This window comes from Cervus elaphus, chromosome 23, assembly GCF_910594005.1.
Source record: "Cervus elaphus chromosome 23, mCerEla1.1, whole genome shotgun sequence".
NCBI lineage: Eukaryota > Metazoa > Chordata > Mammalia > Artiodactyla > Cervidae > Cervus > Cervus elaphus.
Genome location: NC_057837.1, coordinates 72,572,627 through 72,716,805, shown reverse-complemented (window position 1 = coordinate 72,716,805; position 144,179 = coordinate 72,572,627). Strand labels below are relative to the sequence as shown.

The 144,179-nt window shown below is 43.4% G+C and overlaps 4 protein-coding genes and 1 long non-coding RNA gene across 7 annotated transcripts; 3 read left to right on the top strand and 2 right to left on the bottom strand.

Annotated features, from left to right (window-relative positions):
* Positions 1-4,217: 4,217 nt before the first annotated feature.
* LOC122681880 lies at positions 4,218-18,506 on the top strand. Its single transcript, XR_006337129.1, has 4 exons — positions 4,218-4,356; positions 5,195-5,315; positions 11,512-11,615; positions 18,230-18,506. It is a non-coding gene; the product is annotated as an uncharacterized LOC122681880 (long non-coding RNA).
* Positions 15,576-17,737, bottom strand: LOC122681877 (elafin-like). Its single transcript, XM_043884432.1, has 3 exons — positions 17,573-17,737; positions 15,980-16,723; positions 15,576-15,743 (listed from the first exon to the last, which is right to left on the bottom strand). Exons 1-2 carry the CDS (start codon positions 17,652-17,654, stop codon positions 15,981-15,983), a joined length of 825 nt encoding a protein of 274 aa, XP_043740367.1. The 5' UTR covers positions 17,655-17,737; the 3' UTR covers positions 15,576-15,743; position 15,980.
* A 10,006-nt stretch (positions 18,507-28,512) lies between the features above and the next one.
* WFDC5 (WAP four-disulfide core domain 5) lies at positions 28,513-31,888 on the top strand. Its single transcript, XM_043884430.1, has 4 exons — positions 28,513-28,693; positions 30,548-30,688; positions 30,781-30,921; positions 31,293-31,888. The coding sequence occupies exons 1-3, from the start codon at positions 28,609-28,611 to the stop codon at positions 30,918-30,920; spliced, it is 366 nt and encodes a 121-aa protein (XP_043740365.1). The 5' UTR covers positions 28,513-28,608; the 3' UTR covers position 30,921; positions 31,293-31,888.
* A 2,251-nt stretch (positions 31,889-34,139) lies between these two features.
* KCNS1 (potassium voltage-gated channel modifier subfamily S member 1) lies at positions 34,140-43,830 on the top strand. 2 transcript variants are annotated; one of them, XM_043884428.1, is made up of 4 exons: positions 34,140-34,277; positions 35,116-35,236; positions 37,004-38,046; positions 40,868-43,830. In XM_043884428.1, exons 2-4 carry the CDS (start codon positions 35,155-35,157, stop codon positions 41,336-41,338), a joined length of 1,596 nt encoding a protein of 531 aa, XP_043740363.1. In that variant the 5' UTR covers positions 34,140-34,277; positions 35,116-35,154; the 3' UTR covers positions 41,339-43,830. The 2 variants fall into 2 exon arrangements, with proteins under 2 accessions (XP_043740363.1, XP_043740364.1); XM_043884429.1 differs by having other exon boundaries at positions 34,189-34,277; positions 35,177-35,236.
* A 5,918-nt stretch (positions 43,831-49,748) lies between these two features.
* On the bottom strand, positions 49,749-139,832 carry STK4 (serine/threonine kinase 4). 2 transcript variants are annotated; one of them, XM_043883555.1, is made up of 11 exons: positions 139,720-139,832; positions 134,150-134,230; positions 127,132-127,260; positions 124,208-124,322; positions 121,554-121,718; positions 119,198-119,365; positions 116,312-116,449; positions 112,720-112,848; positions 111,650-111,836; positions 91,952-92,109; positions 49,749-54,001 (listed from the first exon to the last, which is right to left on the bottom strand). In XM_043883555.1, exons 1-11 carry the CDS (start codon positions 139,752-139,754, stop codon positions 53,843-53,845), a joined length of 1,464 nt encoding a protein of 487 aa, XP_043739490.1. In that variant the 5' UTR covers positions 139,755-139,832; the 3' UTR covers positions 49,749-53,842. The 2 variants fall into 2 exon arrangements, with proteins under 2 accessions (XP_043739490.1, XP_043739491.1); XM_043883556.1 differs by lacking the exon at positions 49,749-54,001 and adding an exon at positions 69,576-69,837.
* Between the last annotated feature and the right edge of the window lie 4,347 nt (positions 139,833-144,179).

Below are 144,179 nucleotides of genomic sequence, written 5' to 3'. Positions count from 1 at the left end.
ACAACAACAACAAAAAAAGACTTGCGGGCCATTTACAACAGCATGGATGGACCTTGAGGGCATTATGCTAAATGAAATAAATCAGACAGAGAAAGATAAATACTGTATGGTATCATCTAAAAAAATCAAGCTCATAGATACAGAAAACAGTTGCTGGTTGTTGCCAAAAGTAGGGTGTAGGGGTGGGAGTGAAATGGGTGAAGGGGGTCAAAATGTACACACTTCCAGATATAAAATAAGTCACGAAGATATAAGGTACAGCCTGGTGACTGCAGTTAATAATGCTACAATTCACATTTGGATGTAGCTGAAAGAATTGATCTTAAAAGTTCTCATCACAAGAAAAAAAATTATAACTATGTATGGTGACCGACGTTAACAAGACACTGTGGTGATCATTCTGCAGGACATACGAAAATAAATCATCACGTTGCACACCTGAAACTGATATATTACATTTCACTTTAGATGTCAGTAAAAAAATAAATAAAAAACAAGCAAGCCCATTCCAAAATTTAAAAAAAATATTGCAAACGATGGGCAAAGAAGTATGGAGTGGAGAATTTAGATGGCGCAATCCCCAGGACAGCGCTTATACTGAATTCTGAACTGCCTCCAGTGGCAAAATCTGGGGAGTTCTCTTACAGAGAAGTCTGGGGGCTGCCCACCGGATGACGGGCCCTGCCCCCTCTCGGTGCCTGACCAGTGTCTGCACGACAGCCAGTGTCCCTCAGGGATGAAGTGCTGTCGCCAAGCGTGCTTCCTCCAGTGCGTGCGGAAGGTCTCAGATAAGGGTCCCTCTCCACTGTGCTGACCGCCAGCCAGACCCCAAGCCCCAGGGCCGGGGCACCGGCAGGACTCCCCCGGTCCCTGTGTTGCAGTTAAGATGGGCAGATGCCCCGAGGACCGTCTGCGCTGCCTGAGCCCCGCGCAGCACCTCTGCTCCAAGGACTCGGACTGCCAGGGCCGCAAGCGGTGCTGCCTGGGTGCCTGCGGCCGGGACTGCAGAAACCCTGTCTGAGGTAGGGCTGTGTGTGCTCGGGCCAGCTCCTCCCCTCTCTGAGCCCCAGCCCTAAGAGATCTCTCGAGTTCAGCCAGCTGAACAGGAACCGCCCCAGAAGCCTGGGCCTCCTGTGGCCAGCCCTGGAGAAGTGGATGGGCTGGGAGGGGTCCTCCTATGATGACAGGAACCGGGTGTCCCTGTCCTCTTGTTGAACTTGTATCACCTGGACCACGGCCCTAACGCTCCGAGCTTCAGTTTGCCCCTGTGAAGGAGGGTGGGGGGTCCTGCCCTCCTGGCTGGGCTGATGGGGACTGGATGGGGGAATCAGACCCAGAGCCCAGAGCTTTATTATGGAAAGGGGGTTAACCTTTTCCTTGTCTCTCCTCAGGCTAATTCTGGCTTAGGATCCATAACTCTGAACCATGGGATGGGGTTCTCTGCAGGAAGAAATGAAGATGGGTGGGGTCTGGGATCCAGCAACCCAGACAGAAGCTGCCCTGCCAGTGGAAATTCCAACCTTAATAAACTCTGTTCTAGAAGAATTTTCCAAACACCAATCTGTTCACAATGTTCACCATACCTGCAAAATAGCATCATGATATTTTGTGTATTGCCTGTACTCCTATTGACCTAATGTTTTTCTTCCAAGGGACTCACTTTTGTATAAAAATAAATTTACTTGAGAAGAAAAACTGGATATCACTACTTTAAATGGGATAAACAGGGTCACTTGTCACAAACAGAATGTAAGTGTAAAAGCAGATACAACGAAAGCAATGAAGTTCCATGTAAGTAAATTATGCCTGATTAAATGATATGAAATAATAATATTAGATTCTGGCTAGATACTGCCACCTGCCTGTGAGCCTGAAGCCTGCTCTCTGTCTCTGTTGTGATAAAGGATGATTAACGAGGGTTAAAGAGATGTTAAAGACACAGACCTCTAATCTGGGATATTCTTGCTGGTATACTCAGCATTGAAAAGAACTTTCTCGATGCAAGAGTCACTGTTGTATGATGTTGCATCCAGACACACCCTAAGATCATTTCAAATTGCTCCACATTTGGGGAAATGTTGTCTGAACAGTTGAGATGTCATTATTTATGGGTGGGTCTGACTCTACCATTGGATAATAAGTCACTGGCCTCTATTTCTTGTGGGCCTGGTCCAAGGCCAGAGCTTAATGAGTGGGGGTGTTAAGGGAATGACAGCCATCCCAAGTGGCACTAGTGGTAAAGAACCTGCCTGCCAATGCAGGAGATGTAAGAGATTAGGGTTCGATCCCTGGGTCGGGAAGAGGCCCTGGAGAAGGAAAATGGCAACCCACTCCAGCATTCTTGCCTGCAGAATCCCATGGAGAGGGGAGCCTGGTGGGCTACAGTCCATAGGGTAGCAAAGAGTCAGACACTACTGAAGCAACATAGCGTGCACGTACACAGGCACACACACACACACAAACACACAGAGCCATCCCAACGGACATTCCTGAGAGTGATCCCCAGCAGACAGCAAGCAGGAAAAGAGGGAGGTCCATCCTACAACCAGAGGGAAATGAATTCTGCCAACACTCTGTGAGCTGGAAGAGAACCCCAAACCCCAGATGAGAACCATGACCCTGGCTGACACCTAACTTCAACCTAGTAAGACGCTGAGTAGAGAATCCAGCCATGTCATGCTCAGATTTCTGACCCACAGAAACTATGAGGTGATTAATTTCATATTTCTTCAAGTTGCTAGGGAGACCAGGTTCCAATCCCTGGTTGGGGAACTAGATCCCACATGCCACAGCTAAGAGTTTGCATGAAGTGAAGTGAAGTCGCTCAGTTGTGTCCGACTCTTTGAGACCCCATGGACTGTAGCCTACCAGGCCCCTCCATCCTTGGGATTTTCCAGGCAAGAGTACTGGAGTGGGTTGCTACTTCCTTCTCCAGGGGACCTTCTCAACCCAGGGATGGAATCTAGGTCTTCTGCATTGCAGGCGGACACTTGACCGTCTGAGCCACCAGGGAAGCCCTGGTGTTTGCATGCTGCAACTAAAAAAAAAGAAAAAAGAACCCCGCATGTTGCAAGTAAAAGAGCCCACATGTGGGGCATCCCTGCTGGTTCAGATCGTAAAGATTCCACACACCGCAGCTAAGACCTGGTACAGACAAATAAATAAATATTAAAAACAACCAACTCCCCCCCAAACAAATACCTGGACTTTGAAGACTTAGCACAAAAATGAAAATGTAAAATGTATCATTCATAATTTCTTTATTGATACCATGTTGAAATTATATTAATAATATTGGGGTGAAATAAAATATAGCAGTAAGACTAATGTTACCCCTCTCTTTTTACTGTTTTTAAAAGTTGCCTTAAGAAAAAGTTAAAGTCTATTTGTGGCTCACATTACATCTATCAGACAGTCATGGCCTAGAGGACTCAGAAGTCGACCATATGACCTTGAGCAAGTCACCTTACCTCTCAAAGCCTTACATTTCTTATCTGCAAGATTGGAATAATAATAATAGTGCCTATGTCACAAACATTTTTCAGTTTAAAAGATGAGGTCTATAGAATATTGGAACCAAGCCCAATAAATAAATCATCATTATTAATAACAATATCTGTAAAGTAGGAAACCTTTCTTGTATAGTCCTAATCTTCAGGACCAGGCACACAGTAGGTGTTTAATAAAAGCTTGTGGGTCACACACCTTGACAAAGCTCTTTGGCAGGGTTCTGTCTTACCCTTGCCACTGTGAATCAGGAATTCTGTGGGCAGGTGAGGACACTGAATTTCGGGGGCAAAATGATTTGTTTCAGGCTTCCCTGTTTCAACATCTCCCTGCTGAAATATTGAAATATGTGAGTTCCCATCCCAGGTCCACAAGGTCTAGCTAAGTGCCCTGAGCAAGTGACACTTGTGAAACAGGGAAGAGAAGACCCTGTTGGCAAGAACTTAGATAAGTCACCTGAAGCCCAGCCCCTGGCCCATATTAAGCACTCAACTAAGGAAGCTATTATTCCTGCTGTCCTCTAGGGACCCCCCACCAAATTACCCCTCATCCCCTGGCCTCTGACTTGGTGAGGATGCCTGGGCTGTGGGGGTCCAGTCTCCACACACCCTGCTTCTTCTCTCAACCGAGTCAGGAATAGAAACCACCGCTTCCGGGCTCCCTCCCCGGGCAGCGGCAGCGATCAATAGACCTCAGCCACCGGGGACGGAGGAAGGTTGGGCAGAGGCTGCAGGCTGCAGAGGCGCAGAGGGGCCGCGGGGCAGAGCGATCCCGCCAGAAAGCGGCTCTCCAGCCTCTGCGCCTTCGGGAACCACACGGCCCGCGGGCGCCCTGGAAAGGCCCCTACAGGTACGGGACCTCCCTTGCGGGGCGGGAAGCGAAGACGAGGTTAGGGGAAGGGGCGTGGGCTGCAAGAATAGGAAGCCAGGCTGCCCCCGGGGTTCCCAGTGCCCGCGGCCCCACGATGAGAACTCCCTCAAGGAGTGAGCAGCGTGGAACTGGCTGAGCTTTGGGGCTGTCCCATCGGCTCATCTGTACAGAAGGAGTCGAAAACCTCCCAGTCAGGGTTAGTGGAGGGATTAAACTCAGTGAAGTGTATCTAGAGCCCAGAGAATTGTCCAGCACATACTAGGTGCTCAAAATTAATATATGGAGAGTCTTGAATCAAAAAGTCTAGCCTCCAGCCTCAACTGTTCCATGGGGTAGCTGAATAATAATTTTCAGCAAATCATTTGATCTTTCTTACTGATATTCAGATTCTTGTCAGAGAAGGTTTGTTAAATTATTCATCCTGTTTCATAGAGCAGGAAGGTGAGTTCTAGGCAAAAGGGAAAAGAATTTGCCCACAGTCATGTGCCTAATGGGTGATGGAACTGGATTAGAAACCCCATCTTTTGAATCCAAGTCCAGTAGAGGCATAGGAGCTGCATCACATATATATTTATTGTGCACGAATTATGTGCCAGGAATGGTGCTGCCCATAAGCAATTCGCCTCATTTAATCCTCCAAACTTGTCATAGAACCTAAGATGTTCCCCAGTTCACAGATGAGAAAACCGAAGCTCAGAGAGGGGCATGATTCTGGTCAAGGTCAACAGTTAGTAAATGGCAGTCGCAGAATTTGAACCCAAGTGTAATGAGGGAAGTGCAATGAACTGACATTTATTGAGCATCTATTGTGTTCCAGGGGCCTCTGCACACATACTCACAATAACTCTTCACCGGAATGTATTATCTCCATTCTGTAGATAAGGGAACTAAAACCCAGAGCTGCAGGAGACTGGCCAGAGGTCACACAAGTGACGGAGGTAAGGACGAAATCCCCACCTACTTAAACACCAGGCCTAGGGTGAGTGACAGGTACCCTGCGTGCTTCCTGTCAGGCACTGGGCCAGCGACTGGATAGGCACTCAGTCCCCAGTCCAGCCTGAGAAGCAGGCATTACTGAAGTAATCTCAGTAATCTGATGAGATTACTGAGGGTCAGGAGGTGAGTCACTAGCCCTTGAATCCAGCAGAGCTTGGAGACAGTGAGCAGTGGAAGGATCTAACATTTCCTGAGTATCCGCTAAGGCTGAGCATGTCCATAACCTACCTTAATCCTCCAGCTTTCGAGAGCAGGTGCTATTGTCTGCATTGTGAATTGTGCATCGTGCCAGAAATAGAAATCTGGAGAAAAGCATCTTCTTCAAGGCTCCAGATGTATCGGGGTGGTGATGAACCCACCTGCCTGACTCTGGGAGACAGTAAAACAGGTGAAAGACTTACCATACCCCTTCTGGAGCCAGGCCTGCTAAAGGCATTAGGTCATTTAATATTTTTGACCACTCTTTTTAATAGTTGACAGAAGCTCTGAAAGGTGACATGACTTCCTTACGGTCACACAAGAGTGCCAAAATTCAGTCAGGTTGAATCTTATGGTTGCTGTGTAGTCACCAAGTTGTATCTGACACTTTGGGACCCTATGGACTATAGCCCGCCAGGCTCCCCTGTCCTTGGGATTTTCCAGGCAATCTACTGGAGTGGGTTGCCATGCCCTCCTCCAGGGCATCTTCCTGACCCAGGAATCAAACCCATGTCTCCTGCATTAGCAGGTGGGTTCTTTACTGCTGAGCCCCCACGGAATCCCTCTGACAGACTCTACAGATGTTTTAAAAAGTCTAAGCCAATGCCTCTCAATCCTGACCGTGCATCAGAATCACCCTCCAAACTTGTTGAAACGCACACTGCTGAATCTCCTCCCCTGAGTTTGTGATTCAGCAAGTCCCCAGCAGGCTAAGAATATGCTGCATCTTTGACAAATCCCCAAGTGATGGTGACTCTGCTAGCTCAGGGAACGCACCTTAAGACCTTCTGGTCTAAACTGATTCTCCCAATAACCCTAGATAGTAAGCATTGCTATCCCATTGTGTAAAAGAGGAAACTGAGGTTCAAAGTACTGGCTTGTCCAAGATCCCGTAGGAAACCTCTGGTGTGCGAAAATCCAGGTTTGGGCAAGGAGACATACTGTATGGGCAGCCAGCAGGTGCCAGGACATCCTGCCTTCAATAGCTCTCATCATCCAAGGTACAGCTCAGCATTTCCTTTATGTAAATGAAGGAGGCGGACTCGGTGATTTGGCCAAAGACCCCCCCAGTCGGGGAATGAGAGATATTCAAACCCAAGCCTGACTCTTGAGGCCAGAGGGCACCTGACACTGTGCACCTATGGCATACCAGACGCTTGACATGGAGCCTCCAACACGCCTGGCTGGTGGATGGCGCGGGGAGGGAATTTAGACCTGGTCTTTGGGGAAGGGGCTAGGCACTAGGGCCTCCCTGATGACTCAGATGGTAAAGCATCTGCCTGCAATGCACACAGGGTTGGGAAGATCCCCTTGAGAAGGAAATGGCAACCCACTCCGATATTCTTGCCTGGAAAATTCCATGGTTGGGGCAGCCTGGTATGCTACAGTCCATGGGATGGCAGAGTCGGTTGCGACTGAGCAACTTTACTGGTTCCCTGGATAGAGGGACTTCCCTGATGGTCCAGTGGCTAAGAACTCCATGCTCCCTATGCAGAGGGCCTGGGTTCAATCCGCAGTCAGGGAACTAGATCCCACATGCTGCAGCTAAACAGCCCAAGCGCTGCAACTAACACCCAGAGCAACCGAATAAATTAAAAAATAAAATGGATAGAAAAATTATTCAGATCCATTAAAAGTGACCTTGTGAAAGAAACTCCTGCTAAGAGAGAAACTGGTGGAAGAGGAGTCTGATAAGAGAAGCACTTTCCAGGGCTTTGCCATGGTGACCAGGGAGTGTGGCTTCTGTTTCAGAGGCGGCAACATTTGTGATGTTCCCTGTGAAACCGCCAATGTGAAGACTCTCTGGAGTTTCATGGGGAGTAGGCAGAGGGTATCGGATGTTTGTTGACTGCCCCACTGTATTTTGGTGCCTCCCTTTTGAGTTAATACCTGAGTCTTTTAAAAAAAATTTTTTATGTATTTGGCTGCATTGGATCTTAGATGTGGCAGGTGGGTTCTTTTATTTTGGCAGGATCTTTGGCTGTGGCATGAGGGAACATTATTTGCAGCATTCGAGCTCTTAGTTGCAGCATGTGGGATCTAGATCCTTGACCAGGGATTGAACCCGGGTCCCTGCATTGGGAGCATGGAGGATTAGCCCCTGGAACACCAGGGAAGTCCCCATACTTGAGTCTTGAGGGACATTCTGGACCCCTGCTGCAGACACTGAACAAATCATGCTTCACCCTGATAGCTAGGGCTGCACTAAGATGCCTGGCAAATCTGATGCTCCTACCTGACACTTAGATCTCCACTGAGTGACCCTAAGCAGCAAGGACCAAAGGGCAGCCTTTCGCAGGGCAATGCAGTATTTTCCTCCACAGCAGCACCCAGTCAGGGACCACTGGGGGCTGCGGTGAGTGTTAGGACAGAGTAAAGGTGTTCACATCGCACAGTTGTTGAGCTGTGGTTGGCTGTGACCACGCTGCCTGGACGCTCATTCTTACAGTGCCCTGAGCCTGAAGCCTCATAACTCCATGAGCCACGCTTTGCAGATTACATTCTCAAGGGAGCAGAAGCTGAGACAGAGTTAGCAGTGCAAGTTTCATGGCAAAGCAACATCTGTGAAAGGGAAGGAGAGGATGCAGGACTAGGTACCAGGAGCATCACCTTGCTGACCTGATCACATCCCTGCCAGCCCCCTGGGGCAGCTCTGGAGCAAGGATTTTCCATAAGAGGGGGTCCTCCATTAGGCAGAAAAGGAAAGAGCCTTGAATGACAGTCTTACTCTGTTCCTGGCCAGGGGCTTCCCTGGGTATAGTGTGATCTCAGCTCAAGTACCAGGTGTCTGAGAGGCACTTCCTGTCCATGATCAGCTAACACACTCCTCGCAGCTGGGTGGCGAGCTGCTTCTTGAAGGAGCTCTGAGCTGCACACCTCCTTCTGCTCTGGGGATCCACATCTCCGTTCACACTGGGAACAGCTCTGGTGGGCTCTCTTCCCGTAGGAAACCATAGAGGGTGGGGTCCGTGGGGCAGACTACAGCCCCAGGCCCTGCTGCAGGTGCTCGCCATCGTCATCACCCCTCCTCGTCACCCCATTCGTCTCCTTGTCCTCAGCTACCATCAGAGCTACTCTCAGTGGCTTACCTGGTGGTGTGACCCAAACCCTCATCCTGAGTGTCAGCAAACCCTTCTCAGGCCACGGTCACGGCACTGGTCTGTTTCAGGTCGTGTAGGGAAGGTAACACCAAGACATTATGCTTTTCCTCTGTGCGTCTTCACCGCTCTCCTCCAGTTCTGCTGGGCCTGTTCTCTCTGAGATGCAATTCAAGTTTAGGAAAAATCCCTTCTGATTGGCTTGGCAAATCAGCTACTTAGAAGCCTGTACTCTAAATCTCATGAGCTTTGTTTTCAGTCCCACTTTGTGACGCTGAAATATTATTCAGGCGGCTCATCCCTCACCCAGCCTTCTCATCCTCAGAACCTCGGGGCCAGGACAGCAGCCAAAGGGGGCGAGAAAAGAAGCTCATCTGTGAAATATCTCAGGATCACTTTTTCTCATTCCATGGTGATTTCCACCAACACGCTTTATTATATTTAGTTCTGCTTCTTTCCTTTTTTTAAAAAAAAAAACAATTAAATAGCTCATGGTCTAGTTTGTAGTTTTTAAATAAGACTTTTATTTATTGATTAGATCTTCTACTGTTTTTCTATTCCTGATTTTAGAAATTTTATGGTTTTATCTTTATTATTATTTTCCTTTTAGTTGTCCTTTGGTTTACTCTGTATTTTTTTAGGTCTTTATGTTAAATTCTTGATTTTTTCCCAGCATTTCATTCTATTATTCATGTATATAAATGTTATTCAGCCATGAAAAAATAAGAGAATCTTGCCATTTGTGACAACAGGATGGACCCTGAGGACCCTAGGCTAGGTGAGATCGGTCTGAGATAGACAAACAATATGTGCACTGTTACATTTATTGCCGCGTTTGTCACAAGAGCCAAGGTATGGAAACAACCTAAGTGCCCATACAGATGAATGGATAAGGACGATGTGACATATGTAGATCCATATATAATGGAATATTACTCTGCCATGAAAAAGATGGAAAGCCTGCCACCTACAACAACATGGATGGACCTTGAACACATTGTGCTAAGTGAGATAAGTCAGACAAAGACAAGTGTTGTATGATATTACTTATATACCAAATCTAAAAAGCCACACTCATATAAACAGAGAGAAAAATGGTAGTTCTAGGGTATGGGGAGGTGTAAAAGATAGATTATTTGAGGGTACAAATTTGTAAAGAGTAGGAAATAAGTCCTAAAGATCTAATCCACAGTAGACTGAATAAGTACAATAATATTGTATTATGATCTTTAATTTTGCTGAGACTAGAACTTATTTCATCCACTCAAAAAAATATAATTATGTAACATGATGGAGACACTAATGATTGATACAATGGCAATCATATTTCAATATATGTGTATCAAGTTAATATGTGGCACACCTTAAACTTACAGAGTTATGTCAAATATATTTCCATTTAAAATAAATAAAATAAATGTAAAAGGAGGAGCTGTGACAAGGCAATTAAACTGATCAGAACAGCTCAATTAAAAGGGAGCAAGGACATGAAAAGGCAGCTCATGGAGGGGGAGAAAGTGTTAAGTAACACCTGAATCGATATGAAAGATGCACCATCTCTTTGATCATGAAACGCCAGTTCAAAAAACATGATTTCCATTGCATTTTACTACAATATATTTGATTCACTAATAACTTTGGGCAATTCTTTCCCTCCCCTGGGTTTTAGTTCTATCAGCTGTAAAATGAGGATACTGGAGAGATTGTCGCCAAGGGCTCCATCAATCCCTTAAACAGTGAAAGAGGCTGAAAGATTCTACAGGAGCTGTTGTTCTCAATATTGGGAACCTGGAAAACACAAGGAGCTGAGATCATTGAAAAGGAAGAATAAGGGGGAGCCAGAGACCCCATTGAGAATAATTGCCTTGACATAGAGGATAACTGCCTTGACATTGAGGATAATTGCCTTAACATTGAGAATAGCTGATTCGACAGATTTGTAGAGGATCATCTCAGCCAAATTGCTTCCATCTGCACCATCTTCTCCATTTGTATACGTTTCCATCAACATATTTCCGTGTGCTGTCCCATCACTCAAGAGTATTGAGCTCATCTTAGGGACTGCCCTGCAGGAAACAGATTACGCAGTACTGACCACACAGTCAGGAAGGCAGCTCTACATCCTGGTTGTGGACCCAGCTCGAGAGCACTCTGTGACTTTGGAAAGCCCTTCATCTTCCTCTCTGAGCCTCAGGTTTTTCATGTTTAAGTAAAGAAGTGGTTCATGATCATCTCAAAGTGTACTGCCTGTTCTAACTAGATGGAAGGCTGTGTGATCAGGGAAGTTGAAAGAGCTGATAAATACCGGGTGCGTGTTTCTGACGCCTCGGACTGGCACCCTGAGAAGGACGACACACACGCCCAGTGGGAAGGGAGCATCGCTGGTCCTGTTCTTAGGGCATCAGAAGCACTCGGAGTTTCCTGTAACCTTTGAGTGATGCTCAGTTGTTCTGCCTCAGGGATGACCAGGAAACCTCAGAGATGGGCAGAAGGCTCCCAGCCTCTGATGGGCGCTCCAGGTTGTTGGATGCTAGATCCAGCAGGTGGAAGTAGGGAGCAAGAATGAGTCCTCCCACTGGCACTGAACATTTGATGTTTGTTCTTCTCAAGCTGCTGTGCATAGCTCAAAGGGCTGTGTGTGTGTGGGTGTGTGTGTGGGTGGGTGTGTGTGTGTGACCTCAACAGTGCCTGGAAGTCACAAACCCACTTTCTGACCCTCCCCCTGACTTCCTGCCTGGAGTTATTCACATGTCAGATATGCCTGTATTAGGTTCTAGGTTATTTGGAGTTTTAGTGCAAAGAGCTTGGAAACCTCCACCTGTTCTGGCCTTCTCTTTTACAGATGGTGTCAGTGAGGTTCAGAGAGTGTGTGGAACTTCTCTGAGTCTAAGTGGATTGGGCACAGTACTGCCTGCTTCTGAATCCAGCAAGGACAGAGAATACCAGGTACCTGAAAGGAATCTGAGGCTAGATGTCTGAATAGGAATGAAAAGACTCTCTTCTCTGCCCAGGTACAGGCTCCCAAGTCAGCAGAACCTGGTCCAAATGGGGACATGGAACTGATGGATACTTGGTCCAGAGTCATGTTTCCCCATTTGGGCCCCTTATCATGCTGTGAATCCCTTCTTTCTTTGAGTGAATAACTCCCCCTTGACACTATACATGATTAAAATTTTTTAATGCCAGTGCGCTCCACGTGTCAGAAGACAAATGTTCAGGCATCAGTCAGAATCAGAGAAATTTACATTTACAAGAATTTGATCAAATCAGCAAGTTCCAAAGTTAGGTAGGATGAACATTGGTCTAGGAGAGAGGGAATCAGGTCTTGGTGGCCCTGATTTGCTGAGTGAAATTGGTAAAAGCATTTCTTCCTAAATTTCTCTTTGTACAACTAATATAAAACAAAAAGGGAAAGTACATCTACCCACAGACTTTTCCTTTTTATATAATTTTATTTATTTATTTATTTTGGCTGCAATGAGTCTTCATTGCTGTGCATAGGCTTTTCTCTAGTTGCAGCGAAAGGGGGCTATTCTCTAGTTGCGGTGTGCAGGCTTCTCTGCGGTGGCCTTTCTTCCTGCAGAGCATGGGCTTCAGAGCACACAGGCTCAGTGGCTGCAGCTTGTGGGCCTATTTGCCCCACTGTATGTGGGTTCCTAGATCCCGGCCCACAGATCAAACCCATATCCCTTGCATAGGCAGGTGGACCCATCTGATCCACTAAGTGAGTCCCCTCCACAGACATTTTATTGTCCCTGACCCCTTGCTTCATCATCTTTTGAGCTATTTAAAACCCTAAAAGATGATTCTTGAGAGTTCCTTGGACAGCAGGAGATCAAGTCAGTCAGTCTTAAAGTCAATGCTGAAGCTGAAGCTCCAATACTTTGGCCGCCTGATGCGAAGAACTGACTCATTGGAAAAGACCCTGATGCTGGGAAAGACTGAAGGCAGGAGGAGAAGGGGGCAACAGAGGATGAGATGGTTGGATGGCATCACTGACTCGATGGACGTGAGTTTGAGCAAACTCTGGGAAATGGTTAAGGATGAGGAAGCCTGGCTTGCTGCAGTCCATGGGGTCACAAAGATCGATCGTGACTGAGCAACTGAATGACCGAAGAATAATGACAACCACCCCTTCCTTGGATTGTTTTGTTAATCTGGTGCCAAAATCACCAAGGGAGGCTGTGCAGGGGCAAAACTATTGCATCCTTGAAAGTTGCTATGAAAGTAGAGCTTTAATGTTCTCACCATAACAACAACAACAATAAAATAGCCATTACCTGAGAAGGATTTATTAACTATTCTTATTGTGGCAAATATTTTGCAGTGTATACATATATCAAATCAGCAGGTTATACACCTTACACTTATACAATGTTTATGTCAATTTTATCTCAATAAAATGTAAGAAAGAGACAAAATCAAAGGGGTAAATATTTCTGTTCTTCACTATACAGAATCTTCACATTCTGGAACATGTTAATTCTTTATGCAAGAGTTTTTTATTTGCTACGTGAATACTTGTTTACATTTCTTTTTTAAAGTTCTCCCTTCTCTCATTAAGTTTATTTGTTGAGTGGTTTAATTGTGTTGATATTAGTATTGGGAATTTTTCCCATTTTCTGATTATTGCTAGTTTATAATAAAAATAGAATTCATGGGACTTCCCTGGGGGTCCAGTTAGGGCTTGGTGCTTTCACTGCCGTGGGCTGGGCCTGAGTTCAATCCTTGATTGGGGAACTGAGATCCCGTAAGCTATGTGGTGCAGCCAAAAACTTAAAATAGGATTTAGTTTCGCCCCTATGTCCATAAAGCCCTATTCAAATAGCCATTACATGGAAACAACCTAAATGTCCATCAATAGATGAACAACAACAACAATAAAAAAATGGTTGGATAAAGAAGGTGTGATATACACAAAATGGAGTGCTATTCAGCCATAAAAAAGAATGAAATAATGCCATTCGTAGCAACTTGGGTGAACCTAGAGATTATCACACTAAATGAAGTAAGTCAGAAGGAGAAAGACAAATACTATATGATATCACTTACATGTGGAATCTAACATATGACAAAAAGGACCTTATCTATGAAACAGAAACAGACTCACAGGCATAGAGAACAGACTTACGGTTACAAGGGGGTGGAGGTGAGGAGGGATGGATTGGGAATTTGGGATTCGTAGGTACAAACTGTAATACATAGAATGAATAAACAGCAAGGCCCTCCTGTATAGCACAGGGCACTATATGCAATATCCTGCGATAAACCATAATGGAAAAGCATATGAAAAAATATGTGTATGGATATATAGATCTGAATCTCTTTGCTGTACAAAAGAAATGAACACAACATTGTAAATCAGTTATACTTCAATAAAAATTTTTGACAAAATTGGACTTATCATCACTAACTAGCTCCGTGTCCTTGGGTGATTAATGATGCTTTCATGGCTTCAGTCTTGTTGTTGTTGTTGTTGTTGTTGGCTGTGCTGTGTGGTTTGCAGGATCTCAGTTCCCTGATCGATTATTCCCTGCCCTGGAAGTGCAGAGTCTGACCCATTGGATTGCCAGGGAAGTCCCATGGTCTCAATCTTTTAACAAAATTAAAGAGGTGTATATGGCCCATCTGAGGGAGTTCTAATGAGAAATAAGACAATGCTTATGACGTGTTTAGTACAGGATCTGGAAGAGACAAAACACTAAAACAGAAACTGTCCTCACCACCAGTGGTGTATTATGCTTCTCAGGCCAGAAGTTTAGGCCCTGCTCTTGTCTGTGCTCCAAGATGCGTGGTCCAGTCCACTCCCTGGAGAATCAGAGGGGAACCCTGGCTCCTGGGGTGGGGGGGTGGTGTCTAAGGGACACTGGGCTATCTGTTCTCTCACCCCCAACAAGGCCTCTGCTCCCCAACTCCCCTCTAGAATAGCCCAACACACACACACAAAGAAGACATGTTTCAGCGCCAGAATATCAGGGCTGAACTGACATTCATTACTAGACTTCCAGCATAATTTCACCCAACTCCCCTCAAACTGAATAGACAAAACTGAGGCTCAGAGCAAGAAAGAGATTCATCTGTAGTCATCTAGCAAGTTGGGAGGAGCCTAGAGCTAGAACTCAGGTCTCCTGACTCCCAAGTGGGGTGCCCACTGAACCCCAATGCCCCTCCCACTTCTTCCTGGAGAACTCCATTGCACAACGACAGTGGGGCAGATGAGCCAATAGCAGAGCCATGAGGTCATCCAAATTACCCAACATATGCCTTCCCGCTGTCTTCACTCCTCCAGTCTACTCTACCCCAACTTGTATGTCCTCAGAGAACGTTATTCAGCAATGACACGGAAGAATCGATGTGTCTTTCCTCCTCATTCACATCTTGAAATAGAAAGCTGGGAGAGGATATTGCTTCACCCAAAGGAATTGTGTGTTATTGGAGGTCATCTCAGGTGTGAACAGGTGAATGTTTCAAGAGCAGGGATTTCCTGGCATCTGTCTTTCTGTCTTCTTGGACGATACAGATTCATGGGAAACGTTAGAGAAAGGGAAGGAGGGAGTCAGAGGTTTAGCCAGGAGGGCTGGCTGGTCACACTGGCAGGGTTGATCATAGCCAGGTCAGAAGTGGAGGTCAATGGGAAGGTTTGGGGGCTTTATTTCCCTGGTTCGAGGCCAGAGGCAAATGTCTAGGTTTCCATCTCCTGGTGAAATGGAGGCTGTGGTTCTTGGGTTGATTTTTGGATTTCTACAGTGAACCCTAGGAACAGGCCTCTTCTTCCTGCCCCTGCTCTGCTTCACACCCCAAGAACATCTGCCATGGGTCCCACTCCACTCTCCACCAGGGACAGGAAGTCTGAAACCCACACCCAGAGCTCTCAGGAGCCCAGAAGTCACAGGAGCCAGAAACAAATGGAGTTGAAAGCAGTCTTTTATTGGAAAGTTCATGAGGGAGGCAGTTCATGCTCAAGCTTGGGCCTCCTGGATGAGAGGAAGAAGGGGCAGTGTGGGAGAGGGTCGTGCGACAGGCACCGGGGCCTCCCTCCCTGGGGACATCACAGGTGCAGCAAGAAGACTCTACCTGGTAGAAGAAAAGAGAATCGGAAATGTGAATCAGCAGGTGAAAGACTCAGAGGCAGTGGGAGGCAGGACCAAGTCTACATGTCATCCTTCTCAGGATCCCAGTTATAGCCTCTGAGACCCCTCAGTCTCTCCATCACCTCCCCATGTCCTTTCCCCCACTAGCCTAGGATCACCCTCCACCAGTCAGCCTCTCTGTACCCTCATGGGTCACTTTTTCCTCCACCCAGTTCTCACCTCACCGGGGATCCATACAGGTCTTCCCACAAGAGCCTTCACAGCACTTCTTGGCTCCTGGGCACTGAGCATCTCTCAGACACTTGTTAGGGGGATTCATCATGGCGCACCGGATCAGGATCCTGGGGCAGGAGCCACGTTTAATGAGGAATGGACCTCCTGCTCGGTCTTGTCCTTTGACTGGATCTTGACCTTTGACTGGATCTTGTCCTTTGACTGGATCTTGACCTTTGACTGGATCTTGTCCTTTGACTGGATCTTTTCCTTTGACTGGATCTTGACCTTTGACTGGTTCTTGTCCTTTGACTGGATCTTTTCCTTTGACTGGATCTTGTCCTTTGACTGGATCTTGTCCCCTTACTGGTTCTTGTCCTTTGGCTGGATCTTGACCTTTGACTGGATCTTGTCCTTTGACTGGATCTTGACCTTTGACTGGTTCTTGTCCTTTGACTGGATCTTGTCCTTTGACTGGATCTTGTCCCCTTACTGGATCTTGTCCTTTGACTGGATCTTGTCCTTTGCCTGGTTCTTGTCCTTTGACTGGATCTTGACCTTTGACTTGATCTTGTCCTTTGACTGGATCTAGACCTTTGACTGGATCTTGACCTTTCACTGGACCTTGACCTTTCACTGGATCTTGACTTTTCACTGGGTCTTGTCCTTTGACAGGCGACTGACCATTGATTGGACCCTTTCCATTGACTACAACATTTCCTTTCTTAATGCCTTGACTTTTTGGACGACCTGTTGAAAGAAATATCCCCACATTTAGACCAATGGGTCTGCTTCAACTATCTAGTCTTTGCTCCAGGTCCAGCCACTGCTCACTGCGGTGTCCCTTAAGCTGAGGGACACTGAGACAGAGGAGGCTCACCAGGGTTAGCTGGGGTATCCATTCTCAGATGGCTGTTCCCTGGGCTTTGGGGAAAAGGTCCATAGGACCAGGTTTCCTATGGGTGTCCATTTTTTCCCCTCACCCTCCATTCTGGGTCCTGGGCCCTCATGAGGATATGCCAGGGAGGAGTGACTTTCAGGAGATGAGGACACATGGTCATCTTTGGGGAAACTTGGTGGAAGGGCAAGGAGCTGTGAGACACATGCCAGGAGACCTGAGCTCCAGCCTAGCTCTGGAGATTGCCCTGACAATCCCTCACCTCACTCTGGATCTCAGTGTCCTGCTTTGGAAAACAAAAGTCTTCAGACTCCATGATTTCTGAGGCCCTGTTGGCTCTTAACCTCCTTTTCTAGGACTGATGACTCAGGTGCTTTGATGGAGCAAACAGACAGGGAGGAGACCCCCACACCCAGGGCCCAGATTCCTGGGGCTTCTCAACTTCATTTCATGTTCTGTTCAAGTATCAGTGCTTGAGACCAGGTCATGTTACAACACTCCTTCCACAAACAGCCCTGATTTCTCAGTCCTGGGGCAGAATGTACATGGAGTCTAGTGGGCAACTTCCTACTTCTCTGGATACACTCCAGGCTGAAGAGTGGGCTCCAGCTCTGCATGCTGCCCCTTGTCAAGACCCAGGCTGCCCCTAACAACCTCTCCTCAACCCAAGCCGGCCTCACCCAGGCCACTTGTCCACTCACCTCTTACAATAGCTGCCTCTGCCACCAGTGTCCCAAGGACGAGAAGGACCACAACCTGGACCAAGAAGCTTCTGGTCTTCATGTTGTCAGGAAGGTGTATGACTGAGAGCTGTAACTAAGCCTAGTTTTATGCAGCTTCAGCTTGGCCATGTGCCAAGGGTGGATCTGTGGTTTCACAAAGGATAAGACTTACTTTTTCTTAGTTCTACCAGGAAATATCCACCCCCATCCTGGGAGGGACCTTGGGCCCTTCCCCAGGGATTATCCACGGGGAGATATGGTGGCTGTTACATCATTTCTAATAGCTCCAAGAGCTGTCTCATATTCTCACAAAGAAGTTGGGCTGGCTGGTCTGTATGCATCATCATGACCAAATTCTTTATACTTAAAGAGTATGAAGCCCAAAGGAGAGAGAGGAATCACCCACAGTCATTCAACAAGTCAGTGGTAGGTCCGGTGTACTGTTTTCATAGCCAAGGTGTTCCCCCATTACTCCCCAGCTCCTGCAAGCCCCACCCAGACCTACCCTAACAATTTACCCTTCCCAGCATCACGCTAGGCTTTTCTTTCATTCTCCCCTGATCCCAAGAAAAACTCCCAAGGGCAAATTTGCCTTGAATGTTTAATGACCAATCAGTATACTTTTCCATTTCACAGGCAGTCTCTGAAACGCACCAAGAAACTAATAGAGAAGGTGGCATTCGACATCTGCAGTGGCATGATGCTCTTGAAATCACAGTAAGAAGAGAGGGAACACCCAGTAAGGGAAGAAAACAGAAATCATCTATAAGGTGGAATCTACAGTGCATGCATCCAATATGACTTCTGCCTTTTTAAAACAGGCACCCTGTGTCTTCTGAAGAACTCCTGTTTCTTTGTGCCATCAACTTAAGAATCTAATGGGGATGTTGATCATTAAAGCTTGACACCCAGTCACAGATCAGGGTGTGTGAGTGTGTATGTGGTCAGCTGACATCCTTTATTTAAATGGACACACTAAGGGGAAGTCCCTCATTTTGGTAAAGGTAAGAGAGATGAGCCTAGGAACTCCTGAAGCTATGGGTTCCAGTCTGGGAGGAAGGCAACTGTTTGAGAAAAATAAACTTAAGTCAATTAGGAAAGCAGAGAAATGATGGTAAGAGAGGTTCTGGAAGGGACTAAGCTTTGGAAGCCAGCCCTTCATTCCCCTCTATCTTGAGAGCAGTTCTTCCCATACCTTTGCCATAGTTCGGTTATGACCCAATAAACTGCCTAAGCTAGTCTGAGTTCACATTTTGTCACTGCTGTCATAGTTCAGAGTAATAAAAATGAATACACAGATGTTAGACATTGTCAGGAACAGAAATGAAGTGTGGAAATAATAGTTGAGTTCTGGGTGAGACAGGGATGAAAGCAAACTAAGTATTTTATAGTCAAATATTTGTTTAAATCTCCATTCTTTGTCTCTTTGGACTCAGATCTCATCATGCCCACCAATGCTGCTGAAACATTAAGGAGCTATAATAAATGCAAGACATTGGAGTTGGCAGGCTACTTAAAAAAAAAAAAAAACCCTCATCACAAAATAAATTATACAAACAAAAAAAGTGTGTAGAACTTATATTCTTTAAAGAATTAAAGCATTAAAATGGCAGCCTGCACTCACTTACCAGGTAAAAAAGGATACTATTTCCTGTATATAGGCCCTATCACCATTTACTCCTCACCAATTTCTTCCCTCTCCATCTTCCACAGAGGTAACGACTATCTTGGATTTTCTAATTTTCTGTTAACTCAAGCATCTTGCCCATTTCTAGCTGGGTTGTCTACCTTTTTCTCATTGTTTTGTATATAGAAGAAACTCTCACTCATTACTAGTGAGAGTGAATATTCATGCAACCTATTTGAAAATAAGTTTGGCATCAGCTAGTAAAATTAACCAGTCCATCCTAAAGGAGATCATTCCTGGGTGTTCATTGCAAGGACTGATGCTGAAGCTGAAACTCCAATACTTTGGCCACCTGATGCAAAGAGTTGACTCATTGAAAAAGACCCTGATGCTGGGAGGGATTGGGGGCAGGAGGAGAAGGGGACGACAGAGGATGAGATGGCTGGATGGCATCACCGACTCGATGGGCATGAGTTTGAGTAAACTCCGGGAGTTGCTGATGGACAGGGAGGCCTGGCGTGCTGCAATTCATGGGGTCGCAAAGAGTTGGACATGACTGAGTGACTGAAATGAATTGAACTGAGTAAAATTAAACATGAGTAAAATCTTTTAGATTTTTGCCAACCTGATGAGTAAGAAGTGATACGCTGCTGAAGTTTTTAGTTAGCATTTCTCTATCAATTATTTCAAACATTTTTCACATCTTAAAAGCCACTTATATTTCTTTATCTGAAAACTTCATTTCTTTTGCTCATTTTCCTATATAGTCATTAGCTTTTTTCTTCTCAACTTCTAAGCACTCCTTACATATTGTAAAAGTCTTTATCTGTGATAAGGTTTGCAAGTAAAAATTTTAACTCATTCTTGGTGGCGGTGGTGGTGGAGTCGCTCAATCGTGTCTGACTCTTTGTGACCCCGTGGACTGTAGCCCACCAGGCTCTTCCGTCCATAGGATTTTCCAGGCAAGAGTACTGGAGTGGACTGCCATTTCCTTCTCCAGGGGATCTTCCCGACCCAGGTATTGAAGCCAGGTCTCCCATATTGTAGACAGACGCTTTACTGTCTGAGCCACCAGGAAGTCGGGGTGGCACTCTTTTCTGCTCTTATCTAGAGATTACCTACTGTTGTTTGGTTATTTTTGCTCTGGATTTCTGCACTTCTGCTTCATGATATCCTTAGATTGGTGAAACTGGTTCATTAATCTGTTTTCAATTTGTGTGCCAAAAAAAATCTTAATGGTACAAATGAGTCATAGAAAAAAATAATTTTCTAAACTGAAACTGACACAAGAAAAAGCAGAAAATCTGAATAATACTGTAACCATTACAAAAATGGAAACAACAGCCAACAATATTTGACCATATTAAAGCATCAGGATTAGACCTCTTCATAAGACCTCTTCATTAGACCTCTTACAAGGCAATCAAGGAACAACTAATTCTAATATAACATAAATAAAAATAAAAAACAATTCCCAGTTTCTTATGTTTTATGAAGTAAACATAATCTTGATACCAGAGCTTAATAAGAACTTATACCAATTATATGTCAATAAAGTTGTTTAAAAATAAAATTATCAACAAGGATTCTATGAAAAAGAAAGATTTGCTAAAAAGTGAAATTTTAGCAAATTTCACTCATAGAACACAGGTTCATGAATATAAAAATCAACAGTGTTCATAAAATTCCAAACAAATCTACATATAATTGTTAGAATCAATGAGAGTTTATCATGACAGATGCATACAAAGGAAATGTACAAAAATCAATGGTACTATATGCATTAACAACACAAATCAGCAAATGAAATTTTAATAATTTTATAATCATATAAAATATGAAAAGCTTATAAATATATGTAATAAATTTTGTGCAGAATTACTACAGAGAAAAGTATAAAACTTTAGTGAGAGACATTTTCTAACACTCCCAAATCAGGTATGTATACCATGTTCATGGATTGGAAGACTCAATATGATAAGTATGGCAATTCTCTTCAAATTGATTTTTAGTCTAAATGCACTCAAACCCCCAGAAAAGTTTTTACAAAAGTAAACCAAGAGAAACTTGGCAATGCAATTCTGAAATGCATACAAAAAATGCAAAAGATAGCCAAAATACTCTTGAAGAATAATTTAATAAGACTTGATGTAGGAGATATCAATCTTTATTTTAAAGCTGTAATAATTATGATAAAGTGGTATTACAACAATCATAGACAGATATGCAAATGAAACAGAATAGAGAGTCCTCAAACAGATGACTGCACATGATGAGAGTATGTTTCTAACTTGGCTATAGTAAATAAATATCACTATAGTCATATTTAGAAGGCTGCACATCATAATATTAATATACATTCCCTAAGTGGCTGAAGGAGGTTTCAGGTTAAGAAGGTAGGATAGAAGAAGAAAAATAAATAAATGTTGATTTACCAAAATACTCATCCTGTCTCATGGAATTTTATTACAATTATAAATATATTGCTAAAAAAATGAATATCACTAGATCTCTGTTTACTGTCTTCCAGTGATGTCTATGAAATCTTACCAACAGAAAAAAAAAGGTGGAGAGTAATATATGGGCTTTGACAATACTTCAGTTGAACATTCCTGTATATGAAAATACTTACATGTGAAAAAGGAAAAGGGTTTGAAGGAATAGCCACTGCTGTGAATACTGGTTACATGATGATGATGGGAGTGGAAAGGGGACAAGCATGAGTAGCTCTGCCTTTATCCATATTAGTTTCTAATTTTTTTTCTTGTTATAGTTGTCGATGAAAGCTCAGTTAACAATTCAGAAGAAAGGGAATTTTATTTGAACCAGACTGAGGATTATAACCCAGAAGAGAGACTCTCAGAAAGCTCTGAGAAACTGTTCCGCCAGGTACAAGTGGAAGGCACAGTCATACACATTTTTGAGACAAAGGATCATACATCAAAATGACATCCTGATATTTTATACAAAGTTCACCAAGGACACATAGTGCAGGTAAGCACGTATAAAGAGATCGGGAAGTCCGTGATCCCCTGCAGAGTTGGGAAAGAATGCTATCCTTTGAAGAAATTGTATTGCTAATGTCAGAAGAAAGGGGAAAATGTTATCTTTATGGTTAAGCAGACACTACTATCTTCGAGGAAGTTTGTTTAATATGTAATGCAGGTACACACTACACACTAGGGAGGGAGGGTAGAGGCCCAAACGGATGCAGAGAGAGAATTCTGTGTTTAGTTTTTTCTTGTCCTGCCAGGAAATAAGAATTTTATTTCATCACAGCAAAAATCTCTTGTGATCTGAACATATCGAATAAAGAAAATTAAAATTCATAATTTGTTGTTGTTTAGTCGGCTAAGTTGTGTCCAACTCTTTTGCAACCTCATGGACTGTAGCCCCCCGCAGGCTTCTCAGTCCATGGGATTTCTCAGGCAAGAATACTGGGGAGGATTGCCATTTCCTTCTCCAGGGGATCTTCCCGACCCAGGGATCAAACTCACATCTCCTGCATTGGCAGGCAGATTCTTTACCACTGAACCACCAAAATTCATTACAGGTTACAATAAAGCACTCAAGTAATCACGTGAGTGGAGAAAACAGAGTAATTAAGAGTTGCATCAAAAGAAATGATTATATATACATGTAATCATTAATGTCAGTGTTACAAAGGGATGTTTAAAATATGTCATAATGTAAAAGGAAAACAGTGCACCAATCAGAAGCCGTCAAAAGAAATCACCTAGGTAGTTCAACCAGAAAAAGAATTTCAGCTATTGTATGAGCACATCTCATTGTAAGAACCAAAATCCCGTGTGAAATCCCGGATATGAAAGAGTCTGGGAAAAGATAGGCATTTGATTTACAACCCCTGCAGGAAGGCATTCTGGGAGCAGCTGAAATGCATGCAGATGGAGACACTGCACAGTACCTGCCATACCCCAGCTCCCTCCCATACTTACACTTCCAGTTAGAAACTATTCACCTCTCAGAAGGCAAAGCTTGCCCACTTGAGTGGGAGCTGAAGTGAGTGGGTCTGAGAATAAGCAAGGCAGGACACAAGAGCTGGGAGATATGAATGAAGTCAATAGAGAAGAATGCAGGGTATTTATGAGAGCAGTAGTTACCTTGCAGTGCTGGAGTAATATCTCAAAGTGGCCAGGGCTGACGGTGGAGCCCTCCTCTCTCAGACAAGTACCTAAGAAAGAGAAGTCCACGTATGTATTAGGAAAACTGCAACAGAGGAGGGAGCCCTTGAGCTACATTAAGAAACATTACTTCCAACCCTTCCCACTCAAATAAGATACTCTTCTCAAAATATAGTCCCTGACTCTGATTTTAAAATAAGAAAGAAATTTGGAAATCTTATAAGTTGTATAAAGAGACTCCTTTTTAAAACAACAGAAATGAGAAGCAAACCTTAAAAGCATTTGAAAGAAGTTTTAAAATCCCAGGTAAAATGTCACCACAAAGCTGAGAAAAACTTATAAACTAAAATAGATTTTTAAAACTAGTGAAGCAAATTAAAGGTATGAGGAGAAGTGAAAGTCACTCAGCCATGTCCAATCCGCTACCCCATGGATTGTAGCCCACCAGGCTTCTCTGCCCATGGAATTCTCCAGGCAACAACATTGGAGTAGGCAGCGTTTCCGTCACCAGGGGACCTTCCCAACCGAGGGATTGAACCCAGGTCTCCCACACTAAAGGCAGATTCTTTACCATCTAGCCACCAGGGAAGCCCAAAGGTATCAGGAACCATCATAAGACAGAAATATAGAAACTCAAAGAGGAGATAGCAAGGTAACAGGAAGATGTGAAATAGAATCTGATGGAGAGAAGAGAATTGAAGAAAAGGACAAAACTATTTCATAAATAAGGACTAAGTAAAGTAAGGAAGAAAAAGGGAAACATAGGAAAAGCATATAACAGAAAATAAAACTAAAGAAAGAAGTAGCTTAAAAACACAGTCTTAAATATTAAAAAGTCAATGAAGGTCCACCAGACACGAAAATCAAGTCCTACCAGGAAGAAAACCAAGTCAAAAACAAAAATTGTTTCAAACAATGTTTGAGGAAAATATTTCTGAAATAAAAGATTTGAGTCTACATATTAAAAGCTCACATTATAGTAAACATAAGATGAATGAAAGTAAAAATTGTGGTCTTTCAAGATAAAAATAGAAGCCTTCAGGAGGCCAACACTCTCCCCTCCAACTAAAAAAGAAACAAAACCTTAAAAAATCAGGTTGTAAGATAGCAATGCTCAATGCCAGAAAATAGTGAAGCAAAACTTAGACACTCTAGGAAAGAAAATATGCACTGAGGATTTTTGTACAACTAATTTGTCCTTGACCTAAATATATTTCTAAATGTGCAAGAACTCAAGAAATACTGTTTCTGAGAACTTTCCTGGGGAGTTTCCAAGAGACAAGATTTATTCAATCAAGAAATGTTTGCGGAAATTAGCAACATGATTTTTATTGAGTACTGAACATTTTAATTGTGGAATTAAGTCTGATGAAAGAGTAATAAATAGTATGTAAATATGACCTTCTGTGATAAGGTACAAATAGCAAAACCTCCATCAGATAGGAGGATGAGGGAGAGAGGTAGCTCAAAGAAAAAGTCCCTGGACTGGTTTATGTATAATAGCTTCAAGTCAAAGAATATTTAAAACACATAAGGTTCAACAAAATTAAAAACTTGTGCATCAAAGGATCGTATCAGGATAGTGAGAAGATCCTGCTGAGAAGAAGCAACAAACCAGGTCTCTGATAAGGGCCTGTGACTCAGACTATACTAAGATCTCTCATCACTCCACATTCAAAAAATGAATACCCCAACTTAAAAATGGGCAAAGAACGTAGACATTTCTCTGAAGATACACAAGTGGCCAGTGAGCACCAGGAAAAGATGCTCAACATCATTAGTCATTAGGCAGATGCAAATCAAATTCACAAGATACCACTTCATACCCAATAGTGTGATTATAAGAAAAAAATTTAATGGAAAATGACAAGCATCGGCTAGGAGGTGAAGAAATTGGAACCCTTGTACATACTGGGTAAGAGGTAAAATGGTGTAAACTCTGTGGAAAACAGCCTGACAGTTCCTCCAAAAGGTCAGCATAGAATCACCAGATGACTCAGCAATTCCACTCCCAGATGTATATGTAAAAGAACTGAAAACAGGAAGTTCTGGTGCATGACTGAGACACAGGAGGCTCCTCAACTCACCTCCACCCCTGCTCACACAAACTTGACAGCTACAACACAAAGCCATTGAAAGAAATCCAGTAATGAGTTGAGCCAGTGCTACAGATTGGGCAAGCAAGAAAATACTCACATTGGAGAGGGCCTTGGCACACCCTCAAGCCACGAAGAACAAAGAAGGCGGCTTGGACAATTACAAGGTTTCAAAACACAACCAAGAGCTTAGGAGGGTGGGACAACAAGGTTCCTCTCCTATACATGGTCACATAGTCAAGACTGGAAGACGTTGCTATTTGATCTAATGCCCAGAAGCCAGTACAGACAGTGGAGGAAAATGAAGTCTCCACACTGGGTCTTGCACATTTGAAAATCCCTTCCCCACACCTGCAGGTAGCTCCCTACTGGGCACACCCACTTGCACTGCAGGCTCCAACCCGGACCACCGATCCTCAGCTCTGCTAACCCTGTCATCTCACCTCGTTATGTCCCAGGAATATCAGAAAGTGTTGCTACAACAGTTTACTGGGAGGTCCCTGTTCTTTACGCATCTTCTCTGTTGGAGTCTGAGATTCAGCTCCACTGGCAGGCACTCCATCTGCCTGGATGGCATAGTTACCTCCTTCCTGTGGTCTCTTTTGAAAAATAAATGATAAGCCAAACGCTCTGAGTCTCTGAAATGTTAGAATAACTTAGTGGCATGAGCCATCCTCTCAGTTCAGTTCACTTCAATCGCTCAGTCATGTCCGACTCTTTGCAAACCCATGGACTGCAGCTCGCCAGGCCTCCCTGTCCATCACCAACTCCCGGAGTTTACTCAAACTCATGTCCATTGAGTCAGTGATGCCATCCAACCATCTCATCCTCTGTCGTCCCCTTCTCCTCCCTCCTCCAATCTTTCCCAGCATCAGGGTCTTTTCACATGAGTCAGCTCTTCGCATCAGGTGGCCAAAGTATTGGAGTTTCAGCTTCAACAGCAGTCCTTCCAATGAACACTCAGGACTGACCTCCTTTAGGATGGACTGGTTGGATCTCCTTGCAGTCCAAGGGACTCTCAAGAGTCTTCTCCAACACCACAGTTCAAAAGCATCAATTCTTTGGCACTCAACTTTCTTTATATTCCACCTCTCACATCCATACATGACTACTGGAAAAACCATAGCCTTGACTAGATGGACCTCTGTTGACAAAGTAATGTCTCTGATTTTTAATACGCTATCTAGGTTGGTCATAACTTTCCTTCCAAGGAGTAAGCCTCTTTTTACTTCATGACTGCAGTCACCATCTGCAGTGATTTTAGAGCCCAGAAAAATAGTCTGCCACTGTTTCCCCGTCTGCCACGAAGTGTTGGGACCAGATGCCATGATCTTAGTTTTCTGAATGTTGAGCTTTAAGCCAACTTTTTCACTCTCCTCTTTCACTTTCATCAAGAGCCTCTTTAGTTCTTCATTGCTTTCTGCCATAACAGTGGTGTCATCTGCATATCTGAGGTTATTGATATTTCTCCCGGCAATCTTATTCCAGCTTGTGCTTCATCCAGGCCAGCCTTTCTCTAGACAATAATAATTTGGGGGTAGGGAAGACTTAAGGGGTGGCAGGAACCTACAGTGGAAGGGGGACTTTCCTAGACACACCCCAATGACCTCATGGCTCTGCTGTCCATGCACTGGTCTGTCCTGTTCCAAGGAGGTGCCAGGGAGTTCAACTTCCTGGGAGGAGACACTGTGAGTGACTTCCAGAACAATGGCCTGGAAGTCAGTCTCAGCTTTGCCCAGAACTTGCTGTGTGACCTCAGGAGAATAACTCTCCTTCTCTGAGCTTCAGTTTGGGGTTTTGATTTTTATTGAACTTGCTTGTGAGCAACAGCCAAGTAGTCTGTGTAGTTTGTAATCAGGAATAAAAATCAGCCTCATAAAGCTTTCCTTCTAAAGAAAGCTGCCAAGGGGATGCCAGAATTCCCAAAGTCACATCAGATCATGAACTACAGGGCCGCTCTTTTCCTGAGAACTTAGAAGACAGCATGAGGTTAAACCCCCACAAGCACTTCCTGACTGAGGGTTGTCTTGGACTGGAAATCTCTCTTCCTTTCTCAGGGTCAGAGGAGGGATTGCTTCACTTCCGAGAACAGGATGGGGATCATGGAGAAGCGATGTTCCCATGGAGAAGACGTCCCAGCCTAGTTAAGAATTAACTGTGTCCTTGAGCCAGCCCCCTCCCAGCTACAGGCAACTGTTCCCTCATCTTTCAGACAGGAGGGCGGGGAGGATGTCCCTGATCTCCTCCCATCCTGGTGAGTTACTCAGATTTAGTGCGTTTCCACCTGGGGCCCCTTAGGACTCTGAGAGCCACTTGCCTCTCTTCCACCAAACACAGGAGCCGGATGATGTGAAATCTAGGTGGGGGGTGGGGGGTGAGAGTTGGCTGAGATGACCTTTTGCTCAGGATCCCTTAGGGCCAGGGAAGGGGTCCCAGAGGCCACCTTCATCCTCTGTGACTAGCCACCACAGCCAAATCTAAAGCCTCGCTCTGTCCACCTCTGATAGCTCAGCCAGCTCCAGACAGAGGGCAGTTCTACCAGATGCCACTGGAGGTGATCTTACCAAAGGCAGAGTGGTCTCTCTCTCTCATCCACTGGAGCCCTAGAGGAGAGACCAGGGCTGGCCCCACTCACCGTGCCAGCCTGGGCCAGCCATCTCCAGCAGAGAGCACTGACCCTAACGCGAAAGCTTCCCTTTTCAAGTGTCCAGATCTCTGCAAACCCTTCCTGGACATTCAAAGCCGACTTCTATCCTCCACATAAGCCATGGCTGGGTCTTCAAGATGTTAGAGACCCAGGAAAGGGACCCCCTGACTCAATAACTCTATCTTTCATACAAATGAGAAAAACTGAGGTCCAAACACGAACAAGGCTTGTCCAAATCACAACCCAAGTAGGAGATACAGGTAGAACCGGATTCCAGCCCCGGACACCCAGGGCGGGTCCTCAGCCATCATCCATTCTTGCACAAGCACCCTTGCACAGTGGCTCTTGGGCAGGGGGTGGGGCCAGGATGAGGCAGACACATACCACTCTGTTTATCCCCTCTCCTTCCTCCCTCAACTCAGTTACTCTAGCCTCCCCCAGGTTAGTAGGTGTTAATCTGGGGGCCTCTGGATTCTACCTTATCAGGTGTCAGCAACAGAAACATGAGGGCCCAGAGCCTCCTCCTCCTGGTGGCCCTCCTGAGTTTGGGGAGCCAGTTACCTGCTGCCTTGGGCAGGAGGAAGGGAGGTGAGTATGGGTAGGTTCCTCTGCTCCAGGGACAGAGGTGGTTTCTACCTTTTAGGCAAGAATAAGAGTTTGGGGGAAGGCAGGCAATGAAGTGTAAGTGTGTGTGTGTGTGTGTGTGTGTGCGCCTGCTTCTTAGTACTTCCAGCAGCTTGCCTCTTGTCTGTACATCTTCATGCCTGTCAGCCTGCTTGCGTGTGCAGCTGTAAATGTCTTCTTGCCAGTTTTCTGGTGCTTGCCTCTCTACACATCTGACTGTAGGACTGTGTTCACACACATGCATCTCCCTCTAGTTATAGGTGTAGCTTTGTGCCTGAGTGTTGGTGTGATCTGAGTCTGCCCATGTATCCCTAGGGACGACCGCACACATGTGTGTCTGAGCCTGCATGGGTGTCCATGTGAGAACTGGTGTCTTCCTGTGCCTCTGCGGAGGGTTGGAGGGGACGGTTGGTCCCCGCTCTTTGGTGTCTCCATGGGGGTGTCTGGACCTGTGGGTCTGCACAGCAGGGAGATGATCTTTTCTGTCATCCTCTGTGGCCAAACAGGTCTGGTCTGGCCCCCTGCCCATCTTGTTTGTGTCCTTCTCCAGGCTTCTCTGTCTCCCAGCCCAATCTGTGAAAGGGACTCCGGAGCTGAGTAGGGGGCGTGGTCTCTTGGATTGGGCATCTCTCAGAAGGAAGCTCTACCTACCCTACCTCTCTTCTCCTCCGCCTCCTTTAAAAGGCTGAGTCTGACCTGTCAACAGTGGGGAGAGGCTGGGGCTGCAGAGATAGCCAGAAATGTGCCTCCCCACCCAGGCGATGCCTCCACCTCCATCCCTTCTGGGCCTGTAACACTCTGACCACACTGGTGTGTGTATATGACTGTGTCTCTGTGTATATGTCTGTGAGTGGGGAGCCTGATTTGGAGAGAAGGTGATGGAAGGCAGATGCAAACTTGAGAGTAATACACGGGGCAAAAAACAGGGCCTGCAAAGAGAAGCAGCTTGGAGCTGATAAGAAGCCGCAAAGTGGAAACACGGTAGAAGAAGACACCAGAGAGATGGGCTGAGGCCAGATCAGGCACGGTCTAGTTGCCCAGGTGGAGATTTTGAATTTAAAATTGTTTTTTTCCCTCTGCCTTTTATGTCATCTGAGTCTCAAATCAACCCTGAGAGGATGCAGTGTAGCTTCCCATTTCACAGAAAACAGGCTTGGAGTACAAACCAAACTAAAACAACAGCAACAAAAAAAGCCTTGCCGGCCATTTACAACAGCATGGATGGACCTTGAGGGCATTATGCTAAATGAAATAAATCAGACAGAAAGATAAATACTGTATGGTATCATCTAAAAAAATCAAGCTCATAGATACAGAAAACAGTTGGTGGTTGTTGCCAAAAGTAGGGTGCAGGGGTGGGAGTGAAATGGGTGAAGGGGGTCAAAATGTACACACTTCCAGATATAAAATAAGTCACAAAGATATAATGTACAGCCTGGTGACTGCAGTTAATAATGCTACAATTCACATTTGGATGTAGCTGAAAGAATTGATCTTAAAAGTTCTCATCACAAGAAAAAAAATTATAACTATGTATGGTGACCGACGTTAACAAGACACTGTGGTGATCATTCTGCAGAACATACAAAAATAAATCATCACGTTGCACACCTGAAACTGATATATTACATTTCACTTTAGATGTCAGTAAAAAAATAAATAAAAAACAAGCAAGCCCATTCCAAAATTTTAAAAAAATTGCAAACGATGGGCAAAGAAGTATGGAGTGGAGAATTTAGATGGCGCAATCCCCAGGACAGTGCTTATACTGAATTCTGAACTGCCTCCAGCGGCAAAATCTGGGGAGTTCTCTTACAGAGAAGTCTGGGGGCTGCCCACCGGATGACGGGCCCTGCCTCCTCTCGGTGCCTGACCAGTGTCTGCACGACAGCCAGTGTCCCTCAGGGATGAAGTGCTGTCGCCAAGCGTGCTTCCTCCAGTGCGTGCGGAAGGTCTCAGGTAAGGGTCCCCCTCCACCGTGCTGACTCCAGCCAGACCCCAAGCCCCAGGGCCGGTGCACCGGCAGGACTCCCCCGGTCCCTGTGTTGCAGTTAAGATGGGCAGATGCCCCGAGGACCGTCTGCGATGCCTGAGCCCCGCGCAGCACCTCTGCTCCAAGGACTCTGACTGCCAGGGCCGCAAGCGGTGCTGCCTGGGTGCCTGCGGCCGGGACTGCAGAAACCCTGTCTGAGGTAGGGCTGTGTGTGCTCGGGCCAGCTCCTCCCCTCTCTGAGTCCCAGCCCTAAGAGATCCCTCGAGTTCAGCCAGCTGAACAGGAAACTCCCCAGAAGCCTGGGCCTCCTGTGGCCAGCCCTGGAGAAGTGGATGGGGTGGGAAGGGTCCTCCTAGGATCACAGAGGAACCGGGTGTCCCTGTCCTCTTGTTGAACTTGTATCACCTGGACCACGGCCCTAACGCTCTGAGCTTCAGTTTGCCCCTGTGAAGGAGGGTGGGGAGTCCTGCCCTCCTGGCTGGGCTGATGGGGTCTGGATGGGGGAATCAGACCCAGAGCCCAGAGCTTTATCATGGAAAGGGGGTTAACCTGTTCCTTGTCTCTCCTCAGGCTAATTCTGGCTTAGGATCCATAACTCTGAACCATGGGATGGGGTTCTCTGCAGGAAGATATGAAGATGGGTGGGGTCTGGGACCCAGCAACCCAGAGAGAAGCTGCCCTGCCAGTGGAAATTCCAACCTTAATAAACTCTGTTCTAGAAGAATTTTCCAAACGTCAATCTGTTCACAATGTTCGCCATACCTGCAAAATAGCATCATGATATTTTGTGTATTGCCTGTACTCCTATTGACCTAATGTTTTTCTTCCAAGGGACTCACTTTTGTATAAAAATAAATTTACTTGAAAAGAGAAACTGGATATCACTACTTTAAATGGGATAAACAGGGTCACTTCTCACAAACAGAATATAAGTGTAAAAGCAGATGCAACTAAAGCAATGAAGTTCCATGTAAGTAAATCATGTCTGATTAAATGATATGAAATAATAATATTAGATTCTGGCTAGATACTGCCACCTCCCAGAACTGTGAGCCTGAAGCCTGCTCTCTGTCTCTGTTGTGATAAAGGATGATTAACGAGGGTTAAAGAGACGTTAAAGACACAGACCTCTAATCTGGGATATTCTTGCTGGTATACTCAGGATTGAAAAGAACTTTCTCAATGCAAGAGTCACTGGTGTACGATGTTGCATCCAGACTCACGCTAAGATCATTTCAAATTGCTCCACATTTGGGGAAATGTTCTCTGAACAGTTGAGATGTCATTATTTATGGGTGGGTCTTACTCTACCATTGGATAATAAGTCACTGGCCTCTATTTCTTGTGGGCCTGGTCCATGGCCAGAGCTTAATGAGTGGGGGTGTTAAGGGAATGACAGCCATCCCAAGTGGCACTAGTGGTAAAGAACCTGTCTGCCAATCCAGGAGATGTAAGAGATTAGGGTTCGATCCCTGGGTCCGGAAGAGGCCCTGGAGAAGGAAAATGGCAACCCACCCCAGCATTCTTGCCTGCAGAATCCCATGGAGAGGGGAGCCTGGTGGGCTACAGCCTATAGGATAGCAAAGAGTCAGACACTACTGAAGTGACTTAGCGTGCGCGCACACAGACACACACACACACACACACACAAACACACACAGCCATCCCAACGGACATTCTAGAGAGTGATCCCCAGCAGACAGCAAGCAGGAAAAGAGGGAGGTCCATCCTACAACCAGAGGGAAATGAATTCTGCCAACACTCTGTGAGCTGGAAGAGAACCCCAAACCCCAGATGAGAACCACCACCCTGGCTGACACCTTAACTTCAACCTAGTAAGACGCTGAGTAGAGAATCCAGCCATGCCATGCCCAGATTTCTGATCCACAGAAATTATGAGGTGATTAATTTCATATTTCTTCAAGTTGCTAGGGAGACCAGGTTCCAATCCCTGGTTGGGGAACTAGATCCCACATGCCACAGCTAAGAGTTTGCATGAAGTGAAGTGAAGTCGCTCAGTTGTGTCCGACTCTTTGAGACCCCATGGACTGCAGCTTCCCAGGCCCCTCCGTCCTTGGGATTTTCCAGGCAAGAGTACTGGAGTGGGTTGCCATTTCCTTCTCCAGGGGACCTTCTCAACCCAGGGATCAAATCTAGATCTCCTGCATTGCAGGCGGACACTTGACCGTCTGAGCCACCAGGGAAGCCCTGGTGTTTGCATGCTGCAACTAAAAAAAAGAAAAAAGAACCCCGCATGTTGCAAGTAAAAGAGCCCACATGTGGGGCAAACCCTGGTGGTTTAGATCATAAAGATTCCACACACTGCAGCTAAGACCTGGTACAGACAAATAAATAAATATTCAAAACAACCAAACTCCCCAAAGAAATACCTGGATTTTGAAGACTTAGCACAAAAATGAAAATGTAAAGTATCTCATTCATAATTTCTTTATTGATTCCATGTTGAAATTATTTTAATAATATTGGGGTGAAACAAAATGTAGCAGTAAGACTAATGTTACCCCTTTCTTTTTACTGTTTTTAAAAGTTGCCTTAAGAAAAATTTAAAGTCTATTTGTGGCTCACATTACATCTATCAGACAGTCATGGCCTAGAGGACTCAGAAGTCGACCATATGACCTTGAGCAAGTCACCTCACCTCTCAAAGCTTTACATTTCTTATCTGCAAGATTGGAATAATAATAATAGTGCCTATGTCACAAACATTTTTCAGTTTAAAAGATAAGGTCTATAGAATATTGGAACCAAGGTAAGTGCTCAATAAATAAATCATCATTATTAATAACAATATCTGTAAAGTAGGAATCCTTTCTTGTATCCAGGTCCTAATCTTCAGGACCAGGCACACAGTAGGTGTTTAATAAAAGCTTGTGGGTCACACACCTTGACAAAGCTCTTTGGCAGGGTTCTATCTTACCCTTTCCACCATGAATCAGGAATCTGTGGGCAGGTGAGGACACTGAATTTCGGGGGCAAAATGATTTGTTTCAGGCTTCCCTGTTTCAACATGTCCCTGCTGAAATATTGGAATATGTGAGTCCCCATCCCAGGTCCACAAGGTCTAGCTAAGTGCCCTGAGCAAGTGACACTTGTGAAACAGGGAAGAGAAGACCCTGTCGGCAAGAACTTAGATAAGTCACCTGAAGCCCAGCCCCTGGCCCATATTAAGCACTCAACTAAGGAAGCTATTATTACTGCTGTCCTCTACAGGGACCCCCCACCAAATTACCCCTCATCCCCTGGCCTCTGACTTGGTGAGGATGCCTGGGCTGTGGGGGCCCAGTCTCCACACACCCTGCTTCTTCTCTCAACCGAGTCAGGAATAGAAACCACCGCTTCCGGGCTCCCTCCCCGGGCAGCGGCAGCGATCAATAGACCTCAGCCACCGGGGACGAGGAAGGTTGGGCAGAGGCTGCAGGCTGCAGAGACGCAGAGGGGCCGCGGGGCAGAGCGATCCCGCCGGAAAGCGGCTCTCCAGCCTCTGCGCCTTCGGGAACCACACGGCCCGCGGGCGCCCTGGAAAGGCCCCTACAGGTACGGGACCTCCCTTGCGGGGCGGGAAGCGAAGACTAGGTTAGGGGAAGGGGCGTGGGCTGCAAGAATAGGAAGCCAGGCTGCCCCCGGGGTTCCCAGTGCCCGCGGCCCCACTATGAGAACTCCCTCAAGGAGTGAGCAGCGTGGAACTGGCTGAGCTTTGGGGCTGTCCCATCGGCTCATCTGTACAGAAGGAGTCGAAAACCTCCCAGTCAGGGTTAGTGGAGGGATTAAACTCAGTGAAGTGTATCTAGAGCCCAGAGAATTGTCCAGCACATACTAGGTGCTCAAAATTAATATATGGAGCGTCTTGAATCAAAAAGTCTAGCCTCCAGCCTCAACTGTTCCATGGGGTAGCTGAATAATAATTTTCAGCAAATCATTTGATCTTTCTTACTGATATTCAGATTCTTGTCAGAGAAGGTTTGTTAAATTATTCATCCTGTTTCATAGAGCAGGAAAGTGAGTTCTAGAAAAAAGGAAAAAGAATTTGCCCACAGTCATGTGCCTAATGGGTGATGGAACTGGATTAGAAACCCCATCTTTTGAATCCAAGTCCAGTAGAGGCATAGGAGCTGCATCACATATATATTTATTGTGCACGAATTATGTGCCAGGAATGGTGCTGCCCATAAGCAATTCGCCTCATTTAATCCTCCAAACTTGTCATAGAACCTAAGATGTTCCCCAGTTCACAGATGAGAAAACCGAAGCTCAGAGAGGGGCATGATTCTGGTCAAGGTCAACAGTTAGTAAATGGCAGTCGCAGAATTTGAACCCAAGTGTAATGAGGGAAGTGCAATGAACTGACATTTATTGAGCATCTATTGTGTTCCAGGGGCCTCTGCACACATACTCACAATAACTCTTCACCGGAATGTATTATCTCCATTCTGTAGATAAGGGAACTAAAACCCAGAGCTGCAGGAGACTGGCCAGAGGTCACACAAGTGACGGAGGTAAGGACGAAATCCCCACCTACTTAAACACCAGGTCTAGGGTGAGTGACAGGTACTCTGCGTGCTTCCTGTCAGGCACTGGGCCAGCGACTGGATAGGCACTCAGTCCCCGGTCCAGCCTGAGAAGCAGGCATTACTGAAGTAATCTCAGTAATCTGATGAGATTACTGAGGGTCAGGAGGTGAGTCACTAGCCCTTGAATCCAGCAGAGCTTGGAGGCAGTGAGCAGTGGAAGGAGCTAACATTTCCTGAGTATCCACTAAGGCTGATCATGTCCATAACCTACCTTAATCCTCCAGCTTTCGAGAGCAGGTGCTATTGTCTGCATTGTGAATTGTGCATCGTGCCAGAAATAGAAATCTGGAGAAAAGCATCTTCTTCAAGGCTCCAGCTGCATTGGGGTGGTGAGAAGCCCAGGTTTGCCTGACTCTGGGAGACAGTAAAACAGGTGAAAGACTTACTACACCCCTTCTGGAGCCAGGCCTGCTAAAGGCATTAGATCATTTAACATTTTTAAGCACGCTTGGCAATGGTTGACAGAAGCTCTGAAAGGTGACATGACTTGCTTATGGTCACACAAGAGTGCCAAAATTCAGTCAGGTTGAATCTTATGGTTGCTGTGTAGTCACCAAGTTGTATCTGACACTTTGGGACCCTATGGACTATAGCCCGCCAGGCTCCCCTGTCCATGGGATTTTCCAGGCAATCTACTGGAGTGGGTTGCCATGCCCTCCTCCAGGGCATCTTCCTGACCCAGGAATCAAACCCATGTCTCCTGCATTAGCAGGTGGATTCTTTCCTGCTGAGCCCCCACGGAAGCCCTCTGACAGACTCTACAGATGTTTTAAAAAGTCTAAGCCAATGACTCGCAATCCTGACCGTGCATCAGAATCACCCTCCAAACTTGTTGAAACGCACACTGCTGAATCTCCTCCCCTGAGTTTGTGATTCAGCAAGTCCCCAGCAGGCGAAGAATATGCTGCATCTTTGACAAATCCCCAAGTGATGGTGACTCTGCTAGCTCAGGGAACGCACCTTAAGACCTTCTGGTCTAAATTGATTCTCCCAATAACCCTAGATAGTAAGCATTGCTATCCCATTGTGTAAAAGAGGAAACTGAGGTTCAAAGTACTGGCTTGTCCAAGATCCCATAGGAAACCTCTGGTGTGCGAAAATCCAGGTTTGGGCAAGGAGACATACTGTATGGGCAGCCAGCAGGTGCCAGGACATCCTGCCTTCAATAGCTCTCATCATCCAAGGTACAGCTCAGCATTTCCTTTATGTAAATGAAGGAGGCGGACTTGGTGATTTGGCCAAAGACCCCCCCAGTCGGGGAATGAGAGATATTCAAACCCAAGCCTGACTCTTGAGGCCAGAGGGCACCTGACACTGTGCACCTATGGCATACCAGACGCTTGACATGGAGCCTCCAACACGCCTGGCTGGTGGATGGCGCAGGGGGGAATTTAGACCTGGTCTTTGGGGAAGGGGCTAGGCACTAGGGCTTCCCTGATGACTCAGATGGTAAAGCATCTGCCTGCAATGCGGGCGACCTGGGTTCGATCCATGGGTCGGAAAGATCCCCGGGAGAAGAAAATGGCAACCCATTCCAGCACCCTTGCCTGGAAAATCCCATGGACAGAGGAGCCTGGCGGGCTACAGTCCATTGGCTCACAAAGAATCAGACAGGACTGAGCGACCTCACTTTCATTTTGGGGAAGGGAGGTCCGAGGACGCCCCCTTCACCGTGACCCTTTCTGTCCGTAGGCCAGGGCGCCGCAGCCATGGTGAGCGAGTCCCCGGGGCCCGGCGCCCAGGTCCCCTGGCGGCGAAGCGACGAGGCGCTGCGCGTGAACGTGGGCGGCGTGCGGCGGCGGCTGAGCGCGCGCGCCCTGGCGCGCTTCCCGGGCACGCGGCTGGGCCGCCTGCAGGCCGCGGCGTCGGAGGAGCAGGCGCGGCGCCTGTGTGATGACTACGATGCGGCGGCGCGCGAGTTCTACTTCGATCGGCACCCGGGCTTCTTCCTAGGCCTGCTGCACTTCTACCGCACCGGCCACCTGCACGTGCTCGATGAGCTGTGCGTCTTCGCCTTCGGCCAGGAGGCCGACTACTGGGGCCTGGGCGAGAGCGCGCTGGCCACGTGCTGCCGCGCGCGCTACCTGGAGCGGCGGGTGACGCGGCCGCGCGCCTGGGACGAGGACAGCGACACGCCGAGCAGCGTGGACCCGTGCCCCGACGAGATCTCCGACGTGCAGCGCGAGCTGGCGCGCTACGGGGCGGCGCGCTGCGGCCGCCTGCGCCGCCGCCTCTGGCTCACCATGGAGAACCCGGGCTACTCGCTGCCCAGCAAGCTCTTCAGCTGCGTCTCCATCGGCGTGGTGCTCGCCTCCATCGCCGCCATGTGCATCCACAGCCTGCCCGAGTACCAGGCCCGCGAGGCGGCGGCTGCGGTGGCGGCAGTGGCCGCGGGCCGCAGCCCTGAGGGCGTGCGCGACGACCCGGTGCTGCGGCGCCTCGAGTATTTCTGCATCGCCTGGTTCAGCTTCGAAGTGTCGTCGCGCCTGCTGCTAGCGCCCAGCACGCGCAACTTCTTCTGCCACCCGCTCAACCTCATCGACATCGTGTCCGTCCTGCCCTTCTACCTCACGCTGCTGGCCGGTGCGGCGCTCCGAGACCGGGGCGGAGCGGGTGGCGAGGAGCTGGGCGATCTGGGGAAGGTGGTGCAGGTGTTCCGTCTCATGCGCATCTTCCGCGTGCTCAAGTTGGCGCGCCACTCCACCGGTCTGCGCTCGCTGGGCGCAACGCTCAAGGTAGGGGGTGGGGGTTTCAGGGAGGTGGGTGTAACCGTGGGGCGGGTGAGCAGGGGCCCTTCCTGGTCAGCGGTGTTCAGGCTCAGGATACAAGGTGTGCATTTCAACAGGAGGTCTTTCTGTTATCCATTTCCCAGGGCAGAAGGGGAAAATCGAGGCAGAGCTTAACGAAACCAAAAACATACACACACACACACAAAAAAAAACCAAGACAGATTATTTTGGAGCTATCTGTCAAAACATCGTTGTTGTCCAGTCACTAAGTCGTGTCCGACTCTTTGCAAGTCAACCATCATAAAAATACGCAAAGCAGGCTTCTCCCAGTGAGCCTTTGTGCTGGCGTTATCCGAGAACACAGGTATCATAGGTCTCTCTGCCTAGGTTAAGCCTAGCAGTGGGTCCAGAGCTAACACTTACTGAATGCTGCCTCTGTGCCAGTTTCATATCCATTCTCGATTTTATCCTCAGGAACATGCTATTATTTATTCCCTTCCAGTAGATGAAGAAGCTGAGGTTCGAGGGTTGGCTTTTTAAAGCCTGGTTGCAACTTATTGAGCAGCTGCCCTGTGTCAGGCCCTGCACTGGGGGTGAATCCCTGCCCCCCCAAGCTTACCCTCAAGGGGGTGAAATTGACCTGTTTGGAGGAGGGAGGAAATGTGAACAGCTTGGATGAAGGTCTGGAGAGGAATAAGGGTGATGCTGGGAGGGAGACCTGGAGGGAAGGACATGCCCACTGAAGAGGTTGGAGAGGTAAGTGGGGCAGGGTACTGAAGGGCCCTCAATTTTTTTTAATATTTTATTTTAATTAATTTGGCTGCGCCAGGTCTTAGTTGTGGCACACCAGAACTCTTAGTTGGATCATGTGGGATCTAGTTCTCTGACCAGGGATTGACCCCAGGCCCCCTGCACTGGGAACATGGAGTCTAAGCCAGTGGACCACCTGGGAAGTCCCTGGCCCACAGCTTTGGATTTTATTCCACGGGAATAGGGGATCCTGTGAGAGTTTTAAACAGGGTAGGTATTTCTATGACTACTTTGCAGATGTGGGAACTGAGGCTCCAAGAGGTGCCAGGACTTGTCAGAAGTTCCTCAGGGAGTAAGTGGGACAGCCCAGAGAGGAGTTCGGCTGGTCCTGACTCTAGCACCTCGGCTCTTTCTCCTGAAGGTCCATGCAACCCTGTTAAGAATCCCTAAAAGATGCTAAAAGGTCCCTTCCACGCATAGCTTAGGAAAACGTTTTGCATGCTCTTGTGGCAGGGCAGCTAGGATGCTGAATGCAAGCAGGACAGCTGGGCAGGATGCTGGGGCAGGTAGAGGGAATTCATTTGCCAGACTTCCTGAACTCAGCATCTCTCCAGCGCCCCAGAACCCTGCCTCCACCCTGCAGGGAGCCAGGGCCTGATGCTGCTAACTTTTTCAAGGAAGGAGAAGAGTATTGACCAAAGCAGCAGAGTCTGAGACACGGGTGAAAGACTCCTGATGAGGCCCCTGGCCAGCAGCCACTTTCTTATTACCCGGGCATTTGCAAAATCTCTGGCCCTACCGCAGACCTGGGCTTCTCTGATGGCTCAGCAATAATCTGCCTGCCAATGCAGGAGATTTGGGTTTGATCCCTGGGTTGGGAAGATCTCCTGAAGAAGGAAATGGCAACCCACCTGAGTATTCTTGACTGGGAAATCCCATGGACAGAGGAGCCTGGCAGGCTACAGTCCACAGGGTTGCAAAAGAGTCAGACACGACTTGACAACTAAGCAATAACCCCAGAAATACTGAATTGGTCCCCCCTACCTGATTTCTCTCCACCTTACGGGCTTCTGTGGTGGCTCAGATGGTGAAGAATCCACCTGCAATTCTGGAGACCTGGGTTTGATCCCTGGGTTGGGAGGATCCCCTGGAGAAGGGCATGGCAACCCACTCTAGTATTTTTGCTGAGAGAATCCCCATGGACAGCGGAGCCTGGCGGGCTACAGTCCACAGGTCGCAAAGAGTCAGACACATCTGAGCAACTAAGTACATCAGCAGACATGATGTCTCTCCACCTTATAGTTGGGAGGCCCTGTTCCAGACCAGGGGTTCTCAGCCCTGGCACTGGGGACATTTAGGGCCAGATAATTCCTTGTTGGTGGGGCTGTCCTGTGCATTGTAGGGTGTTTAGCAGCATCCCTGGCCTCTACCACTGATGCCAGTACTAGATGTTTCTACCTAGATGCCAATAGCACACCTGCCCCCAAAATGACTCCAGACATTGCTGCATGTCCCGTGGGGGCACAGTCACCGTAGAGAATCAGTGTCATAGGGCTTGGTCTCAGGGGCAGAACAGATATACATACGCACAGGCAAGTGCATTCAATAGGTGGTCCAGGGAACCTATGTATCCTCTCAGCTTCCTTGAGCGGCAGAAAATATTTTTGTCCTTATCAGAACTAGGACAGACCAAAGGACATGAGCCCACCTCTTTGCATTGTGGAATATAAGCTGTGGTTCTCTTGGTTCTGCAACAGTGGAAAAAATTATGAACTTTCCATAACTGGTTGCTGTCACCAGTGGCCCCTGCACTAGAAGAAATAGCCATGGCTTAGCTGGCAGGCACCTTGGACAACAGAAATCAGGCCTGTGTTCAATCCTAGGGCAATCTGCTGGCTATCGTAGTTGAAAGATCTTAGTGTGAAGCAGGGGGACCTGGGTGTTGGCATCAGTTCTGCTTTGCTGGGTGACTTCAGGCCTGCCCCTAGGACTCTCTGAGCCTCAGTTTCCACACCTGCCCAACACAAGGTCTGTAAGCCCAGCCGGCTCTCACGTGGCTTCCTGCATTCTCTTCCAGCACAGCTACCGTGAGGTGGGCATCTTGCTGTTGTATCTGGCCGTGGGGGTGTCCGTGTTCTCCGTCGTGGCCTACACAGCCGAGAAGGATGAGGACGTGGGCTTTGACACCATCCCGGCCTGTTGGTGGTGGGGCACGGTGAGCATGACCACCGTGGGCTATGGGGACGTGGTACCGGTGACGGTGGCTGGCAAGCTGGCAGCCTCGGGCTGCATCCTGGGGGGCATCCTGGTGGTGGCACTCCCCATCACCATCATCTTCAACAAGTTCTCCCACTTCTACCGGCGCCAGAAGGCTCTGGAAGCTGCCGTGCGCAACAGTGACCACCGGGAGTTTGAGGACTTGCTGAGCAGCATCGATGGGGTGTCAGAGGCGTCTCTGGAGACCTCTCGCGAGACCTCCCAGGAGGGCAGGTCTGAAGACCTGGAGGCCCAGGCCTCCAGTGGGCCTCCAAACACTCAGGTTTATTAAAACCAGGGCTCCATGCACCCCCTTCCCACACCCCTGCAGTCAGCTGAAATGGAGCAGAGATTCCTCCCCTGCTTAACTTCTTAGTGAATGACCTCACAGGATCACTCACTCTGGCCTCAGAAATGACACCTGGAGGCTGGGTCCTTTCCTCTAAAGACACAGGGAAGCATAGTGTTATCCTAGACTCTATGAGCCTGCAGAGCAACCCAAAGACCTTTATAAATGAACCTTCAAGCCACCTACAGTACAGGCATGAGCCAAAAAGGGAAAGTCAAAAGGATGCTAACAATTCCTGAACACTTCCTATCTGTTAGCCATGTCACATTGACCCTATGTTAGCAGATGAGAATTATCGACATTTCACAGATGAGGAAACTGAGGCTCAGAGAGGCACAATGACTTGCCTAAATATCACACGGCTAGAAGAGGTGGAGCCAAGGTTGGAATCCCAACTTGTTGATCTGCCAAGGCAAATATTTCTTGCTCTGGTCTTTCTTCTACCCTCACAAAGTTTGCAGGTGGTTTTAGGTGGTTCATGGGCCCCCAGAGTTGGTTCATGGTGTTAGACACTTCTGTTAGAGCTAGGGAAAGGACCAGACAGGGGATTCAGATGTAGAATCCCTGGACCTCATCTGTGGTTCTTTTCCAGGACCTTCCAACAAGAGTTAGCTCTCAAAGAGGAGGTCTGGGAGGAAGGACTAGGAGGCTGCCTCCTCAGTGGATGGGTAAGACTTGCTAAGCAATACTCCTAAGGCTTCCTCCCAGAGCTGGCTTAAGATCCAGAAAATCTGAAGGGGCCCCGGCATGAGGCCTGAAGTCTAGACTCAGCTGTGCTAGGGCTGCTCCTTCTCCACATCTCAGCCCTTGTATCAGATGGTCACAGTCTGTGCCCCAGAGGGAGATGAAAGCCAAATGGTTCAGGGGTGGCATTGATTTAGAGCCAACTCAGCTCTGAAGTACTGATGGCAAGGAGCTACTGTGCCTGGACATCTGTCTCCCCTTCCCAGATCCCCTAGGCTGACCTTGGCAGGTCCCCTCTCCCCGTGACGCAGACCTCCAGCCCTGCCATGGGTCGCCAGCCAGGCAGATTCTTGAGTCTCCTGTCCCTTTTGGCCAGGTCCAGCTCTCTCACCTTTTCTGGGGCCATGTCTCTTATGACCTGCTGAATCCTCTCTCTACATGCTGAGAAAGTTGGGAGGGAAGGGTTCCTGCAGCCCTTTCCACATACTGTGGCTAGGAGAGCCATCACGGGACCATCATGGCTGGACTGTGGCTCTGTCTTTCCCTATGCTGAGCTCCAAGATGGAAGACACTGTCCCACTGAGCCCAGCTTGGTTCGGAACAGGTGTTTTGTCAATGTTGAATGGATTGACCGATTTGTACAGTCCACTGTGTGCTGGGTGCTGAGGAGAAAGAGAAAATAGAGAACTTGTCCTCAAGAAAGAGGGCGGAGATGAGCTCGAAAAGGAGGTTCTGCCTCCCTCCTCCTTGATTTTTGAGGATTTAAAAATGATTTCCTTATAGATTCTTTCCTCACTCATTCAACCAATACCTTTTGGAAGGGGCATAAGCTGGGACTACATGTGTGCCCTGCAGATGTATGTTGTTCGGCCGAACAGTATTTCTAGTGTATTTTTTAATTCAGACATCGTTGGGGCAGGCACGCTGTCTCCAGTTCCCCATAGCAACCCCCACTTCCCACATACCTGCTCATACACATAGGCGCCAATGTGTCAGCCCCACCACTTCTCAGATCTACATCACCCACCTGGCTTTTGAATTATTAACTGCTTACTAGGTTCCAGAGATACAATGGGGAGGAAAATATATATCCCTGTGCTCATGAAACTTACAGACTAGTGGAGGAAGTGGATTTTAATCCAATAATCACATAAATATGTAATAGTTTTATGAAGTAAAGGGAACTGTAAGCCTGTAAGGGAGCAGGGACCATTAACCAAGAAGGTCAGAGAAGACTTTTCTGAGCAAGTGGTCACCCCATCATAAGGATAAATACCAAATCAGGCAGTGAGGCTGCCTGGAAGCATGTTTCAAGCAGAGGGAACAGCATGTGCGAAGGCCTTGGGTCCCATACAGGGCCTAGGACACAGTCAGCCCCCACAGGTGGATGGATTCTGGGTCTCCAGATTGGAGCAGAGACTGGAGCTAAGCCAAGAGGCTGCCTGTGAATTCACCACGCACACACCAGCCCTCCTACACACATAATTCCTAGCCCAGCTCTGCCCAGGTCAGGGCACAGAGACCGGAAGGCTGCATGCACCACCCTTACTGTCTTGCTGGACATACCAAGGAGCCAGATAACTTCCAGCCTTTGAGCCCCTAGAGCGGGTGTGAGGAAAGCTCAGGGAAGAATCGTCTGGCCTGCGTCCATCACAAGGCTACATGTAGTCCTGGCAGAAAAGCAACAGCTTACTCCCACTCCTGTGTATCAGTGAAAACCATGATGCAAATAAAGAGTCTGGGTCCAGGGACCTGTGTCTGCCTGTGTGAAGCTGGCTGGCTGGTGTGCGTTCTGGATGACTGGGGATGGAGGGTGACACGCGGAGTGACTCAGAATCTGCAATCTCTGGTTCCAGTCTTCAGTTAGGCACAGGTTATAAGCGATGGTGGTGCTAGTGGTAAAGAACCTGCCTGCCAGTGCAGGAGACATAAGAGATGCGGGTTCAATCTCTGGGTTGGGAAGATCCCCTGGAGGAGGGCATGGAGACCCACTCCAGTATTCTTGCCTGGAGAATCCCCATAGACAGAGGAGTCTGGCAGGTCACAGTCCATAGGGTTGCAAACAGTCAGGACTGAATTGACTTAGCACATAAGAGATAGGAACAGGAATCCAGCTGATTACTTAGTCAAAAAGCATAATTCGTTAGAGTAAATAATTGAAATGATGAACAACAGTTACAATAAGAGTTCTTTGTTTGCAAGCAAGAGAAACTGACTTCTTTAAAATGATACTTAATTTATTGGAAGGTATATTAGTTTCTGGTGGCTTCAAATTTTCTACAAATTTGATGAAACAAACTTGAAACAACAGAAATTTACTCTCTCGCAGTTCTGGGAGCCAGAAATCCAAAATCAGAGTGTGAGCAGAGCCACATTCCCTCCAGATGCTCCAGGGTGAACCCCAGTCCTAGCCTCTTCTAGCTTGTGGGGGCTGCCAGCATCCCTTGGCTTGTGGCTGCATCACTCCAGTTTCTGCCTCTGTCATCACATTGCCTTCTCCTCTGTGTGTCAGATCTCCCAAAAACTCTTGTTCATAAGGAGACTTGTGATGGCATTTAGGGCCCACTAAGAGAATCCAAGATAATCTCATCTCAAGATCATTAACTTCACCACATCTGCAAAAAGACCCTTTGTCCAAATGAGGTAACATTTACAGGTTCCAGGGATTAGGATGTGAGCATATCTCTGGGACCACCATTCAGCCCACAACAGGAAGGTATTGGTGAAGTTCACAGGGGGCGTCTCAGGTGGTCCAGTGGTTAAGAATCTGCCTTTCAATGCAGGGGATGCAGGTTTGATGCCTAGTTGGGGAACTAAGATCCCATATACTTTGGAGCAACTAAGCCCTCTTGCCACAATTACTGAGCCCGTGCACTCTTACTGCTCTGAAGGAGAAGTGGTGTACCTCGATGAAGACTCACACAGCCAAAATCAAATAAAAAGTTTAAAAATGAGTGAAGTTCACCCAATCAAAGGAAAAGCTGGCCAGGCCTCAGGAAACATAGGAATGAGGGGAGCTCTAGGGACCTCAGTGGCAGGACCCATGAACCTTCTACTGAGGACACTGCCATTCAAATGATCCACGTCCAATCTCCTTCCTTCCCTGTATCCTTCTCCTTGTATCCTTCTCTCCAATCCCAGGAGAGAGGTGGATTTGTTTAGCTTGAGTCATATGCCTCTCCCTTGATGGGGTGGAGAGCAGGGTACCTGGATAAACAGCTACAACAGATCACTTAGGGTGGAAGAAGGGTAGTTACACAAAGAAAATCCGCATGGTGTCAGCAAAATAAAGGGGAGGAATGTTAATAGGTGACAATTGCAGGTATAATTACATTCCAACCCCTGACCGCCCACCACATCATAGGCTCACACCTTCTTCCCAATTCGCACAATTTTATAAATGTTTCTAACATGAGGAAACCATCTTGTATATAATTAAAAATATCCTTTTGTTCTCCAGGCCCTATTAATATGACTTAATCAACGCAGTGGATAAGTTTGATGTGTGGAACAAGGATGATCAGGGAATCAAAGTCTTCCTGCTGCAGAGCTGGAGAATTAAGGTCTCCCTGTGAGTTGGAAAACTGTTATCCTTTCCAGCAAACAGTAAAGTGCTTCCTGTGGTTTCAATTTCTTCAAATAGTGAAACCCTTAGATGTATATTAGCTCCAGGGACTGTAATTAGGAGCGTGTTTCTAACACAGAAGCTAAAATGGGAATTGCCACTTGATTAATGTCATTTTCTAAGACTCTTCTCATTTTGCACCAAACTGGAAAATAACAGTTTTGTTGTTTGTTTTGTTTTAAAATTCTATTTAATTTTATTATCTAATCCTTTAAAAAAAATTTATGTGGCTATGCTGGGTCTTAGTTGCAGTATGTGGGATCTAGTTCTTTGACCAAGAATCAAACCCGGGCCCCCTGCGTTGGGAGCAAGGAATCTTAAACGCTGGGCCACCAGGGAAGTCCCCTAATGGTGTTTTGATAGGAGTCATCACCCTGCAGGAGTTTTGGTAGAAGCACTAATCTTTCAGCCTCCCTAAAGATATGGCATCTCTGTTGAGTTCTCTATTTTGAAACAGTTAATTGAATTCTATTGGCCTTTTGTATTATAATGGCCTCCATGGGTCTGGAGCCAATGTAGGGATCTTTTCCAACTATCACTCTGAAACTGAAGATACAGGATAGCTTTGGGATCCCACTAGACCTCCAGTGATAGGGACCAAGGTCAAAACATGGTTTTTCACATGACTGGTGGACCTACAGTGGTCCTCTGGGTCCCTGAAAATTGGTAGTAGCTCATCCAAAGTCCCCTAGAAGATTTGGGTCTTACCCTTTCTTCCACACCCAGTTACCCTGGAAAATGGCCACAAGTCCTCCTGCAAGAGAAATGTTCACATTCCACTCATGCCAGAGTCCTTCCTCCAGGTTAGTTGTGTATACTTCATTCCATCAATAAAAGAACTCAAGCCTGGGTGTTGGGTGGTGGTTTGTAACTATCACAGTGGCTTAAGTCAGGGCCTCATTCACAGTCTCTTATTTCAGATCAGAAAACAAAGACCCAGGGAGGTCCACAGTCATACTTGAGTTTGTTTGTGTGGAGATGAGCTTTTTAGCTCAAATAAGGACCAAGCAGGGTGTTCATGGGCTTTCCTGGTGGCTCAGATGGTAAAGAATCTGCCTGCAATGCAGCAGACCCAGGTTTGATCCCTGGGTTGGGAAGATCCCCTGGAGAAGAGAAATGGCTACCCACTCCATTATTCCTGCCTGGAGGATCTCATGGACAGAAGAGCCTGGTGGGCTACAGTCCATGGGGTGTTGGACCCAACTGAGCGACGAACACACACAGTCACACACTGTGTTCATACTGGGAAGTGGAGGTGGAAGGGAAGCTGGTTGACTCATAAGGTACTTTTTGAGGCTCTCAAGAGTAAAGATCATCCCTGGGGGCTCAGATGGTAAAGCATCTGCCTACAATGTGGGAGACCTGGTTCAATCCCTAGGTCAGGAAGATCCCCTGGAGAAGGAAATGGCAAACCATTCCAGTACTCTTGCCTGGAAAATCCCATGGAACAGAGGAGCCTGGTAGGCTACAGTCAATGGGGTTGCAAAGAGTCTGACACGACTGAGCGACTTCACTTCTTATGGACTAATAATAACCACCCTTCATGTATCTGGCACACTACAGTTAAAGTGATTTCACGTCCTTTATCTCATACCCTTCTCACAATAACCCTGCAAGGAAGCAGCAACAGTAATAAAATAGTGTAATCATTATTGGGCAGATTCAGGAAACTAGTCATAGTCAAAAAGTACTGAATAAAAAAGAGAAGTGAATCAGGGATTCAAGCTCGGGCTTCCTAATACTGTCGTGTTCTCACCTGGCATCACGTCCCACTGTCATCACTTTCTCTGCCAAACTTAACTCCCCAGGGATCGCTGAAGGAAGTGACTTTGAAATGTGGGTCCTGTTATGAATTGCTTCTTTCCTCCGGGTTCTGGGCACTGTGCTTAGGTGCTGGCTGGGATGGTCCTTGATGACTACCAGCCCTCTTATTTCAGGCCAACCAAGTCCTGTGCCTGAGTGTAGAAAGAATTTTCCAGAAAGTTTTAATAAGCTGAGAAGCTAACCTCATATGGCAGGAGCCTTTGAGATGAAAGGGACAGTGTCTTTCAGAATCATGACTGCTAGAAATGAGGAGTAGGACAAGGACAGATGTTGACTGGTGCTCTTGTTCCAAAGGAATAGGTTCAGAACCTTCAGGAAATCCATGCATTGAGGAGGGACTGGGCACAGCTTGCTCTTGGAGTCAGATCTGGTTCGGATATTGGCCCTGCCACTTACCAGCTGCATGACCTTGGATGGGACCTGTTGGGTCTCCAAGAAGCCCATCTCAGGGTCAACCTCCAACCAGGTTGGTAGCCAAACCCCAGTTCTTCCTCCCTTCTTGGATTGGTAAAGCTCTTTCAGTTACGAGTGACAGAAACCCAACAAGGTGTCCTAAGTATGGGGGTTCCAGAGGTTCTGCTGAGGTCACCAGCTTCTCTCTCCCTGTTCTGCTTTCCTGTGTTGGCTTGTTCTCAGGTGGGAAGGTGTGAAAATTATCTGTATGTGATGGGAGACTATGAGCTTTGCCTTGTGGCTCAGAGGAAAGAATATGGGCTCTGAGGCCAGAGAGCCTTGGGCTTGAATCTCTTTTACTAGGAGCTGTGTGACCTTAGTTGGATTTCTTTGCCTCTCTGAGCCTGTTCTTCACTTGTCTTGATCTAATAAACTCCTACAACTCAGAGTATTAATATCAAGTTCAAGTGAGATAATACATGTGAAAATGCCTGGTACTGTAATATTATATATTAACCCTGAAAATATACATAGGAAAGAGCGCTCGGCAACCCCTTTCAGAGCTCGTGTTCTCCTTAGTAAAGCAACTCTGCACAGAGGGCACAGGAAAGGAAGTAGCTGCGTGTCCAGAGATCACAAGTCAGGCTCATTCTTCTACTTGAGGCCCCAGCTGGGGTCTCAGAATGAACAGTGGGGTCAAGAAACCCGAATTTGAGTTCAGACTCAATGTGGCCAAATCTGGGGCCTCAATTACATCATTCATCAAAGCAGGATGCTGGCTGAGACAAATGCTGAGGGATAAAGAGTAGCTACCCTGTACGTGTGCACAGGGCTGGGTGGTGACCCTCTGATGGCCTCCATCTTATCAGGAATAAACACCCAGGCCCCATCCCATAGACCACAGGGCCCTGCATGCCCTTGTCTCACCCCTCTGACCTCACTGCCACCTACTCTGTCCTTCAAACACTCTGTTCCAGGAACAGTGACTGTCCTTCTAGCAAGTCAAGCTTTTGTTCTTACTCAGGGCCTTAGTTCTTGTTGTTCCTTCAGCTTGGAATGGGTATCGTCCATGCCTTCCACCTGGCTGGCTTCCTGTCACTCATTTCAAAAGTCATCTTCTCTGGGGCAGGCCTAGATCCTTCTGTGTAGAGCTATATTTCCCCGCACCACCACACACACACTGCACTCAACCTCATTACTCTGCTTTATCTTCTTTTTTTAAATGAATTAAATGTTTTTTTATTTGGCTGCATTAAGTCTCAGTTGCAGCACATCGGCTCTTTAGTCGAGGTGCACAGGCTTCTCTCTAGTTGTGCCTGTCAGTTTAGTTGCTCTGGGGCATGTAGGATCTTAGTTCCCCAACTAGGAATTGAACTCATGCCCCCTGCAGTGGAAGCGTGGAGTCTTAACCACTGGATCACCAGGGAAATTCCCTCTTTTTCATTTTGTATTAGTAAGTTCAGGATGTTATTACCTTCTCCAGAAAAGCTTTCTTGGACATCCCAGAAGACCTGATTGTCGCTCCTTCCTCCTGTGTCTGCAGGCTGTATACTTCCTTCTGCCATAATATTTTCAATGTTGTGTGCTCGTGGGCTGGACTGACTCCCCGAGTGGCCTGCCAGACCTGTGTCTGGTTCCATCTTTAAACCCCTGACAACTAGCTCAGTACCTGACACACGGCAGGTGTCCAACAAAAATTTACTCCTTACGCCACCTGCCTCTCCCCTGGCTTTGGATTCTAGAATAAACACAGCACAGAGTCAATGGTTCACAATACCATCATCCAGGCTATAGATGGAGGATGTTGTTTTTAAAAAGAGAACAGTCTCTGGTCCAAAGAACAGTTTATTTAAAACAAAGGTGACAAAGTGGAGGAAGGAGGGAGAACAATTCTAACATAAAAGCACATAGGAAGCATCTCAATTTTTTTTTTAAAAAAAGGGCAGTGGAGGAAGCTATGTCTCATACATATACAAACTGCTGACCTCAATTGATTATTTACATCCAAACTTTATAAAATAGCATTTCAAGTCAGCACTTAAGCCAGTGTTATTAGTTTTTGTTACAAAAAGTTAAAGCTACAAACTTCACATTTTTAAGTTGTACGTCTGCAACAGCATTTAAGCTTTTTTTTTTTTCCCCAAGTTGGTCCGAGTGCAAGCTGGTGGAAGAGATTTTCTCCCCCCTCCCAAACACAAAAAAAGTACATCAATTCCAAATACAACGACTATAATCCTGATGAAATCCTGATGAAAACACAGACACAGTGCTTAAGAAAGGATGGGGTGATAGGATGTGCACTGGGCAGGAACAATTTTCAGGTAAAAAAAAAGGAGCTACAGTCTTTAGAGGCAACATGGTATGCTAGAAAGGGCACTGGAAGAAAAGACCTGGATATGAACTCTGGCTCTGCTGTATTCTAGTTACCTGACTTTGAGCAACAGACTTTACCTCTCAGAGCCTCAGTTTCCTTTCCCGTAAAATGAGGACAAAGATACCTGTATCTCTCAGAGATATTAAGTTTTAGTAGATGTTGGGCTGTTCAGATTATCTCCTTCTTCGTGAGTGAGATTTGGTACTTTGTATCTTTCAGGGAACTTGTCTGTTTTATTTAAGTTGTTATTAGCCTTTTAATATCTGTAGGGTCTATACTGATGTCACCTCTCATTCCTGATACCAGTAAGTGCTATTGAGTTTGAAATGGTATAATAAATTTCTGGCAGTAGGTGCTAAATAAATGTTTCTTGGATCAGAACCTACAGCCTCAAGGAATCAAGGCCATAGTTCTTAAGTTGCTTCAGAGTACTGGTTCTGTCTGTCTATATCTATCTATTTATCCATCACACTAAACATTTATCCACCGGTCCATCTGTCTATCAATCAGCTGGTGGCTGGGAGAAGAGACAAGGAAAAATAAAAAATAGAAACTTGCTGCAAAATTACTGATGAGGAAGCAATAAAGATATTCCTGGAGGATCTGAGATTTTTAAAAGACACAGTTAGGTCTGGGTCATTGTTTATTAGGGGAGAACAAGTGAGAGGCCCAGTGTCCCATGGAAGCTGGAATCACAAATGATTGAAGCTCAGGGCTCTACAGGAAGCCAGCTGACCTATCGTGAATTTAGTATCCAAGGAGAAAAATGACTAGGATTGACTTCTCTGCCTTCCTGGCATAAGAAAACAAACACACCTTGTCAGAAAATCTATCTCATCCAAAATAAATTGACTTCTGGCCAAAGGGCTTTGTCTAGCTCAACTGGAGAGCAATGTACTTTGTTGGACCAGCATGTTGGATACACACAAGGAGCTGAAACAAAATAAACTTCAGATCAAGACTCATCACCCAAGAATATTTATGGGGAAAAACTGAACCTTCTTTTACTTGGATCTAGCTTAGGAAGGGAGAAAATGGGCATTCCCCTCCTGTCTGGCCAAGTGCAAAATCCTTTTAAAAAAAAAAAGAGAGGGAGGGAGGGAAACTGGGGCAGGACGGTTAATCAGCACAGCAGATAGAGATAGGGAAATTCATGTTTCACACTTTTTTAACTCACTTGACTGTCAGACTTGACTGATTCAGTGGTTTCCCAACCTAAGAATGCCAGCTAGGATTTTTTAGTCTGTGCAAGAAAAGTGGTCACTTCATTTTTAAGAAGGCTTGTTGGATAAACAACAAGGTCTCACTGTATAGCACAGGGAACTATATTCAATATTGTGACAAAATATAATAGGAAAGAATACGAAAAAGGATGTATAACTGAGTCACTTTACTATACAGCAGAAGCTAACAAAACACTGTAAATCAACTATATGTGAATAAAATAAAATTTTAAAAAGACGACTTGTGGCTTTCCTTTTCCCTGTAAATACTGGTCCCACATAGTGGTGCTGTGAATCCTGACTTTACCACTTACTAGCTGTATGACCTAGGGAAAGAACTTTTTTCCTCTCTGAACTTGCTTCATCTGCTGTGAAATGAAGATGAAATACTTAATTCACAGAGTTACTGGGAAGGTTGGAGCTGACATAGAGAGCCTACCTACCTAGCTCAGTGCCTGGCATATAGTAAGGGGTCATGATTGCTAGCTGCCCTTTATTATTATAGCAGGATTCTCAAATTGTCCTCTGTTCTCTGTATCTGCCAAGCAGCTGTGTAACTGGCCAAGCCCTGCAGACCAACAATGGCCTCTTGCATTTTCAATAGCTTGCTGTCATTGCAAAGAACAGAATCTGGCCAAAAAGGAACATCCCTGACTTGCCACTGATTCCCAGGTTTGGGCAGCAAGAGCAATTATGGGGTCAAATTACAGTAACCTTAGGTGCAACCCAGTCACGGCTCCCTATCTGAGGGGAAGAGATTCTAAAAAATAAAAAGGCAGTTGCCTTTCCCAACTGTCTGCTCTCAGCCATGTGACTAAGTGACACGTGGCCTAGAGCCAAAGCCGCAGAGGGATGGCTCGACGCTGTCTGTTGCAAAACCCTCTGACCTGCTTTAGGCTCTGCGTCTGCCTGTGTGATGCTCGTGTGCTACCCGGCAGATGCCGCAGAGCTTGTGGGATGGCTGAAATGGAATGATCTTGGCTCCCCAGGGGACTCTCTTCACAGCCAGTTGCCTACTGAAGAGAAAAGCCGGGCAAGTTCCCATTAGCAGGGTTCCCTGGAACTTTACCAAAATGCACACGAGCGCCTTCCTTCAGAGAAGGGGCTGCTTGGCCCAGTGAAGCAGGAGTGAGGGGCCCCACCATCCAGTCCCAGCACTTCCTTTCATTTGCTTTGTGATTTGGGCCATGTCACTTCCCTGCTCTGGGCCACCATCAGCCCAGATGATGTCTATATGGTCCCTTCCAGCTTCGGCATCCTACACATCTGGGTTGAGTCTCCTGGAGGACAAATCTTAAGTCTGATATTCATTTACCCTTTCCAGACCCCAAGCAGTAAAATGAAAAAAGGAAACAGTCACATGTTTGAATGTGGGTCACAAAAGCAATGCCCCTTCCCCTGTCTGTAAGGAACATGGAGCAAAATGCCACGGGTGTCATCTTCACGTGAATGACGAGAACTTGGAAAGCCTTTTCCCCTTTCGTGGACTGAATGCAGCCCCACTTTGCCGGGAGTTCTGGGTAGGCCTGTGCCCTCGCTTGGATCACGTCTCCTCTTAAGGCACTGGGCAGTGTCTGTGCTGTGACTCTAGGCAGTTGGGAGAGCAGAGGTGGATGAAGGGTGTTGAAACTGCAAAGGCCAAGCTTGCAAGGAGGACGCCAGGCTTCTCCTGGGACTCAGAAACCCAATGCAAATTGTCTTTCCCAGGACACCACCAATAGCTCTGGAAGCCAGGGGTGGCCCGCGTAAGGCTGAAAGCGTGGCGAAGGAACTGAGCCCGATCTCATCTGTCAGCACAGCCCAGCTAGAGGGTGAGGCCGGCTCCAGGGGGTGGAGGGCCCCCCGCAGCCTCCCAGTGTCCTCTGCCCTCATGTTCCACAGTACCGTCATCTTACAGAAAAGAGGCAACTGTTTTAAAACTGTACCTGTACAGAGATGCCACCACACCACGTGGGGAATCTAGTTATAATTTATATATATATGTGCATATTTATATATTTTTTTAAAAAAGTCTTCCAGAAAGAACCACTGAAAGCTACTGGGAGAAGAAAAACAAAGAGACCGCGTGACACTTTCCCAGCGCTCACTCGACGAGGAGTCTCTGGTTCTGGGGTGGGAAAGTCTGAGGTTCAAAGCGCCCACATGAGTCCTGGGAAATGATATATACCTGTCCAGTTCAAATACACACGGCGGGGCGGTGTGCCGACTGGCTTCGCAGCCCTGGCCGCTGGCGCACTTTCTTGCTTCCTGAGTTCACAGAGGGGGCTCTGGAGAGATGAGGGAGGCGAGCGGGAGTTCACTGGCGGCCTGGGGCCGGGCCACCCTCAGAAGTTCTGCTGCCGCCGCTTCTTAGCCTCAATGGCATCCAGGATGGGCTGCCGCTTTGACTGGTACTTCTGCCGGATCTCCTCAATCTCCTGCTCCATCATGGGGTCCAGGGCCAGGAGCCTCTTCTGAAGGTCTTCCACCGTCCAACTCTTCAGCTACGGGGAGAGGCAGACAGCACAGTCACGACAAGGCCCGGGTCAGTGGCTTCTGGAGACAACCTAGCCTTTTGTTTTTTTGGCCATGCCACCTGGCTTGTGGGATCTTAGTTCCCTGACCAGGGATTGAACCAGCACCCTTGGCTTTGAAGGTGTGGAGTCCTAACCACTGGAACACCAGGGAAATCCCCCCGGGGAAGGGTTCTAAGTGCTACTCTCTTTGATTTACTGTTCCTTGACCAGGAACCTAATGAAGAAGACTTTCGCCTCCCCTCTCTGGTAAGTTAATGACACTGGATTCATGGTCAGGGCACTAACATAACAGTAATTTGGTATATAATCAGCAGAATGGCTCCCTCCTCATTCTCGTCCTACCTGTAAGATGGGCGTGTGCACGGTGGCCGTGTCTCCTGGACGCTACACCAGGAGGACGGCTGCTCTCCCCACCGTCCCGCCTCCCCACACTGTCTTGGCAATGGCACATTGCTCATCACTGGCATTTACTGGGGGCACCACTCTTAAGTAAGCACTTTACAGGGATCATCTACATAAGTGTCTCAGGAATACAGACACAAACCCCGAGTGTGGGTGGGGGGTGGGGGGTAGTTGGAGAAGCCCTGAAACTTCTAAGATGAACTTTCCATCAGGCAGAAAGAAAAAAAAAAAAAAAGAAAAGAGGACCTGATATCTACATTAATAACAAAGGCAAGCGTTTCCCCAGTGCTCTCCACACACCAGACACTGAGTGCTTGATGTATGTTAATATATACATTCATTAATTCAATCCTCAGGACAATCCTATGATTTCAGTGTATTATTATCCCTACGTTACAGATGAGCAAGCCAAGGAAGAGGGTGGCTCAATGACCTGCCCAATGGGCAAGAAGTGGCCAAGTCAAGGGACTTTCCTGGTCGTCCAGGGGTTGGGACTTTGCCTTCCAGTGTAGTGGGGTGTGGGTTCGATCCCTGATTGTGGGAGCTAGAATCCCACGTTTCTCAACTAAAAAACCAAAACATAAAAGTGGAGGCAATATTATAACAACTTCAATAAAGGCTTAAAAAAAAAATGGTCCACATCAAAAAAATCTTTGGGAAAAAAGAAAAGTGGCAGAGTCAAGATTGAAACCCGGAGCCCCTACTCTGAACCAGCCCTGGGAGAAGGCAGACCTGCCAAGGCACGGGCTTGAGAACCCACTCCGCCTGTGCTGGAAACATGGTTCTGCCTTGTGCAGATGCTGTGGGACTCCGGCCAGTGACCAGTCTCTCCGGGGCATCCTCATCTACGGAAGTGGGACACGGGGCCTCACCATGTTTATTGTAAGAATTAAATGAGACTGGGGTTGTTGGGTTGTTGGCACAGTGCCCGGAGCCCTGTGTGCTTCAAGATGGCAGTGCATGTGACAACACACTCTCCTGGCCACGGCCGGGGGGCCCGTCGTCCACCTGTGTCTGCAGCTGTCAGGCACGTGCCCTCATGGCCGTGGCCGTCTCTGTGGAGCGTTCACTGCACCCGAGCGAGGCCAGGCCCAGCGGGCAGGGGCGGGGATGAATGCCAACATTCTCCACAGCAGGTGGTGAGAAATTCTGTGAGCCCACGGCCGGTCGACAGGCGCCGTGTTTCAGGAACTGAAAAGGTTCACTCAAGCGTCACAGGAGATTTATAGACTCATCGGCTGCCCCTGCCCCTTCCTGAGGCCTCAGCAGGGGAGGGGGGGTCGAAAGGTGGGTGAAGGAGCCTCTTTCTGTCCCCTCTCCCTTTAGAGGGTGGAGTGGGAAGCGCTCCAGTGGCCTCGGCAGAAATGGCTTAATGACCAGTCACCACAGGAATGTCCCTTGGCCCGCTTCAGGGAGGTGGTCTGAGACGTGAGAAAAGCCTCATAGTTCAAGACGAAAGGTTCTTTGTGAGGTGAGAATGGAAAGACTCGAGAGGGTGGGGGAATGCTGGAAAGTTGGGCTGAAAAGCTCCATCTTGCTTCCAGCCTGTGTGGCTTTATACCATCTTGGAGGTTGGTATTCTTGGCCCAGGGACACCCCAGAGGGCGATGCTTGCCTAGTCTTTAGCTTTTTTTTGGAGCCCTTCTCCAAAGAGAGGACACCTCAAACCTAAAACTGGATGTTACTAGTAGTTCAGGACAGATCCTAACTCTTCACTGGCTGTGTCACCTTGGACAAATAACTTGACCTCTTTGAGCCTCACTTTGCTCCTCTGGAAAACAGACAATACCAGTTCCTCCACCCCTTGGGCTGAAATGAGAATTAGATGAGTTCATGATAGGCGTGGCGCTCACAGTGCAGGACTTCATTGTCGCATGTATCTGGTGGATAGTTAGCACGTCACAAATGGTAGCTATCAATGTTATTAATAACTGTGATTTTTGTTGCTGTTAATATTATCATTAACAATATTATTAGAAAGTCTCTAACCTCCCATCACGACTTGGTGACTAAACAACAACAAATCTCCTATCAACAAGCTGTTCCTACAATCTCTGATCCAAACCAGAGTCAGACGAGTGAAAATGAAACTATCCTACTCTAGTTTGCATTAACAGTGCCTAAGGACTGGGACTTTCCCACAATGCCTGTTAAAACAAGTCTTTAACAAAACAGTTTTCATCCATCCATTTATCAAACACTTGCTGAATACCTACTATGGGCTAGACACTGTCCAAGGCACAGAGGATACTTTAGTGAAAAGAAAAACAAAAACTCCCCAAATCGTTGCCCTTGTGAAGCTTACATTTTAGTGAAGTGAGACAGACATGGCAAGTAACATAGTACATTAGTGAATGACTCAGATTAGAAGGTGATACAAAAAAGAAAAGAAAAACATACAGTGAAGGAAGGGGAGTTGGGAATTGGGGTGGGAGGCTTACTCCTGGTCCATCCATTCAGATAAAAACTCAGTGGCAGGACTTCCCTGGTGGTCCAGGGGCTAAGATTGAGCTCACAACGCAGGAGGCCCGGATTCGACCCCTGGTCAGGGAACTAGATCCCATATGCTGAAACTAAGATTGAAGATTTCTTATACGGTAACGAAGACCCAGAGCAGCCAAATAAATAAATAAAAAACAAATAAATATTCTTTTAAAAAGAAATGAAAAGAAAAAAAAGTCGATGGAACTGCACTGGCTTGCCAGATTGTCCTGCCGCTTCAGGCAGCCCCTGTTCCCTCTAGGCCTCAGTTTCCCCACAAAGGGCTGCCTAGATGATCTTAAAGGTCTTTTGAAATTCAGTGTTTCTCAAAGTATAACCCATGGGTCACCTGCATCAGAATCACTTGTTGAAAATACAGACTCCTGCGTCCCCAGTCAGAACTACTTCATCAGGCTCCCTTGGGAGGGGAGGGACAGGGCTTCAGACGCTAAAGGTGCTCTTCAGGTGTTTCTTATAAGCCCTCAAGTGGGATAAGCCCGATCCTACATCTTCCTTCTCGTTTTCCTGGCAGCGAAATTCTGACAGTCATTGCTGTGTGTCTCTGGTCGAGGCTTCTTCCAGGTTTCCAATGTCTTTGGGGATCTTTTGCCCTTGATTCTAATCTTTGGGCCACAACAAACACCCTGACTTTATCTCAGCCACCTTCAGATTGCGGTAAGGCCCTTGGAGCTGAAAGTTACACCTGACCCATTAGAACACAGCCAGCCAGTCACACCATCCAGATATGGATTTTTCTGAAAATGAGCTCAAGAGAATGGTTTTATGGCTCCGAGTGTAGCATTTCACCGTCGTGGTTCTTGGTGGCATAAATAAATTTCAAATGGATTTCCTGCAGTAAAAGAGCTATGGCTCTACAGTTCTGCTGCAGCCAGCATCCTGAGAGAGTAAATGCTCACACTGACCACACAGACAGCTTGAGGGGTTTTCACTAGCTAAAGGGAGGGTCACAATTTAGCATCTCCTCTCTACCCTATAGCCCCCACAATTCTACCTTTAGACCAGAATTCTCCTCCAAACTCCGGACTCACAAACTCCAATCAGATCCTACCAGCTATCTCAGTCCCTCAACACATCCAGACCCAAAGTCTTGAGACCCACCCTCTCCTCATCTCCGAACCTCTTCTCCTTACTCCCCAGTCGTCCCCATCTCAGGAATGGTGCCCCCATCCTCCCAGATGCTCAAAATCACCCTGATTCTCCCCTTTCTGTCACAACCTCTGTGCACATCCAATCCTTCGATCTCTGAAATACTCATACAACTCAAATTCAACCATTTTTTTCATCTCTGCCTTCAACTCTTCAATTCAGGCTACCAACATCTCCCAGCCACAATTAAAAATACAGAAATGAGCTGCCCATATGTTGCCTACTGCACTTAGAAAAAAATCCAATGGTGCACCAGGGTCTACAATGGCCCGACACCTCTGGCCCATCATCCCCTCCAACTTCATTACCTGCTGCTGCTCAGGACCCTCTAGCTAAGCTTTATTTCAGATTGTCAGATATATTTTTCTGGCCTCAAAGGCTATGCAGCTAACAATCCTTCTGCCTGGATGGCCTGTCCCCAGTCCTTCCTTATCCTTTAGGCCTCAGCTCAGGGGTGAACTCCTCAGGAAACTCAAGCAAGCCTTCTCTGACCATCTCATCCAGAAAGGCTGCTGGAGGAGGGGGTGGGTTCAGGGTGAGAGCAGTGGCTTTGAGTCAGGTGGCCCTGGTTCCGCAGGAGCTGTGCCCTTGCGAGCTGGACGGCCCTGGACACATCTCTACTACGTGCCTCACCTGTCTGCTTTTCAGTGGAGGACAACGGGATTTCCCCAAGGGCAGCCGTGAGGCTTAGAGGGGCCGGTCAAGTACAGAACACAGTGTCTGCTGCACGGAAAGAAAGTGGGCAAGTGGGAGCTGCCACCTTAAATCTTTTTTTTTTTAATGGACCAAATAGGTCAGTAAGAGAAATAGTGGCTGTTGTTGTAAGAACTGAGCTTGGTGAGCTCGGTAGGTACAGGACACACACCCCACTCACAGACGGGTCTCCAGTGAACTGATGGTGCGTGCGTGCGTGTGAAGTCACTTCAGTAGTGTTCGACTCTTTGTGACCCCATGGACTGCAGCCTGCTAGGCTCCTCTGTCCATGGGATTCTCCAGGCAAGAATACTGGAGTGGGTTGCCATGCCCTCCTCCAGGGAATTTTCCCGACCCAGGGATGGAACCCGAGTCCCTTGTGTCTCCTGCACTGGCAAACAGGCTCTTTAGCACTAGCACCACCTGGGAAGTCCACACTCTGTGGGAGAAACCCCAAATCAAATGGACCTGGCTTGTTTCTTCGGGGCCAGAGAACAGCCAAGTCCTCAGCTTCCCAGCATCAGGACAGATCCATGAGGCTGACGGGAAGTGACTTCTCAAACAGCCTTAGCACCTCTGAGATTCTGAACGACACCGTGTCAACATCAGTTGCATAAGTGGCCTCGAGAACAACCGAGAAGATCCAGCTGGTGTTTCATCACACGCGACAAGTCACAGAGATTGCAATGACAGTGAGCAGTCACTGGAGTCAGGCTAAACTAAACGTATCAGCATGTACAGCAGAGTTTCTTCCTGCCTTCGCGATGAGGCCCATACTGAACACACAACCCAAGGTACAGGGTTTAGACCTTTTTCTAAGTCCTCCTCTGTGGCTACTAGAAACTCACCTCAGAAATCTATCGCGAGAATGGTGTCACAATACGTCCCTAAAAACGAAACTCAAGCACATCATCCTTTCGCAGGACAGGTAAGTCAGGCTGATGTCCTGGCACAGGCCATCACTTGTCCTGACACTGCAGCCAAGAACCACAAAAGAACACACCTTTGGAATTTGCAAGATGACAAGGAAGCTTGACAGAGGCTATAAGTTGGAGGAAGCTACCAGGATGCCACTGCATACTTTTTAAAAATATATATATTTATATATTTGGTTGCGTTGGGTCTTAGTTGTGAAACGTGGGTCTTCGATCACTGCAGCATGTGGGATCTAGTTCTCTGACTGGGGATGGAACCCAGGCCTCCTACAATGGGAGTACGGAGTCTCAGCCACCGGACTGTGAGGGAAGTCCCTTCTCCATATCTTTAATACCCTCCCTTAGACGTTAGCCAAACTGCAACAGAGGAAACATATAAACATCAGGCAAAAGGCACTGAAGACATTGATTTAGATCCACCAAAGATAGGTATCCTTTCCTGATGTGACCTTGTCTCCATCTAGGGATGGATTCAAGACTGGGGACTGGGGACTGGGGACTTTAGTAAGGTAAGATTCTTGGTGATGCAGTCACCTCTCAGCAGGTGAGTGAGAAGACAGTGATGCAGAAGAGCAAGGATGCTGACAAGTAAATGACAGCTGTGAGGATTAAGTAAGCACTGGACCATTCCATTTCAAAAGATCCTGCTCCTCAAAGAAGCCTTGTGAGAATTTTAATGAGTGACTGCCTCTGATTCAAATTATTGTCATGCCAGATCATGCTTCCACCTTATAATATCTTCCTCATTCCTCTCCAATAAGGAAGAAAAGTGGCAAAACTGTTACCAGTAAATTATTTCTGCAATCCCATTCTGAGTTTATGATGACTTCGAATCAATACATAGAACTGTTACCAGAATTTTAACCAAAGACATGACTGCATGTGTATAAAATATTTACTAAGATGACTGGAATGAAATGCAGACTTTGAGGCTGGGTGAAACAAATCTGGCTCCACGCAGGAATGGTGATATAATGACAAGAGCTTTGATAGGGGTCAGAAGATTGGCCTCAGATAACCCGCAGATTGCATCCAAAGAGCCTCCCACTCAGAGAGGGCTCAGTATGAATTGTGTGTGTGCGAATGAAGGATGTAATTTGACAAATGGTATAAACAAAAAGTGGGCTTTCCAGGTGGCTCAGCGGTAAAGAATCTGCCTGCAATACAGGAGATCCAGGCTTGATCCCTGGATCAGGAAGATTCCCCTGGAGAAGGAACTGGCAACCCACTCCAGTATTCTTGCCTGGAGAATTCCATGGACCAAGAAGCCTGGCGGGCTACAGTCTATGGGGTCGAAAAGAGCTGGATATGACTTAGAGACTAAACAATAACAAAATAAAAACACAATGTTTCTTTAAATAATGCGGTTTTACTATAGTATACATTACTTGCATTCTCTTAGTTATTTGTGATTTACTCACAGTCATCCTTAAACTTCCATGACAAAATGGAATTTTGAAGTAGTACTTTCACATGCTTAGAATTTATTCCAACTTTGATCTGGCATGAACTTTCACAACTTACTCTGAAAATCACAGTGCACCTGCTTTTTCTTGTTGCTTTGGTTTGGTTCTGTGAGTTTTATAATAGCTGTTGGCCAAAGGTAGTCAGGTTTGACCAAACCCAGATTTTCCCCGGACTTTATAAATGGGGCTTTTCACAGCAAAAACCCAAAAAGAAATTTCATACTCCAAATATACAAGAATAATGGATCTCAAGAGGCACTGCATTGCTGATATTTAACATTGTAACTTTATAAAGATGCAGTGAGTACCAGCTCTGTGTCAGACACTTGTGCTTGGCGTGGACTGGGCAGGAATGTGGATGATAGAGGGATATGACCAAGGAACGGTGTATACAGGACAAAAAGCATATGGCAGGTCCCTTCACACAAGCAGCAGAGATAAACAAGGTAGATAAGTCACAGAACCAAGCTACCGTATGAGGCATTACCGAGCAAGTGCCCAATGACTGCTCATGAGAGCTGCTTTGGGCTGAGTGCCATGTGCTCAGCCCTTTACATGCATCACGTCATGGGAGCCTCAGACGAGTCCATGAGATAAGTATCCATTTTACAGAGGTGGAAACTGAGACTGAGGGAGATATAGGAATTTCTCCCCTGACCCCAGAACCAATAAATGTAAGTGATCAGCTTAGGACACGAACCCTTGCTTGTCTGAGGGCAAAGCCAAGCCAACTCTGCATCAAGACAACATGTACTCTAGTTAAGAGAAGGAAGAATCCCTGTGGTCAGTGTCTCTGAGAGAAAGACTTTGTCTTTTTATACATTTATTGTGCACAGAAGGGGCACTAACTGAATTGCAGAACTTTGAAAATTGAAATGCAAATCTTATTTCAAGTCACTATCACATCTGAGGTACAGGGAGCTAATAAAATTAGGCTGAGTGAAGGCATGTATGAGTTCTGTATCAGTATCACTAACAGCTACTCAAAATTCCTTCGGGTACCAGTTTTTCATGCCTCCAGGCTTCTGCAGAACAGACTTCTGTCTTCGGTTTAGGGAATGCCCATTCAACCTTGCAGCCCAGCTCAACCCCCCACTCGTGTCTCTCTCCAATTCCCTTTTTCTTTTACTAAAGTGGGAGCTGTTTAAGAGTGGGAACAATGTCTATTTTCAGAGAGTCGGGACAGCATAAGAGAGTTCTCAATGAATATTTAATAAAGAAACAGATCCTTCAATCTTGAAGGTTTTGCATGAAAATGATACTGACTTTTTATTGGGTTCCAGCAATTACTAGTAAGACACAAAGCTTTTCAGAAGCTTTGAAAATATGGAATCAATAAATAAGCCTGAGTATAATGTAAGAGTGTTAAATAAGGTTATGTCAGTTACTCCAGACTGATCAATGCAGGCCCAAATCAAAATGAACAGCTCATCCACTCTCATGATTGCAGTAAAGTTACAAGAGAAAATGGACAGAAAAATCCACGCTGGTCTTGATTGCTAATGACTGCTCTTTTAAGAAAATTTCTACTTTCAGAGTGTATTGAGACATATACATTACCATATGTAAAACAGATAACCAGTGTGAGTTTGATGCATGATGCAGGGCATCTAAAGCCAGTGCTCTGTGACAACCTGGTGGGATAGGGTGGGGAGGGAGGTGGGAGGGGAGTTCACAGGATAGAGGGGACACGTGTATACCCATGGCCGATTCATACTGATGTATGGCAGAAACCATTACAATGTTGTAATCATCCTCCAAAAAATAAATAAATAAATTTTAAGAAAGAGTGGCTCTAAATTGGTTTATAGACTGCACACTGAAGGAAGCCAAGCTATAAAAGGAAAACTTTCAGGAAGTTAGCAAACACATAGCCTTCTAGAATAATGAAATGTCCTAAAATAATTGTCGATGTCTAAAGGAGGAAGAGTATAGGAACAGTGCTGAATATGATGCCCTGATATTTGAAAGCACTAAAGGGAGACATCAACAGTATCATTCTTGTGAGGATATTAATCTTTCAGAGGATACGAAAACCTAAAGCACCAACTGCACCAAGCAGCTGCTGTTTTAATGCAGCTGAATAATTCAGGAAAGGAGCTAGCTAGTCACACAAAAATCCCTACTGGTTGTTCCTTTGGACACTTTTTAGGGCTGGAAATTTCCAACATAACAAAAAGTCCAGGCTATTTTTCTCTCTTATCTGGCCAAATGAAAGAAGCTCAAAGAATCCTAAAGCAAACTCTGAAGACTGAAATATAAATTAATCTCACTTTATTTCATAAAGGTAGTCTCCAAAGGTATCTTCAGAGATAAATAAAACCCAATCTAAATACACTAAAATAACAATGTTTACAGAAAACCAGTAAAGAAGGAAAGTAAAAGCTCTCTGAGTAAGCTACTTTGCAGGCCTGAGTTTTTTCAGCGTGGGCTTTCTCAAAGTGGGAAAACTTGTAAGTGAATAGCACTCAATTTCTGGAAACCTCCATGAGCCTTACTGCTGGGTGCTCCCGTGTAATGGAGAGTCAGAGATTTATAACCCAAATACCCACAAGGAAAGAAAGAAAGTGAAGTCACTCAGTGACGTCCGACTCTGCAAATCCATGGACTGTATGTAGAGCCCACCAGGGTCCTCCATCCATGGGATTTTCCAGGCAAGAATACTGGAGTGGGTTGCCATTTCCTTCTCCAGGGGATCTTCCTGACCCAGGGATCAAACCCGGGTCTCCCACATCGCAGGCAGACGCTTTACCATCTGAGCCACCAGGGAAGCCCGCCCACAAGGAAACAGTCTCTCAATATCCTCTGATAAAAGAACTCTGCAACAAACGCTGTTAGGTTCTATCTGCAAGGCATGTCAGCATCTTTCTGCAATGGCCATCAAGTTTTGGGACCTAAATTCCTTGCAAAATTCTTGTCAAAAAGAAAAAAATCAGGTCTATATAGATAGGGGGGTGTGTATGTGTGTGTGTATAAAATACTTTTTAATTCTGCCAAACCACAAAACTGCCCAACAGGGATTTTTTACCATTTTCTTTTCTTTTTCTGACTTAAGACTTTTTTACAAAGTCATCTTTTTTTTAGAAAACTTAAATCAGAAAAATGAAAGTATTAATATGTATGTGTCCTAGATGCTTTGAGGCAGTCCTTTATTCTTTTCCACCAATGTTTAATCATTATGGATAATCAAATGTGATTTAATTCATGCCATGGTAATACTTTTCAAATGTGTATAAATTCAGAAACCAGAAAGCACTCTTTGTAAAGACGATGTGTCCTAGTTTTTTGGTTTAGAAATAGTTATCACCATATTCTTAGCAGTAAGCTCATCCAAGCTCAGAGTTAAAAACCACTTAACTTCTCTGGTGTAAAACTGTTCTTTAAAATGTGTGTCCTAAGTATTTTCTATAATGAGCAAGCAGCATGAAGAAAGAAACTATCTCTAACCTGGGGTCTGGCATAAAATTTGGAATCATTAATGACAGGGGGTGGGGAGAAGGATGCTAATACCATAATATATATGCTAATATGCTTCCCTTATGGCTCAGCTGGTAAAGAAACTGCCTGCAGTGCAGGAGACCTGGGTACTATCCCTGGGTTGGGAAGATCCCCTGGAGAAGGGAAAGGCTACCCACTCCAGTATTCTGGCCTGGAGAATTCCATGGACTATATAGTCCGTGGGGTCGCAAAGAGTCAGACACAACTGAGCGACTTTCACTCACTATATAATATATGCTAATATGGCATGGGAAAGTATATTTCATGATTCAGATAATGTTGATATGTGTCTATAAATGGAGTCTTTGTACGTCCTCATTTTCTTAAACCTTTTTTCCCTGGTGAAATATCTGACTGTTAATAGCACAGGTACATGGTTAGTACTGCTTTTGACTTGATAGTATTTCTTTTAAAAAGAACAGGGAGAGTGTATCAGTTACCAATTTACTGCCTCTCAGTTCTGAAAGCACCTTTCTCTGCAATAAACAAACGCACTTAAAGCGCTTCTCCTTTCAAGCATGTGTGATCTTAAGCTTTCTCAGGAGAGGCTGGAGGACAATTCAAGCAGGAGGCGGCTCCCCTGAATGCCCAGCACTGGGGCGGGCCGTGTGGGCGGGATGTCAGGTGGTGGGGTGTGGCCCACTCACAGCCCAGGACCTGGTTCCTGTGTTACCTTGCGGCCTCAGCCTGGCCATAATCTTTCGGCAGTCTTGTCAACGTGGATACCAGCGCCCCCACATGGCTGGTGGGCTCTGAAGGTCTCGTGGTCCCACTGGTACCCAGACCCCCAGTGCACATCCACGGCACTGGCTGCTGCTTGCCTGCTCCTTGCCTGCATTCCGGAGGGCCATCTATGGTTTCCCCACAGCTCATGTGCCAGCTTGGGTCTAGCGAAACCAGCAAACTCCTCTGCGATGCCACGGGCCGAACCCTGCCTTCTCTCCTGAGGTCTGAACCCCTGGTAGTCTGTCCTTCCTTGCGGACACTCCCTCAGCCCTAGTGAACCACAGAGAGTTTTCTTACATCTTGCAGTTCCTCATTTATCACAGGTAGTAACTCTTTGTATCTTTTCTTAATTTTTATTGGAGTATGGTTGATTTATTAATACAATGCTGTGTTAGTTTCAGGTGTATGGCAAAGCGAATCAGTTATACATACATATACACATACACACATACATGCACACACATGCATATATACAGCACTCTTTTTCAGACCCCTCTCCCACACAGGTCATCACAGCGAAGTCGCTCCCTGGGCTCCACAGTGGGCCCTTACCAGTCCCGTTTCATGGACAGTAGTGTCTGCACATCAATCCCCAGCTCCCAACTTATCCGACCCCTCGTGGTCCCCTGGTAACCGTAACCTTGTTTTCTACATCTGTAAGTCTATTTCTGTTTTGCAGGTAAGTCCATTTGTACTGTGTTTTAGCTGAATGACTCCTCATATTAAACCTCCCCTGTTAAACCTACTATGCGGCTCTTGCCTCCTGACTGGACCCAGGCTACTGCCGGGAGGAAGGCCGCCACTGAGGACAACATGAGCACGTGCCTGCTCACAAACGGAGAAACATCCACAAGGCCAAACCCCAAAGAAAAACTGCCATGTGAAAATGCCCAGACAATCTCAAATCCAGAAGAGCCTAGTATGTTTATTTACAGCCCGAATGAGGAACTAAAATACTTCATTTGCTCCCACTGAAAACTGTACTAATGATGAACAGATAAACAATCCGTGGTTTAGTCAGACAACTGAAAGCTCCTCAGTGGCCCAAAGGAGTGACTCCAGGTACGTGCAACCACATGGATGAATCGCAAAAAGGAATGCTCAAACAACCCAACACAGAAGACTATGCACTGAATGACCCCATCCAGACAGCACCATAGAAAAGATAAAACTACCAGGACAAACGACAGGGCGTGAGGGAAACTCCTGGAGGCGACGGAAATGCTCTGTGTCTTGATTATGGTTGTGTTTCCACCACTGTATACATCTGTCACAACTCTGCAAACTGCACACTAATAAGCCAGTTTTATGGTATATAAATTAAGCCTCGATAAACCTGATCTTAGAAAGCAAAAAACTAAATACATATAAAGAATTGTGGGGAACTTCCTTGGCAGTCCAGTGGTTAAGACTCTGCATTTCCAATGCAGAGAGCTTGGGTTCAATTGCTGGTTGGGGAACTAAGATCCCACGAGCTACACAGAGTAGCCAAAAAAAATGATTTTTAATTAAAAAAAAAACAACTGTGGAAGGCAGTTCATGTAATACTTAAAGGGAATTTTATACCTTACATGGACAGATTACAGAGATGATTTAAAATTATTACATTTAATTATCCAGTTAAAGAATAAAAAGCCCAGGAAAAAACCAAAGAAAGTAGATATGGGTAATATAAAATTATGAATTCAAAAGCTAAAGCTCAATGGCAAGGATCTCCCAAACCAAAAGCTAATTCTTTCATATGACTAAAAGGAAAAAAAAAACCCACAGAAAACTGCTGACAAGTTTAATCAAGAAAAAAAGAGGAAACAAAAGTACTGGGAATGAAAAGCAAGCTGCACTATGGATTCTATAAATTTTTAAATCTAAACCTTTATGTCAAAAAATCCAAAAACTTATACGAAATCAAGATTTCCAGGTGGGGGAAAAAATACCATAGATTTACCTGGAATCAAACCAAAAAGACTATGGACTAAGAAATATGGACCGCAAGCATACAGGATGAACTGAATTCCAGTTCTCCCAACAAGGCAGATTACTGGCAGAACTCCTGAAACTTCCTCCTATGGAAGAAGGGAAATCTTCAGGGGCCAGAATCATTGTTATATTAATAACACTAACCCTATCTTCTTATAATACTAACAGTGCTGCTGCTGCTGCTAAGTCGCTTCAGTCGTGTCCGACTCTGTGTGACCCCATAGACGGCAGCCCACCAGGCTCCCCCGTCCCTGGGATTCTCCAGGCAAGAACACTGGAGTGGGTTGCCATTTCCTTTTCCAATGCATGAAAGTGAAAAGTGAAGTCGCTCAGTCGTGTCCGACTCTCAGCGACCCCATGGACTGCAGCCTACCAGGCTCCTCCGTCCATGGGATTTTCCAGGCAAGAGGACTGGAGTGGGGAGCCATTGCCTTCTCCATACTAACAGCGCAGTTCCTGGTAAATCAAGAAAATATAAAGGACAATAGAATGGAAGGATAAACAGAAGCCCCCACCACCCCACCGCTCTGGTTGCCTTGGTGAAAGGGTAAGATTTAAGGAAATTAGTGTATAATGATTATAGTAATAATTACAATTATATAAGCCAGTATTTTTAAAACATTCTTAGCTGGTCACTACATCAAGCACTTTTTGTGTATTGTCTCATTTGATTGTCACTAAATCTTACAGCTGTGACTGTCAACCTGATTGTATAGATAATCTGAGGCATGCAGAATGACATACTTTGTCTGAGGTTACAGTCAGTAGGGGACGGAGACCCAAACTGACTGGCCTTCTCCATCTGTAAAATGGAAAAGCCAGATAATCCCAACTAACCTCTTGGAAAGGTTTTGTGAGGAATAACCAAAATAAACACGTGGGTAGAAGTCACCTGAGGACAAATTTTGGCTGAAATCAAAAAACACAGTATCTGCAGGCAGACCTTTTAAAGCAACAGTATGTATATTTCCCAACTACGGAATCCTCTCTTCTCAGAAATGACCAGAGGTGGTCAAGAAGGGACTTCCCTGGTGGTCCAGCGGTTAAGACTCCACGCTCCCAATGCAGGGGGCATGGGTTCAATCACTGGTCAGAGAACTAGCTCCCACATGTGGCAACTAAGACCCAACACAGCCAAATAAATAAAAGTTAAAAAATCAAGGAAAAGACAACCCACAGAATAGAGAAAAAAAAATATTTTATTTTTAAAAAAAGCAGGCAAGAAAATGCCAGATGATGTCTCTTGCTGGAGACATAGGAGGACTAGAACACATACCCTTTAAGGCCCCTTTCCATTCTGAAAGCCCAACACTCATCTGGCTGACATGGGGCCAGAAGAGCTTATGGAGGGAGACACGGCTTCTAGGAATTCAAGACATAGGCTATTTGTTGCCTGAACTTTCTGTGAAGCCTGGTGGACATGACCTCAAGACAGCCCTTCCTAGAGCCTGACGTTGTCAATACACCGTTCACGGGTCTTAGGAGCTGTTTCTGCTCTTCTGCTCTGAACCAGCAAGATCTAAATTACTTCTCACTCCTGTTCTCACTGCCACTACCCAAATTCATGGAACCCAGTCTGGACTCTGCTCTTTGGCTCACCATGTGGCTGAGATTAAAAAGAAAACATCCTATGTTGTAACAGCTGAGAATAACTGGCCATGAAGACAGAACTTAAAAGAAAGAAGCGCCAAGGAGACAGGGATCAGGCCACCTCAGAACCAAACAAAGGCAATGAGAGAGTGTCACGCTCACACATGCCGATATCATTCTTTTCTCCCCCTTAAATTGGAGCATAGTTGCTTTAGGAGGTTGTGTTAGCTTCTGCTATACAGCAAAGCGAATCAGCTACACACGTGTGTGTTCAGTCACTCAGTCACGTCTGACTCTGTGCGACCCCATAGACTGTAGCCCACCAGGTTCCTCTGTCCATGGGATTTTCCAGGCAAGAATACTGGAGTGGGTTGTCATCTCCTACTCCACGGGATCTTCCCAACCCAGGGACTGATCCTGCCTCTCTTGCACCATATACACATATCCCCTCTTTTTTGGATTTCCTTCCCGTTCAGGTCATCACAGAGCACTGAGTTCCCTGTGCTACACAGTAGGTTCTCAACTAGTTATCGATTTTATACATAGTAGGGTATATATGTCAATCCAAATCTCCCAGTTCATCCCACCACCCGCCATCCCCCCAGCCCGGGCTGAGAGCGTTCTAAGCAACCCTCTGGGGTCACGAGCCACAGCGCTGAAGCCCTGCTCTTGGAGCCCTGTCAATAACCAAGTCAAAACCAAGCTTCCCTCGGCTGCACGATTCCCCAGCAGAACAAGGCCGCTGTGACTCGAGACAAAGACGACATTCATCTGCCATGTGGTTTCTCAAAGCATATCTAAACAGCAGGTTGCCTGGGCAATTTTGGATACATATTTCTTTTTCCGACTGCTGTTCTTGGCTGGTTTTCTGACAGTAAAAAGTACAAGATCTCGTTATATTCCTGCGTACAAATGAATTCAGCCTTAACATACTTTAAGCCCAGCTTTACAGGAAAAATAAGAAATCTGAAACAAAAATAGTATACCTTGTCAGGAACAATTTAGGACAGTCTTCTCACCGGGAGCTGCTCGGCGTGGTTACCCCAGTAAAGACCATTAATGTGCAACTGGTGTTTATCCTGGCTGGCTCTGGGCACTCACAAGGCACTGCAGGCAGGAGGCCAGAGTACTAATCACGGTCTCCGTTCACCTTTCTTTCAGCACAGGATTATGAAAAGAGGTCATCAAGGGAAGGTTAACAAGTACACAAGCATGGAGTTAGTCCAGGACAGAGAGATGGTGGCAAGAGATGGTGCTACAGAGAGAATAGCATCTGAGGTTTAAAATCCTGACTTCATTCACACACTCCCCAGACAAAACACCACCAACAAAAGCAAACAGGAAGCCTCAATTCCTAAACCTCTCACTGACAAGAGAGAAAGCCTGGCTTAGTAAGTTCGAACGATCTCAAAGCAACCTGCATGCCCGTGAAGTTGCTTCAGTCGTCTGTGTGTGACCTCATGGACTGTTTCCCGCCAGGCTCCTCTGTCCACGGGATTCTCCAGGCAGGAATACTGGGGTGGGCAGCCATTCCCTTCTCCAGGGAATCTTCCCAACCCAGGGACTGAACCTGGGTCTCTTATGTCTCCTGCATTTATCATTCGTGCCACCTGGAAAGCTCCTCAAAGCAACCTAACTGCAACCAAAAAAGCTCCCAATACTGAACATCAAAGGAAAGGAGAATGAGGAAGTTAATCAAAATAGCATGTGGGGGAATTCCCTGGCGGTTCTGTGGCTCAGACTCCATGCTCCCAATGCAGGGGGCCTGGGTTCAAACCCTGGTCAGGGAACTGGATCCCACATGCTGTAACTGAAAGTTCATACTCTGTAACGTACTTAGTTGTAATGCTACAACTAAGACCCAGCACAGCCAAATAACTAAATAAATATTTTAAAAAATAAATAAATCACAAGATGTGGTGAACTATTACATAACCATCAGAATGATAATTTTATAGATGTTTCTAATGATATGAAAAAAATATCTGACATGTTAAGTGAAAAAAAAAATCAAGATGCCATATTATATACACAAAATGATTTCAGCTGTGTACAATATCTAAGCATAAGAAATCAGAAATGAATACATTAAAATGTGAACTGGGATTATTGTTGGGGGTGGTGGAACCATGGAAGAAATTTTCTTCCCCAAGCTTTTAAACTTCTAAACGTTATACAATGGGCATGTATTCTTTTTACACCTTAAAGGCAGGAAAACAGCATAGCAACATCCAGAAGAGCAAACAAGCACTGAAAAAGAAGATAAGAAACAGCATTTATTAAGGGCTTAGTACAGGCCAGGCAACTGTCCTCAGGGCTTCACATGCATTAGCATATTTGTTTTTACAACAGCCCTGTGAGATGAGTGTGACTTCTATCCATATCTGATAAGGAAACTGAAGGTGAGCCAGGTGGCATGACAGACGGATAAGACAGGACATGAAGCCGTTCAGCATGGCTGGTGGTTTTAACAAAGACTTACACCACCTCTCGAACACAACAGCAGAATCTGCCTTTCTGCCTGCAAGTTGGACCTAGAAACAAGCATCGACGATAAAAATCTTGAAAAGACACTATCATAATGGAGGAGAATGACTACAAAAGAGGAATCTGCCCAGATGCTAAGATACTTGGGTTTGAGTTTCAAACTGGAAAAACTAAAAGCACTTTCAATTAAAGTTTTAAAGAGAACTGATGTGAAAGAGTGAATCATCACTGTAGGTGAAAATATACCAGCACAACAAATTCAACCCACAGCTGAATTCTACAATACTAGAGAAAGCTGGGAATCACTGTCAAAACAAAGACCTCAGGTAGCTATTCATCAAACTAATAAATGAATAAAAGCATTTGAAGTTGGTGCTAGAGGTAGAGACTGGCTAGGTGGCGCTAGTGTTGTGACTGTGTGGATCACAGCAAACTGGAAAATTCTTCAAGAGATGGGAATACCAGACCACTTTATCTGCCTCCTGAGAAATCTGTATGCAGGCCAAGAAGCAACAGTTAGAACTGGACATGGAACTATGGACTGGTTCCAAATTGGGAAAGGAGTACGTCAAGGCTGTATATTGTCACTGTGCTTATGTAACTTAGATGCAGAGTATAACATGAGAAATGCCGGGCTGGATGAAGCACAAGCTGCAATCAAGATTGCTGGGAGAAATATCAATTACCTCAGATATGCAGATGACACCACCCTTATGGCAGAAAGAGATGAGGATATGAAGAGCCTCTTGATGAAAGTGAAAGAGGAGAGTGAAAAAGCTGGCTTAAAACTCAGCATTCAGAAAACTAAGATCATGAAATCCAGTCCCATCACCTCATGGCAAATAGATGGGGAAACAATGGAAACAGTGACAGATTTTATTTTCTTAGGCTCCAAAATCACTGCAGATGGTGACTGTGGCCATGAAATTAAAAGACACTTGCTCCTTGGAAGAAAGGTTATGACCAACCTAGACAGCATATTAAAAAGCAGAGACATTACTTTGCTAACAAAGTTCCATCTAGTCAAATCTATGGTTTTTCCAGTAGTCATGTATAGATGTGAGAGTTGGACTATAAAGATAGCTGAGCACTGAAGAATTGATGCTTTTGAACTGTGGTGTTGGAGAAGACTCTTGAGAGTCCCTTGGACTGCAAGGAGATCAAACCAGTCAATCTTAAAGGAAATCAGTCCTGAATATTCATTGGAAGGACTGATGCTGAAGCTGAAACTCCAACACTTTGGCCACCTGATGTGAAGAACCGACTCATTGGAAAAGACCCTGATGCTGGAAAAGATTGAAGGCAGAAGGAGAAGGGGACGAGAGAGGATGAGATGGTTGGAAGGCATCACCAACTTGATGGACATGAGTTTGAGTAAGCTCCGGGAGTTGGTGATGGACAGGGAGGCCTGCCGTGCTGCAGTCCATGGGGTTGCAGAGTTCACTGAGAGACTGAACTCTCTCAGTGGTAGAGAACTCACCTGCCAATGCAGGAGACATAAGAGACTTGGGTTCAAACCCTGGGTCAGGAAGATCCTCTGGAGGAGGTCATGGCAACCCACTCCACTATTCTTGTCTGGAGAACCCCACGGACAGAGAAGCCTGGCAGGCTACAGTCTGTGGGGTCGCAAAGAGTCAGGCACAACTGAAGCGACTTAGCACACTTAAGTTATAATTACTAAGGTTTGGACAAAGAGGACCTGAATTTGCCCTCCAAATATGAAGTACCCAGCAACAAGGGGCACTGACTCTTAAAGACTAGAGAATAGAAAGAAACCTAGGAGAAAAAGAAAAAAGCATTGTACTTGATGCCAAATTATATAACCTGCAACCAGCCTAAGAGGATCCCGACTCTTTTTTCAGTCCAGCACTGAAGGCCTTTTGGTCAGAAATAATCAATTTTGCTTGGCAAAAAAGGCATCAAGACATAGAAGTGCTTTGGATCAAATTCTGTAGAATCAGCCTCTTTGAGATGCATTAAAGTTAATGCCAAAACCAATATGGTGTTCTGTTCACAGATCCTTTCTAGAGGCTTTAAAAGCAGAAAAATATTTAAACTCAAAGTCTGAAGTGGAAACTTGCTATCTGTAAAAACAAAGCCACTTTAATAGCTATGAGAAGTCATTGAGATCTGGTAATTCCAAATTCACCATGTATAATAAAAATACTGGTTGTTAGGGAAATTGGCTAGCTGTTTAGAAAAATATGAAACTGGACTGCAACCTTAGTCTTCATACCAAGACACATCCTGACAAGATAAACACTGAAAAAGAAAAACATAAACATTCTAAAACAAAGTAAGGGTCAATATTTTTATAATGCTGGGATCTGAAAAACTTCTAAACGTGGCATTAAATCCCAGAAACCACAAAGGAAAAGCTGCTAAATGAAAATACATAGAATTAAAAATACCTGAACAGACACCTTACATAAAGTTTTTTAAAACTAGGGAAATACCTGTATTTAAAAATTCATAAGCTCACTTGATATATGAAGAACTCTTTGGAATCAATAGGAAAATAAAAACTCCACTGACAAATAACACAAAGTGACAATTTAGACACCCAAATGATAGGGGAATGTGACCATCTGTATCACAATCCCAAATTTACAAGGTTTGACGCTCAAGTGTTCTACTTGTAAGAATTACTTCTAAGGACATACATATTGTGCAAAGAGGTTCATTAAAGCATGCTTAGTATCAAAAAGTTGGACGCTACTTTGAGGTCCATGATTTGGGGGTTACTTAAATCAGGGGTCACAAACGCAGCTGTTTTCAGAAGTCAGTACGGCCAAGGAAAATGACCTCAATGGGCTAGTTTTAACACAAGGAAGCAGGAAGTGCTAAGATCTGGGGTGAACTGGAGAGTTCAGACCCTTTTGGTAATCCAAATGGTAAAAATTATGTGTTCATGGCCACACTGGCTCTCCTTTCCCCAGTCTCCACGGCCCCTCAGGGTTGGATATGTGATCCACAGCACGTACAGCAGCCTGGTCTCTCTGAGACACACCCAGGAGGACCCCCTTACTGTGAATGCGGGATGCTCCTCTAGCCCATCGCACTGGAGAAGCTACAAGAGCTCACTGACGCAACATCACTGGCTCCCAGAGCGGATAAAACCTTGAAGGTCATTGTCTCCACGTTTCCTTGAGGCTATGGTCAGTTCCGCCCTGTTGAACAGTCCCAGGTACAGAAGGAAGACAGGGGGAGGGGAAGGCAGGGATAGGGGGAAGGCCAGTAGTCAGGGAAGAAGGCTTTCTTTTGGGATTTTCATTTTTCATAAGAACAAAACTGAGACGGGAGGAGAGGTCGTGCGAATGAAAAAAGGCGAAGTCCTCCGAATCACATACCTTCTATGGAAGTGTCCCTAAAACTGCACATGCTGATCAAATACCAGGAAACCAGGCATGGTTTCTGAAAATTCTCACACGAAGTGCTGAGTTCCCAGCACCACTGTTACGTGTTCCTTCGGCAATAAACATCTGGGCAGCTGTTGTCCTCATTAACCAAGCTGGCACAGGGAAGGGCTGCCACGGATAATATAACATGATGTGTGGTATTTTTCTCACAAGACCTTAATTCATCCCAGGAACCGGTTTAACTAAATTCATCCCAGAATGGTTGTAGATTATAATTTCAGTCTCGGCAGCATGTCAGACGTAGAAAATGTCCACCTGAATGCGGAATGGAACATTTCTTCCCAGAGAAAGTAACTTGCCACTTGGTCCTGCCCCGTCTGGGGTAAGAACCCTTGGGAGAGGACAGCCAATTTCTTGATTTTACTGCATTTTAAATACCACTTCCTTAAGATCTGTTAAATTCCCAAAAAGGTACGTCAAATGGAGATGAGTGGTTGCCACATATGAGGGAACGGTGTGAGGAGGGTGCACCTGTAAAAGCCAACAGGAGCGATCCTTGTGGTGACACAACTGTTCTTTCATCCCCGATGGATGCTCGTCTCTCGTCTGGATGGATGAATCTAGATATCCTCATTGTGAAACTGTGCTATGACTTCTCAAGATGTGACCACTGGGGAAACTGTAGAGAGGGCAGTGGTCCCCAGCCTTTTGGGCACCAGGGACCAATTTCGTGGAAAACAAATTTTTCATGGACCAGGAGGGGTGAGATATGGTTTTGGGATGATTCAGGCACATCACATTTATTGTGCACTTTATTTCTATTTTTATTATATCAACCCCACCTCAGATTATCAAACATGAGATCGCGGTGGTTGGGGACTCCTGGTATAGAGTACACAGGATCTCTCTGTATTATTTCATGCAACTGTATGTGAATCTACAGTTATCTCAAAATAAAAATCTATATTCCTTTTTTAAAAGGGACATCCAAATCTGAAGGCTACAGAATCCTAGAATAGTCTTTACTACAACTGTGCTAAGTAAAGAGCAAATGGAAGTGATGGGTGGGGTCTGTAAAGTCGATCTGAGTTTGCTCTTCCTCCAGCAGCTGCCCACCTCCTGATCTGATGTGTGCAATCTGAACTCAGCTACACGGGCCAGGGCACTTGGCAAGTGATGGATCCCAGATACGGCTCTGGGTCTCTATCTTGATCTCATTCATCCTCTCTCACACTCACTCACACACATACACATTCACATGAGCTATTTTATATGAACAACCACACCCATCTGGATTCAAACTGTCCTGAAAAAGAATACCGATGTGAGAACTTTCCAGGTCCTACAGCTTCCAGGCAGGCACAGAAAGGAAGTGATCTCATCAGAGAAGACACACAAGGTCTGGAGGAATTGGTTAAGTTTGATACTCAAACCCCGTGCACAACAAAGTCTCAACAGAATTAAGCTCATTTCAGGTGTTAAGTGCAGCTTTCCTCATAGCTCAGTTGGTAAAGAATCCGCCTGCAATGCAGGAGACCCCAGTTCGATCCCTGGGTCGGGAAGATCCCCTGGAGAAGAGATAGACAACACACTCCAGTACTCTTGGGCTTCCCTTGTGGTTTAGATGGTAAAGAATCCGCCTGCAATGAGGGAGACCTGGGTTCGATCCCTGGGTCAGGAAGATCTCCTGGAGAAAGGAAAGGCTACCCGCTCCAGTATTCTGGCCTGGGGAATTCCGTGGACTGTACAGTCCATAGGGTCGCAAAGAGTCGGACACGACTGAGTGACTTTCACACAGGTGTCAAGTAAATACTTCAAGGCAAACCCCATTTAACTAGGAGGCGGAAGCTGCAAGCAGCAAGGCCCTGGACCGAGCTGTGAGGTGAGTTTGGGGCTTGCCTCCTGCCTCTCTTGTTTGGGGCAACACATCTCATCGTCTTTAACTCTTTCCCTCTGGTGGTTCATCTCTCCCACCAACATCTTACAGATCAATAGAAAATTTACTAAATGCCTACTGTGTGTGAAGCACTCTTTTAAAACACTTTAAAAGCTTTTTCTAATTTAACCTTCCCAATAACCCTGAAGTAAATATGATTAGTGCTTGGAGGTTAAGGGACTTGCCCAGAGCTAGAGATCTCATCAACAGTGAAGCCGGATCAAATCCAGGTGTGTCTGGCCCTGGTCAGTATGTTATCCTGCCTCCTGCTTTCATGTTGGTCTCCAGGGTGTCCAGAGCACCTCCCCGCATTGTAAAAGGACAGGAGGGACAAAAGCCTGACATATACTGAGCATCTTTTATATGCCTTACATAGGCTCTGCCTTTCCGGCTCAAATAACCCCTTCGACAGGTATGCGGTATCTCCGTTTTAAAGGTTAGCGAACAAAGCCTGAGAGAATTTGAGGGCTCTTGAAGACTTTTTCATCTCACTTTTATTTAGCAGATGAAGAAACGAGAGCCCCAGAAAGATTAGGTGGCTTGCTGAAGGACACAAAGCTGGTTACTGTCACAGCCGAGGTCTGGCTGCCAACCCACCACTCTCTTTCACCGCATCTAAGCTCTCGCTCTGAAAGGAACCAACATTATTAATAATAGAGCAGGAATGCCAGGCACTTTGCTAGATGCTTTACACCTCTCTCCAACTCTGAGGGAGGGGTTTCCCAACACTGCTGTTCCAATCAATGCTTTCTACTAACACGGACCACAGAAGGGGACCTCGACTTAAATGTCACACATCAGTTTTATAAGGTGGTTAACATGATCCTCTACACACAGACGAATGGATATCACAGGAAAAAATATGAAAAGACTTGGAAAATTTGTCACAGAAGGCACAAAGGATCTGAACAGTGTAATCAAATGATGCTTTCTGAGCACCTGTGTGCCCAGCGATTTGCCAAGGGCTGGGCCCCACTGAGAAAGACAATTCAGCCCCTGAATCAATAAGCACTCACCACCGGCACATGTGTGATGCTTCCTGCCACAGAAGCGTGTTATTCTGAAAAAAGCAAATGGTCTTGACATCAGAAAATCTAAACTGACAGCCTAACTTCACCATCCATCAATCAGGTGCCCTGGGGGCGAGGCAGGGGGGGACACATGAGTGAGTGTCTGGGCCTCTCAGTCAACAAGGGGGAAGAGCTGGCATCTTCTGGGCCAAGATGCTGTGAGAGGCGAATGGACCAAGATGCCTGAGGGACCCGACACAGGAGAAACACACAGTAACTGCTATTATCAGTTCTTCTCAAATTCTACAGCTTGAAGAGAGCACATGTCCCCGACAGTAAAACTGAAAAGGAGACGAACAGGGAAACAGGGAGGTATTAGCCCAAGGGTACCAAGCTCAGGTACACAAGATGAGTATGTCTTAGAGATCTTCTGCCATGCCGCAACGGTGCCTACAGCAAACATCCTGTATGGTATGTACCTAAAAATCTGCCAAGATGGTAGTCCCTCCGTTAAGTGTTCTTATCAAAAACACAAAAATTATATAATAAAGTAAATACAGAAGGTGGGAAGGAAAAGAAGACAAGATGATGAACAGCCAATATGATTATTGGAGTGGGAGGTACAAACTGTTGGGTATAAGACAGGCTGCTAGAAGGTATTACATGACCGGGGGAATATAGCCAACATTTTCTAATAACTGTAAATGGTGTGGAACCTTTAACAATTGTATTAAAATTTTTTAATTAATAAAAAGTTAGTAAAAATATTCCATCTCTACCACTAAGGTAAGAAGAGTAAGTTGACAGAAAAGTTAACACTGAGGAAATAACAGGGTTATGAGGGAGGAAAAATTTGGGAATGAGTGCTTGAATGAGACCAAAAGGCACCTGAGGGCATATCAACTGCTTGCTGTAGCCATTAAGACTCCTCTACAATTGATACCTTTGTTTTCACAGAGATTATATTTCGTCAAAACTCAATCACAATGACTTTTTATAGTTAGCATGACATTTCCTGAACAACAGCACGATTACTGTAACACCCACAGTTACAAAGTAAATAATAAAGAACATCAAGAGAAGGTAAAAATCACGTTGTTCTGACAAGGGGGATTAGTTATATAAATAATGAAATGCAAAGCTGGACAATCTGCATGCACTCTGAATAAGCATGAAAAAAATTCAAGTCAATAATAAATACTCTTCTTATAAAATTCCCAGTAAGATGTGATAAACCTGAAACCATTCTTCCTGGTCACTAGAACCCCCATCACGTATTATTTGAAAGAGGATTCTTTCACCCTCTTTGTAAAGTTAAGTAAGTACATAGTATGTCATTAGGTAAAGAATCTGCCTGCCAACACAGGAGACGCAGGTTCAGTCTCTGGGTTGGGAAGATCCCCTGGTGGAGGAAATGGCACCCCACTCCAGTATTCTTGCCTGGAAAATTCTAAGGACAGAGGAGCCTGGTGGGTTACAGTTCACGGGGTCACAAAGAGTCAGACATGACTGAGCATGCATGCACTGGAGCTCACGATTAGCTTGTTTTGTTTTTCCTGTAAGAAAATACCCAAGAGTAAACAGAGGTAGGAAGCAACCTGGGTGTTTTGGTTCGAGACTTGATTTTGGCGTTAAGTAGGAAAGCTGTCTTTTAGCATCTGGATTTCAGATATTCAAACTGTAAAAGGGATAAGAAAACTCGTCTTGCCCCCTCAGAGGTACCCTTAAGAATCGCCAAGTTAAAGAGGAAAATATGAATGCACCTTTAACTGTATTAAATGTTGTATTAACAAAAGTGATGATAATATTACCGTCATGAGCAATAGATGCATTCCAGAAGTCTGGGCTTAACTGCCCCTTTGGCCTTCTCTCTGGATCATCTGTTCTTATTCAAAGACCTAGTTTTTTTTTACAAAGATAAACAGTAAAATAATAATAATAAAGTAAGCACTAACAGTAATATACAATGAACCTAAAGCAAACATAAACAGCCTTACAATCCTCTGCTAATAGAATTCTATCACTGTTCTAAAAATAAATGTGATTCAAAAAACCCCGACCGACGGTCATGTGATCCTTCCTCTAACCCTGGAGGAAAAGCAGGACAGGTGGAATTACACTTGATTTTTACAGACTGCAAACCTGAAACACAAGCCTGAAAGAGAAAAGTCACCCATCCTAGTTCCCAGCTGAAGCCAGGGCCACTCAACCCTCTTCTGACATACTTTGCTATTCATTCTCCTGGTCTAGGAGAGTTACAAGGCACCCCTATTTTCAAGGAAACTCACTTCACATAATGTCCAACTTCCAGGCTGATGGAGTAATGCTATCACTAATTTGACGCAGCTGGCAACCTCTGTATCATAAGGAAATTCTTCCAACCAGGAAGCTGCACACACAAGCAGAGAGATGGTGACATCTACTGGTCAAAGTGTGCACTGCAGTGGAGGCTCAGTGCTTTAAGATTTGAAAAAGATCAGTAATGTTAATAGTTCATGAAATGAGGGGAGGGTACAAGGCAAAAAACATATGGAATAGAGAAGTAGGGGAAAGCCAGCAAGCACTGGGATGTTCTAAAAATGTGACTCATGACCACTCTGGGTAATCACTTTTGGTAAAAGTTCTGACTCCTTTCTTTAAGAGCAGTTTTAAATCAGTCTCTTTGGGAGCAAGTTTTCTTTGGGAATGTATCTCTGGTTTAATAATGAAAGTCAATGGTAAATCACTGGGGAAAGGTGTTTAGGTCACTGAAATTTACTCCATGGATGATGTTTCAAGAATGGGGGGGGGGGGAGGGAAAGAGAAGGAAGTTAACATTTATGAAATGCCTATTGTGTTGAAGGCACTTTATAAGCATTACCATGCTTAATTCTCAGTCCCACATGAAAGTTATACTAGAGGTAATAGTATTATCTCCATTTTACAGTGAGGAAACTGAGGCATAGCAAGTAGAAACTAGCCCCAAACTACTCAATAAACGGTAAAGTCAGGATTAGAAACCTAAAGGTCTGACCATATGACCTAAACACCCCAGGCACGCAAACCACCTCAACCAAAATCAACACCAACTACCCACAAGCATAATATATTTCCTTAGAAACAGACACCATTTCACATTTAAACGCATGTGAAATCTAACACTTTTCCTGTCCAAAAGCTTGGATGTCTCGAGCAATCAGTAACACACAATGAGTTGTGTCTTTACCATACAATAAATCACCATGGATCAGCCTTCTCCTCGCTGAGTCATCTTCTCAAAGCTGTCAATACTTTCTTACACTGTCAGCTCAAAATCTCAATAACATTAGCATCGAATTCCAATGGTGAGATGAAGAAAGGAAAAGACATGCTTTCTATTCAGTTATTGGTGCTTGGAGAGAACATGTCAGCAAAGACAAAAGATGCTCAATTCTGTTGTATTTCACTTGAGTGATGAAAAAGCACCAGGATTTTTAAGTAAATGTGGTCACATTTGGGGAGGGAAATGATACAAGTACTACATCTCAGGGAACGAGAAGAGTCCTGCATTATCTTCCTTCTTTCAAAGGCACTGGGGCTACAAAAGCAAATACTGCTTTCAGAATTCTAACAGAGAGTGTCTTTGGGTGGGGGTGAGAAAATTGGCATAAACCTTTTCCCTGTCTTTCTCAACATTTCATGTCCCAGGAATATTGATTACTGACCTGCCGAGAGTCCATGTGAGAAAAAAATGGGAGGGGAAGTGGAAAAGAAAGACTGAAGAAAGGATCTGACAGCTCAAAGGAAGAAGAGTGAAAAAGGATAGGTCTGGGTACATGAGACCACAATTCAATGTCATGGCTGTGGATTCAGCAGGAAAAAAGATAACTGACACCACAACTGAAAGTGGAAAACTCTACTTTCTAGATTAATAACTAATTACCATTTTTAAGTATTTGGAGGCTTCTGATTGAGGACAAGTAAATGATACTAAACTTATAGTTGTTTTTCTTTTCTGACTTCAGACTTAGCAACATTAAAGTAACTGAACAAATCTGGCTTCAGGTGTAAAGAGATTCAAACTAAAGAAATTTCAGGTTCTGATTACAGCAAGTGGGAATCCCAGACCTCCAGGAATTCCTTCAGTTCTTAAAACTAGCCTGGCAACATTCTGATAGCAGGAGCATCTAACAATGTTTGCTGGGACATTGATTACGTACTCCTGTGACACAGTGTTATGACTAGATTAGAATTTCATTAGTTTATTATCACCAGCCCCAGACTGTAGCAGAGAGATATCACCGAATCAATCTAGTCATTGTTAATAAAAGACAACATAACTACAAAAAAGAAAAAAAAGTTACAGAGCTTCAAAGTATGTAACTTGCTTCTCAAAACTGAAAGGCTACAGCTATTAAATACCTTAAAAAACAAAGGTAGCAATTATAAAAAGTTTCAATCTCTGTTTATGAACAGGTTTACGAAGTAATCAACTTGAAAACCACTACAAACAACCTAAACGTCTATCAACAGAGGACTGGCTGGATAAACTATGGTACCTCTTCACAATATAATGCTAAAACATCAGGAAAAACAAAATAAGGACTATCCCTATATACTGCTGTGGAGTGATTCCTAGGACATAGAGTTTAGTGAAAACAGAAAGGCAGATGACAATGTGTATCTTTATCTAAGAATGGGATATCTTATGTGTATCTACTTAACCAAGAATGGGATATCTTAATGTGTATCTACTTATTTAAGAATGGAAGTACAAATATCCATGTATTTGTATACAGTTGGCCCTCAGGGGATCACCCATGGTTGGCTGAATCCACGGATGCAGAACTCACAGATATAATAGAGTGCAGACTACAGGACATCGGCATCCTCGGCTTTTGCCATCAGCAGCTCGGGACCAATCCCCCACAGATGCTGAGAGATGGCTGTGTGTGTGTGTGTGTGTGTGCCCCACAGATGCTGAGAGATGGCTGTGTGTGTGTGTGTGTGTGTGCCCCACAGATGCTGAGAGATGGCTCTGTGTGTGTGTGTGTGTGTGTGTGTGCGCCCCACAGATGCTGAGAGATGGCTCTGTGTGTGTGTGTGTGTGTGTGTGTGTGTGCGCGTGCCCCACAGATGCTGAGAGATGGCTGTCTGTGTGTGTGTGTGTGTGTGTGTAACTGAAATGAAACAACCGAAAAAGGAGGAAATAAAGTAGACAGGATAGGGACAGAAGCCAAATCTGAGTAATTCTGTTTCGTAGTTTGTCTTTGGAACCAATTAGTTTGTATAATTATGAAGTGAAAATAAAAATAAAAACAATAAAAAACAATCTAAAAACAGAAAGCCAATGAGAAAATAGCATGAAATGACTGAGGAAAAACAGAATACCGGCAGGGTATTTTATAGCTTTAAAGAATTATTGTTCTTAATTTTTAAATGTATGATGATGGTATTATGGTTATATTTTTTTAAAGGGATCTTTTATAGATTCATATGGAAGTATTTTAAAATGAAATATGCCTGGAATTTGCTTCAGAATAACCATGCAGTAGGGGTGATGAATAATAGAAGAGGGGGATTAGAGGAAATAAGAGCCATGAGTTGATGGTTGTTACAGCTGAGTGACAGGAGCTTCACTAGAGCCTGTCTTACCAATGGAGGCAAGGATATTTGAGGATATGCATTTTTAAAACTCATCTTGAAACAAATGGACAATAAATCCAAAGACAGAAAGTTTTAGGAGTGTTTCTTTTATTTTCATAAAATGGCAGATTCAAGTTTCAAGTTGTAGATATTTGGGTTCCCAGAAAAAATTAAGAGCATCCTTAGGAGTATTAATTTAAACATGAGTAAATCAAACATTTCTGCCACTATATCAATCATGAAATTAAATTATAAATAAGACAGCAATAATTCTCATCGCTCACCAAATGTCTAATTTCTAAAGCGTACAGCCAAAAGCAAAAAATGCCATCCAATAAAAAATTAGTAACTGACTACGATCTGACAGTTCAGGAAAGCTTAATAAAAGCCCAGAGAAATCTCTACCTAACAGTCTGATTTGAAGGCCTGATCCAGGAAAGAATGCTTAAGATAGTTTCACAAAATCAGAGGTTTTTGTCACCCTCCAGGGAAAAAGTCAGGGCTAAAATGTATCCTTCACTACCACAAAAAGCCATCCAAATGGTTTATAACTATGCACAGAATCCAAACAGTCAATCTTGTTCAGGTTCTGTTGATCAAATTAATTTTGAATTAACAGTCTGGTGGTTTTGTATCCTGCTGGACCCATTATCAGACAATGTCAGAGGGCTGTTAGCTTAGTTCTTTGTGCTGCACTGGATTCTATTTTTAATTTCTCTGCTATATCAAGGAAAAAAATCTAGGAGGGCGCTAAGTATTTCCATAAAAAAAAAAAAAAAGGGCAGAGTGGGCACTAATTTACTTCACCTGAAGGGCACAGCACTGCACCCGCCCCCGTCCTCACACACCCACACCCACGTTCCCAGCATCACGACTCGTGACTTCCGTCCATGCCACACCTCTCTGCCCGCGCGCGCGCACACACACGCACACGCGCGCGCGCACACACACACACACACACACACGCACACGCACACACACACACACACACACACACACACACACACACACACACACACACACACACACACACACACACACACACACACACACAGCCCTTCCTCTCCGGGTGTCTCCGCCTGCAGGGCCCTCCCTCCTCCAGCTGCAGAATTCCTGTTCATCTTTCAAAACACACTTCAAATGAGATTTCTTGATGTTGTTCTTGGGGTTCTTTTTCCTGAGGTTCTTGCTCCCTCTTCTGGGCTCCTACAGCATTTTTTGTAAGTACTTTATGAACAGAATTTACGAGAAGAGCCTAGAGAGAGGCCAAAACAAGGTTAAGAGGATAGGCTCTGGAGTTGAATCCTTGCTCGGCCACTTACAACCTGTACAACTTTCATCAATGACTTGCTTCCTTTAAGCCTCAGTGTTCTCATCCATAAAATGACAATAATATTGCCTGCCACCTGGAATGGTTACGAGAACTGAGCTAATGTTTATAAAGGACCTTAGACCCATGCCTGGCACACAGTAAGTTCTCAAGCAATGTAAGCTATTATTAGCACAAGGTATCGAAATTATTTGATTACCTTTTTATTCTACACTACGTGCTTTCTTAGGGTAATGACTATATTTGTTGAATTAATTCAATTAATTAACTGAATTAATTAATGGCATTAAAGAATTATTACTCTTAATTTTTAAGAATTAAGAGAATCAATTAATTCAGAGGCTGTCTCTGAGGTTAACTGAAAAGTCCGTACTAACTATAAGCCAGGCGATTGTTAGGTGTTAGGAATATGAAGATGAGTAAAATTCCCAGCCATCAAGGATCTTACAGTCTTGGCTACTCACACATAGAGGACTCAGTGTACACAGACTGAATGAGTATGTGGGGTCCAGTTACTATCAACTCTTTTTTTAAAGAATAAGTCATAAGAAATCTGGAAACATTATTTGAATAAATACGAAACTTACTCTTAGACCTTATATACCAAGAGCTGATAATCAGCAATCTTTGCAAAGTTACTAAGATTGAAAAGTACCGTGGTTCATCTAGTTCTGCGGAAGCTCCAGCTAACTCCATTTAGACTAAAACCAGGAAGACCTCAGGAGAATTTAAAAAAGACATACCCCACTCTATTTTTTAAATTTATGCAAGTAATCTGTTAACACGGCAATACATTCTCACTGTAGAAACAGTTAAAACGGAAGTTCTTCTCCTCAAATGTAGTGACTCTTACCAAGTAGTTTCATATCCTTTTCTACCTATTCAGTTGCATGTGTGCATAACAGAAATAGGTAGCACGGTTTGTGGTTTTTTAAAAAATTTATACAAATGATATCACACTGTTTGCATTATTCTGCATTTTATCACTATTACACACAAAAATTCCTATATAGACACAGGTGGGTTTCTCAGCTCTGTCCTCTGCAAGGCCTTTTCTTACACTATCTCTTACCGTGCTCCTTTAAAATAAAAATAGCCACTATTAACTGAACTGGTATATTATCTGACTTAATGTCTGTTTCCCTCACCACAGTCAACTCCAGGAGAGCCTGGGGCTGGTCTGTTTTCATCCCCCTTGGTACTGAGCCTCCTTAGACGAAAATACTACAGTGTGTTTTTGGAAGGTCCGTGAGCCAAATTGGGTTTAAGCTGACAGCTTTTTGTGGCTTTTATGATGGCAAATGGGAGGGTTTGAACTCTCATAAAAGCAACATTCATTTCCAAAAATGCATGTGTTTATAGACTATGAAATACAAATTTTAGAGAATATTGCATTTATAAGTATATTTTATTTATACTTTAATCACTATTATGTCTCAAAAATTGAAGGAAATCTTTGTTATTTTTTCAGCGTGGCAAACAAGGCAATTCAATTTTAAAAATGCAACAAGAATTCAGTTGCAGATGAAAATAAGTTTTTTTGTCAGTATCAAATTCTGCCACTTTGACTGATTAAATTACTTCCCATTTGCCATGTCTGGGCAAAAAAATTCATTTCAAAATAGCAATTGCCTTCACAGGAAGAAAGAGAGTATCTTCTTTATAACTAAATACTGCCTGCTGGGAAATCAGAAAATCTCTAAAAGACCATTGAGGGGAACATGGCAGCTTGTCTGACACATACCCCTCTCTCTTAAGCTTAGTGGGGTTACTCAGAACACTTTCTTCACTCAATGGATTGGCTCTTTCTTTGCCAGATGTCATTTTATATTTCCTTTTTTAAAATATTTATTTGGCTGCACCGGGTCTTAGTTGTGACATGTGAACTCTTAATTGCAGCACATGGGATCTAGTTCCCTGACCAGGGATCGAACCCAGACTCCTGCACTGGAAGCACAGAGTCTTAGCCAGTAGACCACCAGGGAAGTCCCTGCCAGATGTCACTTTCACACAAACACTTCTCTGATTTTAGGTATTGCTTTGGTTCCTCCACTAAGAGTACAGGAGACTCAAAAGGGGAGTAGAAAGGAAACTTAAAAATCATGCAATGTTGTCAAAATATGGATTCACCCTGGTTTCTGAATTTTTATAGCATCTAGTAGGAAAGAAGAAAGCTGAGCACCAAAAAATTGATGCTTTTGAACTGTGGTGTTGGAGAAGACTCTTGAGAGTCCCTTGGACTACAAGGAGATCCAACCAGTCCATCCTAAAGGAGATCAGTCCTGGGTGTTCATTGGAAGGACTGATGCTGAAGCTGAAACTCCAGTACTTTGGCCACCTCACATGAAGAGTTGACTCACTGGAAAAGACCCTGATGCTGGGAGGGATTGGGGGCAGGAGGAGAAGGGGACGACAGAGGATGAGATGGCTGGATGGCATCACCAACTCCATGGGCATGAGTTTGAGTAAACTCCGGGAGTTGGTGCTGGACAGGGAGGCCTGGTGTGCTGCGATTCATGGGGTCGCAAAGAGTCGGACGCGACTGAGCAACTGAACTGAACTGAACTGAGAAAAGAAAGGCTTCCCTTGTGGCTCAGCTGGTAAAGAATCCACCTGCAATGCGGAAGACCTGCATTTCCAACAAGTTTCCAGGTGATGCTGACACTGCTTGTCTGGGAATTGCACTTTGAGAAACACTGTTTTAGATTAGCGGACGTCCCCGGTGGCTCAGATGGTAAAGGATCTGCCTGCAATGCAGGAGACCCAGGTTTGATCCCTGGGTTGGGAAGATCCCCCGGAGAAGGGAATGGCAACCCACTCCAGTATTCTTGCCTGGAGAATTCCATGGACAGAGGACTATTATTTTAAGTACCTGATTACTTAGAATATTATTTTAAGTACTTGATTTGGGATTCAGGCCATACAGCAAGAGTACTGAGGCATTAAGAATAGTTTTCATCTGATCTTTGGAACCTTTTGGTGTAGTAGCTTATGTATGAAAGAAGAAGTGGTAGCCACTCAGTTGTGTCTGACTCTCTGCAACCCCATGTACTATGGCCCGCCAGGCTCCTCTGTCCGTGGAATTCTTCAGGCAAGAATACTGGAGTGGGGAGCCACTCCCTTCTCCGGGGGATCTTCCCAACCCAGGGATCGAACCCGAGTCTCCTGCATTGCAGGTGGAGTCTTCACCATCTGAGCCACCAGGGAAGCCCAGATCATGTACATCCTACCTCAATTTTCTCTCACTGCTTAGTCTGAAATTCTCTTAGAAGGGAATTCTCTTGAAATTTTCAAGGTAACATTAGAATAAAATTTTTTGTCAGGATGGGGTGACTCAGACACAATGTGGACATATATAAATCCAAATGATTTAGACCAGGAGTCCCCAGATCAAATGGCTTATATGCCAAACAGGTCAGAAACTTAATACAAGTGAATGAAGTCAATAGGATCTTGAGGAGAACTGGGGTGGTCAGATCTGAAGAGAGCAGCTTCTACTCAGCTCCAGATAACCTATCAATCAAAAATGGATCTTGGCTCTAAAAAAGAATGCATCTGAGTCAGTTCTAATGAGGTGGATGAAACTGGAGCCTATTACATAGAGTGAAGTAAGTCAGAAAGAGAAACACCAACATCAAAACCAATTCACCAATACAAACACTAATACACCAACGAATATATATGGAATTTAGAAAGGCAGTAACGACGGCCCTATATGCAAGACAGCAAAGAGACACAGATGTAAAGAATAGACTTTTGCACTATTGGGAGAAGGTGAGGGCGGATGATTTGAGAGAACAGCATTGAACCATGTATATTACCATAAGTAAAATAGATGACCATGCAAGTTCGATGCATGAAGCAGGGCACTCAAAGCTGGTACTCTGGGACAACCCAGAGGGATGGGGTGGGAGGGAAGTGGGAGGGTGGTTCAGGATGGGGAACACATGTGCACCCGTGGCTGATTCATGTCAATGTATGGCAAAAACCACCACAATATTGTAAAGTAATTAGCCTCCAATTAAAATAGACAAATTTTAAAAACGTGTATCTTGGACTTCCTTGGTGGTCCAGTGGTTAAGAACCCATCTGCCAACACAGGGGACATGGGTTCTGTCCTTGGTCCTGGAAGATCCCACATGTCTTGGAGCATGCAAACTCTTCACTGCAGCACAGCTATTGAGTCCACTCTCTAGGGCCCGAAAGTCACAGCTACCAAAGCCGGCATGCCTAAGCCCCAGCTCCATGACAAAAGTAGCCACCATGATGAGAAGCCCACTCACCGCAACTCAAAGAAAGCCTGCATGCGGCAACAAAGACCCAGTGCAGCCAAAAATGCAAAACAAAAGTTTTTAAAAAAAATGTAGGTCTGGGGGTTTTCCTGGTGGCTCAGTGGTAAAGAGTTCCCCTGCAAGTTTAGGAGACATAGGTCCGATCCCTGATCCGGGAAGCCTCACAAGCCTCAGAGCAAATAAGCTCGTTGCATCACAACTACTGAGTCTGTGCTCTAGAGCCCGGGAGCCATAACTATTGAGCCGACGCACTGCAGCTACTGAAATCCAAGTGCCCTAGAGCCCGTGCTTGGCAACCAGAGAAGCCACGGCAACGCCTGTGCACCGCAAGTAGAGAGCAGCCCCTGCTTGCCACAACTACAGAAAAGCCTGCGCAGCAAGAAGTCCCAGCACAACCAATAAGATAATAAAAAAAGATTTCCTTTTAATGTAGGTCTTTTACGGTCAGCTCTTCCAAGTTTTCAAAATAAGCTGGAGTTCCAACATTTTATGTAGAAGCTCTCAATTTTCAAACACAGGCAACTAATTTAAAATGTTTAAACACTGCATAGGACACAAAGAAAGGTATGTGAGCTGGATGATGCCAGGTAATAACTTCTGGTAAGTCTCAGAACCTTCCTCCTGCACCAGCCGGGAAGAATACATGTTGGGCAAAGTTCTAATCTAGTCACTGTGCTCACAGGCACACTCGCCCCAGTGGTCATCTGCTTCCCAAATAAAAAGCTCTTTCTCTAAAGACCTACTAAAGCCCCTGTGTGTAAGTAGCTTGCCCGTCCAAATAAATTCTCTGCCAGGGATCTGAGTTTGGGAAAACGATGGCAGAGAGAAATGAGTTCTTCAAACATGGGAACTATTGATCCCAAATTAATGATTAAAGTGACCAGAATCTCTAGGAATACTAACTAGACCTGGGGACTACACAGATCTGAGGATTCTCAAGCATCCCATCACAATGGTGATGTGATTTGGCACCTGGGAATTGTTTCACTTTGCCTAAAGACTCACTGAGAAAATCAGTCCTTTCAAAGATGTCCAAGACAACTACAGAGGCAAGATGGAATCGCAAACCTGATGATTCAAGTCTCATGGGTCTACTCTAAATAATGGTGGCAGCCTGGAACACTGTCTTAAGGAGGATTCTGAAGCTGAATCCTGACACAGTGGAAAACCAAGAATGCAAGAGATCTAGAAGAGAGAAAAGGCAGCAGGCAGGCCTGTTTTGTATAACAGGTACACTTGTGTTCACCAAATCTAGCTTTTCTATAGTGTATCAATACAGCAACCAATATAATATTTTCAAAACGTTAAGTAGGATCAAGTCACATCTTGCCAGTAGCTTTCCATTTTACTCAGAGTAAAAGTTGAAGTTATTATTATTACACAAAAAGCCCTATGTTATTTGACTCCTCATTATTCCTCTGATCTCATTTCCTGCTACAGCATGTCCCCTTGATGCCATTCCAGATGTACCATTCACTTCACTGTTCTGCCAACACACTAAGCAAATCGCTGCCTTGGGACTTTACACTTGCTATTCCAGCCACTTTGGATAGTCACAAACTTCACTCTCTTATCCTCTTACCAATTAGACCTTCCTCAACTGGTTATTTAAAACTGCTACATATTCACACACACTCACACACACTCCCCCCCACCTCCTTTTTCCCTTCCCTTCCCCACCAATCTCCCTCTCCTGCTGCATACTTTCTACAACACTTATCACTATCGGACACAATAGTTTACTTTCTTATTTTTCTTCTTCTTCTTCTTTTTTTAAATTTTTCTTCTTCTAAAATGAACCTCCATGAGGAATGGGTTTCTGATGGTTCTGTTCACCCCTATACCCTTAGCAAAGTGTCAGGCACATACTGGCATCCAAAGAATTAATAAATAAATGAATGAAAAAATAGATGATAATAGCAGATGATGAATAAATCAGTGAGTAAACAAATAGATGATAAAAACAAAGGAACCTGGGTCCTAACATGGGTTCAGGGACTAATAGGTTAAGTAACTTCAGGTGAGTTATTCTGGTCCTCAGAAGACTGTTATCCTTAGCTGTATAAACTCTGACATTCTTGCTACTCTACAAAAGCAGAAACTATGTTGTGGAAGAATGACACCATTTCCTCTGGGCCAGTTAGTAAGACAGGAGAAAGCCAGGACTGGAAAGTCTCCCCAAGTCCAAACAGAATGCCCAAACTAAGCTCTTATAAACAACAACAAAATTATGATAGAATTGACAAATATAAAAACTAAGTAATCCTAAAGAGAAAATTCTAGAAAAGTAATGCAGACTCTTTAGCTTATTTTTTTCCACTTTTTTTTTAACTGACTCTACTCATTAAATCTCTGCAAACATTAGCAAGTGTCTGTGGTTGAGGGAGAATGTTCCACAGCAGAAAAAGGAAAAACACACCCAGTTTTTCATAGGAAACTTTGGAATGATTTAATATTCATCCTCAGACAAAATTCAGAATAATCCTCTCAGAGAGCCTAATATTAGGATAATGGTTAACCAAACAACAAAGACGCAATAAAGCAGCACTAATTTCCCTGCGGTCTAATTCTTTAAAAAATCACAAGCCCAGATAGGCTATGAAAGACAGTGCATCTTCATCGGATGACTGAATATTTCTTTTACCGTTAACAATTTCAAACTCAACAAAAGAAAAATGGCAAGTGAGGAAATAATTATTAAAGCTGCTTTGGATGGTCACAAAAAAAGTGGATGCCACTAATTGGGGGTCCTCGGAACAGTTCAAATGTCAGTCAAAATGTTGTCTCAAGACCCTGGAGGCCCTCAGGCCAGGAGCTACTGCCAGGGGCATTTAGGGGAAGTGTGAGCTGCACAAGAAAATGCTCAAGCACTTTGCACTTTAAGAGAAACGATAGAACTGGATGTGTGATCTTTCAAACAGCTTTCCCCAGCAGACATGACCATCTGCTTCCAGCTCTACTTACGAATTCATAGTCTCCATCCTGGGGAACTTTCCAGTCTGAAGAGTTCTGCAGTGGGCCAGGGACACTCTTGCCGAAGCTGTTGATCTGATTTTCCTTTTCTTTTTGTTCAAAGTATTCAAGGAACGACGGTCTGGCAGGCTGCATGGTCTCATCCCTTCCTGAAAACCAAGACAAATACAAGGTGAAATATACTATCTCAGATTTCAGACAAGTTTAGTAAATGGATCTGTCTCCAGGTGGGCTACTGTTACGGAATCAGTGGCTTTTTGTTAAGATAATCCTTTAATGTTCTAGTGAAAAGTATAGGAAAATGTACCCAAAAAATTCTCATTCATAATACATTCCATAGGATTTCAGAGGATTCATGGCCCTCTCTGGATCCCTTTTTCTAAACGGAAAGACTTGGTAATGCAATGACTCTGAGTCAGCTGCAAGTCATAGTTTTCGGATGCCTGATAGCAAAGAGTTTTCTATAACATTTAGACTGAAAAGAGGCGCACAAGCCAAAATATTTATTAATTGTCTACATATATAATATGCTCCATAGGCATCAGAGTCAGGAAAGGGGATGACACCACAGACTGATTGATTTCCCTTGGCAATCTCATGATCTAATTTGACGAATGAGAAAAACAGGTCTGAAAAAGAAAGTCCAAGTATGTCACAATCCGCTCCATGAATTATTATATAACTTTTAAAACACTGTTTACAAATCGCTTATGATAAAGGAGGAAAAATAAGATACAATATTATATATACAGTACAATCTCAACTCGGTAAAATTATATACATAGGAGAAAAAAACATGACTAGAAAAAAATATGACTAAAATGTTACCAGGATTTATCTCTGATGGCAGGATTATAGGTGATTTTATTGAATTCTTTAAAATATTTTTTCCTTGATCCAAAGCTTTTTTTCATTTCTAACTGGAGGATAACTGCTTTACAATGCTGTGTTGGTTTCTGCCATCTAACAGTGAATCAGACATAACTGTACATATATCCCTCCCTCCCACCCCCCACCCCATCCCACTCCTCGAGGTCATCACAGAGCACCGGGCTGAGCGCCCTGTGCTAACAGCAGCTTCCCACTAGCTATCTGTTTTACAAATGGGGATGCATACGTTCAGTGCTACTCTCCCAATTGGTCCCACCTTCTCCTTCCCCCGCTGTGTCCACAAATCCGTTATCTACGTCTGCATCTCTATCCCTGTGCTGCAAACAGGTTCCTCTGTACCGTTCTTCTAGATTCCATATACACATGTTAATATATGATATTCGTTTTTCTCTTTCTGACCTACTTCACTATGTAAAGAAGATCGTATAGGATATTATTAGGATATATTATATATTATTACGATCCTATTATTAGGATCATATTAGGATATAGAGTTGACTGTAAGAGTTACACATGCCCAGAAGATGGCAAGATCTTGTAAGACAGGTGGTCGGGGAAGACTGGTTGAAGGACTCAGGTTAGCAGTCCCACAGCAGGGCAGCTTACAGAGCAGAACCAGTGGTTATGTAACAGCAGTTATCACATGAGAGCAGAATACAGCAGTTGCTCACTAGAACTAGTAACAATCGCAGAAAGAGCAACTGTACCTGGAATGACTTAAAAACCTAGTTGGCTGAAGGTGCCTAGTTCACAGCAATCTAATCCTGGGAAGTACAGAAGCTTTTTTTTTTTTTCAGTACTCTGCATGTGGATTTATACTGCCTTTTCCCCCAGTAACCAGGAAAAAAGACTAAAGGTTCAGAGCTATAAGAAGTGAACAGGTAGGGGCCCAGAACATAAAGAACAGCACGTGTTTCTCTCCAAGCACCCTTGTTCCCTGCAGTCTCATTTCCTGACATCTGCTCAGTCCCAGTTTCAAGCCAGCATCCTGACTGCCTCTCAGATGTTTGTCTTACTTACCATCACCATTGCCAAGTTCAACAGCAGCCAATCCCAGATCTGCCCACTTCCAGATGCTGCCAGTAGCTTACTTCACTGTTGCCCCCTCATTTATTAGGGATTAAACACGATATTTGCTAGGACCAGTCAATAATCATGTTCAATGTCTGTTTTGTTATGTCTGTTCTAGGTACGATGTTAAGTGCTTTTTACACTTATTTTTTAATTTTTTTACACACTTTTAAAGTTAAATTTAAGATATTATTTCATAATATAGTTCTGAAGGAACTGCAACAAAATAAAACTTGTAAAAATGGGGGTGTTTTGGATTTTCCAACAACTTAGGACATAAAGTCCTTTTGATCAGTCCTTTCCTATGGAGATCACCAAAGGAGAAGTTTGGCTCAGAGACAACTCTGTAGCAAGTCTACCCCTAATCCTACAAACAAAAATGGGTGTTTAGAGGGCCTCCTGGAACCGAGCAACTGTGGCATGCCATAGGTGGCTGACACAGGCAATACGCAGTGTACTTTTACACAGACTATCTTGGAACTTCCTTGGTGGTCCAGCAGTTAAGACTCGGTGCTCCTAATGCACGGGGGATGGGTTTCTTCTCTGGTCGGGGGAACCAAGATTCTGTATGCCACACAGTGCAGCAAAAAACAAACCACCAAAAAAAAGGGGGCGGGGGGGGGGAACTGGTTCAGACCAGCTGAAGAGAATAGAATGATCAGAACAAGGCAGAAAGCCTACATGTATATCAAACAACTGGACGGCTGTTTGGGGAAAGACTACATTGTAACCACACCTCCCATCTTCAACCAGGAAAACTCCAAATGAAAAAGAGCTCTAATTATAAAAATGGAAATCATAAGTACTAGAAGAAAACATGTGTAAATGCAATGTATTTAAAACCTGGAAGCAGAGAGAAGCCTCGACAACATGGTTTTAGATGAAGCCTTTGGAAGCCAGTCAGCCCCAGCTGATCATTAAGTTTTTGAGGCGGTTTGTTACACAGCAAAAACTGACTGATACAGTATCTGAGATCTGTCTCCATCTCTTTCCATCACACCCCCCACACATCGAACTATACCTACAAGAGGAATTCCAGACTTTGGGAACTCAGGTTCAAATGCAACTAACATTGACTGAATGCTTTTCTAAGCTTCAGGCCCTTGACTTGATGCTTCCACAGGATGTTGCCATCCAAACTTCACGAACACCATGTAAATAAAGTAGGAGGGAAGATGATTTGCCCTTGTCGGCACCTACCATGTGCTACACGATGTATTGTTTCCCTTTGTCCTCCCATCTTTTGAGAACCCAGATCGGGAAGATCCCCTGGAGAAGGAACTGGCAACCCACTCCAGTATTCATGCCTGGGAAATCCCATGGACAGAAGAGACCAGCGGGCTACAGTCCATGGGGTCAGAAGAGTCGGACACAACTTAGCAACTAAACCACCACCACCACTATCACTTCCACTTTCTAGATGAGAAATTTGCCTAAGTTATACAAGGATAGGATTTGAACCCTGATCATCAGGCTTCAAGGCTGCCTCTCATATTGCAAATGCTCTAAAATCAAAATGAAAATTCTTGACATGTCCAAACTGCCATTAGGCTGAGTGCAGAAAGACTGGGGGAATGGAATTTTCCCAGTAACATTATCTCTGGACTCTTCTTTCAGCACTCCTGAGGAGACCATCAGGCACGCTGGACAACAGCCTGACGACATTGAAAGGTGTCAGAGAACCGCTCCCTGCTGACTAAAGACAATGCTGTCCCCAGGGCTTCTGCCAGCCGGTGGGCTTTGAGTTTCAACGTGAGCTGCGGTATTTTTCTCAGGTGTATCCCAGGAAATGAAGACGTTCCACTGAATGATAATACCAGAAACCTGAAGCCACTGGGAGAATGGACTCAATAGAAAAGTCAAACTCGGAAAATAGCCATGTCTTGCTCTGATTCTTTTATCTGATGCAAGGAAAGCCTGAATTCCTACATTATGACAGGCCTGTTTCTCTTTGTAAGCAGCACCTGGTAAGCTAAATGGACAATCTGTCAAAGTCCACAAAAGGGCAAATTCATAAGCAACTGTATCTTATATTTAGTTTTCTTTGAAAAAATGCTATGTAAAAGCAGAAGGACACAACAATTCAAAAATCATCAGCTGATGAAGGAGTAAATAAAATGTGACAACGTCTATATATAGATACAATAGAGTATTATCTGTAGATAAAAAATAAATACAGACACATGGTACAACATAGAGGAACCCTGAAAACTGGATGCTGAATGCAAGGAGCCAGTCACAAAAAGTCACATTCTATGACTCTATTTATATGAAATGTTCAGAACAAGCAAATCTGCAGAGACAAAAAGTAGATTAGCAGTTGCCTAGGGTTATTGGGGCAGTGAGGATTGATGGATACAGAGTTTCTTTAGAGGGTGATCTAAATGTTCGAAAATTAGATTTTGAACAAAATCGGGTATATCCATACAAATGGAATATTATTCAGCTATGAAAAGGAATGAACTATTGATATATGCTACAACATTGACAAACCCTGAACACATAAACTCAGTGAAAGAAGCCAGATACCAAGGCTGCATTTTGCATGATTCCATTTATATAACACTTTCAGAATAGGCAAATCCTTAAGAGACAGAAAGCAGATCAATGGTTGCCTTGGGATGGGGGAAAAGGGTAACGAGAAGTGACTGCTAACAGGACACTGGTTCCAGGGGTAACGAAAATGTATGGGATTCAACAGTGGTTATGACTGCACAACCCTGCTAAAATATTCTTAAAAACCACAGAACTGTAACCTTAAAATGGTGGATTTTATATGTGAATTATATCTCAATTAAAAAATAATAAATTAAAAAAATTAGACCATGGTGAGTCCATAAAAAATTAGTTCACTGAACTGTACATGTTAAATGAGTGAATTATATATCAATAACTCAATTAAAAGAACAGAAGGACCCCTTTTCCCTATTTACTTATATTTCTGGATTTATATGAACTATAACACAATGCCAAGGCACTCATAACTGGGAAGAAGCCTGACCAAAGACTGAGGCCCTTTTCCTTTGGAATGACCATCTATTAGACACTAAACTTCATGGCCTTCCATTTAAAATGTTCATTTTTAAGACTGTCACTAAGTAATCCACAATGGTCAATCTATTCTTTCCTTAATTTCTACAGTCACTCTTTTCTACCTGGTTTAAAATACAGAACTGGAAAAAGTCTCCATTTTCTTCTCTGTTTCATGCATGAATATTTACAAGAAAACAAGAAATCTCTCACATGTTTTCTTCTAGCATGGAATAATATGCCTTATCATAGGGTTATTGTTTTGTTTTTTAATCTAACTTTCATTATGTGTGTGGTTTTTGGTTTCAAGACTGGGGCACCTAAGTGCTTTACATGTATTAACCCATCTAATGGCACAAGTTATTATCCAAGTTTCTGTATGTGGCCATAAATATTCCTTTGAATGTTCTTTGAAACCACTAAGAATTGTCAGAATGATTAAGTTACAAGGTTCCCTGGAGTCCAACCCAAATAACTCTTCTAAGAACCAGTTTTGGTAACTGCCTCTATGTAAACTGACTTCTGGGCAATGATGCTCTGGTTCTTTAAGTCTAGTATGCTACCATATACCTATTCAAAGAGATCTAAATCCAGATTTCAAGGTGTTACTGACTAGAGCAACAGAGGCGGCTTACCCAAAAAGACACAAAAGGTTCACAGATGAGAGTGATCCATACTCAATTATGGTTACTGCAACAATTTCCTAATTGGTCTTACTGTTCCTAGTCTTTTCAAACTCCATTATCATACAACTGAATCTCCTTTTAAAAAAAACCCTTTGCTATATCAGTTTTCTGATCAAAATGTCTTTGAACTACCTTATTACCAACAAGACCAAGTTCAAACTTCTTGCTCTGGCATTCAAGGTCCTCCAATATCTGGGCAACACCCACACACTTCAGCCAAACTGAATGTTTAATATATAACATACCCCCTCCTTTCTGAGTCTGCACCTGCTTGGAATATCATCCTCCCACCTCTGTGTATACCTAAGTTCTCACAAATCCTTTAACACTTCTCTGAATCACTTACCCAGTATTTGGCTTAACATTACTACTTGCCTCTGCAAAGGTCCTCCTTAACTAAGTGATATCAACATAAATACCACTATCAGAAGCACCCAGGGTAAAGCTCCAGATACAGAAGGAATTAGAAAGAACATTAAGAATACGGTAGGCACTCCATACGTGTTAGACAACGATGACGACAAATGTCATCATCTCCTTCCAATCTACAAATTCCTGGTTGGCCACAAACGTCTCATTTGGCTTTTTGTACACTACCCAGTAAGGGCACATACTGAATACATAATAAATGTTATTTGGTTGGGATTAAATATTTCTTTTTAACAAATACTGGTTCCAAGCTGATATTTTTTAGAGCATAAACATTTAAGAGAATCATCTACTTTTTCTTTGGGACCCATTTAATTTGATCATAATGCATCTCCGTCTTCTTGCTGAACAAGGGTAAGCAGGTCGGAAAGCTTAGAGCACTAGGAAAATATATTCCCCTAACTGATCAAAACTGATTTATCAGCCTCTTAGACATAAGAGCCAAAGAATATCTTTTGGACTTTTCCCTTTGATCTTCATTATGACTACCCTCTTTTGGAAAACAGATTTTTCCCCCCATGGCTATTCTTGGCTCTCCTTTCACCAACCTAACTCTAGTGGAGCAGCACCTTATCTTCCCCAAAATATAGACTGTGAGACCTTCAGCCACGTCACCCTGAGATCCAGTACTTTCACATCCTAATATGTGGTCTGGCAATGAGGGGTTTGAACGAATTTTCAGGCACCATGTGTCTGGGCTTTTTGGCTCATCCCACAAGAATCAAGAAGGTTTCCAAAGATAAAAGTGAGCCCGACATCTGGACGTAATTAGAAAAACTGCACAAACAATTAGGATTTAGTCTCCGCTCTGGCAGGATGACCTTGAATTACTTGTGCAAAAATTATTTGTGAGAATAGTCTAAAGACCAAGATTTCTGCTCTTCTGTTGTGAATCCCACCCTAGAGGGAGCTTCTGATAAATGCTCAGTGAACGCCAGAGATTATCTTTCAGGGATGGAAAAAAAATCAAGTGGGTAGTAAATCCCACAGTATTAAGATAACCTTTTCAAACTTCAAAAAGGAAGGCTCACAAGGATCCAAAATCTAGCCTCTAAAATCTACAGTCTCATATTTTGAGGTACTACTTAACAGAGTCTCAAAACATCTGTTACCTTTTTGCCAAGGAATTAGAATTAATCTGTCTTTCTCTCCCCCTAGGTCTCCCTCCTACCCTCCCTCCTCCACATTTTAAAAACATTACTGAAATTGACAAGTGACCTTCCTTTAGATCAATCAGCTTCAAGTCAGGGCCACAGAAGTGGCACTTATAAAATACCATTAATGCCAAGAGTAAAAACGAAAAAAACATGACTAGCAAGAGAAAAGGAATTACAATGCAGAAAAGTAGCTCTGGTTGAAGGAATTTTTGAAGGTCCAACAAAAAAAACCACCATCATACACTAAAAAAAAACAAACACAAAAACCCACTGTCATACCCTATCAAATATCATAGTACTTACTCTTTTTAAGCTTTTCTATGCTAAGCATTTTAAATAAGTATTTCTTACCATCTTAATCTGACAAAATAGGAACTTTTATGCTCTTTTATGCACTTTTTCAGACTAGGAAACTGAGGCTCCAAAAAAGGAAGTAACTTGCCAAAGCTTGATAAAGTTTATAAGATTCTGAACAAAGTTTCAAACCAAAGATTCTGATTCCAAAAATTAATGTTCCCCCTACTACTCCTTTTTCTTTCTCCTACCCTTACTGAGAGATACGTTTCTAACCAAACTACATGTTTTAGCTTTTAGCTTTGGTACATACAAGCACACTGATGCTATCTGAAACTCTCATATGATGCTGTGCATGACAAAGATATATGGACTGTATTTTTGAGAATACAAATATTCTCTGATGATAGTTTTAAACAATCTGAAGGGATCTGAAATCAGACAGTAAGGTCACTGTAGTAAAGAAGCTTTAAAACAAATTCGGTAGTACTTTATGTCCTATTTACCATCCTTGCAAATATTAAAATCTGAGTCTGAGAGAATGAGACAGAGAAAACACAAGGGAAGCAGTGTTACAAAGTCCTCTCAAAAAACTGCAGGTGGAAAGAAAACAGGCTGTGAGTCAAGAATTCCATCTTATGTGGCTCTGAAATTAGCATCTGATGGATGATGCTGAAATAAAATCATTTCAACAAGATCCTGACTTTGGTTTTAACATGAGCAAACTCACAACAATAGGTGCCTTCACAAGACCTAGGACTTTCTGGGAAACTATGAATACATAAAGTTTTTATCACATAATACTATCACAGCAGTTTACCCAAAACATAGTTCTGAACTGCTCTAAGTTAATAATGCCATGATGCTTTAGAATTCCATTTCGGGACTTCCTTGGTGGTCCAATTGGTTAAGATTTTGCCTTCCAATGCAGGGCATGTGGGTTCAATTCCTGGTCAGGGAGCTTAGTAAGGTCCCACATGCCGCACAAGCCAAAAACCATAATGTAAAACAGAAGCAATAGTGTAACAAATTCAATAAAAAACTTTAAAAATGACCCACAGCAAAGACATCTTTAAAAAATAAAATAATATTTTGAAGAGATTAAAGAGCCTCTTAATACAGGTGAAAGAGGAGAGTGAAAAATCTGGCTTAAAACTCAACATTCAAGAAACTAAGATCATGGCATCCAGTCCCATCAATTCATGGCAAAACAGATGGGGAAAAAGTGGAAGCAGTGACAGATTTTATCTTCTTGTGGTCCAAAATCACTGCAGACGGTGACTGCAGCCATGAAATTAAAAGATGCTTGTTCCTTAGAAGAAAAGTTATGTCAAACCTAGACAGCGTATTAAAAAGCAGAGACATCACTTTCCCAACAAAGGTCCGTATAAGCAAAATTATGGTTTTTCCATGTACAGATGTGACAGGTGGACCATAAAGAAGGCTGAGCGCTGAAGAATTGATGCTTTCAAACTGTGGTGCAAGAGAAGACTCTTGAGAGTCCCTTGGACAGCAAAGAGATCAAACCAGTCAATCTTAAAAGAAATCAACCCTGAATATTCATTAGAAGGACTACTTTGGCCACCTGATGAGAAGAGCTGACTCACTGGAAAAGACCCTGATGCTGGAAAAGACTGAAGGCAGGAGGAGAAGGGGGCGACAGAGGATGAGATGGTTGGATGGCGTTATTAACTCGATGGACATGAGTTTGAGCAAACTCCAGGAGATGGTGATGGACAGGGAAGCCTGGCGTGCTGCAGTTCATAGGGTCTCAAAGAGTTGGACACGACTTAGAGCCTGAACAACAAGAGATTAGAATGCAATTAGAAATTTAAGTTTCAAATGGAAACCATCCAGTCCCTCCCTTTAGTTCACTGAGTCTAGTTTAACCATCCAGTCCCTCCCTTTAGTTCACTGAGTCTAGTTTAAAAGGTTTGCGTCAGTGGAAATAATCTTTTAATTCAGTGGTCCAAGTTCTGCCTAATCAATGGCCTAATCAGCCTGGAGATAAGGAGAGGAACAGGCCATCATGTATCTCTTGGGAATGCAGTGAGGACAAGAAAACCATTTATCATAGCCAATGAGTCTTGGAAGGGAGAACCACTGCGTGTCAAATCTTTAGCACATGAGGTACATATTTTAAGGGGTCCTCCTTTGGCCTGTCATTTCCTCATCTGGGACAAAAGCATTAACTGCTAAACTACAAATTTATGCCAATCAGGCTCAAATTGCTCCAAGATTTTTTTGTTATCTCTGCCTCTGAAAAAAAAATTTTTTGTTATTTTCAAAGATACTCTAAAGTATCATTAAAGTATAACAACACAGTTTATGTGATAAAATATTTTTAGTATGTTTTAAAATCTTGGATTCTTTGTCTACTTCTTATATAGACGTAGAAATTCTCATTTGAGCTCCTAATTATAATATCCTATTTGATCAAGATGAAGTAAAACAGAAGAAATTCTCTTCCTTTAAGAAAAGATGCTTGCTTGAGGATGAAATGGTGAAGCCGTTTTCCTGCATATTAAGACACACCAAAAAAAACCCCTCACATATAACAAAATTTCATTATCTTCATAGCACTACTAATGATCTTCAGTGCCCAATATATTACTTTGAATGACATATATTAATAATTAATATAACTGAATCACTTTGCTGTACTGTATACTTGAAACTAACACGACACTGTAAAACACCTATACCTCAATTTAAAAAATGGATGCTGTAATTTTTTTCAATTAAGAGGGCTGCTAATTTTTTTAAAAAAATCTGTGGGATATGCTTGATTTTCTGAAGCACATATTTCTATCAGTATTAAAGACAGATGTAATACCTGAATCAGTAGAAACCAGCAACCTCTAGATATTATTTTATTAGGAAACTGTTAAGTGAAGCACTTTCAAACTTATATCTCAAATTAATCCTCTTGAGATTTATTTCTAAAAACTGAAAATCATGAGTTAAAAATAATGTAGTTTTATGCTGATGTACCAGATGTACAAAACCTTCAAGGTTACAAAGACTATCCAGATAACCTTCACTCAGACTCCTCAAATGTTAACATCTTATTACATTTGCGTTATCATCCTTCAGTCAACCTAGCTAGCTAGCTATAAAACCTTATCACAGTTGTGAGTCTTGATAACCCAAAACACCAAAGTCTTACGTTTGAAGATTCTGGAAATAGGTGTCAAAAGGTAAGAAAGGCAGGCTTCTCACAATTTTTAACAGGATGCCCTAAATCACAGAAGCAATGAGGATAGAAGCCAAAGGCTTGCCTAGGGTGACTTTAGACAAGACACTGAACTTCTAACTTGAACTTCCTCATTATGTATGGCAGGAAGTTCATAACTGATAAACCCGTATCTCAGGGAAGTTATGAGAGTCAAATATAAAAGGAACAATTCCCAGGAAGAGTTAACAATTCTAAATCTATATGCATCAGAGACAATGCAACCTCAAAATACAAAAGACCTCTCCCCAAAAAATATAAATCTCAAAATTAACAAAAATAAATAGACAAATCACAACCACAGAGTAACAATTTTAACATCTCTCTCTCAGAAACCAAAAGATCAAATATCAAGGATTAGTTCTGAATAGCTATATTTGAAGACAATTAGTAAGCTAAATCTACCAGATACATATAGATTCCTACAAGCAATTTGAAAACACACATTCTTTCTAAGGCACACAAACAACATTTAACAAAAACTACTGACATATTAGGTCAAACGTGTTCATTAGCTATAATTCTATGAAATTGAAAATTTAAAGTAAGTAGTTTAAAAAATTCATACAATTTGGTTTTTAAAAAGCACTTCTGAATAATTCAAGAGTTAAAAAAGAAATATGTAATAAGCACAAAGCGCCACAAACTGGGAAAAAACATTTCCAATGTCCCACATATGAAACCTGTAGGAGGCAGAGAAAACTGAACTTCGAGAAAAAATTATAATGTTAGTTGAATACATTAGTAAGCAAGAAAACTGAACAGCTGTGTTCAACCAAAAAAACTAACAATAAAATTTATTACCAATTTTGATTAAAAAAGAAATCTCTTAAACTAGAAATAGACAACATCTCCTTTAACTTGATAATATACAGATCCACTACAATGACTTAGTGGAAATTACTAGAAGAAATTTCTTTAAGATAAGGAATCAGACAAGAATGCCCACTACCACCTCTATTTTTAGAGGTCTTAGTAAGACAGAAAAATATATTAAGTATAAAAGATCAAAAGGAAAAACTAAGAATGCAATTCACAGACAATTAGATTGTCTTCATTAAAAAAAAAAAAACCTATTAGAACAAATAAAATAATCTACAGAAATTAACAAAAAGATCTAAAATATCTTTATGGATATAATTATAAAGTTATCTAAGAATAGAAGATATAAGCCAAACGAGAAGATAAAACTATATTCACGAATAGGAAGAATTAACATCATAAAGATGGCCATTCTGCCTAATTAATCTGTGTATTCAATGCAATTCAGTCAATATCCCAGAGGTATTTTACAAAATTTCATAGACTGATACTAAAATTGGCATGAACAAATTTCAGTAATAACCTGTAATTGAAAAGAAAAACAAGTAAGAGAAGGAGAATTTATTTTTCATAGATAGGCAAGGAAGGCCTGAGAAGGTAACAGGACCAAAGATCTGAATGGAGGGAAAAGCAAATCTTTCACATGGAAGAAATAAAATTAGATGACTATAGCTCATATTGCAAATTTTTAAAAATATCTGATATATTAAAATCCTAAATGTGGACAGTAAAACTTTATAACCTTTAGGAAAAAAAAAAAATAGGAGACAGTTTTTAAGACATTTGAGTAGCAAAGAATTTCTCTTCATTGAAATATTGTTGGCACATGACATTATTTTAGTTTCAGTGTATTAAATAATGATTTGAAATTTGCATACATTATGAAATGATCACCATGCATTGTCTAGTAAACATCTTGATTACCAAAAGAGTAGGAGGAGTGAAAATTAGGAGTCTGGGATTAACTACATATAAAATTAACTACTACATATGAAATAGATAATCAACAAGGACCTACTATATACAGCACAGGGAACCTTACTCAATATTCTGTAGTAACCTACAGGAAAAGAATCTGAAAAAGAATGGATGTATGTATAACTGAATAACTTTGCCATACACCTGAAACTAACACAACATTGTAAATCAACTATATGCCAATATAAAAATAAAATTTTTTAAAATACATTATTAAGAATTTCTTAAAGAAGGCACAAAAAAACATATGGTATAAGAAAATTCTGACAAATGTGACTTCATGAAAACAAAAGTTGCTTTCTAAGAAAAGATCCTGAAAAATTAAAAGCACAAATCACTAGCTGGGAAAAAATATTTACCATGCATATAACTGATGAAAAATTAGTATCCAACACACAAAGAACCACTGCAAACCAGTAACAAAAAAAGAAAGAAAAAAAAAAGGACAACATCTACTCTCAAAGAAAGTATTGGATTTGTGAAGTCAATATAGAAATAAATTAGAGGAAAACTAAAGTGGCCACACAAGAAAAGATATAAACTGTCATTGTTAATGTTTATTATGATACATAAAATAACTTTTCCCAAGTCAGTTTCTGCAGAAGAATTTTAAGTTTTTAAAAAATATATATATATTCAGTTACTTTGTTAGGGACACTTTGGCAGATGATAGTTTCAAAACTATATGCATGGTACCATGCTGCAGAAAGAACACCTCAGTTCTAGTTAAGGGCTACCGAGAAATCTGGGAAGAGAGAGGAAAAGTTTAAACTATTTTGAGACGTTCTGACCGACTTTGGTCTTACTTGAACTTTGCCAAGTATGAGGTATTCAAACTCCTACCTAAATAAAATAAAGACATTGTCCTAGTGTTGCTGTAGTTACTTAAAATAGATGTTAAAATAAATAACTCACAGCCTTGATCTAGAATGAAGCCTTCCATAGAAAGGGGATTTGTGGACACAAGTGAGAATACCATTTAAACTCATAACCTATGACAGAGGTCCCTCTACTGGTGCAGAGAAAGTATGACGACCGTGACTGACAGAACCCTCTCAAGTCATCTCAGGAATGTGAACTTCAAATCATGGGGGGCAAAAGTTCTTCTCCAGTCCTTATGCAAAATGAAAAATAGGACCCCACTGACACAGACACACAGAAGCAGCCTACCCAAATCCCCAAACTGGCATTTTATCCAGACAGGGGTTTTCAAAGTAGTGTGGGCCATGATTGACCTTTGTGGTTGTGAAAGGTTGTTCTTGGGGTCTCTCATAAAACAAGCATATCGCACCCCTCTTCAACCCTCTCTCCAACTGCAATCTGATTCTTTATGGTAGTCAGACACATACAACCAAGATACACTCCCTCAGATGTTAACAGAATCATCAGAGGCGGGTCCCCTTAGAAAACTTTGTGCTCTCTGCCTCTGGAAATCCTGAGGAAACATGTAGAGAGGTGAGTTACCAGCATGGATCATGGCAAGCTTAGGCCTCCCATCAGACGCCCTGGTCCTGTCCCTCCACAACTTAATGAAGGGGCTCTGCTGAGGGGCAGGGTAACATAATGGTTAAGAGCATGAGCCTGGAAATTAGATGCATCTGGCCCCAGGTCTTGGCTCTTCTGTTGCTCACTATGTAATCACGAGCAAGTTACTTAATCGCTTTGCAATTCAGTTTCTGCTGCTCTGAAAGGGTGGAGGTGGCTATGGAAAACCACACAGCATGGCTGCAATGATTAAAATATATGAGATGCTTACAAAGGATTAAGCACCACACCTGGTAGATATTAAGTGCCTAATCATTAATGATTATCATTACCAGTTATAACGTCTATCCTCTGGGGTACAGTTAATATATATAAAAAACAACTATTTCTTTTTAAAAAAAAAGATATCTCTGGAATTTCCTCAGAAGCCAACACCAGTCTTAACATGAATTTTGATAGGTTTATGTTATGGATCTAATGCACATTACAGTTTCCCCGGTGGTTCAGGGGTAAAGAAACTGCCTGCAATTCAGGAGACATGGCAGGAGCCTCGGGTTTGATCCCTGGGTGGAGAAGATTCTCTGGAGAAGGAAATGGCAAACCACTCCAGTATTTTTACCTGGAAAACTCCATGGATAGAGGAACCTGGCGGGCTACACTCCAAGGGGTCACCAAGAGTAGGACACAACTGAGTGTGTGTGTGTGTGTATGCATGTACACACATACACAATACACATTAACACAAGGATAGGCTTCCCAAACAAACCAGAAGTTCAGTAGAATGAAGAGAGCATAGACTTTGGGACTACGATTAAGAAACTTTAGTGTTAGTCGCTCAGTCGTGTCCAGCTCTTTGTGACTGTGGCCTGCCAGGCTCCTCTGTCCATGGGATTCTCCAGGCAAGAATACTGGAGTGGGTTGCCATTCCCTTATCCAGAGGATCTTCCTGACCCAGGGACTGAACCTGTGTCTCCTGCATTGCAGGCAGACTCTTTACCATCTGAGCTACAGGGAAGTCCCATAGACTTGGGAGTTCTTTCAATTTCCAACTCCAGTGTTTACTAGTCATATGACTATAAGCAAATATTAGCTACTGAAAAAACCACCATGTCTGGGTCAGACAGTTGATTAGACATGACTCAAAAAAGAATTTTAGAATTAGAAGATAAACCCAGGGAAAACACTCAAGAAGTAGCACAGAGAGATTTAAAAGATGGAAACTATAAAGGGGAAATAGCTGGCCGTCCAGGGGAGAAACAAAGGATACTGATAACTGCTATTAATCCTTGTGGAATGTATACTGGTACAAGCCTTCTGGAGGACAATATGGTAGCACATGCACATTACGTTGTTTAAATAGTTATTCAAACAAAAATTGTTCCTAGGAAATTTTTCCAAGGAAACATTAAAAGGAAGGCAAAATTTATATGTAGGATGTTTGTTCCCTGCAGAGTTATTTATACTAGTGAAAAACTAGACACAGCCAAAATGCCCAGCAATGGGTAAATGACCAAAAAACACTGTTAAGTGTGATGAATATAAAAAGGACTATGCAAACAACATGGAAAATGTATATGCTTTTTCAGCAGAAAATAATCAGAAAGTAGAACATCTAGGCAAATTATTATCATATAGGAACTATACAGGCATATGGTCAAGAACAGGAGTGATCTGCTGGAATGAGAGGACTTAGGGGTGAACTAATTTCTTTTATGAGAGGGTACTGATACTGTTAGAATACTGCTGACACAAATAATTTTTAATACAGTAAATAAGAATAGAGGCAATTGCAATATCAAACCTTTTCTAAGGTAGTAAGTGAAAGCCTATTTATTATCACAAAATTTAAACTTGCAGAAACTTCAGTTCTGTATTAGTCATGAGTTCTATAATTTTTATAAACATGTGGGCAAGTAGAACTATAAGGGACAAGGGAAAAACTAAGATTGATAACTCTGCTTTTATTGATTAGGGGCAGTGAGGCCCATACAAGGAAAGAGAATTGTCCAACTTAACACAGTTTCTGAGTCAGGCTTGGTTGGTCTCCTTTAAATGTTTAAAAATCAATTCTGAAGAAATGGTCTAATGTCTGAGATCTGCTTTAAATTAATTCAGTTTGTTATTTTTTTTGGCATAAGGCTGAAATATGATAGGCAGTGAGTTATTTTTGAAACTGGCTATATGTCCATAGAGGTTATGACATTATTCTGCATAGAGGTTATGACATTACTCTGAAAATTAAAATTATTTTAATTTTCCATAGTGAAAAGTTTCAACAACTCCTAAAGTAACGAGTAAAGATCTCAAAATAAGTGGCAAATCTAACCTGTGACTCAAAAATTGAATTATACAACCTGAAACAGATTGTGAACAAAGTTTACTTAATGTCACTTAGCTGTGACTATTGAGGCTTTTAAGTGGGTTTTTCCCTCATGGCTATAATAAAAGATGCATGTTTCTCATTAGACATTCTAACACTGTCCAAGCTCAGAAATTGAACAAACAACCCACTGAATTAATGAGCACTTAAAATATGACAATTACATTTGGAACAAAATGAATTCTTTAAATTTAAAAAAGGCAGATTTTCCATAACACGTGCATGCACAACACCCATTAATGGGTCAGCCAAGTTATATTACATAGGGATTATAATCATCTTCATAATTAAAGCCCTTAAAACAAGGAGACGATATAGCATTTAGAGTCAATCAATGAAAAGAACCAGGAGTCAGCAGCTCATTACTGCAAAACAAACAAACCTAACAAATTACATAGGCTAGCTACTTAAAAGAGCAAAAGAAAAACTAAATTTAGTACATAGCATTCACTTGACAATTTATGGAACACCAAATCTTTCATTCAGGGGATGAAATATACCCTAAGAACAGTTCTGTAATAAGAATTGAGACTAGCAGGGAGTGAAAATGTTTTTATAAACTCTTTGTGAAGTCGCTCAGTTGTGTCCGACTCTTTGCAACCCATGGACTATAGCCTACCAGGCTCCCCTGTCTATAGGATTTTCCAGGCAAGGATACTGGAGTGGGTTGCCATTTCCTTCTCCAGGGTATCTTCCCGACCCAGGGATCGAACCCAGGTCTTCCAGGTAGCAGACAGACGCTTTACCATCTGAGCCATCAGGCAAGCCCATAAACTCTTTGTAAATATCCATTTTTAAGGCCATAAACAACAATATAAGGACTAAGAAGGAAGAAAAATAAAGATTCTTAAGGAAATGCAGAGTTCAAAGTCCTATTAATAATTTACAGGATACACTACAATATCAGCAGTATTTTTGGTGGTATTTTTTTCCTCTGAGAATAACTCTAGAAAATAACTTGGAAAATAAACACAATTGAAAGTACCTATTTATAATCCCTTTACCTACTTTTAATATTTGGTTGATTTTTCTCTAGCCTTTTGATTGGTTCTTTTTTTTAGTCTTTTTTTTCTATGAACATATTAACATGTTAATTTATTTTTTTACTTTTATAAAGCTGGAATATTAATTTACCTAGATCTTCAATTATTTTCTTGGGCCAAATTCCTAGAAATGGAATTTACTGGGTCAAAGGTTTGCATTTTTTAAACTCTTGATACACACTACATTCCAGAAAAGTCAGAGCAATTTATACATCCATCGGCAGTGTGACAACTCTTTCACCATCTGTATAATTCTGACCCATAGTCAAACACAGATGATGAGCCTGGGCCCCAAACTAGAAAAAAGAAAACAAGAAAACCTTTTCCCTTCAGAAACAAAGGGCTGATTATAAATACACAGACCTGGAAGGTGAAAATTCGAGGGGGCTGCCTGAGAACCAAAGCCCTGGAACGGTCTGTTCCAGCTGCAATAAACCAGCTGCGGTTCCCCTGAACCCACTGCCTTTTGGACGCTGTGGACCCGGCTTCCTCTGCTGGCATCTCTCTACCCACCCTACTCACTGCCAGCCTCCCTGCCTTTTCCCTCCAGGATTTGTCAGTAATCCCCAGCCTAAGTTAAATAGTCTTCCACTCTGCTTCGCCAACACCCTCAGATTACCTCTGCTTTAAAGCCCATTTTGTACGCTGAAGTATAATTAAATGGTCTGTCTCCCAGACTAGACAACGACTTCTTTCAGGGCACAGACTGTTTCTTCATTCTCTGCTGTATCCTCAGCATCTAGTGAAGTGCCTGGGATAGAGTAGTAGGCACTGAAGAGAAGTTTACTGAATGAATGAATGAGTCACAAAGCAGCAGGTCTAAAGCGCTGGTCAGAGAGCTTTTTCTGTCTGTAAAGGATCAGACAGCAAACATTTCAGGCTCTAGGGGCCACCTGGTCTCCTTCACAACTGCTCAGCTCTGTCCTTGTAGTGGAAGTCGTCATGGACAACGAGCAAGGGGATAGGCATGGTTGTGTTCCAAGAAAACTTAACTGCCGAAGCCAGGTGGCAGGCCGGATTTGGCCTGTGGACCATAGTTTGCCAAATAATCCCTGATCTAGAAGTTTAAAACTCAAAGTTTTAAAAAGATGAAGTAAAAAAAAAAATGATGAAAAGACCATAGGTATTTAATGCTTTAAACCTACACAGAGTTTAGGCTACACTGTATGTTTAGAATTCAACTCTATTATTATTATTACCACATTGTACTCCCAAATTCCTTTCCTCTGTGATTTGGTCTGTGATGCAGAGAGAAAGGGGAAAAGAAAATAACTCAAAGGAGAGGGGAGGATGGCCCCCTTCGATGGGAACTGAGCACAGGTATAAGGCCTCAGTCACAGGCCAAATAAAAATGATCAGCAACATTAGAGATGTGTTTAAACTAGAAGTGATTGATAGGACGCTTCAATATGTACACTCATCCTTAAGATACTGACTGAGAATTCATAAACCTGATTTAGACACACAGACTAAAGATCATGACAACAGACTGAAGATAATCCATATGGTAAATAGCTCAGTTTCACTACACTCTGAATTACGCATCAAAATGATGTATGCACTACTCTAGAAGTAAAATGTATAACAATATACAAAGGAGAAGAGGGAGAAGCAAAAGAAGAGATACAAATAACCAAGAACTACAGGAAAGTATGCTCCAAAGCATTAGTCAATAGGGAAATGTAAATTAAAACCACTATGAAATACCACAGCACACCAGCTAGATTGTCTACATAGACAAAGACCACCCACATCAAGTAGACCAGATAACCACTGGAACCACTGATTTGGGCAATACGAACAGTCACCTAATCACTTAAATCAATAATGAACACTATAAATTAAAAATAAAATAAACAATCACTTTAGGAGGAAAAAAGAAAAAACAATCTATGTGCTTGCCTCTGCAGATCAAGGAAAAAAAGAAAAAAAAAAAATGATGACATTCAGCAAGCCAATGGCCATTCAGGTCCGAAAGTCAATCCTCACTGCTGCTGTTTTCCTGCCTCTGACTGCAGGTGCCAGCTTCCTCCCTCCTCCAACCCTCCACTGCTGCCCCAAGGCTCCAACGCTCTCGCTCCTTAGACTGTAACCACAGAGTGGAGCTCCACGTGGACTGCGAGAATCGGCCTTCTCTGGAATGCACCAGGTCTGCCTGTGAAGTGAGCCTGTCTACTCGGAGCCTTACTTTTCATCGTGCCTTCCTCCTCCTCGTCCTCCGTGTTGATCACCATGGTGCCCAGCTGGGATGGCAAGGTGTCATCGTGCTCGATCATCGTATTGGCCCCGTCACTCATGCTGCTGGCTACGCGGACGGTGCCCATCTCATCCCCTGCCGCTCGGACCATCGTGCCAGAATCTAGCTCATCCTCCTCCTGGAAAAGGGGGAAATCCCAAATGAGGGCTAATTTGATTAAAAAGATTGAGTTTTCTGAATTACTCTTATTCATCTTGTTGCAAATATTTCTGGATTTCAGGCTTATTCGTAGAACTAAGAACACTCTTTTAATTCAAGTGTAGTTGGTGTACAGTATTATATACGTCGTTGTTGTTTAGTCGCTGAGTTGTGTCTGACTCTTTTGCAATCCATGGACTGTAGCCCACCAGGCTCCTCTGTCCATGGGCAAGAACACTTGTGTGGGTTGCCTTCTCCAGAGGATCTTCCTGACCAAGGCATCAAACCCCCATCTCCTGCATTGGCAGGTGGATTCTTCACTGCTGAGTCACCATTATATATGTTACAGGTGACAGTATATTGATTCACAATTTCTAAAAGCTATACTCCATGAGAACACTCCTAGGCAACCAAAGAAGAGCATACATTTATCCATATGAGAGCCGCATATCTAACCTGCATATTTTTTTAACACTGCTCTAAGGAGCTAAGGTACACACCTGTGGAATCGCAGGGTTGTGAGAGAGTCTATCAATGTAAAGTCTACATAGCTAGTATGGATACTAGATGCCCCAAAAGAGCACAGAAAAACACAGCCTCAGACCTGAATGTTCTCTTTCCTGAATAAAAAGTTAAACTGAAGAAAAGATATGGAGGCAAAAGAACAAAATGTGGAAGTGTCTCAGGAAGCACTGGGAGAACAAACATACACCCAGCAAGCCCAGGTCCATGACAGGACACGGTGCGGTGAGGAGCGTCTCCAGCTCCAGGCAGATCCCACAACTCGGACTCGTCTTACCTGGCTGGCAATCACAAAGTGACAAGCATTAACGCCTGAGGCCCACCACAACGCCTGCACTCACCGAGTTTTCATCCTCATCCTGGTCCACCTCCCGCTGCTGGGCTTCCTGGCGTTTCAGCTTCACATCCATGGCTTCGTTGATCAAGTCCCGCAGTATGGACACTCCTTTGGCACTCTTGACAAACGGGTGCTTCAACAAGAAAAGTTGAAGATGGTTTACGTGGCACTGGTGCCAAAATACTAGCCGGCACAGAGGAGGCCCTCTATAGTCTTTGCTGACTCAACCAGTGAATCTAATTGTTCCCTTTATGCTTTGGACAACAGCCAACCCTAACGCACACTCTCACCTGATGCGAAGAACTGACTCATTGGAAAAGACCCTGATGCTGGGAAAGATTGGAGGCAGGAGAAGGGGACGACAGAGGATGAGATGGTTGGATGGCATCACCAATTCGATGGACACGAGTTTGAGTAGACTCCAGGAGCTGACGATGAACAGGGAAGCCTGGCGTGCTGCAGTCCATGCAGTCGCAAAGAGTTGGACACAACTGAGCGACTGAACTGACCTCACACTCGCTTTATAACTCTGAGCAGGTACGTTCAATTTTGCCCATGTGGTTTTTGGCTTGGCTGGAATGTTTCCTCCATTTCTAGCAACTCTAGAGAGTCTCAACAGGCTGGCATCGCCCCCCGCTAGAGAAAGCTCTGTAAATGTGTAGGGAGCTTATGGTTAAAATGTTTAGAGAACACAAACTGTATGGGACACAGGATACGGAGCAGGGACACAAGCAATCTTGTTTAAAATGCAGAAGAGTCCCGTACAAAAACAAACCGTAGCTGATTCTTCACACCTTTCAAATGTCGCAGAGTACATACACACTTTGATACATGTACCCTGACAAATTTTTTCAAGAGATAAGCATAGTCTGGTTAATTTGGGAGGTGATTTCGGAGAGGCGGGCATAAGTGGGATAAAGACACTGTTTAGAAATCACTGAACAGGTTACTCATCTTGCTTATTCTTTCTATTCAATGTCCTATAGCATTTCCAACTATGTATTTGGGTAAAAAGGATCTGGCGGCTTCCCAAGTGGCTCAGTGGTAAAGAATCTGCCTGCCAGTGCAGAAAATTCAGGAGATTTGGGTTCGATCCCCGGGTTGGGAAGATCCCTTGGAGGAGGAAATGGCATCTCACTCCAGTTTTCCTGCCTGGAAAATCCCATGGACAGAGGAGCCTAGCAGACTACAGTCCATGAGGTCGCAAAGAGTTGGACACAACTGAATGACTGAGCATGCATGCATATGCAAAAAGATTTTAGTGCCAAAAGATAGTTACTGCAGAAATAATACAACTGGTCACAAATACGTAACAGATGTTAAGCCCAAGTATTATGCCTCTGCAAAGGCACTTGAAACACAGGGATATTGCTGACTTTCCTCAATAGAAAAAAGGACTTAAAACTTTTGGGATTTTTTTTTCTGTACCATGTGGCTTGTGGGATCTTAGTTCCCCAACAGGGATTGAACCCAGGCCCTTGGCAGTGAAAGAGCAGAGTCCTAACTACTGAACCGCTAGGGAAGTCCTTTTTTAAAATTTTTTTTCAATGAAGTATATGGTTAATTTACAATGTTGCACCAATCTCTGATGTACAGCAAAGTGACTAAGTTATACACATATAGGCATTCTTTTTTTATATTCTTTTCCATTATGGTTTAACACAGAACACTGAATATAGTTCCCTGTGCTATACAGTAGGAACTTGCTGATCATCCATCCTAGGCTCAAAGTTTTTAGTATTAATATCATCTTACGATTTTGTTGTTTGCCTTTATAACACAATAAAAAAATTTATGCTGTGAAAGTTACACAGGCAAATTCTTTTCTGGAAGGGTGGGGGTTGCTGTTGTTTTCCAAACTTGTTCTAACATTGTCCCCAGTGTTTGTCTGCAATTCATTCTCTGTTCCCTCCCACCCATCAGAAGATATGGGCTCCAAGGTCTTTGCAAGAACTCTAGAAGTGGACAGTATGCCTCAACGTGTAGTGGGATTGAAATATGGGAGATATCTTTTCTATAAAACTGTATCGGTACCTCATCCAGGCAGGAAAAGAATTTGCCACTACTCAGAAAAAGGACTCAGCTCGTCTGCAAGAGTAACTATTTCCTTGTTCTCTCCACTGGGCAAGTCCATAAGGTCATTTCCCTCCTCTTATACAAATCAGTCTGCTCTGTTATTACTTAACATAAGATTTCTGTTAGTATCCACCCACTCATTTTCCTGTGTTTCTTGAATGGAACGGTTTCTGTTCTTCTTACTGCTCTTAAATTTAAACTCATTCATGATGTTAAGTACAGGTGTCTGATTACTTCATTACATCTCTAAGTTGTAAAGCTGGAGCGTTTCTATATTAACACATATATTACTTTATTATAAATAATTATCCTTATATTTCTCCATCATATCACAGATATTACACTGTTTCTTTTTAAATTATGGGCACAAGTAGATTTTAGTATCTATGGGGTTCATTCCAAAAAGGTAATAAGTATTAAAAAATTTGTATTGGTAAGGGAGCAATGGATCTGACATGACTGAAAACCACTGGCCTAGCTCAATAATAGCTACATGTCAAATCCATAATATACTATCTTTAATATATGAAAATGTTATTCAAAGTCACACATATTGTATCACTTAATCTTCACAACCAACTTATGGGGCAGGTACTTGATCTCTACTGTATAGATAAGAAAACTAAATAGAAAGGTTATGTTACTTGCCTAAGGTCACAGAGCTAGCAAACAGGAAGCCAGGATTCAAACCGGGGCAGTCAGGCTCCTGAATCCAAGCTCCTAAATATTAAGCAAGTAAGTATGAAAGTGTTAGTGGCTCAGTTGTGTCTGACGTTTTGTGACCCCATGGACCACGGCCCACCAGGCTTCTTTGTCCATGGAATTTTCCAGGCAAGAATACTGGAGTGGGTTGCCATTCCCTTCTGCAGGGGATCTTCTCGACCCAGGAATTAAACCCAGGTCTCCCGCACTGCGGGCAGATTCTTTACTGTCTGAGCCGACTAAGCATACTGCCTGCCAAATTCTACCCATCCTTCAAGGCCCAAGGTCAGAAGTTACCTCCTCCAGGAAAGCAGTCCTGGCATCACCAGTTCAAAATGGTAGACCTACCACTGATCCCAGTTCTTTGCCAGAACTGGGTATGGCACTCCTGCTTCGGAGTCAAAAAGACTGAGCTCCTAAGCCTGGCTTTGCTGCTTACCAACCGAGTGGCTCTAAATGAGCTAATCTCTCCAAATCTCTGTTTTCTCATCTATAAAAGTAAAATAACACTCCTCTCTCACAGGGTGAGATTAAATGGCACAACATGTAAAGTATCTAGCACACAGCAGCTGCTCAATAACGGCCAATTCCTGTTCTCTAATCTCATATGGTCCTGTATTTTCTTGCATGATTGTCCTGTTCAGTGATTTAACATTCTTTACTATGTTCTTCTAAGCAGTTACATTCAAACCTCACAGGACGCAAGGAATATGCCTTACAGCTCTTCCCCATCTCCATGTGGGTGGGTCAACAGCATCTTGGATGGATAACTTGTGAATGAAACAGGGAGAAAGGCAGCATCCCAGGGTGAGTCATACCTGGAGGAGTTGAGTGGCTGTGGCTCTCTGCTCAGGGCTCTTGACCAGACACTGCTTCACAAAATCCATGAAGCTATCCGACCACAGTTCCGGCTTTCGGAATGTGGGGGGTGGGTTGGTAGGAATCATGAAGATGGCCTGGTTGGAAAGAAAAAAAAAAAAAGATTTGGCAAAATAAAAGTGATGCTGCAATAAAAACAGGACTAGACATAAGTTCGAAGTTTGATAAAATGATTTTCCTCTTCTCCTCTATAAGCCCATCCTAATTGCAACAAAAATCTAAGTATCTCAAAGGAGGAAGTGTGACCATGAGAGCAGGAGTCCCCCAGGACCAGGCTGCACAGCAGGAGGTGAGCAGTGGGCAGGTGAACGAGGCTTCATCTGGACTTACAGCTGCTCCCCATCACTCACGTCACCACCTGAGCTCCACATCTTGTCAGAACAGCGGCAACATAATAAATGTAATGTGCTTGAATCATCCTGAAACCAACACCCACCCCAACCAGAGAGTGGAAAAATTACCTTCCATGAAACCAGACCCTGGTGCCAAAAATGTTGGGAACCACTGCATTAGAGAATCTGATGCAGCTCTCCTGCCCCCTCTTCCTCTCTTTTCTCCCGCCCCCTCCTGCATATGTATTCTTGTCCCCTAAACAATAAACATCCAACCCTAAAGGAAATCAGTCCTGAATTGGAAGGACTGATGCTGAAGCTGAAGCGCCAACACTCTGGCCACCTGATGTGCAGAATTTGACTCACTGGAAAAGATCCTGATGCTGGGAAAGATTGAAGGCAGGAGGAGAAGGGGACAACAGATAGCTGGATTGCATCACTGACTCAATGGGACAAGAGTTTGAGCAAGCTCCAGGAGCTGGTGATGGACAGGGAAGGCTGGTGTGCTATAGCCAAAGGGGTCTCAGAGTCGAACAGAACTGAGCGACCAAATTGAACTGAAACAATATCCAGTGACTTTTGTTTGTTTTTTGCTGACCATGTTGCCTTTCAAAGTGAAAAGGCGAGCTCTAAGAGCATCAATATCCTGAACATGACCTCAGCCCCAGAGCTGTTAAATGTCCCTCCTTCCTGAAAGTTACCCCCACCACTGGATGCAAGTGGTGACTGCGAGGAGGTCATAAAACCAGAAGTCCCCACAAATCACAAGGGATTCATCAACCTCCAAGTCACGGCAACTCCACATACTTGAAAATTAAAAACTGGCCCACTACATTGCATTGCAATTCTACAATTTCAAAAAAGAAAACTACAGGAGATATTGCAAGTTCCATTCCAGTCTGCTGCAATAAAGTGAATATCACAATAAAGCAAGTCACATGAATTGTTTTGGTTTCCCAGTGCATATGACAGTTAGGCTTACCCTATTTTGTAGTCTATTAAGTATGCACTAGTATTATATCGAAAGAAACAATGTATATACCTTAGTTAAAAATTATTGCTAAAAAATGCTAACCTTCAACTGAACCTTCAGGGAGTTATTTTGCAATAGTAACATCAAAGATCATTGATCACAGATCACCATAACAAATATAATCATTGTGAAGAGGCCTGAAATATTGTGAGAATTACTAAAATGTCACACAGAGAGATGAAGTAAGCAAATGCTGTTGGAAAAACGGCACTGACAGACTTTCTTGATGCAGTGTTGCCACAAACCTTCAATTTGTAAAAATCCAATAAGGCAAAGTGCAATAACATAAGGTATGCTTGTAAAATTATTTATTGAGTTTCCAATTGAAAAGGTACAGATTTAAAAAAAATAAAACTCTTTGCAATAGGCAGCTTAAATTATGTTATTTGAATCTAAAAATAAAGCCAGTACATCTTCCCATCCTTCTCTATTTCTGTCCCCCAAAAAAGAGAGGTGCTTACCTTTGGGCATGTGAATAGCTTACAAACAAAAAAACAAAAAACTGTTAAGTCTATTAAAAGAAGCACTGCTTAATCAGAGGAGAGGAGGAGCTGAGCTGGGTGGCATGGAAAAGACTCTGGAGCCTCTGAGGAAGGCAGGAGTCAAGGTCTTGTAACAGTGCTGTGATGAGGTGTTCTAGAGGTGGGCAAAGTCAAACCGCTTAATGTAGAAACACTGAAGGAGTGTCAATGGAGACAATCTGTGCTCTTCACACTCCAGAACTGGACGGAGGTCAGGGAGCACAGAGCCTCTAGAAATCACAGATGTAAATCCCTACCCAGGCCAGGCAGGAAGAAGACAACCAATGAATCAGGCTGGGTGTTAGCGATATGAGCTGAAAAGAATAATCTGCTTTCCTCTTAAGGCTAGCATAAGAAAAACAGAGAAAACACAGCAATACATTATAACTGATACGGGTGAACAGGGAACTGTGGAGGGCAGTGCAAAGCCCATGCCCTGTATAAGGGAGAGGACTGTTTCTCAGCTCCAATTAATGTTGTTATGTTAAAACAGGAGCCCCTGGGGGCTTCCCTGGTGATCCAGTGGTTTAGACTCCATGCTTCCAATGCAGCGGGTGTGGGTTCGATCCCTGGTTGGGGAACTAATATCCCACATGCTGTGGAACACGGTCAAAAATTTTTAAATAAATTTAAAAAAATTTTTTTAATATGTGAGTGCTTGAATTACTAAAAACATATACACTGCACAAGTCAAACCAATCAAGTCCTGCCAGAGGGATATCAATACACAACCTCTAGAATGAACAGGGGTGGATTACATTTGACTTAATTAGTGATTACAACTAGTGGAAGTGTATCATCTGAAGTCTAGATTGACACTTATCAATTATTTAATTAATTCATTTACTGTTTGGTACCTAACCAAGAAACTCATTTAACTCAGTTTCTCATTATCACCAGTAACTGACCATCCCACTGGTTTCCTGTCCATTTCCTTACCCTCATTGGATGGATATCAGCATATGGAGGCTTTCCTTCAGCCATTTCTATGGCTGTTATTCCCAATGACCAGATGTCTGCTACACAGTTGTATCCAATTTCCTGGATCACTTCTGGAGCCATCCAAAAAGGTGTTCCTATCACTGTATTTCGCTTGGCCATGGTATCCTGAAACACAAAGGAGAGAGATCAACATTAATCATTGAAACTGTTGAGAAAGAGTCCTTCTAACAATAGTAACTGTCATGGGCTTGAAATACATACACAAACCATACTCAAACACGATCAAGTAAGTCACAAAACAAATTCAAGTGACATTGAAACATAAAAGATTCTCAATCAATTATTAAAACACAAAAATAACTATCAACCAGTTAACGAAACACTAAAATGAGATGGAAAAAAATTAAAAAGATTACTAACAACTCATATGGATAATAGCATAGAAAAAAATCAGATATCAAAATACAACGATAAAGGAACATAAGTTGGTACAATGTTTTAGTAGGCAATTCAGCAATATTTATTAACTTTAGATGTCCATATCCTTTGATTGAAATCTATTTCTAGAAATGTATCCTATGTATAAGTATCCCAAGATAGATGCACAAGTATTGTAAAAATAATTATAATAGAAGGACTGGAAAAAGGGCATCTGTCTATTCATTTGTAAAACTATATACCTGAATTCCTAACTTATACTTTCAGCAAAATAAGTTCAAATAGGTTAAAATTTTAAATGTAAAGAACAAAATCCAAAAAGCACTCAAGGAAATTACAGATGAATAGTTATATAAGGTTGGAGCAGAAAAGGACTTTAAAACATGACATCATGAAGATGGGAGTATTTTTCAAATTGATTTTATGATTCAACACAATCTCAACACAATTCAATTCAATCCCAACCAAAATCTAAATGAAGTCCCACTTTTATTCTTGTTTTTATTGCTTGTGTGTTTAGTGTCATATCCAAAAAATCATTGCCAAGACCAATGTCAAGGAGCTTTTCCCCTATGTTTTCTTCCAGGAGTTTTGGGGTTCCAGACCTTACATTTATTTTAATCCATTTTGAGTTAATTTTTGTGAGTGGTATAAGAAAGAGGTCTAGTTTGACTCTTCTGCATGTATCAGGTTTTCCCAAGAACATTTATTAGAGACCATCTTTTCCTCGTTGAGCACTCTTAGCTCCCTTGTCAAATATTAACTGACTGTCTAAGCATGGGTTTATTTATGGGTTCTTGATTCCATTCCATTGGTGTATGTGTGTATTTTTGTGCCAATACTATACTGTGTTAATCACTTTAGCTTTGTAACATGGTTTGAAATCAAGAAGTATGAAGCCTCCAGCTTTGTTCTTTCTCAGGACTGGTTTGGATATATGGGGCCTTTTCTAGTTCCATATGAATTTCAAGACTGTTAATTTCTATTTCTGTGAAAACCATCAATTATTAAAAACAACTGATACTTTAAATTTATAATATCTTTTACACAGCTCCAGAAGAATTTTTCTTTTCAATTTGGTTTCCTTATTAAGATTGTAATTTAGATAAAAATGTTTGGTATTGTTTACTTATGTGTTAACAACAAAATCTTTTGAAGGGCTCACAAATCATGATATGGAGTAAGTTCCTGAGGTGGTTTTGGTTTTTTTTTTTAAATAACATCAAAGCAATTTTTGATCTGTTTCTCATTTAAATTTTTTAAAAATAAAAAATATACATGATACAGCTCTAAACAAATTATATATGCATATAGTTGTCTACTACCCAAGAAACCTGATATATGACATTGCTGCAAATTTTTGTATACATCTGTCTAGAACTCTATTTTCTACACAAATTTCACACATCTTATGTATTTCACAAAATCATATAATTTTAGACTTCCTGTTTTGAAAGCATAGTGTTTTCATTGCCATGCACTACTGAGGTAGGAGGAAAATCAAGAGCCTGTATTTTGGAACCAAATGAGGAGAATGCTTTCAGTAAAGCAGCTGCCAACTGCTACCTAGAGGGTGAATGAGATGACATTATGTCTTATTCACATGTCACATTCACAAGGAAAGCTGATTAATTTTTATTCCTTTTGTAAATATGATGATGTAGCCCAAAAGAATTTAAACATCTACTCTATCATTTCCTGTTTTAGCTTTTATTTTTTTCAAGCTAAACAGAGTTAAACTATGGGACCTGAGCTCCAAGGAAGGATCTACCAGCTCGTTTGTAACCGATTGGCACATTCTTCAATCTTTTACAACACAATTATATCAAATATTACATTTTTAAATAAATAAATACAAAGAACAGTTCTCAAGAAAGACCTTAAAGTTACCAACACAAGTAACATTTTCACTTACTGTAAGTTGACCTGCTACCCCAAAATCTGCAAGTTTTGCATGACCTTCTGTATTGAGCAAAATATTTCCGGCTTTGATATCTCGGTGTATTTTTCTCATAAAATGAAGATATTCCAGTCCCTTAAGTGTTGACTGTAATATTGTAGCTATTTCATCTTCTGTTAACTGAAAAAATGAAAAATTAAAATTCTATTAGTTTACATCAGCACATTTGAGAAAGGAGAAAAAATTTCGATCCAAACTCCTCTCCCAGAATATAAATAAGATCTCATTCAAAGTGTAAAACAGCATTTGACAGCTTAAAGTACCATTGCTATGCTGACCACTCCCAAAGTTATATTTCCAGGCCAGATCTCTCCCTAAAAATCAGATTTATGTATCTTCCCACACCACACCTCCAGCTGAATACCTAACAAGCATCATAAGCATAACATGTCAAAATCAAATTCTTTATTTTTACCACCAAGCTATCCCTTTCCATACCACCCACCTACTCTATTCTTCCCACGGTCTTCTCTTTTTCAGTAAAAGGCAATTAAATTCTTCTAGCTGCTCTGGTCAAAAATCTTGAAGTCATGCTTGGCTCTTCTCTATCTTCAAGCTATATGCAATTATATCTCTGGGTTCACCCTGATTGAAGCCACCATCATGCCCTGCCTGAATTATTCTAATAATCTCCTAATTGGTCACGCTGCTTCTGCCCGTAACCTTATATAATGTATATTCCACACAGTAGCCAAAACGAACCTTTTAAAATGTAAGCCAGGTACTTCCCTGGTGGTTCAGTCTGTAAGACTCTGCTCTCCCAACACAGGGAGCCTGGGTTCGATCCCTGGTCAGGGAACTAGATCCCACATGTTGCAACTAAGAGTCAGCTCAATATGTGCTCAAAATCCCCATGGCTTCCTAAGTCACTCAGAATGAGAGCCGGTCCTCACTAAGGCCTCACCTTATTTGGCTCCCTGCTACCTTCATCTTCTACCACTTTCTACCTCGTTCATCCTGTTTCAGCCACGTAGGCTTCCCTGCTGTTTCACAAACATTCTAAACACACTCCCACTTCTGGGCCCATTTATCTGCTGTTCTCTCTGCCTGCAGTGCTCTTCAACCAGATTTCTGGAGGAGATGGTTCCTTACATCACTGTCTCTGCCCAAACGTCACCTCATTAGGAAATTAGAGAGGCCTTCACTAGAACCCTCCACGCCTAGGTCATTCTCTATCCCTTTATCCTACTTATAGCTTAATGCAACATTATCACCATCTCACATACTATACATAATCTGTATACCTACTCATGTGACATCTTCGCTACTAAACATGTGAACTCCATTTTAAAATGCCTTTGATTTGCTTACTACGGGATCCCAGCACTAAGAAAGCCTCCTGGCATATAGCAGGTCCTGAGAAAAATATCTGTTAAATGATGATGAATAAATATAAGCAAGAACGCAGGAGGCTGACACAGAATACCTGATCAGTCCAAAGCTGCCTCTGTGCTGCTCCCAGTCCAGTCCTACACAAACTCAACCAACAGACCCTCAGTCAGTCCCTCATGACAACAACTCACATTTAGAAGAGAATATGCAGTGGGGCAAAAAACATGTGATTTGAGTTTAGAAAGATCTAGTCTTTTAGCCTTGGCTCTACTTCCTTGTCATGACTTAAGCAAGTTATCTAGTAATGTATCTGAATCTCAGTTTCTCAATCTAGAAAAATAGGTAAATCACCTTTTTTAAAGAGTGTCACAAAAATCAAACGATACAGTAAGGCATGGAAGAATCCATGGGGTTTAATAACTAGGAAATGCACTTCTACAAGAGCAGAGTCATTGTTCTACTGACTACTGGATCCCGAAGGCCTAGATCAGTGTTCTAGAAATACTTAATAAATGAATAAACAAAGAGTTAACGCAAATGAACCAAAACTAGAAACCATGACTCCGAGCTTTTCTCCCAGACATCACAGTAACAGCAAACTATCTTTCACAGAGAGGAATCTGATGAGGACTTAGTGGAAGCTAACCTGTGAACACCTGGGCAGAAGGAGAAAACCCAACCAACGTTAAACACTCAGAACTCATTGCTGGGCTTTCCTGGTGGCTCAATGGTGGAGAATCTGCCCACCAATGCAGGAGACACAGGATCAGTCCCTGGCCCAGGAAGATCCCACATGCCACGGGGCAACCACGCCCGTGCACCACGCCTGTGCTCTAGAGCATGGGAGCCGAGACGAGTAAAGCCCACGCGTCTTAGAGCCCGTGCTCCGCGGCGAGGAAAGCCACCGCAAAGGCAAGCCCGTGCCCTGCAGCCAGGAAGGAGCCCCCACCTGCTGCAACTAGAGAAAAGCCGGCACAGCAACGGAGACCTGGCACGGCCAAAGTACAAGAAAGATCCTGACCTAACTGAGATCTGAGAGTCATTTTCCCCAGTTAGAACTAAGTAATGCACTTCACTGGACTAGGTTGGTTGGTATCAAAACTGCCACATTTAGTAGACAACAAAAAGCAGAGAGGGGAAAGAACCATGGAAAGGGGAAGATGAAACAGTCATCTGTCTAGATACATTAGTAGGAGAGTGTACATGAATACAGAGCAGAGAAAAGAAGATAGTGTGAGAGACCAGTGCAGCTGCACAATTCCAGAAGGTAAACTTACCGTTTTATTTCGTAATCGAATGATATCAGACACAGAACCAGCCCCACAGTACTCCATCACAATCCACAAGTCTGTGTTCTTAAAGTAACTGCCATAATATTTGACTACATGAGGGCTAGGGAGAGAGACAATAATAATTAGTGGAACAACCTTCAAACATCCCTATGAATTCATGCTGTAAAATACGTGAAAATCCATTTCTCAGTTCAAAAGATCCATTATTCGTATTTAAGGTTAAAATGGGCACCCTCTTGATAACAAATTAAAATTGTATTGATTTCTGGAGGCCAATAAATAACAGCAGTGCAAAAACTGTGTGGGTCCCTTAACCCAGCATTTCTAAGTCTGCAACTCACCCTAAGAAAAGAATCACAGATTTCAAAAAGAAATAGTTACCATAGTCACAGAACTGCTTAAAAAAGTGAAAATTTGGAAAGCATCTAATCGTCTGACATTAGGGAGTTTATTTAAGAAATAATGATATATCCGTATAATGGAATAACCATGAATCCATGGAAAATGTAATAGAAGAATACTTGATAAGAAGACTCTGTTTACCAAAACACAAACAAAAAAGGCAGGTTACATAATAGTGAGCACAGTAAAACTCCAAGACATACAGAAGGACATGTATACCAAGGAGTATTTAACAATGATTATCTCTCCAAAGGGAAACGTGGTTTTCCTTTCTGATTTGCATTTTTCCAAGAAGTCACATATACTTTGTAATAAGGAAAAATAAAACTACACTACAATCTATTATAAGGGAAAAATATTCAGAATTAGACCTGAAATATAAAGTCTTGAAGAAAGATTTCAGGAAAAAGTCAAAATCCCTTTAAAATGAAATAATTTGAAAAAAAAAAAAGAATGCATCTTCTGAAGCTACCAGCTTTAACGAGCTAGATCATTATCAGGGCTAAGTAATATTGTGCAATATGGTAATGGAACAGGCTAAAACCAACTCAGTTGCATTAACTCTCAAAATTTCAAATGCCCCTTCATCCTTGGGAAACAAATTAAACAAACTAAACAAAATGACAGCATATCAGGAAAACACACACACACACAAGCAAAATGAATATTAATGGAGAAATGGATGAATAAATCTCTTAAGATACATAGTACCACATCTGCGCTCCCATCTCTGAATTTCTGTAGTATTTATTGTCTCCATAAGGCAATTACTGTCAGGTATTTACTGCTGGAATATATCCTATACAATCATGCATCATCAACTAGATTTTCCCGTGCATATATAAGCCTGGGCTGTCCAATTACAATCTGCAAACTCCAAGAGGACAAGTGTGCTGCCCTGTATTTCTCTGTACTACTTATGATGCTTAGTATAGAGTAGGCTCTTTGAAATCGCTCATCTTTAGAGACATGTGCACACTGTTTGAAACACGGCTCTTACACAGCCTATCAAAAGTGGCAAAGTCCAACTTGCCCACTGGAAAGAGCTGCCATCATATATCTTATGCACAAGACAAAAGAAACTGCTACCAAAAACAAAACAAAAAAACTGCTACCTTACTCTGGTCCCTCCAAACAAGAAAACGGATGGTTTTAGCCAGTTGAGAGTAACCACATGAAAAAAAGAAAAAGGGGACTTCCTTGGTGGTCCAGTGGTTAAGATTGTGTCTTCCAATGCAGGGGATGCAGGTTCAATCCCTAGTCAGGGAACTAAGATCCACAGGGAACATGCCTCATGGCCAAAGCACCAAAACATAAAACAGAAGCAATACTGTAACAAATTCAATACAGATTTTATAAACATGGTCTAGGGCTTTCCTGGTGGTTCAAATGATAAAGAATCTGGCTGGACTGTGTGAGACCTGGGTTTGATTCCTGGATCAGGAAGATGCCCTGGAGAAGGAAATGGAAACCCACTCCAGTATTCCTGCCTGGAGAATTCCATGGACAGAGGAGCCTGGCGGGCTACAGTACATGGGGGTGCAAAGAGTCAGACACAACTGAGGAACTAACACTTCAAAAACATAGTCCATATAAAAAAATCTTTAAAAAATTTATTCCTGAAAAGGAAAAAGAAAAAAGGTGGGGAGAACAGAAGTGATTGCATTCACAAGTCTACAAGACTGAGGGGCTCATGGGCAAAATGCCTAGCAGGTAGCCCCATCTATCTTAAGCTTTACCAACAAGAGAGACTGAGTTCATCTGCTGACCCAAAGAGCTTCAGAAGGACAAAGACAGCCTTGGGCTGCACAACTATCTCATTCTCAACTCCCAAGAGCTGCCCCAGCCCCTCAGTTTGTGTTTCTCAGTCTGAACTGAGGAAGCCTGCTCCCCTGAAGTGACCCCACCATGTTGTCATGGAAATTCGGGGCAAACCACGTGCATTTCTGCGGTCGCCTGTGGCCCGACTTCCTGCTTGCAGCATTTGACAAATCTTAGTTCCTCAAAAATAAACACTTAACTACTCTCAGTTGGAACAGTTTCTTAAACTTGTGAAGGAAGGGACAGAACAGTAATATATAAATAAGCGTTCTCTTTTTATAGGACTGTTTGCTGTTCTAAGGTTTCTGGAAGTAAAAGCATTTGAACTATCTCTTCTGAGCTGTCTGCAGAAATGTTTTCTCAGTAGGAAGTAAGAGAGATCATTATCAAAAAAAAAAAGGCTAGCCAGCACCACCTTCTGCCTCTTTGCCTCTTCTTCCTAGTTTTGAAAAGAGCTAAACTGAAACAAAACAAAACAACGAAGAAATAGAAATTCTGAAAGTTTAGCTGCTGAAACACACAAACTTTTTCATCCTTTTTTTTCTGAAAAGAAACATGTAGTAAGTCCACTTAACTCTCCCTTTTGCAAAATATCTAAGTTGATGCAATTCTAGGAATCAAACTGTAAATAATCACAGCAAATTCAAAACTGTTATTATCTCCAGAGCAACACCATAAGCCTTTACCTGTCACATTGCTGCATGATAGAGATTTCTTTGATTATCTCCTGCAGGTCTGATTCCACAGGAACTTGCTTAATAGCAACAATTTGACCGGTCTCTTTATGGATAGCTTTGTACACACTGCCATAGGACCTGTAATTGGGGGGCACAAGGATACGTACAAAGTCAAAACAAGCCAAGAGATTAAAAAGTGCTTAAAATTCAAACAACTCACCATTCTAATTTACATCCCCAGGTGCCCAAGACATATATACTTAGCTACACTTGCAAAACTGAGATAGCTAAAGTATTGATATTTTGGGGAAAAACTGTCCTTAAGAGAACTACTATCTTATAAACTTAAAATTTAGTGAATGTATAAGTATGAAGTAACAGTCATAAGGGCAGTAGCTACCACGTCTGCTGGAAGCAGCATCCTCTGAGGTTCACCCTTACAGAAAAGCCATGAAGGGGTCATTATCTCTATTTTACAGGCAAATGAGAAAAGGTTCAGAGAAGTTACACGACTTGCCCAAGGTTACATTAAGTGATAAATAAGCAGTCAGTCCAGGCTATGAATCCAGGTGTGTCAGAACACAAGGCCTATATTCTCTCTACGTTTGTATTAGGGCAAAAAAAAAGGGGGAGGGGGAGGGTCCTTCCTTTTCTCGCACTCATTCTAGCATCACAAGGTCTTTTAGTCCTTGCTGTCTTTAGTCCTTGCTCCTCTTACTTGCAATAGTATTTAAAATATTAGGAAATTTTTACTCCTCTTTAATTCTTTTTATCTTTCGCTTCATCTTCCCTTAAGAGTTTATTATCAAGATAAATAAAAGGTTAGGTAGCCTTTCAATTTGGGGGCTATAAGAGCAATACAGGAGAAGGCAATGGCAACCCACTCCAGTACTCTTGCCTGGAAAATCTCATGGACGGAGGTGCCTGGTAGGCTGCAGTCTATGGGGTCGCACAGAGTCGGACACGACTGACGCAACAACTTAGCAGCAGCAGCAAAAGCAATACATTTAGAATCTAAAGACCCAGGACTGGAGTCCTACCATCACTACTTAACAGTATATTACAGTATATATCAGACATATTATTAACCTTGTACCTCAATTTTCTCACCTGTAAGATGACAACAACATTACAAGAGAATTGCAATGGTTAAATGAGGTATCATTATCATTATCTTACATAGATTATATATTCGCTTAAATCTTGGATGGCTGTCAGTGAAATAATGAGCAAATTGTCTTTCATAGTTCCCAAACACACCTGTTTCTTCATACTCCTTGGTGAAAAAAAAGATCAAAATAACAGTGCACCTAATACATCAAAGTAGCTGAGTGCTCTAGCTAACAAAATGCTACTCAAGGATTGTTTCAATGTGAAAGTCACACAAAAATTTTTTTTCAAGTCTATGCAAAGCACATAAAAAATTTCCATTCCATCAGACTCTTTTATTGGCAAAACTAATATGATGATATTTAAATGTTGCCTAAAACTTATTTTTTGCAAGGGAAAGACAACCACTGACCATGTGTGGAAGATCCAACCACTGCCTCTTCTTCCTTGCCCACTAGAAAAATCTGCCATCATATATCTTATGCACAAGACAAAAGAAATTACTACCAAAAAACAAAACAAAACAAAACAAAACCTGCTACCTTACTCTGGTCCCTCCAATCAAGAAAAATGAGGGTATTAGCCAGTTGAGAGTAACCACAAAAGTATAATGAAAAAAAGCAAGGGGGACTTCCTTGGTCGGCCAGTGGTTATGATTGTGTCTTCCAATGCAGGGGGTGCAGGTTCAATCCCTAGTCAGGGAACTAAGATCCACAGGAAACATGCCTTGCCTTATCTTCCTTGATAGGATAACCCCAAGATTTGTGACCAAATCTTTGTGACCAAATGCTTAGTCCCAGGGGATAAAGCCTGGTGGTCCAAGCCAGTCCCAGGATTCTGATCCCTTTCTGCCAGTGACTGAACTAGCAGTAAGTCTAAGACCCAGTACAGACCAGTGAAATTTGAGAGGAATTCTTCTGAAGGGTCCCTGGGAAAGACTTTCTTCCCTGATTAAAAAAAAAAAGAAGCTTACAAGGTGGCCCATTTTTACCTGCTTCTTCCTTTCCTGCTTCTAAAGTGGCCATCTTGAGACTGTGACTTACACAAATGCTAAATCATTATCAAACACTTAGCCATTCTGGAATTTTTCACCCCCAGATTTTTCTGCTCGTTATTAAATGCCCTTACTGGTTACACTATTAGTTGGGTAGTCTGTAACTTTCATCCAAATTTGCTCTTGATACCCTAGGTCAAGGGTCCCCAACTCCCTGTTGGGAACCAGGCTCCAAGCAGAAGGTGAGTGGTGGAGGGCAATTGAGTGAGTGAAGCTTCATCTGGATTTGCAGCTGCTCCCCACCTCGCGCATTGCCACCTGAGCTCTGCTTCCTGTCAGATCAGCAGTGGCATTAGATTCTCATGGGAGCACACATCCTAACCTAAAGTCAAGGCAGAATAGCCTGAGATTGCCACAGGTTAGAAGCAAAGGGAATAATAAATGCAATATGCTTGAATCATTCTAAAACCATTCCCCTCACTCCCAGTCCCTGGAAAAAATGTCTTATATGAAACTGGTCCCTGGTGCCAAAACTGTTGGGGACCACTGCCCTAGGTCCCATATGTGTAAAGAAGTTCTTTATTTCATCTTCACTTTGGAATGAATTTTGCTGGATATAGAATTCTTCTTTGACAATAGCTTTCTCTCAGCACATGTACTATAGTTTATCAGCTTCTATTGTTGTAGAGAAGTCAACTGTCACCAGGTTATCATTTTTCATGGGTAATCTTGGGCAATCTCTCCTGCAGTTCTTAAGACTTCCTCTTTATCCTTCACAATCTATAATTTTACTATAACTAGCAGTCGATTTATTTGGCACTTCATAAACTTCTTCAATGTGAAGACATATGTCTTTCTTCAAGTCTGGAAATTTCCTAGTATTACTTATTTCCTGTCTCTTCCAACTGTCTTCTAGAGTTCCTATTGGACCTAGAGTGGACCTTGTCAATCCATGCTGTCTCCCTAGTTTCCAACACTGCATTTCTGTCCTGCATTTTGTGATCAGTCTCATTTCTAGCTTTCAACTCACAAATTCTCTTTTCAGTTTGTCCAGTCGACAGCTTTTGCAATTTATTGGGCATTAGAACTTCAATTATTATAGTTTTCATTGTCAAGCCCTTCAACTGTTTCTTTTTCACGGGGCTGTTCATGTTAATAATTTTGTGTTTGTCTTTTAAGGATTTTATTCCCTACTTTTATCTTTTTGAAAATTGTAAACAAACATGAAATTCCATTTCAGATTGCTCCATTATTTCTATTTCCTTGGGTGGTAATTTCCTATTTGTTACGTCTGTTGATTATTTAATGGCACTGGATTTCCTCGTATGGGTTTTACTTTGAATGATTCTTTTCTATACAGTGCTCACTGTTCTTGAGCATTTCATGACATCGTGATGGTTTCACGATTTCCTTAGCTCAGTCATCTAGGCTGTACAATCTAAACTAGATCTTGCACTAGGATTTAGGGTTTTCAGCCCTCAAGACACCATACCTAAATATACTCCAGGCCCAGTTCCTATAGTCAGACTAGTCCATCTTTTTCCCCAGGCCACAGGCAACTGATACAAAAACTTCCTGCAGGAAGCCCAATCTCCTGACAACATGAAATGCTTTTCCCTCCTATTACTATGACAGCTATCTTTTCTATCCCTGGTCTATAGCTGGCTATGTATCCTTATATTTTAAAAACTAATTTTCATTCATTATTCTTATATATTTGAAACGGAAAAGAGAGGTTCCTGCATGCACTTACTGAGAAATCTTGCCTAGAAAACCCTCCACACCTCGCTATGCTATCTTGACAGCCAAGAAAACTCCAAGAGCTCATATGAACAATTAAGATTCACAATTCCAGACTGCACTTAAGAGCACAATTTAGAAGGCTTCAGCACGAACCACTTGCTGAAGGTAAGTCCAAGACCTGACTCTCTACAAAAAAAAAACTACAGTGACTCAATGAATTTTAACTGGCAGAGAACAAAACAAATAATACCACAAAGGAGGTGCTTCACACAAGCTCTGCAAGGCAAGGGTCAATGCAGAGAATTAGAAATTATACAGTATCTGAGGCCAAATTAACCAGGTATCAGTCTTAACCACATCACTCACTAATTACAAAACTATGGGCAAAATGTTTTTGCTCTTCTCCCCTGATTAAAAACTTAAATGAGTCAATGGGTAAAACTTTTAAATATAATGGAAGAAAGGTGAAAGCTCTAATCAAAACACTTTCTGAGGGCTGTCCATCCATTCTGGTTTGGAGCTGTGGCCCTGCTCTGCCAAAGATCCACGATTTCCTCCAAACACAGAATGGCAGCAGTCTTGGGAATCCGACACAATCCTTTAGCCAGGGCTCACTACACAAGGCGCAGGTCCATGCCAGTTCACAACCCATTCATTTTCCAGAACCATGGCATGGTCTTTTGTGTTCAGGAAGGAAGTGCAGTTGAGGTCTTCCTTCAGGATTCTGCTGATTAAATGAAGCTTGTTCAGGCTCATTCAGTCAGGATGGTAGAAATGCAAGCACTTGTGGTAACATTTAAAACAACAATATGATGACAACATGCGAAGATCTGAAGCTTTGTTTGTTTTCTTTCTGGTGATAGATTTACAGGGACATCTCCAAGGTCCTTAAGGAAGACATCCACAGATCTAAAATGTAATTTAAAATAATCATAATTAGCTTAGTTTCTCCTTACATTATATTTCTGATCACTCTCTATCTGCAGTTTTCTTTTGACATTCCTCAAACCCAATCCACCCAAACAGAGCTCCCTTCAAGAACATCTAAATATACTTTAAGACTTAAGATTTAACTTTGTTTGGGCAAGATAAGATCTGAAAAGTGCTTCTATTGATATATTTAAAAATAAAATAATAGTTGCCATTTACTGAGCCCTTACTAGGTGACAAGCACTGTACTACATACTGTAGTCTCATTATCTCATGTAATACTCAATGCAATCCTATGAGGGAGATGTTAATATCCTCACTTCATAGCTGAGGCTTGTGAAGCTTCAAGATGTTCATCAACCTTCAGAGTCTATGTTCTTACTGCTCTAACACACTTTCATTAAAAATAAAACAAGTCAAAAATAAATAAATAAATAAATAAAACAAGTCAGTTACATACCTAGTCAATTATGCCTACCACTCTTGATCTTATTTTAAGTATAACCTGTAAGCATGGTTAGATTAAGGGCCTTGCACTCACTACATGGAGGAAAATACAGAGGATATCACGCTAGAGTTGAAAATGGCAGGCCAAAGACATAGAGGGACTGGATTTTCTTTCCCCATACCTTTAAGGATGCCAAGTCAACTTGTAGTTTCAGATTCATCATGTACTTGTCTTTTAGTAGCACAGATGTTGTCATCTTTTACTTCCCTTCTCTGCTTGATTTCTTGCTTGATTCCAAAGAGTATTTTTCCAACTTTCTAAAAGATGATGACTAATGTTTTTCACAAGGAGGTAATCCATGAAATCCTATTCCATGTAATCCAGGATTGGGTTTAGCATTTGTTATCTATATTAGGCATAAATAACACTGACTCCAAAATAAACTTATGATATATAAAAGCTGATTGTACAGAACAAACACTAATTAGACAATAGACATTTTTATAAATTAACATTTCAGGTCTTCTCTTGAACCAGAATTACTTCCAAGAGATTTTACATAATACACACACACCCACACATTTACATGCTTATTGATGTATAAACTACCTCTGAAAAATACATAAAAAACTGCTATATTGGTTGCTTCTGGGTGGCTGAGAGAGATAAGAGGCAGACTTTTTTCAGGCCATTTTTTATGCCTTTCAAATCTTGAATCATGTGACTTGATTACCTATTCAAAAATGAACAACGAAAACTTTGAAAGGGTGTCTGATATTTTAATGTCTTGGTCATTACAGAAGAAGAAATAAATATACAAATATCAAAAGTATAAAAAATTATGATGTAACCTTTATTGTATCACGAAAGCCAATGATGGTCACTATCTATTACCAAATATCATACTACTTGTATTCTATAAACTCATTCACAAATCTGTGTTTCAAGAAGTCCTCCAGTTCCCAACCGGGGATCCTAGATCTCTTAGGAAGTTAGGTAGTGTAAAGGTAGTGACAGTCCTTGATTTATTTTCTTTGATTATTTTCTTGATTTATTTGGGAAATGTATTTCCCAAAGTGACTAACGAAAATGCTGGATTCCTTTTTTATTTAAAAAAAAAAAATGAAACAAGTAATTGCATATCTCTCACAGGCTATGAACAGAAAATTAAAGTATGTCTGATTAATAAAATTTCTTGAACAAAGTATAAACTAATTAGTGTTATCTGTTGAATAGATGTAGTCATGCATACCACAGATTTTATGAGAGAAAACAACAGATGTCCATGGTACTGAAAAGACCAGGAATCACTAACTCTGTCTATCGAGTGATTGGGGGATGAGAGAAAGGGCATTTCAAGCTGTAAATTTACCTCCCACCCCACCCAGAGCAAGGCTGATATGCAATATTTCCCTTTCTTTTCCTTAGCTTTACAAATTATTGCATGAGAAAGGTTCATATTCTGCTGGTGTTGGGGCAGGAAAAAGACTTGAGATCTACTAGTCCACCTATGGAGAAGGCAATGGCACCCCACTCCAGTACTCTTGCCTGGAAAATCCCATGGATGGAGGAGCCTGATGGGCTGCAGTCCATGGGGTTGCTAAGAGTCGGACACGACTGAGCGACTGAGCGACTTCACTTTCATGCACCGGAGAAGGAAATGGCAATCCACTCCAGTGTCCTTGCCTAGAGAATCCCAGGGACGGCGGAGCCTGGTGGGCTGCCGTCTACAGGGTCGCAGAGAGTCAGACACGACTGAAGCGACTTAGCAGCAGTCCACCTACATTTTTCTGGGCACTCACCCTTCTCCAAGCTTCTCCAAGACATCAAACACTTCTTCTGGTTGTTTAGTTAAACTATCTTCATCCAACTTTTTCAGCTGCCTGTGAATGAAGAAATTTAAGCATAAAATAACATTGTACTTAGCAGCAAATTGCGAGAACACAAAACACATTATTTATTTTACAATTAGCATCTGAGGAATTTCTCTACAAAGCCTACGTTGGTAAATGCCAATAAAGGCAAGCTAAGAGACCTTTAAGGGAAGCTGAAGGGCTGGTCTGTGGAAATGTTACTTGTGTCCCGGGTCACCTTCATGAGCAAAATCAGTACCGGAGGGTAAAGAGCTACCATGAGGCCGACTTCAGTTCCACAGGTCTAAGAATTTTCTAACAATAAAAGCTGCTCTGAAGTGGTTTAGACTGCAATTAAGAAGTCCCTAGATTCCCATCACTGGAGCATCTAGACAGAAAACGAGTTCTTGTGTAGCTGAAATGCAGTAGAGTAGATTTAAGCATTAGCTAGAATCCGTTTAAATCTTGAGATTCCATCAACTAAGATGGCATAACTCTGTTCAGAAAAGATGCTTAATGCAAGCTTGGTAATGAACTGAAACGTGGTCTTAGATTGGAGGTCAAGGAAGATGGAGAAGAATCTTGCTCTCCATTAGCAAGATTTTGGTACTTATTTTTGTTGAAACACATGGATTCTATAAGGTATCACAGAAACAGAAAGTGGAGAGCACATGCTTAGATGTGATTAAAAGTGAAAAAATAACCAGACAGCTGGAAGTTTCAAACAGTCTCACCAAGACTCTCCTGGGGTGACTGTGTAGCTGACTATTCCCCAAAATCAAAGATTTTGCACACAACTTCCAGATAATTCAGATTTTTCTATGACAAACCATGATCAACACAGAGGTTATAAATTAAGCATAGGTTTTTTTTTTTTTAACTGAGAACTGTGAAAATTGTTAACAGTCTTAGATGAGCTGTCTGCTAAGGAGCATTTGTGTGCGTGCATGTGTGTGTTCTACACCATGGTTTCCTGAAACTACAAAGGACAACAAAGAAAGGGGAGCTCAGGAAGTGGTGAAATATGGAAGCAGTCCCCTGGAAATTTCTTTGTAAAGAAAAATGTTTAAACTAGCTGGACAATACCAGCTTTTACAAGGAAAGATGAACTAAAATACACACGCACACAAATGTGTACCTTCCTAGAGAAACTGGCAAAACGGTAAGAGAAGCCAAAAAACCCCCACATACCTGAACACATCAAGTGTATCTTCCAGTAAACGCTGATTTCAAGAAGACAATCTCAACAGGATTTTATAAAATATCAAAGACTAGAGAAAGGGAGAACTGCTCTAGGTCAGTAATTGCCATGACTTGAAAATTAACCAAAGAAACAACCACACTGACCTTTGAAAATCAAAAGGTCCTAAAAATTAAATTCCAATGACATCACAAAAACTCCCAGGTTCAAAACAAAAAGGGTTGAAGTGAAACTTCAATGTCAGAAGTGAAATTTCTATGAACCCAGAAATCAGAATGAACATCTCACAATGGGGATGGGGGGGCAGGAGTGGGTAAAGCATTGATTTGTAACTGTATAAACAATGGACAATACCTCTTTTCTCAAGTATAAAGTTTTATAAACAGTTTATGTAAAGAAAGATCAGATGTGTCCCTTCGAAGTGGTGGCTTTGTGGTTTATAAAGAGCAAAACTCACTATTTCAACTATTAGAAACATGGCATAACAAAGGAAACCGCCACTGCCATGAGACAGCTGCAGGCCTCTGATAATACTCTTGACAGACAAACTTTATATGAGTGTTCAGATGCTCCTTTAAAACAATCTAGGTGGGGTTTTGTTTGGTTTGGGCTTAAAGGATCTCATCATCTCTGGTGCCTGAACCTAGAGGTGGTCTATAAGAACATTTGCTAAATGGACTAATGAATGCAATGAGGAGAATCATAAACCTTTCTCAGTACTCTTCATGAGCTTTCAAAATTAAAAAGAAGTTCGCCCCGAGAAAGTATTACTGTGCTATCAACAAATAACAACTCTATGGAAAAACTTTTGACAAGGGACTCAATGATGTTTTCTACATGAGTCTTCATGGAAGAAGCACTCTAAGCAAACAGCCCAACTCTGATGATTCAGCCCTTTCGACCGTACTTCCCCAGGTCCTAGGTAGTTTCAGTGCTTGCTCATAACTGAACAGGCTGAGCCAACACAGCCTCCAAGGACTAGATACCAGGGGATGTTCCACTCCTAAGTCAGCTGCGTGGATGGTCAGTATCCCAGAAATGCACTCTACACACTCCACCACAGTATTAGGATCTAATAGCAACTCACTTCTTAAAATCATAAACTTCTAAAAAATAAACAGAAAGTGAAAAAACATAAAACTCCTATGCAACCTGTCAACCTTATCGTTATTCTCTTGTTGTTGGTTGTTGTTTAGTCGCTAAGTCACGACCAACTGTTTTGCAACCCATGGACTGTAGCCCGCCAGGCTTCTCTGTCCATGGGATTCTCCAAGCAAGAATACTGGAGTGGGTTGCCATTTCCTTCTCCAGGGGATCTTCCCGACCCAGGGATCAAATCCGACTCCTGCACTGGCAGGTGGGCTCTTTACCATCATCATTCTCTTAGACACACGCAAGTATCAAACTCAGGAACACAAAGAGCATTTCCTACCTTGGGATTGCTTTCCCTTATTGGAAACACATGCCATCTGAATCTCTGAAAAGACACCAGTACCTTTCCAAACACAAATAAGGATGTTCATGAAGTCATAACTCACTGGTCTGGCTAGCTCCCAAACCTCTTTCTCCCATCTTAGAACTTTTGTAAGTTTTTTTTTGTAAGATTATTTATATATACCTATTCTCTTTCCACACAGAATTCGTTATGTGATACAACAAATATGTAAGATAAATGGATGGAGCTTTTCAATGAAAATAAAATTTACATGCCCACCCCAACCTCCTCAAACTCATGTTAAAGTCTTAATGCTCAATACCTCAGAATGTGACTGTATTTAGAGATGGGGCCTTTAAAGAGCTGGTTAAGGTAAAAATGAGGTCACATGGGTGGGGCCTCATCCAACACGACTGGTGTCTTCGTAAGAGGAGATGAGGACATAGGTACAGAGGGAGGACCGTGTGAAGACACGGGAAGGAGGCAGCCATCTGCAAGCCAGGAAGTGAGGCCTCAAAAGAAACAACCCTGCTGATGCCTAGGCCTCAGACTTCTAGCCTCCAGAACTGTGAGAAAATAAATTTCTGTTAACTCATGCCATCTGTGAGATCAACATGGCAGTCCTAACAAACTAATATCACTGGTAATAAAGTTAACTGGCTGAAAGGCAGTTCACTAGCTATGATGAGCAGGAAAGCACCTGTCATTCAAGAATTCAACCCTGCAGAGGATGGGATGATTTCAGAGAACAGCATCATCGAAACATATACATTACCATATGTAAAACAAATAACGGATGAAGCAGGGCACCCAAAGCTGGTGCTCTGTGACAACCTGAGGGGACAGGGTGGAGAGGGAGATAGGAGAGGGGTTCAGGATGGAGGGGACACATGGATACCTGTGGCCATATCATAGTGATGTATGGCAGAAACCATCACAATATTGTAATTATCCTCCAGTTAAAATAAATTCAAATATAAAAAAAGAATTCAACCCTGTAACACTTTTCTCTTGCACATTTAATAAAATTTTTAAAATCCAAAAGGCACAGGAATGAGTGTGTCAAAAACCAAAAAGGTTTACTTTTTTGCCCAAGATTATACAGCATAAAGTAAAAGCAGAAACAAAACTCAGATTCCTAATCCTCTCTTCAATTAAACCAGCACGTCCAGGAGAGAACGAACATATTTCAGAAGGAAATATAACCAGTGTCCATTTATAATTGGATCTACGGTGCAACAGCAAATACCTACTAATATACACAAGGCCCTGTGAAACAAGGGTACTCCCAGAGAAGAATCAGAGTGATACAGCTAAGAGCATGGACTTTGGACCAGACTGCCTGGATTAAAATCCCAGCTCTGTCACTTAGTAACTGCAACTTCTGGCCAATTGCTAACCTCTCTGGGCCTCAGTTTCATCACCTGAAAACAGAGATACAGGTGAGAAGACTGCTGTGATGGTCAAACGAGTCAACAGTGAAGGTGAACCATATGAAACTAATATTTTTATACATCAAAAATGGTCAAATATCAGCAAACCCGTCAGGTTCAATGAGAGACATGGAAAGCACTGAGAATAACATCTGGCACCCAGTAAGTGCTAGATGGATGCAATAATCATTTTATTTCAGACTCAGCGCACTACAGTAGGGTGACTTACGAGTCTGTCCCAACCAGCTATTTGCCTTCTGCAGTGTTTGTGCACTTCAAACAAAGCTAAGGGCACAGGCCCAGCTGTGGAACCCTTCCCTTCACCTCTCCACTGCCCCGCACTCCCACACACTGAACACTTCCTACTTTAGAGCTCATTCTGCTACAGGAAGTCAGAGGGCTCTGTGAAATTGAAGCAAACTTCATGGCACCTCAAGCAGTACTCTCCATTTTTCTCCAGATGTGGCAGAGTGATTGAAAAAGCCCGGGGGGTCCACAGAGCAAACCACTGATACAACTGCAACCAACTCAGGAGGTCAGACTATCTAGGATCGGCCACTTCCCCAATCTTGACTTAAAACAGTTCCAGGGAGCAGTAGGATTTGGAGCTGATACAAAACAATAGAGACCTGAAAAAAGGGCACAGCGTGGCTGAGTCCAGTAAGCCAGACCTAGAGCAAAAAAAAAAAAAAAAAAAGGAAACACACAGGATTGTCTCTCAACTCTTCTGGGCCTCAATTTGCCCATCTTGAAAACAGCCTCTTATTTCTCTATCTACCTCTCAGTGCGGGAGTGAGGAAGATTAGGAAGATCCTGGATATCAGAGAGGAAAGATGCCATCATCTAGAGGGGACACTACCAAAAACATCTAAATCGCTGCCCTGCACGAAGCCTCCCTTACTAGACCTTCCACCTGGCACGGCACACCTTCGGCCTCAGGCAGCAAAGCTTCTCCCCTCAACAGACCCTCCCCACTGCACCTCTGGTGGGACTCCCTCCCTTAGAAAGTCTGCCCAGCTCTCCTCTCTGCTAGTTCGCGACCCACCCCTTAGCCAGACCCCCCTCGTAGGTCCTCATTTGGCTTAAGCATCCTCCCCGTCCCAGTGAGTCCCTTCTAGGACAGGCTTCACCCAGCGGCCCCCGCCCTCAGCAGGTGCTCTCCCTAACTTGTCTCCAGTCCCCCAGCGGCTGCCCTCCCCATCTGTCCCCCACCTTCCGCCAGGATGTCCGCCTCGGCAAGCGATCTCTCTAACCAGCCCCACGTTTACCCCCGGGGGCCGGACCCCCACCGGCCGGAGGTTCCCCCATTCAGCAGGTGCCCCTTCAGCCGGATCACCTCGCCCCGCAGGTCCGTCCCCTCCAAGGGGGCTCGCACGCCCGGGTCTCCCCCTCCGCCGGTCCCCGTCTTTCCCTCCCTCCACCCCCTTCTTCTAAGCCAGCGGCCCCTCACCGGCGCGGCGGGTTCCTAAGCTGCACCGTCTCCATGGCGCTGCCGGCAGCCGCCCAGACCCGTTCACTGCTCCATCCTCCCCCGGGACCTCCTCGATCCCGCCCAGCAGACCCTCCCACACTTCCGCTTTCCGCCCCTACCGGAAGCCGCGTGCTGCGCGGGAGCGGGGCGGGGCCGCGAGGGCTGGCCCCCGGGTCACGTGGTGCGGACACAAGTCACGTGGTGCGCCGGGGCGCGGACCGGCAACCGCGGAACCGTGGAGGCTCCTCCCGGGAGGAGATTTCAGTCAGGTCTCGAGATTTGGCGTTCTTGTCTCTCTGCGACACTTCGCCCAAGACACTCGGTCTGAGACCCAAGAACTCATCTCTGCCTCGCACCCTGCCCCCCTCGTTTCTCAGACACAGATACTGAGACTTCCTGCGAAGAACCGACTTAATAAAAAACTGTCAATTCTTAACCAGCCGAGTTTACACTGTTGCTGGGAAGCGCTGCTGCCGGTATTACTGGAGCTATTTGTGGTTTTCTTCCGTTCTTCCGTGGTTGAATTCTTGTTCCAGGTGGACGGTGGAACGTGCATAACGTCTCCTTGGATGTCACGGAGCATCAGCCTACAAACTGCCCCACCCTCGTAAGAGCCTTACCTTTGACTCAGCTTGCAGACAAAAACTAGCCAAGGTTTATTAAGCTCTTGGGGCCTCCCAGGTGGCGCTAGTGGTAAAGAACCCCGCCTGCCAATGCAGGAGACAAGAGAGACGGGTTACAACTGTGGGTGGAGAAGATCCTCTGAAGGAGCGAATGGCAACCCACTCCAGTAGTCCTGCCTGGAGAATCCCATGACCAGGGGAGCCCGGCAAGGTACAATCCATAGGCTCGCAAAGAGCTGGACACGACTGAAGCGATTTAGCACACGTTAAGCCGAAGAATTGATGCTTTTGAACTGTGGTGTTGGAGAAGACTCTTGAGAGTCCCTTGGACTGCAAGGAGATCTAACCAGTCCATCCTAAAGGAGATCAGTCCTGGGTGTTCATTGGAAGGACTGATGCTGAAGCTGAAACTCCAATACTTTGGCCACCTCATGCGAAGAGTTGACTCATAGGAAAAGACCCTGATGCTGGGAGGGATTGGGGGCAGGAGGAGAAGGGGACGACAGAGGATGAGATCGCTCGATGGCATCACCGACTTGATGGACATGAGTTTGAGTAAACTCCGGGAGTTGGTGATGGACAGGGAGGCCTGGCATGCTGCGATTCATGGGGTCGCAAAGAGTCGGACAGGACTGAGCAACTGAACTGAACTGAAGCTCTTACCATGTACTTGCCATTTTATATTATCTCATTTAATCCTTATGTCAAGCCTGTAACTATCCCAGTCTTATCTATTATTTTCCACTGCTTATCATGTTCTCGATACTCTACTACTAACTCAAAATGGCAACCCACTCCAGTATTCTTGCCTGGAGAACCCCATGGACAGAAGAGCCTGGCAGACTACTGTCTATGGGGTCGCAAGAGTTGGACTCGACTTAAAGACTAAACAACTACTACTACTACTACCTCACTTAGTAGTTTTAAAACTGTTTATGTTAGGTAATATTACTCTCATAAGGCCAGAGAGGTGAGCTCACATAGCTAAAAGTATAGGTTTGGGGATTTAAATCCAGATGGATAGAATTCCAGAGCCTGCACCACCAAACTGGACAACCACTTGGACCCTCTCATTGGGCATGAGAGTCAAAGCTTTGGCTCCACTCAGAACTCCAGTTCCAGCTATGGAAATTCATAAATCCTCGGTTGCTACCACCATCAATGAGTATTAAGAAAATGGAAAAATCCCAGTTTGCTTGTAGAGAAAGTTACTCAAAGCAGTGTCTGGTATGCCATCTACAAAACTTTAATGCCTGAGCAAACCACCTTTCAGGGTCACCAGGTATGGACCACCACGTGTTAAAATCAGAGTAATGGGGTCATTTTCCTGACACATGAGGAAAATATTTACTGAAAATCTACTAGGTGCTGGGCACAATTCTAAGCTATCTTTAAAACCTTATGACATAGGAGTTATCCTCATAATTCTGCTTCCTGGTGTCAGTCAGGGGCAGTCAACATTTGGACAAATCCCTGTCCAAAATGGCTCACTCACAAGGCTGACAAGTTCCTGCAGGTTATTGGCTGGGAGCCCACTTGGTGATCAGGGATTTGGGATGGGGTTGGGGGGGGGTGGACTCCACTTTTCTTGAGCCTCACAGAATAAAGGTTGAGTTCCAAAGTATATTTCTGGAAAGAGGAGGAAGGTGTCACGCCATTCTATGGCATAGAGTAGGCAGATACGTAATGTCATTTCCCCTGTTGAAGGGGCAACTGAAAGACACTCGTGAATTAAAGCTGAGTGGATATGAGATTCCATCTCTTATTAGGGGATTGACAAGGTTCTAGAAGAGCATGGAGAACTGGGAATATTGTTTCAGTTATTTGGAGAAAATACAACTTGCCACACGTGTACTTGTCTGGCATACTACTTGTCTGGTGTAACACTTAGTATATATTCCATTTCAAACAGTTGAAGAAGACTCTAAAAGGTGGCTTAAGACATCATGCATTTGTTGGGCAGCACTCCTTATGTCTGCAGGCCTGTGTGTGCCAAGCTTCAAGACCAAAGAAAGAGCCCAGAATCAGCAACAGAGACATCAGTGGTTTAATAGATGGAGGATGTTACACATCTGAAGCAAGGTCCTGGGGTGCAGGACATGGCAGGCAGGACACAGTGGCAGTCTTTGCTCCCCAGCTGGGAAACGGAATTATCAGTTACAGAGGAATTGATCTCAGGTGGGCTCATTAGTAACCAAGGAAACCAGCAAAGGGGCTAGCCATTCACCACCCCTTTGGTAAGCTGTGATTAGCTGGGGCTTGGGACAGGTACATAGGAAGGTCAGTCATGTAAGTAGGATGTAGGTGAAGCAGGCTCTGTTTGGGCAGGGGATGTACAGAGAATAAGAGAACAGCCATTTGAGTCGCCCAACCGTATCACATTTCTTGTTTATTACTAAGAAGTCCAGGAGTCACTTGTAGGGTTGATTCACTGGCACAACAAGGTCAATTTCATCATTCCCCCTGGCCCAGTTCAGCATGTTGGCTTTTCATTCTTGTGCTTATTGACCCAGATGCAAAATGGCTGCCAAAACTCCAGGTGTCATATCCTTAACCCAACAGAAAAACATCAAAAAAGGCTATTTGAAATCCTGTATCTCTTACCTGGGAAGGAAACCTTTCCCATAAGCACCCAGCACACATCCTTCTGTCTCATTGGCTAGATCAGGGTCACACGCTCACTCCTTGCCCAATCATTGGTAAAAGAATGAGATTATTATGATTGCTTTAGAGAAATCTTGATTCATTTTCTAGGCCCAGACAATCTCAGGCAAAATTATGAAAGTAAAGATGGAGGTTGTTGAGTAGATAATCATTTGTGTGTGTGTGTGTTTGAGTGATCTGGTTTGCCCACCCCACTAAGTGTTCCTTCTTTGCTTTTGTGGGGCCTGTGTTGTACTAAGGGGATTCAGATGAAAGAGCTACCCAGCCCTCAGAAAGTTTAAGGTCTGGTTGGGTTATGAGTTTACACAAATAATTACAGTTGACCCTTGAAGAGCATGGGTTTTAGCTGCATGGGTCCATGTGGATTTATTAAAATAAATGTGTGCTACAGTATTACACAATTTGAGGTTGTTTGGATCCCAGGATGCAGAACCTCAGACAAAGAGGGGCAACTAAAGGTACACATGGATTCAGTTGTGCAGCAATTGATGTCCCTAACCATCAACTGTGTGACTAAATACCTGACGGCAGAGACTAGGTTTTTGTTGACAAAACTTCATAAGTGCGTGTTGCATGCCAGATCTTACAGGGCCTGGGGAGGAAAAAATAAGACCTACTCACTGCCTTTAAAGACCTCACAGTCTAAGAAACACTGTAAACTAATGTGAAATAAAATACATATTTTATGGCAAGACAAGTTTTTTTTTTTTTTTTTTTTTTTTGCTGTGCTACATGGCATGTGGGAGTTTAGTTCCCGGACCAGGGATCAAACCCTCGCCCTCTGCGTTGGAAGCATGGAGTCTTAACCACTGGACCACCAGGGAGGTCCCAGGAGAAGAAAAACTTGAACATAAATGTTTTTCTCTGCCCTTTGGCCTCCTCTGTCCCCTCTACTGTGCATTATACATCTGCATTACACATCAACCAAACCTCCCCATTGGCAGAAATACCTGCTCAACCATAAAGAGCAACATTCTGCTAGCATCAAAAGAACTTCTTAAAAGATGACATTCCTTCTTGATCTTGTAAGGGGTCATGATGACAGTTGCCTTCTGTCTCAAAAAACTTATATAACTGTGCCCTGACTTCTAATGTGTGGAACAGTTTTCTGAACTGAGATGCTGGTCCCAGGTTACAATCCTCCAACTTGGC

Coding starts and splice junctions, on each gene's coding strand:
- STK4 (XM_043883556.1), bottom strand. CDS start 139,754: ATGGAGACGGTGCAGCTTAGGAACCCGCCGCGCCG. Junction 134,231..139,719: donor CTTAGGAACCCGCCGCGCCG/GTGAGGGGCCGC, acceptor CTTCATTCACAG/GCAGCTGAAAAAGTTGGATG. Junction 119,366..121,553: donor GGGTAGCAGGTCAACTTACA/GTAAGTGAAAAT, acceptor TTTGTGTTTCAG/GATACCATGGCCAAGCGAAA.
- LOC122681877 (XM_043884432.1), bottom strand. CDS start 17,654: ATGAAGACCAGAAGCTTCTTGGTCCAGGTTGTGGTCCTTCTCGTCCTT. Junction 16,724..17,572: donor AGAGGCAGCTATTGTAAGAG/GTGAGTGGACAA, acceptor TTCTTTCAACAG/GTCGTCCAAAAAGTCAAGGC.
- WFDC5 (XM_043884430.1), top strand. CDS start 28,609: ATGAGGGCCCAGAGCCTCCTCCTCCTGGTGGCCCTCCTGAGTTTGGGG. Junction 28,694..30,547: donor CTTGGGCAGGAGGAAGGGAG/GTGAGTATGGGT, acceptor GTTCTCTTACAG/AGAAGTCTGGGGGCTGCCCA. Junction 30,689..30,780: donor GTGCGTGCGGAAGGTCTCAG/GTAAGGGTCCCC, acceptor CCTGTGTTGCAG/TTAAGATGGGCAGATGCCCC.
- KCNS1 (XM_043884428.1), top strand. CDS start 35,155: ATGTATTATCTCCATTCTGTAGATAAGGGAACTAAAACCCAGAGCTGC. Junction 35,237..37,003: donor AGGTCACACAAGTGACGGAG/GTAAGGACGAAA, acceptor TTCTGTCCGTAG/GCCAGGGCGCCGCAGCCATG. Junction 38,047..40,867: donor CGCTGGGCGCAACGCTCAAG/GTAGGGGGTGGG, acceptor ATTCTCTTCCAG/CACAGCTACCGTGAGGTGGG.